This window comes from Heptranchias perlo, chromosome 2, assembly GCF_035084215.1.
Source record: "Heptranchias perlo isolate sHepPer1 chromosome 2, sHepPer1.hap1, whole genome shotgun sequence".
Classification (NCBI taxonomy): domain Eukaryota; kingdom Metazoa; phylum Chordata; class Chondrichthyes; order Hexanchiformes; family Hexanchidae; genus Heptranchias; species Heptranchias perlo.
Genome location: NC_090326.1, coordinates 31,370,048 through 31,514,226, shown reverse-complemented (window position 1 = coordinate 31,514,226; position 144,179 = coordinate 31,370,048). Strand labels below are relative to the sequence as shown.

Here is a 144,179-nt window from a genome sequence, read left to right as displayed (position 1 = left end):
TGAAAGACCTTGGGTTGCATTTGCCTCATTTGATCTGTATTTACATGGTTAGCATTGCTGTGCACTTTCCGAGAATCAGAATGGAATATTTTGACATGTTTCTTCATATTCTTGTGATGACACACAAATGTGCAATTAGGACAGCTAACCATCATTTCCATATCCATTTCATCCTCATGGGAACATCGCATGTGACTCTTGTAAGCAGAAATAAATTTTGTCGAAAAATCACACAGGCTGCAGCAATATGGTTTTGCTCGGTAGGCCTGCAAACAAAAAAAATGCATTAGAAATGAAAGACTTGCATTTATATAGCGCCTTTCACGACCTCAGAACGTCACAAAATGCTTTACAGCCAATTAAGTACTTTTGAAGTGCAGTCACTGTTGTAATGTAGGAAATGCGGCAGCCAATTTGCACGCAGCAAGGTCCCATAAACAATGAAATAGATGATCAGATCATCTGTTTTTAGGTGTTAGTTGAGGGATAATTATTTGCTAGGACACCGGAAGAACTCCCCTGTTCTTCGAATAGCGCCATGGGATCTTTTACATCCACCTGAGAGGGCAGACTTGGTCTAACATCTCATCCAAAAGACGGCACCTCTGATAATGCAGCACTCCCTCAGCACCATAAAGCGCAGGAAAACCCCAGAAGTGCACTGTTTTCGGATCTCAATTAGAGTTGGGGTGGGGTGGGGGTGGGGGGAAGCCTGGTCTCATCCCTTCACTAATGATCACTATCCAGCAAGAAGTGCTGGAAGTGGATGTTAAAAAAAAGTCACATCAGGATGGAGCTTCGGTACTGAATATCCTATGACCATCAAGGCTCACAAATGAATAACGGCGCTTGGCAGGAGCTGACTGGCACCCATGAAACTATAACCCAAAACAAGGAGTCTTTACAAGGAGGGGAGAGAAGTAAATTGCCAAGAAAAATAATTTTTGAAACCCCCCCCAAATTCAAAATTATCTAACAACTTGCAGCCAAAAAGAAAGCAGAGGAAATTGCTTAGTGATACTATTTCAATGAGATCTTCTACCATGGAATCTCTTATTTGTATTTCTCTATCCAAATGTTAGATCCAAGCTAACATTCTTGAACAGTGACTTTCTTCTGCAGCTTCCAGAAGACTCACTTTCTACCCCACAAGATCTTCAAAAGTTGCTTTCACTGAAAGGTTTAAGCTGCATATTTAAATAGAATTAAGAAACCACATATTGTACATTTATTTTTTGAGCTCACTTAATATGACGTGGTATCAATCAAGAGGATAAACTTTGATGACTGACTCAAGACTTACTAAACTTCTCCCAAGCCCCAGTAAACAACGTGCAACTTTTTCTGCGTTACAGGCACGATATAACACGAAAGTTGTATTATATTAGGAAAGTCAATCCATGGGTTTGTCAAGCGCATTAATTATACCTCAAGCAAATACTCAGATTACCTTTGACTTTTTGCTTGGTTGCCATATTGAAAAGTCTGCCCATGATGTGTTCTTCATGTAGTATGCCCCTGGATGATGACTTTTAAATTCCTGCAAGCATACCAACATTTTTACTTGTAGCGCATTGCCGTTTTCACAAAAAAAAATGGCTGCAGTTAAGTGTTCCAAAAGGTAATAAACATCATGCAAGAAGGGTCTATTTCAATCTAGAGTATATATATATCAAGGAGCAGACTAGTTAAGAAAACTCAAAATGGATCTCAGCATACAGCAAGCAAACGTTATCTGTTAACTTGTACTGTTTGTCAAAACACAGTTTTCCAATTCTACAGAAAAATAAGCAGTCAGTACACAGGCACAGCAAATGCCAGGGGACTTCAGGAGATGGACACACTCAGCAATAGAAAAAAGTGGAAATTCCACCCCACTTCACCAGCCAAGTTATTTGTTGATCAGTTTGACACTCCTCCCTGAAGCTTAAAATATTAGCACTTTACCAGCTTTGGAAGACTAAAGCATACATTTTACTGTGTGAAGTCAATATTAGCAATTGAGCACTTGTATGTACATATATAACTTACTCAAACATCAAAGACAAAAAGGATGCCTAGACAAACATTTACATCTATGTCACGGAAGCACTGAGGCACAGTCCACGAAAATAGAAAGGCCAGAGGTCAGTTCTCTGATATTCGCACCAGTTAGGACTACAGCAAGGGCTGAAAATACCTGAAAAGTGGTTTGTCTATTTCAATGCAATCTATTGAAGTACCACTCACTAGCAGTCCTGGAATTATTCATACTGGAACCATGCCAGTGTCTTAGGGCAAGACACAAAATCAAATTTCTTTTGATTTACAACATCCTCCATTTTATTTTTGCACAATTCACTTCAACATTGCAAACTTACTTCACGGCTGTTTGACGAGACAATTACTTTTTTTCTTTTATTAGTTTCTACCAGTACACCTTGCCACTTACCTCCAATAATTCTTTACAGTATTCCAGGCCAATATCAGACAGGATCCTCTTCACCTTCTTTCTGGATTTCCTGATGGTATCCAGCTTGGTAACAGGAAGCTGATACATTTTTACTGTTTCTGAACAAACAAAGGAAATCAGGTCAAGGTAAAAATATTTAAACAATTATATTAATCTATACAGGGAATCAGGGCTGCTTGGCACACTGAGTTAGAACTATATAATTCTCACTTCTGAGACGTGGGTCCCAATCCAGCCTGGTTAACAGGGTGAAAGCACACCTGCAGATAATTGCAATGGCCTAAATGAATTCGCTCTTGGTTTAATTATTAATAGGTGCAAGGGTACAGCACAAATTTGCAACAGTGGGTAATTTCATTCAGAATACTGGTGTTGGAAATTTTTTTTAAAATCACACCAGTACAGTACAGTACTCTTCAGGTTGGGTTTAAGGTACGTTGTTGTGCCAGTGACAAATACTCTAACTGTCCATGCACCAAGTTTGGGAGCACTCTATACAGAAAACGAATACCAGAAGTGTTTCATTCACCAGCACTGACATCCTTCACAGTGATGAGCACAAAGTTAAAGAACTTACTAGTGCATCCCCCTAGGCATTCTACACATTGTCCGATATTGTGTCTTTATGTGGCTGTTTCTCTCTATCTCCCTTCTTCTATGTGTGTGGGGCTCCCTCTCTTCCTAGCTGGTCTTTTCACTTCCATAACTTGTTCTTTTCCTATGGTTGTGGCATGGGGGGGGGGGGCGGCGGAAAAGACGGCAGCTGGCACGGCACCAAGGGCTACAAGCTGTATTTTGCAGTGGGGGTTGAGGGAGAAAATGTGGCCTGCCCGCCTCAGCAGCTCCCTTCCCTCCATCCTCTCACTTGCCACAAATCCCCTAAACCTTATCCTTTCCACTGCTTAACCCCTATATGCTCCCCTCCCCCTTACTCTTGTCAATCATCTGTCCATTAACTCTCCATGCACTTACACGCCACTTGTTCTGCCCAAGGCAGGTAGTGAGGGGCCAGAGACCTCCTCACCCTATTTTCCTCCTCCACTCCCTCTTCTTCCCCAACTATCCATGTGACCAGATGAGATAGGAGCAGGAGTAGGCCATTCGGCCCCTCGAGCCTGCTCCGCCATTTAATGAGATCATGGCTGATCTGATTTTTACCTCAACTCCACTTTCCCGCCTTTTCCCCATATCCTTCGACTCCCTTCTGATCAAAAATTTGTCTAACTCAGCCTTGAATGTATTCAATGACTCAGCCTGCACAGCTTTTTGGGGTAAAGAATTCCAAAGATTCACGACCCTCTGGGAGAAGAAATTCCTCTTTATTTCCGTCTTAAACGGGCGACCCCTTATTCTGAGACTATGCCCCCTAGTTTTAGATTCCCCCATGAGGGGTAACATCCTCTCAGCATCTACCCGATCGAGTCCCCTCAGAATTTTGCATGTTTCAATAAGATTTCCTCTCATTCTTCTAAACTCCAATGAGTATAGACCCAACCTGTTCAATCTTTCCTCATAAGACAACCCTTCCATACCTGGAATTAACCTAGTGAACCTTCTCTGAACTGCCTCCAATGCAAGTATGTCCTTCCTTAAATAAGGGCACCAGAACTGTACGCAGTATTCCAGGTGTGGTCTCACCAGCACCCTGTACAGTTGTAGCATGATTCCCTGCTTTTATACTCCATCCCCCTAGAAATAAAGGACAATATTCCGTTTGCCTTCTGGATTACCTGCTGCACCTGTATGTTGACTTTTTGTGTTTCATGTACGAGGGCACTCAGATCCCTCTGTACTGCTGCATTTTGTAGTATTTCTCCATTCAAATAATATTTGAATTTTAAAAATGACCCTTTTATCCCGACTCTTTGTTTTCTGTTAGTTAGCCAATCCTCTATCCATGGCAGTATATTACCCCAAACACCATGAGCTCTTATCTCGTGCAGTAATCTTTTATGTGGCACCTTATCGGATGCCTTTTGGAAATCCAAATATACTGCATCCATTGGTTCCCCTTTATCCACCCTGCCCATTATTGGTCGGAGTGACCACTGCACAGTCCTCGTGGAGACAAAGTCCCGTCTTCGCACCGAGGACACCATCCAACGTGTTGGGTGGCACTAACACCGTGCTAAATGGGATTGATTCAGAACAGATCTAGCAGCTCAAAACTGGGCATCCATGAGGCGTTGTGGGCCATCAGCAGCAGCAGAATTGTATTCCAGCACAATCTGTAACCTCATGGCCTGGCATATTCCTCACTCTACCATTACCAACAAGCCAGGGGATCAACCCTGGTTCAATGAGGAGTGCAGAAGAGCATGCCAGGAGCAGCACCAGGCGTACCTAAAAATGAGGTGCCAACCTGGTGAAGCTACAACTCAGGACTACATGCATGCTAAACGGTGGAAGCAACATGCTATAGACAGAGCTAAGTGATTCCACAACCAACGGATCAGATCAAAGCTCTGCAGTCCTGCCACATCCAGTCGTGAATGGTGGTGGACAATTAAACAACTAAAGGGAGGAGGAGGCTCTGCAAACATCCCCATCCTCAATGATGGCGGAGTCCAGCACATGAGTGCAAAAGACAAGGCTGAAGCGTTTGCAACCATCTTCAGCCAGAAGTGCCGAGTGAATGATTCATCTCTGCCTCCTCCCGATATCCCCACCATCACAGAAGCCAGTCTTCAGCCAATTCGATTCACTCCACGTGATATCAAGAAACGGGTGAGTGCACTGGATACAGCAAAGGCAATGGGTCCCGACAACATCCCAGCTGTAGTGCTGAAGACTTGTGCTCCAGAACTAGCTGAGCCTCTAGCCAAGCTGCAGTACAGCCCCCTAATGCTTTCAAAATTTAAAGGAACTCAATTAGGATAAGAAAATATAGAATACAGAAAACACAAAAAACTATGTGTAATCAGTAATGATTTTTTCTCCTCACTCATGGGCATGCATATGTAAAAAAATTAAATACTTAATATATACTTTATTTTAATAAAGCTATTGAAAGTTGACTTTTAGATTTTAATCAAATAATTTTGAAAGACAATCGAGCAGAAACTGCTAGAAGGTACAGAAAAATATTCCAGCAGTTCAGCTGATTAAATGGTATTGATGCATCCTGGGAAATTGCTCATGCTCAGACCACACAATCGACATTCAGCTTAGAGTCACAGGTTTGGGCAAAAATATCAAGTCAAAGTAATGGCAAGAAAGGCTGAGGCTTTCAAATAAAAACTTAATGAAGGCATTAAAATAATTCAATAGATAAATTCAATCATATTATTGTGAAATATGTAATTTATTGAGTTTTTGTTTGAAACCTTATTTTGGACATTAGAAATTTCAGTTACTGAGGAAAAAAGGAATTTTTTTTAAAAGTGTTATTCAATTGGTTCATCAACAAGCCATTGGCAGTGAAAGCTAACATAGGAAAATTGATTAGGAAATAAGGACATAGGAATTTATAATGGGAAAATGTGACAAGAGTTTGCAGACAGGAAATGCACACAGAAGCAAGATTTTTAAATAAAATATTGATCCCAGTGATCCCCTGCACCCTCCAAAAATTAGTATCATTGCTAGTTGAGCATATTTAAGGTCAAACACCATCAAAGGGATCTGAAACCTTTCAAGGTTTATACTCAATTAGGGTTTTTAAAAAAAAATCAATCTAACAGAAAATCAAAATCAAACTGCAAGGTGCTGAAAGTCTGCTCATCTAAAGACAGTTTCATTATACAAGTTATTTTCGCAATTTTAGAATTCAATCATCTTAATCAAAGAATTTCACTATCAGCATTTTCTCCCTTTTCACCTCTCTGCTGATGTCAATTCCTTGTTGAGTTATGGCTCCAATGATGTCAGGCACCATCCAATAACTCCCCAAATGGCTATTAGTCACGTGTCAGCCTTGACTGCGACTACTGGAAGTCTACTTAATGTTGGGGGGGAAACCACACCTGAGCCTGACCTTATCCTCACCTGACTTCTACACATTAACATTTTCAACAGGGGTTATTGGATAGCAAATAGGAGTGCGAACTCTTGCTGGGCCATCAGGGGGAAGGGAGTCAGTATTACTTTATTATTAAAAAATAAAGTTAAAAAGAGATGACTGAAATGATTGTTGTGTGGCAGCATAGTGCATTGAAGCACCAATAGGACACCATATTAGTAGAGGGCAATCCCTCACACCGATGAGTGCCTGATCTGAGCTGTTATAAGAAGGAGGTGGTCAGAATCTCAGATAGGAGCACGTTGCTCTCAATCCCAGGACAAGTATCATTGCAGTGCCTGGTGAGAAAATATAGGTATTTTATATCTTCTCAAAAATTCCCCAAAAGTATGCTTTGATGTAAACTGCCCTCCAAGTCTTTGTTGATTTTTTAAAAAAGTAATGATGATTAAGAGCAATTGCTGATGCGATCTTCACCACAAAGGATTTGGATTTAAGAGTACAAGGGACACCTCGTACTTATCCGCCAGCTTATCTAGAGGCAACAAAAAACCCTTATCTAGGGTAAAAATTCCCCAAATATTTTGCTGCATCCATGTACACTACATTGCTCGCTGAAATTTACTCAAGGCTTGCAAACATACAGATTCAAATAGAATTTTACACATCAATATGAACTTTAACCATGGGGGTCATTTTAACCTAACCCACCAGTGGGAAATTAAACGGGATCGGATCGGCTGCCCATTTTACACACCACCCGATTTTACTATCCATTGAAGCCAATGGAAAGTAAAATTAAACGGGTAGCCGATCCGATCCTGTCATTTTCCCGCCGAGCGGATAAGGTTAAAATTATCCCCAGACGCTGTCACTCACTGCAACAGGAACTTACCTAGCAACTAGAGGGAATCTGGTTACTGCAAAGCAAATATTTTGCATGTATCCAAATACGCTGCAAGTATGAAAATATAAGAACTTACTTTCTTTATAATCCTGCTTTAGAGCTGTAAAAATAATTCCCCAATTTTCCTAATTGTAATCACCTGTGACTCACGCAATATTCTATAGTCATAATGTTATAGGCTCCCAGACTTTAATGTAATTGTAGTTCCAGTATTAAATTTTGCACAGTCATGCAAAGATGAATACAGGTTATACATAATATAGATTAAATTAAAGCCATAGTCACTTATAACACCACCCTCTTCAAAAAACCCAGCCATGACCCCTCTGTCCTTGCAAACCTTTATACTAACAAAAAAGTGTTAATAATTAGAAGCATGAAGTGAGAAAAGACCGCTTAATCCACTGAGGTAACTGCTTCTACAGATAATCTACTCTTCGATCAGCCCAACGCTACCCATGTTAATCGCCCATGGGAAAGTGCTGCATAAATACTCCTTAAATCCCAAATGGTACTAAAGCAAAACTGCAGAATACATTTGTCGTTAAATGGTAGCTCCATCATCATCTTCTGAATCCCTGGTGCTCTGAATTCTATTTTAGAATGTGAATTGCTGCTGGAAACATTGTTCTTGTCTCAGTTACTCCACATGTTTCTTACACAGTGACTGATTAAAGAGGAAATCCACTGAAAGCTCAGTCTGATTCTTTCAAGATTAGTGTGAAAAATACAGGTATTGGTCAGACATTAATCCAGAAATAGATCATTCCAAAACTGCTCAACTGGTATCCATCAAAATTGAATTTCATTTTGATTCAATTAAGCTATAATGAATACAAGGGATTACTTAAGACAGAGGATGACATGTTAGGGACACCCAACATGGCTTCCAAAAAAAGGTCATTTCTTCCAAATTTAATTGTATTTTTTTTGAAGAGGTCACCAAGATGTTGGATGAGGGAAGCCCAGTAGATATTGTTTATTTAGACTTCCAAAAAGCTTTGACAAGGTACCACACAAGAGGCTTCTGTACAAGATCGAAGCCTCCGGTATTAATGGACTGAGAACTGACTGGAAGGCCGTAGAAAGAATGTAGTTATTGATGGATTTGGATCTGTTTGGAGACCAGTCACCAATGGTGTCCTGCAGGGATCAGTCTTTACTACTTTTTTTATTATTGCAGATGATACTAAGATTTGAGTGTGTGTCAGAACTGTAGACGATGCTCGACTGCTTCAGACGGATCTTGATGCGTTGAGGAATTGGGCTTGTGACTGGCAAATGATGTTTTGACTTGGAACAGTGCAGTGTTATGCATGTGGCAGGGTGAATTCTGAACATACATACACCCTTCAGGGAAAAGCATTATAGGAGGTGGAGAAGGAAAGTGATCTGGGTGTTTTAGTGCACAGATCTCTAAAGGTTCATTAGCTATCGCTTCACAGCATTGCTCGAGTGAATAGGGTGTTGGGGTGTATTTATAAGACAACTGATTATAAGACAAAACATTATTTTGTCCTTGTAGAAGACCTTGGTCAGGCCTCAGTTAGAATACGGTGTCCAGTTTTGCTCTCCTCACAGTGGGTGATGTTGAGGCTTCGGAAAGAGTGCAGAAGAGGGCCATTAGATTAATTCCCAGTTTGAAGCATTTTAGTTATCAAGATAAGCTAGAAGATTTAGGATTCTATTCTTTAGAGAAGCGTAGACTTGGGAGTGATCTGATTGAGATTCATAAGATGACGAAGGGAATAGATGGTGTTCGAGTTAAGATTGTTTTCATTTAAATAGGTTAGGGAGGACAAGAGGTCACAATTTACACAAGGCCAGATCTAGGTTAGATGTCAGGATGTGGTTCTTTTCCCCCCCAACAGAATAGCGGACCTCTGGCACAGGCTGCTGGCTCACGCCGATTCGCTGAATTCCTTCAAGCGAGAGGTGGACCTGTTTCTGGCTGAGGCAGAGATCACCTCAAAGCAATAGAGACGCAGCTTGAAGTACTTGCGCCTTGCAGTGCTGCCTATACGTACTGTGCAGCAGTGCCTACATGAGTAGTTTTGTTTGAATTTGTAAAAAAGAATCCTACCTGATTTTCCATCCCTCATTCAGACAGTAGTTGAGACTGAAATACTACTGAGGGAAAGCCAATATGCAAAAAGTGAGTCAAAAAGTAGAATTTGATTGCAGGTCTCAAGTTGGAAGTTGAATGCTAAAGTATCATAACTAAGCCGATCATTAAGATACTTTGACAGCAAAGAGTCAGAATGACCTACACACTGAATAAACAGATCTTGATTTGTATTGATGTGCTAATTTTAAAAAGTTGCAAGAGGAATTGCACCACTGTCACTGCACACATTTTGAACACTGACCAATGGGGTGGGCAGCAGGAGAAAGGCTTATTTGCACCCAACTGCACCTTGTTTTCCAGCAACGTTTGGTAGAGTAATAGATTGGTCATGTCACTGGACACTAGAGGTCATTAATTCTCTATGTGTTGGCTTAGCAACAGGTTACTCTAGACAAGTTTTTTTCCTGCTATGATGCACTGCATTCCTTTGGATAGCTGATACTATTTGAAAGTTAGGCCAGGGGTCTCTATGAACATGTCAGTAGTTGCAGAGGGCCCCCAAGAAAGGATAAATAGTTGCAGGTGGTCTCCCTAGGTCATGGGCCTAACTACAAACATTTGAAAACCACTGGACTAGGTAAATGGAGAACAAGGCTGGTGTACAATACCTAGGCTTTTAAAAAAAAGTTAGTGATCACCCATGGAGTTGCTTGAAGGTTTTTTTTAATATAATGTATATATTTATTGTATTATATGCAATGTACCATGTTATTCTATTGCATACTTTCCTGTATGACATATCTCAATTGTAAGAAATTGGTGCACCCTTCCAATCCATGACCCTGGTAATATTACCCTGTGCATAGTTCTAGTCTCCATACTACAATAAAGGCATTGGAGTAGGTGCAAAAAAGATTTACAAGGATGATACCAGAACTGAGGTGTTATAATTATCAGGAAAGACTGAACAGGCTAAGCATCTTTTCTCTAGAAAAGACTGAGGGAGTGACCTGCTGGAAGTCTTTAAGATAATGAAGGGGTTTGATAGGGTAGGCGTAGAGAAGATGTTTCCATTTGTGGGGGAATCCAAAATATAGGGGCCATAAATAAAAGATAGTCACTAACAAATCCAAAAATAAATTCAGGAGAAACTTCTTTACCCAGAGAGTGGTTGGAATCTGGAACTTGCTACCACATGGGATTGTTGTGGTGAATAGCACTGATACATTTAAGAGGCAGCTAGATAAATATATGAGGGAGAAAAGAATAGGTTATGCTGACAGGGTTGGATGAAGTAGGGTGAGGGGAGGAGCAGAGACCTGTCGGGCCGAATGGCCTGTTTCTGTGCTTATGTAATTCTATGTAACAGGTTTTACATCCAATGGCTAAAGACATCAATTGAAGCTGCCGTGACGTCATTGCCTTTGTGATGTAATTTATTGTCACGTGATTACAACGAGCCAATAAACTTCAGCGCGCCCACTGACAGATGAGATTTTCCAATCACCTTGTTTCCACAAACCAATCAGACCACTCAGAAACCAGCGAGCTACCGTTACCACGGAAACAGTCACGTGGTTGCCATGGACCCACCCCTCCCCCACGTGGTTTGCCTTCACTGGCATTTGCTAAGAGCCCCGTCACACACAATGAAAACAGTTGATCAGATGGTTCGCTGGAGCCAGTAAGACTGGAAAGGGATGAGGATAAATTAAACTGGATTTAGAAATTATACTGATCTTAAAAAAAACTTTTAGGTACATAATGCTCCTTAAGCAGTTATGGTTGCCTATACTCGTGATCTTGGCTATAAGTTAATACAGGATTCAATGAATGTTTTCCCATCCAGATTGCTACTTTATGATTAATCCATTGGGGAGTAAAAAAAAATCAGCATGGCACTTGGAACCAATCTGGTTCAATCTTGACTAGCGCTGTGTTTCATAGGATATTTAAGGCGTGTTCACACTGTTGACTATTACCTATCCGCCAATACAAATGATTCAAAAACCTCGATCAAACAAATAAGTTAGTCTTCTGTCGCGTGGAACATATAACACTACAAGTATTCTTGCTGTATACAATGTTTTATCAATAGTGTACATATAAATCCAAGTTCTCCCGTATTCCTACTACAGTGCTTTACAGTATATTGCTTATGAATGCAAGAAATGAGTACACCAAATCAACTCCAATGATTGCAATAAATCAAATACATGGCAGAAAAACACGCGAACTCCTAAAAGATACTTAAAAGTGAACGTATATTTTTTTCCACATTTTATTAAATGTGATTGCATGCAATTAATTTATATTTTGCCTGCGATTTCGCAAAAATCTACATCGCAAAAAAAGTGTCCCAAATATCATATAGAAAAAGTACATATTGAATTTACTTTTTCTTTAAAAAGTGTTCGATACAATCTTCAGATACTTATTAATGTTGGGATCCTCCTCCCACAGCTGCAGTTCATGCCGGTAGTTTGGCTTGCGAGGGAAAAAAAAAATCTTTCCCCAGCCTCTCAGGTTGTCATCCAACGGTTTACCAAGTTGAACGCGTTAAGAAAAAAAAACACACACACACAAGCGCTGCAGGGAGGAGCGGGCGCGCCCCAGGTGCCGCCGCCGCCGTCGTCCCTCCCGCCTCACGCACAGGTACCAGGGCAGCAGGCGAGGCGGGGCAGCCGCCGGGATGCACTGACTCGCTCACCTGTTGGCCGATGCTTATTTACATGCATGCAACGGGTATGCAATGCAGAGAGCAAAAAAAAAACACAGCTCAGTTCACACGCAGCTGAGCTGAAGTGTCCAGTTTAGTCAATTCGTACCAAAGTTGCAGCTGGGGGAACGGGAGGTGACCCTTGTGAGTTTGGGGAGGGAGGGAGGAGGAGGAGGAGGAGGAGGGAGTGATACCGAACGGCCCCGCAACTACAGCCCCCCTCACTACCAGGCAGGGCTGAGAGAGGGAGCTAGATACCCCGCCCCTTTCACTCAAAACGCTGCGCGCCAATTCCCTCACTCGACTAACCTTAGCCCGGTTTTCGAACTTTCAGCTGTTCGCTGTCACGCGGCCAAATGCTCAATGAGAAATTCTAATGTCTTATCTTTTATCACAAATTCACTTCAGAACCGTAACGTTCTTCACAAAATGGCGCTCGATTCCACCCGGAAGTGACGTATTACATAATTTGCATACCTATGAATTGACCAATAGGAATAGAGAGTCGTATGCATACATTAAAACAAGCATCAAACAATTTGCTGAAATTTAATTCAAGAAAATTACTGCAGAATAAACCACTCTCCACAAATATTGCAATTTGTCAATTTAAGATGGGTAATAGGGCCCAAAATTTAAATTCTCGCGAGAATTGTGGGCATACGTCATAATGACGTATATTAGAGGGGCGTTGCATGATGACAGCAGTCAATAACCACGTGAAGAAATTTAACACTTGACCTTATTTGCATATAAGGGGGTGGGTCAGTATGGTGCAGCACATGCATTGGTAAGATGTCATCCAATGGGAAAGGAAAATCCATAAATGGAGAAAGACTATTCAATGAGGGTAACAGAGGGAAATTAATAGGTCAGGTTTATTTCTAATTGTGTAAGTTAATAGTTAGTCTCAGAATGTGTGATTGATTGGAAGGTAGCTAATAGTCTATCTTAGAACAGGCTATTGTAAGTATTCCATTATATAATAGCAATATTGATTGAGAAGGGGTTAAATATTGGTGATCTCAGTGCATATATATTATATCTAAATCAAGTGGTTTCTGGTCAGATAGCATAGCAGGCCAAACGTTGGATGGTTCACTTCACCAGATATACAATTGAGCAACCAAGTTTGGGTAAAGTTGGTTGATTAACTTTAGTAGATCAAGGGGAAACTTTAGGTCAAGTCTGAAAATAAGAAAATAAAGTTGTTGAACAAATGTCATATAACAAAAGTTCAATAAAATAAGACATTAAATTGTTGCCCCTTGAGCAGATGTGTTTGAGTTGGTTAGTAAGTAATTTGAAAAAGAAAATGTGGTCTAGTTGATGGATACATCCCTTCTGTCAACTTGCAAAAGTACATTGGTCAACTGACTACCTTAAGACACATCTACTCAGTCTTTCAGTGGAATTAATTACAATAACAAAATTAATGGACGATTTTAGTGGACATCAAATTACTTTATATCTGATTACCCACCTTCAGGTGTTTGGACAGGTGGGCCTTTTACAGCACCCTCTGTTCCATCAAGTTCTGAAACCAGGCAGCTTTCTGTCTGTTGGTATCAGCAACTTGTGTGTATTGGAACAAGTTTTAACTCTTTGTATGTTACAATATTTGTAGCATACCTTCTGACCCTTAATTTCAAATGATGAGATGGGCAATTTGTTGCCAAGCAAGAGTTGTGAGGCCTTGGATTAACTTAGAGTTTGTTTGTTATATGATTTCTATTAGGCACACCATAACAAGTTCTTTTGGAGAGGGATAGGCTAAACAGTGATTCAGTGTTAAAATAAAGGTGAGTAGACAACTCCTGGAAACTCATGAATAGTGATGCAGCAATGCACTTTTTCCAGTTTTGCATCATACATGCATTGCTGCATTTCTCCAATCAGTGGTGTCTTCTACATTTGTGTTTTAGTTGCCCGTTCTTTGTCATTAAGAGCCAGATAGATTCCAATTGCTAGTTCTGGGCACTTTCTTTTAAGAAAGAAAGTTGGACGGCCAACCCATAGTATAGAACACCAACAAGGTTGACAGTGATTGTTTTTAAAAAGATGACAAGGTAAATCGGAAAGTAAAGATTACCTGACAATGACCTTAGGCTTTAAAAGCCTACTAATCAAACGATGAAGAAAAAGGTGAGGGAGATGAGGGAGATCCACAGTTTTGAGGTCCTGGGAAAGAATGAAATAGAGTAGGTGACTGTGCAATAAGTCTTGATTTCAAAACTGGATGTTGGGAGGAAAATAAGTGTGCAGGGCAGCATATTTCCAGCTTAGATGGAGGAGAGGAAATTTCAGAGGAGCGCTTACCATATTAATATCAATAACATAGACAAGAATGGTTGTGATGGGAAAGAGAAAAATTAGAGGCTGGGTGCGGAAACCCCAAGGTTTTTATTGTAACTTCTCTAGGAGTGCATCAGAGGTGTTAGACGAGCCTCCCCAAATGTGGAAGTAGCATTCAGGGCCAGGATAGAATTGGGCTTTATAGAAAGCTAAGAGTTATTGAGGGGAAAAGTGTAGGCTTGGAAAGAAGAAATTGAACTTCTAGGATGAGTTTTAGTGATGAGGGAGATAGTGAGGCCAAGAATGCCAATAACGGAAGAAGGACTGAGGATGGAGCCATCAACAGTAAGAGGTGGGAGCTGTTGGTTAGATTTGCAAGAGGCACGGAGAAACTATAGAGTAAAATTTACAATTTAGCATCCCCAATGCAGAGTTTCACACAATAGGAGTGCATATCGAGAATTTGGATATGCAGGTCAGTGTGCCCAACTTGAAGCCTGCACAATTTTCCATCCATTAAAATTAATGGATGAAAATTGAGTGGGCTCTAAATTGAGCATGCTGACCTATGTGCACAAAATCCCAATATGCATTCCTGTCACATAAAGCTTTAAACCATAAGCACTAATTATAAAATTTACCCTTTTGTCTTTGAAGTATTAAAAGAAACAAGATTTTCATTGCCCATTGAGTGCAGGAGATCATTAATGGTATATTGTTGCACTGGTGACCTTGTTGTCAATGTATACACATTATTGGAGCTCTGCCGTTGAATACTTTGGTCATTGTCTTGTATATGTATATCTCCAAAGCCTTTGTCAGGGTGTGGCACAGTACTGTTCAAACAAGCTAGCATTATATGGCATTCCAGCTAATGCCTTTCTAATTTCCATTCAAATCATTCTATCTGTAGTTCACGGTTTATCCCTTGACCCTTTATCTATTAATTTGTTGATTCCTCAGCAATATGTCTTCTCTCCACTCTGTTCCTTCTTCATATGTGACATTCTCCATTCTTAAGCTACTCCATATCCTTTGATGGGCAATTAAAATCTTGTTTCTTTCAATTCTTAAAAGGCAAAGTTTCATCATGTCTTTTGCCATTAAGCCAACAGCTCCCATTTGCTATCGTTGACAGCTCCACCTGGGACCACCTTCAACATTCTTGGCCTTATTATTTCCCCTGACCTTAAACAGAACTAAGGAGGCCAAAATTCCTCCCTCTTGGGGCACATGAGTGCTGTTAGCTGGCCGGGAGGGGTAGAATTTGGGGTGGCGCCCAGAAATGCGGTGACCCCGCCTCTTGTTTTGCCCCCTCCCAAATCCCCGTGAATTTGGAAATAGCACACGATACATCTGCCTACCCATTGGGCGGGCATATTGCAATCCCATTCAAATAATGGAACTACGTCAAATGAAGTATTTGCGACTGAGGGAAACTGTACTTTTAAAACTAGAATCACCGGGAAGGGAGGGGTGTTAAATTGTAAATAGTTGCTTTCCCTATCGCAATTGATCATGCAGCGATCGATTGCAGTTGGGAAACGGGGGAATTGAAAAATTGCCCGCTTATAAATTTCTTGACCATCTTCGGCCAGCAGGTGCACTTATACAGCAGAACAGTAACTCCCCCCACCCCACACACACACACACCTTCTCGAGGTGGACACCCCCAGTTGCACCGACACCTGTCTGAAATATGGTAATACTTCTGCCTGCACGATTTGGGCTGGGTTCACGGGTGCCTTCGGGGTCTGGGTAAATGTTACGTCCACCGGGGTATTACGCCCCACCCCAAGATCCCTTTTGAGGACTTTCAGGGTTAAGATTTCTCATTGATCGAAGATACAAATAAATTATACTGTTTTACATTTCTGAGTGTCTCGGGCAAGAAAAAATCCTTGTAAGTTTTTGATATAAACAGTCGGCATTTTAAATACTCATTTTGAAGAGAACCATAAGGAGATCTGCTAAGTGTAGAGAATCTGGTAGTCACGAATTGCCCATGTGATCACATCATATCAAGAGTTGAAAAGAGCGCAGCCTTTGAAGCAAAACATAACCTAATTAGGTTTCATTCAGATTTTTATTAATTTTGCTATTTTAGTTTTTAAAAAGTGTGAAATATGAATCTTTAATTATCCAAAATGGTTGTAACACTGCTACCTCTATTTTTGCAACAGAGACAGATTACTTCTTTAGATTTGCATAACTGTCATTTAGATTGAAAAGTACTTTTCATTGTAGCTGGTAGTAATTCAAACCCAGAAAGCCCAGCAACTGTTTTTGGGAGTCTTTAATGAGCTGAAGCTGTTCAACAAGTCCGATTGAGTCAAATCAGTTGGAACTGTCAACGACAGGTTAGGAAAATTTAGTTCCCACAGTTGGAAAGACTACAGGAAGAAGATTAAACTGTATAGATAAAGGTTAACTACAAAATAATAGCGTAGCATATAGATTTCAAGCATTTATTGTTTATGTTTTGAAGAATTAATTTGTATAACACCTATGTGTATTAATATATATGTATTATTACTGTTATAGATTTGCTTCTTTGTCCAATGAATATGCTTGATAGTTAAAGTCTGAAATGAGGTATAATGCTGTGATGCTCTACCACTTTTTGAAAATGTAAGGAAAGTCCAATGGTGGCACAAGATTGATCCAGTAGCTAAAATGATCTACAGAAAGGTTTTCTGTTTTCAGAAACATGCCTCGATAGCAGGACCAGTGGGAGCCAAGACTCACTTACGAGACTAATTAATTTAAATATGGAAGCTGAAGAATCTCAGATAGGGAGGGCAGGAAAATGTAAATCATTTCCACAAATTACAGATACATTATCTTCAACTAACAAATTAATTTATAATTATATTTTGGGAATTCCTGGTGAAGAGATTCTGATAAATGTCTGTGTCAGCTTTATACAAGAACCTGCAAACTAAACTAAAGTACGGTTTATTTTTCTCATTGTTTTTTATCTAATTGGTTATATATTTGTTCAAAATCTTTTTCAAAATTGATGATTCAGAAAAATAAAACTTTAAATGTAAGCAATAACTTGATTGTTGTTTTTAGAATGTATTACTTTAACATGGAAAATTAGTCATTTTAATAAGGAGTTATTGGTAAAAATGTAAATGTTTATTAATGTATACACTTTGGACTAAATTTTGCACAACAGTACATCAGCACATTTTGCATTGTACACTATATTTCCTCAGGGTTGGAAGAGAATCCAGTGTCTTCCACAGATTAAGAACTCCAAGTGTAATAGTTACTCCCTCAGAGAGCTAAATTTGCTCTCTGTTAATTTATAGAAAACATGAGTGGATAGAAGAGCAAGATAGGTAGAAAGTGGCAACAGATTTTCAGCCATTCATATTGCTACTTGCAGTCTTTTTCCCATCAAAAAGTTGTTAATGAAAATTAGCATAAAGAGATCCCTTTGTAGGAATTATGAAGGCCTTGTTAAAGGCCAGTGAAGAGAAAATCATGCAGAATTTTATGAACAGGGTTGTAAGTGAGGCAGCAGATAGAAATGAGAAGTGAGTCCTAAATTCCATCTAGAATGTTTCCATTTCATTAAGCTGACGAACACATATTCTAGATGTCACCACACAATTCTGTAGTCTTGTGTGAGATTGGTGGTGTTAATCATAGATTACATTACAGTAGTACAACATAGGAATTACTTTGGGGTGGTACAAAATCTGAATCTATATGGGTAGAGTTAAGGAATATGAAGGGAACTGTTACTTTGTTGGGAGTGTATTGTAGACTACTGAATGGTGGAAAGGAAATAGAGGAAGCGATCTGTCGACAAATGCGAGGAAAGTGCAGAAACAACAGGTTTCTGTTGGGTGGCTTTAATTATTCAGAGATAGACAAGATGTGTTCGCTGTGGCTCAGTGGTAGCAGTTTTGCCTCTGACTCAGAAGTTTGTGGGTTCAAGTCCCACTCCAGAATCTAGGCTGACATTCCAGTGCAGTACAGAGGGAGTGCTGCACTGTCTGGAGATGCTGTCCTTCAGATGAGACGTTAAACTGAGGCCCTGTCTGCCCTCTCAGGTGGACATAAAGGATCCCAGTGCACTATTTTGGAGAAGAGCAGGGTAGTTCTCCCCAGTGACCTGGACAATATTTATTCCTCAAACACCTAAAACAGATTATATGGTCATTATCACATTGTTATTTGTGGGAACTTACTGTGTGCAAATTGGCTGCTGCATTTCCTACATTACAACAGTGACTACACTTCAAAAAGTACTTGATTGGCTGTAAAGGGCTTTGGACCATCCTGAGGTTGTGAAAGACACTATAACAATGCAAGTCTTTCTTTCTTTCGAAACAGGGGTACGAGTAATGTAAATTGCAAAGAAGGAGAGGGGTTTATACAGTGGGGGTAAAAGTCAACTTCAACGCAGGCGCAAAACAGCGGTAGTGGATCAGCCCTGCTATACACCCTGGCGATTTTCCTTTCCATTGAAGTCAAAATCGGGCGAGATGTGTGTTGTATGGCCAATGTGCAACCACCAGTTTTACGCTGCTGCTGAAGTTGAATTTTGCCCCCTGTGTTCAGGATTGCCTCCTAGATCAATATGCTTTTAGTCCAAGAGGCAAAGAGGTGGATCTAGTTCTAGGAAATTAAGTGGAGCAAGTAGGCAATGTAAAGGGAGGGTAACATCCAGGAAAGAGTTATTATGATATAAAAACTAAAAAAGGAGAGAGAACAGTCAACGATAAGTACTTGACTGGGAAAAAGTAAATTTCAATGAGATAGAAATAGAATTGGCCCAGACAAACGGGAAAGAAAGACTGGGAAATAAGACAGCACGCAAACAATGGGAAATATTCAATCAGAGATGATTAGGCTACAGACTAGACACATTCTCACAAGAAGTAAAGGTGGTGCAGCCAAAGCTCAAGGTCCTTGGCTCAGTAGAGACATTAAAATGAGACTTTAAAAAGAGGTATGTGACAAATATAGAGCTAATAATACAAAAAAAAATCAAGCCAAATATAGACAATAGAGGGGAAGCACAAAGAAACATAAATTACAAAGGCTAAGAGGTGGTTTGAAGAAAAACTGGTAGGTAACAGTAAAATTGTAAAGGATTGTCTAAACACATGAAAAGTAAAATAACAGCTCAAAGAAAGGGTTGTGCCCATTAGAGATCAACATAGGAATCTTCTTATGGAGGATGAATGAACGTTGCAAATGCTAAATGAATACTTTGCCTTGGTTTTCACAGAGGAGTGTGGTAATGGGAATGAAAGGTACCAGAGGAGGAGGTGGAGCAATGCTAACAATAGATAAGTAGCACTGAAAAAAATGATGAAACTCAAGAAGAGACACTGGGTCCTGATGACCTGCATCCTGGAATGCTGAAGGAAGTCAGAAAGGAAATAGCAGAGGCTCTGACTACAGTCTTACAACATTCATTAGATATGGAAATTGTGCCAGAGGACTGGAAGGTTGCCAAAGTAATGCCTATTTTCAAAAAGGGAGAAGAACATCTGACTAAGGTCAGAGCATGTGGAGTCAGAGGACAAGTATCAGAATGGATAGCATGCTGGCTACAAAACCGAAAACAGAGAGTAGGGGTTAAAGGTTGTTACTCAGACTGGCAAAAGGTAGGAAGTGATGTTCCACAAGGATCAGTGCTAGGACCACTATTACATAAACGATTTGGACTCGGGAACCGGAAGTACAATTTCAAAATTCCAGGACTCTGGAAATTAAAAGGAGATTGCAGATGGGTGGTAGTTTTGCAAGGACAGAGGGGTTGAGAGTGGGCATTTTGAGGGGGGAGGTGATGACAGCAGCTTTGAAGGGAGAGGGACAGTGTCTGATGGGAGGGAACCATTTACAATATCAGCTAGCATGTGGACCAAGAGGGAAGTTAGTGGGAATGGGGTCAAGGTGGTAGGAGGTGGGTCTCATGGATGAAATTAACTGAGAAAACTGGGGGTGACGGCAGAGTAACTATAGAGACAGGGGTTCAGGCCTGGGATAGAGGGGGCTGGGGGTTGTTTTCCTTGTGACTAAGCTTTTGGTTACCTATCTTAATGCATCCTTCTTTGGCTCAGTGTCAATTTTTTGCCTGATTACACTCCTGTGACGTGCCTGGGGACATTTTACTACATTAAAGGCGTGCTATAAATGCAAGTTGTTGTTGTAGTAGGCAAGGGGGAAAGTCGCAAGGGCGGCTGAATGGATGGTCTCTCTCTTGGCGGAAAAAAAATCCATGAGATCCTCACATTAGATCACATCTCCTATGAGGGACCTTATCAAATGTTTGCTGCAGGTCAAGATACAGAATTTTCTTCATCTTAGCTTTATTCATGAGTTTGTTTACTTACTCAAAGAAGATCAATAAATTTGTTAGGTGAGAGCTTCACACTTATGTTTGCTTGGATTTAACGCTTTACACTTGACATGTTCTCAAACCGCTTCCTTTGTAAGAGACCAGATTTATTCTCCCTGAAGAAGGCAAGCTGGTAGGCTTGTAAATTTTCTACAATGGGTTTTTGTGTGTGGGGTGACGGTCAAGGTGTTTAAAAATTCGAAGTAGAGTGGGAATGTTGAAAATTTGCCTGGAAGATACTGCCTGGTATTTTCCAGCTTGGTAGCAGTGGGGGCTCAAGAGGCTCGTGCTGCTGCAGTGCACAAGCCTCATTGAAGGTCATAAAAATAAATAATGGTGACGAGGCTAGCTCCTCCTGCATTATCCAATGGTTTCACCCAAAATGCATCTTCACTGCTTTACCCTTGTTTAAAATGGGTTGCAACCTGACTTCCATGCCTTGATAACTTAGATTCTTAAAGGTGTATGTCTCCTGGTTTTGCAAGTTGTATTTTGGGGGGTCTTTATGGTTTAGTTTTGCTGCCTTATTTAATTGCTATTTTGCAGTTTACTGCTGATTTTTCCTTTTTTTTGTTGCCACCTACTATGCACACATGTCCAATCTGAGGTGAAAGTGCGCCTTGTTGGAATGCCATAGCACTGGAGTGGATACATTCAGTGGCAAACTTCTTTAACGTGTTAAAATTCTCTCCACATCTGAGCCAAGGACTTCTTCACCCAGAAACTGCATTCAGCTGCTCCGCCATCTCTTCCCACACAGCCCAGATAGCTGCCTTCTGAGGGAAGTGCCCTTCCAGACCAAACACGGTAACTCCTTTGCTTCACCTCTCGCATTACCTCCAGGGCCCTCGGTGCAAAAGAAACAGATCTCCCTGCTTGACGTTTGCGGTCTCCTCAGCCATCTCCAATACAGCGGCTAAAACCAATATCCAAATACAGCACTTGTAAAGCACAAAATGTGCAGGAGGCCTTTTGAGACACAGCAACGGCTCATTTCTGCTCCTGTGTTGGATATCAAGTCCCCACCCCAGGTCTCCACATTTCCAGAATCTGGACCAGTCCGCAGTGGGAGTGCTTCGTAATTATTAAAATTAAGGGAACTTGGAAAATATCAAGAGGTACCCCCGAGCGTCTGTGATGCGACACACTCGTATATCTCTAAGTGTGCCACAGCTACACCAAAAGTGAAAAATCTCCCCCTGTATTCCAGCTTCATGACACTTTTTGTTTTGAAGATTACGATCATATTAGCTACCAGCACATAATAATCATAAATTCTTACCATTGTCCTACTTATTAGCACTGTTCCTCCATGAACTCGGATACATTGTTGTCACAATTTTCCAGTCCTGTGCCAGCTATTCTTTTTGGTTCAGTGTCACTGGTCTCTCCTATAAGCAGACCTCATTCATGGTTCCTATGATCTGAATTGCTCTTTTCACTACCTAATATCTAGTTGAATGGTAAGAGTGGCTCAGGGATTATAACAGAGAACGCTTGCTACCTATATCAGCCACTGTAATATCGGGTGCCACCATTTGCGTTCTCTTGTCTCTACAGAAGGTGGACTGAAACGTACTCGATCGAGACAAGGCACAATTGCAAATTCACAAACTGATTTATTTTATATAAAATACATGGATGAACAGAATATAGTTTTCACAGTGAAATCCGTCCATTTCCTACACTGCTCATTTCATGAAAACAATAAAGTTGCAAACTTACCGGTGCTCTAGGCGTAAATCCATCACAGAAGCCAGTCTTCAGCCAATTCGATTCACTCCACATGATATCAAGAAACGGCTGAGTGCACTGGATACAACAAATGCTATGGGCCCTGACAACATCCCGGCTGTAGTGCCGAGGACTTGTGCTCCTGAACTAGCTGCGCCTCCAGCCAAACTGTTCCAGTACAGCTACAACACTGGCATCTACCTGACAATGTGGAAAATTGACCAGGTATGTCCTGTCTACAAAAAGCAGGACAAATCCAATCCGGTCAATTACCGCCCCATCAGTCTACTCTCAATCATCAGCAAAGTGATAGCACTGTCGACGACACCTTCCATCAAACGGCACTTACTCACCAATAACCTGCTCACCGATGCTCAGTTTGGGTTCCGCCAGGACCACTCGGCTCCAGACCTCATTACAGCCTTGGTCCAAACATGGACAAAAGAGCTGAATTCCAGAGGTGAGGTGAGAGTGACTGCCCTTGACATCAAGGCAGCATTTGACTGAGTGTGGCACCAAGGAGCCCTAGTAAAATTGAAGTCAATGGGATTCAGGGGGGAAACTCTCCAGTGGCTGGAGTCATACCAAGCATAAAGAAAGATGGTAGTGGTTGTTGGAGGCCAATCATCTCAGCCCCAGGACATTGCTGCAGGAGTTCCTCAGGGCAGCATCCTAGGCCCAACCATCTTCAGCTGCTTCATCAATGACCTTCCCTCCATCATAAGGTCAGAAATGGGGATGTTCACTGATGATTGAACAGTGTTCAGTTCCATTTGCAACCCCTCAGATAATGAAGCAGTCCATGCCCGCATGCAGCAAGACCTGGACAACATCCAGGCTTGGGCTGATAAGTGGCAAGTAACATTCGCTCCAGATAAGTGCCAGGCAATGATCATCTCCAACAAGAGAGAATCTAAGCAACTCCCCTTGACATTGAATGGCATTCCCATGGCTGAATCTCCCACCATCAACATCCTGGGGTCACCATTGACCAGAAGTTTAACTGGACCGGCCACATAAATACTGTGGCTATGAGAACAGGTCAGAGGCTGGGTATTCTGTGGCGAGTGACTCACCTCCTGACTCCCTAAAGCCTTTCCACCATCTACAAGGCACAAGTCAGGAGTGTGATGGAATACTCTCCACTTGCCTGGATGAGTGCAGCTCCAACAACACTCAAGAAGCTCGACACCATCCAGGACAAAGCAGCCCGCTTGATTGGCACCCCATCCACCACCCTAAACATTCACTCCCTCCACCACCGGCGCAGCATGGCTGCAGTGTGTACCATCCATAGGATGCAATGCAGCACCTCCCAAACGTACAACCTCTACCACCTAGAAGGACAAGGGCAGCAGGCACATGGGAACACCACCTGCACGTTCCCCTCCAAGTCACACACCATCCCGACTTGGAAATATATCGCTGTTCCTTCATCGTTGCTTGGTCAAAATCCTGGAACTCCCTACCAAACAGCACTGTGGGAGAACCTTCACCACACGGACTGCAGCGGTTCAAGGCGGCGGCTCACCGCCACCTTCTCAAGGATAATTAGGGATGGGCAATAAATGCTGGCCTTGCCAGCGACACCCACATCGTATGAACGAATAAAAGAAAAGCTGGCTATCGCAAAGCCGCTAGCCCTGTTTCCCTTACCAGCTGCTTGGGTCACTCACCCATCCAGTCTCTTAAGAGAAATTTCTCTGCCACCTTGCTTTAAGTCTCTGTGAGCGGGGGTTTGGCTCACCAAGCATCAGTCAGTCCCTACCCTGATTGGAATGCTTCCCCTTTGCTGTGGGAACACATGGCACCTAAATGCTTATTTTGGCTAAGCTCCGTGCTGAGCGAATGGAATAAGATAATGCCTTGCCACTTAGGTGTCCTAAAGGAACCACTTCATCACAATGATATGAAATGCTTGCAATTGTACACATTGATCTCCCCTTTGTTTACTAATTAATATTCCAAAGAAATTAAGAACCAGAATGACTCCCATCTGCTGCTGCTCAAACAAAATATTGAATTTTAGTATTACAAGATTATAAATTACAACAAAGTTCAGTTCGGTCAATGCAGGTAAAGACCAAAACGTTACATTACATCCCTAGAAAAAGTCCCTCACCGCGAGTCCAACAGCTTACTCACATGGAGTATTGATGTGGAGATGCCGGTGATGGACTGGGGTTGACAATTGTAAACAATTTTACAACACCAAGTTATAGTCCAACAATTTTATTTTTAATCCCACAAGCTTTCGGGGGCTTCCCCCTTCCTCAGGCGGTGTGGAAATGACATTTTCGAATCCTTCGCATTTTAAGATCACAGAACAATGCCTGGTGATTACTGCCCATTGCCAAGGCAATCACAGTGAGCAGACAGAAAGGTGTCACCTAAAAAGGCCACCGAATATACAAACCCCCAAAAAAGAGAGAGAGAGAGATAAGGAAGACAGTCAATGACCCGTTATATTAAAAACAGATAAAATTTGTTCGCTGGTGGGGTTACGTGTAGTGTGACATGAACCCAAGATCCCGGTTGAGGCCGTCCTCATGGGTGCGGAACTTGGCTATCAATTTCTGCTCGACGATTTTGCGTTGTCGTGTGTCTCGAAGGCCGCCTTGGAGTATGCTTACCCGAAGGTCGGTGGCTGAATGTCCACGACTGCTGAAGTGTTCCCCGACAGGGAGAGAACCCTCCTGTTTGGCGATTGTTGCGCGGTGTCCGTTCATCCATTGTCGCAGCGTCTGCATGGTCTCGCCAATGTACCATGCTCTGGGGCATCCTTTCCTGCAACGTATGAGGTAGACAACGTTGGCCGAGTCACAGGAGTATGAACCGTGCACCTGGTGGGAGGTGTCCTCTCGTGTGATGGTGGTATCTGTGTCGATGATCTGGCATGTCTTGCAGAGGTTACCGTGGCAGGGTTGTGTGGTGTCGTGGACGCTGTTCTCCTGAAGGCTGGGTAATTTGCTGCGAACGATGGTTTGTTTGAGGTTGGGTGGCTGTTTAAAGGCGAGTAGTGGAGGTGTGGGGATGGCCATAGCGAGGTGTTCGTCATCATTGATGACATGTTGAAGGCTGCGGAGAACATGGCGTAGTTTCTCCGCTCCGGGGAAGTACTGGACGACGAAGGGTACTCTGTTGGTTGCGTCCCGTGTTAGTCTTCTGAGGAGGTCTACGCGATTTTTCGCTGTGGCCCGTCGGAACTGTCGATCGATGAGTCGAGCATCATATCCCGTTCATTCTAGGGCGTCTTTCAGCGTCTGTAGGTGTCCATCGCGTTCCTCCTCGTCTGAGCAGACCCTGTGTATTCGCAGGGCCTGTCCATAGGGGATGGCCTCTTTGACGTGGTTAGGGTGGAAGCTGGAAAAGTGGAGCATTGTGAGATTGTCCGTGGGCTTGCGGTAGAGTGAGGTGCCCGTCTTTGATGGAGATTCGTGTGTCCAAGAAAGAAACTGATTCTGAGGAGTAGTCCATGGTGAGCTTGATGGTGGGATGGAACTTGTTGATGTTATCGTGTAGTCTCTTTAGTGATTCCTCACCATGGGTCCATAGAAAGAAAATGTCGTCGATGTATCTGGTGTATAGTGTTGGTTGGAGGTCCTGTGCAGTGAAGAAGTCCTGCTCGAACTTGTGCATGAAAATGTTGGCGTATTGGGGTGCGAATTTGGTCCCCATGGCTGTTCCGTGTGTTTGGGTAAAGAACTGGTTATTGAAGGTGAAGACATTGTGATCCAGGATGAAGCGGATGAGTTGTAGGATGGCGTCTGGAGATTGGCTGTTGTTGGTGTTGAGTATTGATGCTGTCGCAGCGATGCCGTCATCGTGGGGGATACTGGTGCAGAGTGCAGAGACGTCCATCGTGGTGAGAAGTGTTCCTGGTTCAACAGGTCCGTGGGTACTGAGTTTTTGTAGAAAGTCTGTAGTGTCGCGACAGAAGCTGGGGGTTCCCTGCACGATGGGTTTCAGGATGCCCTCGATGTATCCAGACAGGTTCTCACACAGGGTTCCATTGCCTGATACGATAGGACGTCCGGGTGTGTTGGCTTTGTGGATCTTTGGGAGGTAGTAGAAGTCTCCCACGCGGGGAGTACGTGGGATGAGAGTGCGTAGGATGTTTTGAAGGTCTGGATCGAAGGTCTTGATCAGTTTGTTGAGCTGATGGGTGTGTTCTTTGGTCGGGTCTGCGGGTAACCGTCTGTAGTGTTCCTGGTTGTCCAGTTGTCGGTATGCTTCTTTGCAATAGTCCGTTCTGTTCTGTATGACGATGGCTCCTCCTTTGTCCGCTGGTTTGATGACGATGTTGCGGTTGGTCTTGAGAGCGTCGATGGCGTTGCGTTGTGCTCGGGTGACATCCCCTGGTACCACGGTTGCAACCACAGGGAAGTCTATCGTCAATTTGTCCGACCACACCCTTCAACCAGACGAAATCGAAGTTCTCAGCCGAGGGCTCAATTTCTGCCCCACTACCAAAATGGACCCCACTAGTCTCGCGGCAGACACAGAGGAATTCATCAGGAGAATGAGGCTCCGGGAATTCTACCACAAACCACAAAATTTCAGCAGCGAACCCAATGAGACAATCAACGATCCGGAACAGCAGACAGAGGGATCCGCGATACAGCAACCGAAGAGGAAAGAGTCTCACTGGACTCCTCCAGAGGGTCGCTGCCCTCAGCTTGACATGTATGCTCAAGCTGTCAGGAAATGCGTCTATGCCAGATTCATCAGCCGCACTCGGAAGACAGTCCAGAATGTCACCCGAGCACAACGCAACGCCATCAAAGCTCTCAAGACCAACCGCAACATCGTCATCAAACCAGCGGACAAAGGAGGAACCATCGTCATACAGAACAGAACGGACTATTGCAAAGAAGCATACCGACAACTGGACAATCAGGAACACTACAGACGGTTACCCGCAGACCCGACCAAAGAACACACCCATCAGCTCAACAAACTGATCAAGACCTTCGATCCAGACCTTCAAAACATCCTACGCACTCTCATCCCACGTACTCCCCGCGTGGGAGACTTCGACTGCCTCCCAAAGATACACAAAGCCAACACACCCGGACGTCCTATCGTATCAGGCAATGGAACCCTGTGTGAGAACCTGTCTGGATACATCGAGGGCATCCTGAAACCCATCGTGCAGGGAACCCCCAGCTTCTGTCGCGACACTACAGACTTTCTACAAAAACTCAGTACCCACGGACCTGTTGAACCAGGAACACTTCTCACCACGATGGACGTCTCTGCACTCTGCACCAGTATCCCCCACGATGACGGCATCGCTGCGACAGCATCAATACTCAACACCAACAACAGCCAATCTCCAGACGCCATCCTACAACTCATCCGCTTCATCCTGGATCACAATGTCTTCACCTTCAATAACCAGTTCTTTACCCAAACACACGGAACAGCCATGGGGACCAAATTCGCACCCCAATACGCCAACATTTTCATGCACAAGTTCGAGCAGGACTTCTTCACTGCACAGGACCTCCAACCAACACTATACACCAGATACATCGACGACATTTTCTTTCTATGGACCCATAGTGAGGAATCACTAAAGAGACTACACGACAACATCAACAAGTTCCATCCCACCATCAAGCTCACCATGGACTACTCCTCAGAATCAGTTTCTTTCTTGGACACACGAATCTCCATCAAAGACGGGCACCTCAGCACCTCACTCTACCGCAAGCCCACGGACAATCTCACAATGCTCCACTTTTCCAGCTTCCACCCTAACCACGTCAAAGAGGCCATCCCCTACGGATAGGCCCTGCGAATACACAGGGTCTGCTCAGACGAGGAGGAACGCGATGGACACCTACAGGCGCTGAAAGACGCCCTAGAACGAACGGGATATGATGCTCGACTCATCGATCGACAGTTCCGACGGGCCACAGCGAAAAATCGCGTAGACCTCCTCAGAAGACAAACACGGGACGCAACCAACAGAGTACCCTTCGTCGTCCAGTACTTCCCCAGAGCGGAGAAACTACGCCATGTTCTCCGCAGCCTTCAACATGTCATCAATGATGACGAACACCTCGCTATGGCCATCCCCACACCTCCACTACTCGCCTTTAAACAGCCACCCAACCTCAAACAAACCATCGTTCGCAGCAAATTACCCAGCCTTCAGGAGAACAGCATCCACGACACCACACAACCCTGCCACGGTAACCTCTGCAAGACATGCCAGATCATCGACACAGATACCACCATCACACGAGAGGACACCACCCACCAGGTGCACGGTTCATACTCCTGTGACTCGGCCAACGTTGTCTACCTCATACGTTGCAGGAAAGGATGCCCCAGAGCATGGTACATTGGTGAGACCATGCAGACGCTGTGACAACGGATGAACGGACATCGCGCAACAATCGCCAAACAGGAGGGTTCTCTCCCTGTCGGGGAACACTTCAGCAGTCATGGACATTCAGCCACCGACCTTCGGGTAAGCATACTCCAAGGCAGCCTTCGAGACACACGACAACGCAAAATCGTCGAGCAGAAATTGATAGCCAAGTTCCGCACCCATGAGGGTGGCCTCAACCGGGATCTTGGGTTCATGTCACACTACACGTAACCCCACCAGCGAACAAATGTTATCTGTTTTTAATATAACGGGCCATTGACTGTCTTCCTTATCTCTCTCTCTCTTTTTTGGGGGTTTGTATATTCGGTGGCCTTTTTAGGTGACACCTTTCTGTCTGCTCACTGTGATTGCCTTGGCAACGGGCAGTAATCACCAGGCTTTGTTCTGTGATCTTAAAATGCGAAGGATTCGAAAATGTCATTTCCACACCGCCTGAGGAAGGGGGAAGCCCCCCGAAAGCTTGTGGGATTAAAAATAAAATTGTTGGACTATAACATGGAGTATTGGCATTGATCTAAGCACACCACCAAAGCTGCTGGTCTCTCCAGATCCCAGGATTCCACTAGCTCCGTGGAAAGTTGCCTAAGAGATGTGCTATGCCTACGATTGGTGCCTCTCAAACTTAACTCCAACCATTTTAGCAGTGAAGTCGGCCAGCATCGAATTGTCTGCACAGGCCCTAAAGCCAAACCATCACTCACTGCCAGCATTATCCTAAGACTATGGGGTTTTACCACTGGCTGCCCCTGTCAGTTCACCTGCCACCTAGATGAAGCAGCCACACCTGATGAATGGTTCACTCTGCTCCAGTTGGGGCAGCTAAAGCATCTGAGACTTTAAAATAACTTCTCCTGTAAACCCTTGACGACAGGCCCAGAATCAAATGACAGTTGATCCTTCTGGGATCCATTGCCATTCAAGTTCTTTCTGCTGAGGCCCACTTGCAGGCATATACACCACTGGGCCTTAAGGTGACATATCTGGTGGAATTTGCAGGGGAGCATAAAAACACACCTAAACTGAAGTCAGGCCAGAGAGACAGGTGGAAAAAAGCACCCCTCTTCACCCCCACCCCGCTGGAAAATGGAATACGATGTTGCCTGGCTATATATGTGTTGTAAAGGCACCATTTAATCATAAGGGTGTGAAATGTTTGTGATTCTACACAAGTTCCCTCTCGTTTACAAATTAACATTCTAAAGCACTCGGGTACTCAGACTGTCTCAATAATAACAGCAGCTGGGAGGCAAAGAACTGAATTTTTGTATTACAGGAATATTATAAATGAACAAAATTCAGTTTAGGCAGTACAGTTAAAGGCCACAACGCTACAATTGTTTATCATGTTAGGTATCTGCATCAAAATGAAGCTAATATTGATAGCAAGCCAGTACAGTAAGGGGAGGGGAGCTACTAAACAACATAAAACGGTGCAGGTTCACCAGTTTTAGCAAAAGTAGAAAACACTTTGCAGCCATCATTGCTTTGGAGAAAAAAAAGGCTTTCTGCAGCCTATGAAGTTTCAAAGCAAGTAATGGCACAGTCACAAAAAATATTTTGGAAGCTTTTTCAGGCTTTAATAAATACGTGGAGTTTTTTTCTGGACTCAGTACGAGAATGCGAAAAGGAAATACTTCCCAACGGATCTGTCCTCACTTTTTCTTAAGTTTTAAACTTTTTTTTGTTTCAGTTTTCACACGTTTGTAACTTTCTATAGAAAAGCCCAAAGGATATGGGTTCCTTTCCTGTAGGCCCACCATCCACCTGTCCTAAGCTCTCACAGTTGGAGTAGCTGCTGAAAACACCGGCCCCAGGACCCTGTTTGACTCCTACAGGTATCTTCCACTACTTCAATCCAATGTAACTCCTCTTCCAGGTCACTGCCTAGGAAAGACCTTTCACCAATATTCCACCCCAATCTATAAAACTATATACAACTTATGCAGCTCTAAATATTGTGTAATGTGCACTTTCTGGTACATTATTAAAAACAAGTTACTGTTCCTCCAATGTGCATTATGCCAACAGCTGTCTCCTTTGTGTACACACATCTTCATTAAGGAATGTGGGAAAGGCCAAAATGTAAATTGGAACCAGCACATCATAACCTTCCACCCATCTTCACGACTTCTCTCCTAGCACCCAAGTTTTACCCTTAAGTCAATAAGAAACCCCTACGTTAATTTCCCTGTTCATTAAAAAAAAAACACCCCTACAGTCTATCACCAGGTAGGGCTGTCTTTGACAGCAAGGCATCATGTTAGATGTCAATGGATGCTGCTTTTCTGGTTGTGGATATCTGTGAAAACAGTCTAGTAGAAAATATTGAAAGAAAACATAACTGTTGCAGACTACTGTCTACCAATATGTGGTACACTTAACATTTTGGTGCCTATTTGCAAGATAGCTCGAACCTCATAGGAGAAACCTTCTTAGAACTCGGGAGCCTTCTTGTGCTCTTCAGTTTCTGTTCAAGTGTCATTCAGCTGTGGATAGAACTCCATAATTAGTGCCTGTGTACCAGAGACTGTCTTTTCAAGTGCTCGCTGATAGGAACTGGAAGAGCTATGGCCCTATCTAAATTTCTGATTGTGATGGATAATATCTTGTTTCTATTTTTGCTCCTGTGAATCAATTATTTGTAACTAAATTGGAACAATATTTTAGCCTGTATAAAGTGTGAAATTTTCTATTGGCTGAATTGACAACAAATGTAGTGGGTATCAGACATATACTCCAGTAAGCAGGTTATGAGGATCAAAGTCAATTGTTAGAAGAGGGTCACGCTCACTCAGTATGGGAGACAGTAAAAGATGTAAGTTTCAATTCATAAGGGATGCAGAAACTGTCAAAGCCATTCTCATGCGGAAAAGGTATTGAGAAAAAAAGCTGGAACAGACCTCCAAGAAGTACTGTAAGCTTCAATTTTGTGCTGCTCAAGCTAAAGGACAGCAGAGTGGCCACCCATCAGTGTTATGGGGAACCCCAGCAAGTTTCGTAACCAAAAACTGGACAGTACAGTATTTAATACTGCATCAACCAAACACTGCACACATGCACGAGCAGCATCTCTTTTTGGACCAGTCTAAAGGTAGCAGCCCTACTACTGATAATGTGTTCAGCTAGCAATTTGGCCATGATGCTGCAGTAGATGGGCAAAACAACAAATAAAAACCCATCACCCCACACACACAAATCCGGTTTTGGACTCAACTAAATGTGACGATTCTGATCATAGCAGTGAACCAATGCGCTGAATGATGGAGATTACAAGTACACATTAAGCTGGTCGACAGCCGGTCTCTAAATATTTTCCTTCAGTTATTAAATTGTAGGTGTTATTCTAACTCCGCTGAAGCAATAAGTGCTAGACATCCACAAGTACACACTGAAGCAATAAGCTTAAGAGTCCCCTAAGAGTCTGACAGTCTAGCCCAATAATTAAATTGATCTTGACCAATTGCACCCAGTTTAACTAGTGTTTCTCATGAAACCCCAATTTCCAGTCTGCATAAAGTGACCTTTCCTTAAGGTTTTTGTGATGTTCTTTCAGTAAAAAGAAAGCCAGTTTTTATTGTGCTCTTTAGCAGACCTGCAGATCCCAGTTCACCCAGCTCCTTCCCACCCCCAAAATGATGCACTCCACAGTATGGGCTGCCTAACAAGAAAAACTCAAAGCTTTTTTTTTTAAAGCTCACTTTTCTCCATTGTTTCATTCTGTTCAACAATGACAAGTTTTATACCTGCCAATTTGTCCTCTGGACTCTCAACAGCTCTGCTTCTGTTGGTACCACTGTTATTGCCCTCAAGATGCATGGTCTCCAACTTACCAGTTCTATGCCATCTCTTCAACTTCTACTTTTTTTTTCTTGGAGGTTTACTCTTGTTCACTCCATACTGAAGAAAGGTGATCCTTTTGTCCTTCAAACTACACCTTTTTGTCTTTACATTGGCACTTAACTACAGTTAGGTTTCAAATCATCATCTTTGAAGTCTGGTGAGATCTGTAGTCGTCAGTATTGTTTTTAGGTATGGCTATTCCAGCGGTGCTCTTGCCTATGCTACACACTTCCTTGCCATGGATATCTTCAAAGCCTTTTATAGGATCTAAGGCTATGCACTTGTCATCATGACAGTCTCTAATATAGCTATTCGTGGCTATCTAGTTTCTCAAATCTGTAATTGTAGTCGATGGCTCATGTTGTCTTTCCATTAACTCAAGGATTCCCCAAGCTCGGTCTAATCTTCCATCATTCCCTATTCACATCAGTGAACATCTGAAAGCCCTCACCATTAGCCTGCAACCTCTCTATCCATCAGTCTCTCACTTTTCTTCATTTTAAAATCAATACTGCGACAGTCAGTGCTCTCCTGAAGTCACCAATTCCTGATTCACCTAGACGTTTCCTGTTATTTTCTACCCTTATGATGTTCTTAAGAACAGGCTTGACCTTTCATCTTTGTTCTTCAATTAATGCATAGTCAAATAAGAATTATAACCAGCAATCAAACACAGGCCCTTCCAAAGCTGCACTGGTTATAGCTTCTGAGGTGTCATCATCACTTCCAACTGAGTTGCTTGTTTAAGTATTTATAGATCCCAGTAGAAGCATTTACTAATGTTGCTTTTATTCCAAATCACATTCTGAAAACAAGTGCATATCTTCTGTGAACATTTTACAGTACCAATCAGAAAAAAAATTCAGTTCAAAGAGCCTGGCAAGTATGGATGATGAAGCTTCTGAATTGATCAGTGACCTTTTTGTAAAATGCCCTTCATGAATAAAAGGTCCCGTCCAAAGTTTTCAACTGATGCTCAAACATTTCAAGAACAAAAAACAAAGACTCACATTTAAGGAAACCATTTACAGATAACTTCAAAAGTTTGCCATTTTTAGCACTGGTCGAGTAAAATCCGTGATCTTGCATCTGACTCTTGAATGCTGAACAGATTGAAAATCTAATAGGCAAATACTGCATTCATTTTCATCAAGCAATTCAGTTCATTACGTTGGTCCTGTACCACAACAGTGCCCTTGTGAATACACTGCTTCACTACAATTTCAGACTAAAAACAAGTGGCTGATTAAAGTACAACCAGGGTAAAAAAAGCAGGCCTAGCAAAAGTTATGTAGAGCCAATCTGAACATGTCATTTGTGCAGATCCACTTGTCATTATCATTTTTCAGAAGGAATAACTGATGAAATCCCATCACTGGGTCATCGTCCACCTATGGGAGACAAAAGATTTGAATCACTTTGTCAAGGTTACATACTGGAACAAATTAAAAGGATGTTTACAAATAACATGTAACGACTTATCAGGTCTGTACAGTACTTACTATTTAAAAACTTATTCACTATTAAAAGGAGAATGAAACATAGGATTGGGTGTCAGCTGTGGTTCAATTGTAGCACTCTCGCCTCGGAGTCAGAAGGTTGTGGGTTCAAGTCCCACTCCAGAAACTTGAGCACAAAATCTAGGCCGACACTCTAGTGCAGTACTGAGGGAGTGCTGCACTTTCGGAGGTGCTGTCTTTCAGATGAGACATTAAACTGAGGCTTCGTCTTCCCTCTCAGGTGGACGCTAAAGATCTCATGGCACTACTCGAAGCAGAGGAGGGGAGTTCTCCCTGGTGACCTGGCCAATATTTATCCGGCAACTGACATCACTTAAAAAAAATTATCTGGTCATTATCACATTGCTGTTTGTGGGACCTTGCTGTGTGCAAATTGGCTGCTGCGTTTCCTACATTTACAACAGTGACTACACTTCAAAAGTACTTAATTGGCAGTGAAGCGCTTTGGGTTGTGAAAGGCACCATATAAATGCAAGTCTTTCTTTTTTTTTCTTCATGGCAGCTGCACAGAACAGACTTAGACTGCAGCAAATGATATAGCAATGCATAAAAGATGTCAATTTAAATTTCCTGAGCAGTATGGAAATACAAAATACTCTACATTCACTGTAAGCTTTCCATTTTAGGATGGCAGGTGCAGATTGTTCATCTTTCATTTAGACTCATTTTATTTGCAAAGGGTGACAAAGCAAAGGGTAAGAAAGCAAAGGGTAAGAAAGCAAAGGGTAAGAAAGCAAAGGGTAAGAAAGCAAAGGGTAAGAAAGCAAAGGGTAAGAAAGCAAAGGGTAAGAAAGCAAAGGGTAAGAAAGCAAAGGGTAAGAAAGCAAAGGGTAAGAAAGCAAAGGGTAAGAAAGCAAAGGGTAAGAAAGCAAAGGGTAAGAAAGCAAAGGGTAAGAAAGCAAAGGGTAAGAAAGCAAAGGGTAAGAAAGCAAAGGGTAAGAAAGCAAAGGGTAAGAAAGCAAAGGGTAAGAAAGCAAAGGGTAAGAAAGCAAAGGGTAAGAAAGCAAAGGGTAAGAAAGCAAAGGGTAAGAAAGCAAAGGGTAAGAAAGCAAAGGGTAAGAAAGCAAAGGGTAAGAAAGCAAAGGGTAAGAAAGCAAAGGGTAAGAAAGCAAAGGGTAAGAAAGCAAAGGGTAAGAAAGCAAAGGGTAAGAAAGCAAAGGGTAAGAAAGCAAAGGGTAAGAAAGCAAAGGGTAAGAAAGCAAAGGGTAAGAAAGCAAAGGGTAAGAAAGCAAAGGGTAAGAAAGCAAAGGGTAAGAAAGCAAAGGGTAAGAAAGCAAAGGGTAAGAAAGCAAAGGGTAAGAAAGCAAAGGGTAAGAAAGCAAAGGGTAAGAAAGCAAAGGGTAAGAAAGCAAAGGGTAAGAGCTACAAAAAGTATAAAAAGAAACTTGCAAGGGATATCAAAATCAATAATTTTTTTATCATTATATAGGAAAAAGAGGGTGGTCAAGAGCAATGTGGGCCCCTTAAAAACTGATAACGGTGATACTGTAAATGAAAATAAGGAAATGGTGGTCATATTAAATAATTACTTTGCGTCAGTATTGACAATTGAGGAAGAAAATAGCATGCCAGACACCCTAAGGAAACTAATTTTGAATCATGGACAGGGACTCACCATAATTAATGTAAGCAAATTAACAGTAATAAAGAAAATAATGGCACTAAAGAGTGACAAATCCCCAGGAACAGATGGTTTCCATCCCAGGGTTTTAAAGGAAGTAGGTGAAAACATTGCAGATGTCCTAACTATAATCTTCCAAAGTTCTCTCGATTTAGGAACCTTTCATTTAGATTAGAAAATGTCACATGTCACTCCGCTATTTAAGAAAGGTAAGAGGGGGAAACCAGGGAATTATAGACCAGATAGCCTAACATTTGTTGTTGGGAAATTACTTAGAGTCTATAATTAAAGATAGAGTGACTGAACACCTTGAAAATTTTCAGCAATTGAGAGAGCGAGCCAGCATGGATTGGTAAAGGGTAGTTCATGCCAGACAAAACTGATTGAATTTTTTGAAGAGGTGACTAAAGTAGTGGACAGGGAAATGTCTATGGATGTTGTTTATACGGATTTCCAGAAGGCATTTGATAAAGTCCCTCATAAGAGACTGTTTAGCTAAAGTTGAAGCTCATGGAATTGAGAGCAAATTATTGACCTGGTTAGGAAATTGGCTGAGCGGCAGGAGACAAGAGTAGGGATAATGGACAGGTACTCAAATTGACAGGATGTAACTAGTGGTGTCCCACAGGGATCTGTGTTGGGGCTCGACTATTCAATGTATTTATTAACAGCTTATATGATGGGATAGAGAGCCACATATCCAGGTTTGCCGATGACACAAAAATAGGCAGCATTGTAAGCAGTGTAGATGGAAGCATAAAATTAGAGAGATATTAACAGATTAAGTGAATGGGCAAAATTGTGGCAAGTGGATTTCAATGTAGGCACGTATGAGGTCATCCACTTTGGACCTAAAAAGAATAGATCAGAGTACTTTCAAAATGGTGAAAAGCTGGAAACAGTAGAAGTCCAAAGAGACTTAGGGGTCCATGTACATAGATCATTAAAATGTCATGGACAGGTACAGAAAATAATCAAAAAGGGTAATGGAATGCTGGCCTTTATATCTAGAGGACTAGAATACAAGGGGGTAGAAGTTATGCTACAGCTATACAAAACCCTGGTTAGACTACACCTGGAGTACTGTGTTCGGTTCTGGGTACCGGACCTTAGGAAGGAATTATTGGTCTTGGAGGGAGTTCAACGTAGATTTACTAGAAAGATCCCTGGACTCCAAGGGTTAAAATACATGGAGCGATTACACAATCTAAGGTTGTGTTCCCTGGAATTTAGTAGGTTAAGGGGTGATTTGATCGAAGTTTTCAAGATATTAAGGGGAACTGATACGGTAGATAGAGAGAACCTATTTCCGCTGGTTGGGGAGTCTAAGACTAGGGGATATAGCCTAAAAATTAGAGCCAGGACTTTCAGGAGTGAAGTTAGGAAACACCTCTACACACAAAGGGTGGCAGATGTTTGGAACTCTCTTCCGCAAACAGTAGTTGTTACTAGCTCAATTGTTAATTTTAAATCTGAGATTGATAGATTGTTGTTAACCAAAAGGTATTAAGGGATGTGGGGCTAAGGCCGGTATATGGAGTTAGGTCACAGATCAGCCATGATCTCCTTGAATGGTGGAACAGGCTCGAGGGGTAAGGCCAACCCAGTCGATCTGGACTGGATTGAAACCCATGACACTATCAAAAGCAGCATGTGCAAGTTACTATCACTATAAACTGACCATTACACAAAAAAATTCAGTGCAAATCAGGTATTCTAGATGCTCTCTGCAATTGCTATGGGAAACCTTTATTTCAGAAAGTGTTCTGGAAATAACCCTTAAAAAATTTTTGGACTTTTAGCAGAAGCATGAATATCAGGGGGAAATCTTTAAACCAGTTTTTTTGGGGAACTTCCAGAAGGCATTCAATAAAGTCCCTCAGAAGAGACTGTTAGCTAAAGTTGATGCTCATGGAATTGAGGGCAAATTATTGACCTGATTACAAAATTAGCTGAGGGGAAGGAAACAGAGTAGGGATAATGGGCAGGTATTCAAATTGACAGGTTGTGACTAGTGGTGTCCCATTATCAGGGGGAAATCTTTAAACCAGCTTTTTTGGGGAAAATTGCATGCTTAAGCATATGCTCTGCTCATTACAGGCAGGGGAGCATACATCTCCAAATAATTGTTTAATTGTGTCAAGTTGAGTAAAATCAAAGCAGGAGGAAGTTTGTAGAACCTACCCAGGATAATACACATTGAATTATTCAAACATATTCTTTATGACCAGATTACTGTCTCCTCCTCTTAATTCAAAGTTGCTAATTCAAATTAACTGATCTAAAAAAATTGGCACAAACAAAATGAATCAGAAACAGATATTAAAAGTGAAATAAACAGGATTGATTTGGGAAAAAATTTTATCCCAAAGCTTTTGCCCCCCCAAAATTTTTACTTTGGAGGATGTTTTCCACTTTTACAAACTGGTGCATAAATCTCATCACTGACTGCAGCCAATAGAAATACTTCACTTTTATGCTGGACGACTTTACTCTTTAGCTTGTATTTAGCCTTACTAGCAGAAAGGGGCCAGTCAGGATACACCTGCAACAATACTTATTTAATGTCGCTCAAGTGGTTTAATAGCCATTTATCGAGTCAAAAAACAGCAGAGGACATTAATCCAGCTCCAGACAGTGGAAAATGAAGGTACAGCAACAAATTTGTAGAGCCTGGTTCAATGACACAGCCATTTCTGGAGTTTGTAGATTCATGGAATTAGAACTAGGTATCTGTTTGTGTGTATAATTAACCTCAGTTTTGAGTTCAGAAATAAAGGATAAATTACAACTCAAGTTTAAAAATGTGTGTTCATCTTCTGGTTGTTAATTGAAAATACTTACATTTCTTGGTTATTTCTGGCCAGCTTTGTACTTGTAACTATTTAAACATCCAAGCTTTGACATTTTGCATTTCCCACAAAACATAATGAAATTGTACAGTTGAGCAGTTCACCAGGGCTTTTCAACATTATACCACTCTTCTGAGTGCTGCTCAGCTGATTAAAGTGCCAGCGAGAGCAGTTTAAAAGCTCAATGGTAGTTAGGAAGATGTTGCTTAGCTGTTGGAGGAGTCTGCCCTCCTGAGCAGATCTCTCCTACCAAAGGCAACACTGAACCAGTTAATTTAACAATTTCTGCCAAAAGCCACTTTGAACAGATACTCAGCCATAGAGTTCAGCTGTTCCGTCATTGAATTAACTCCAACTCAGTGGCTGAACCAATTTCTACCTGGTCATTTTAATTTCCCGCGGTGGGAAACATGTTAAAGAATGCCTTAAAAGCAACAAGGATATAGGAAACATGTTAAAGAATGCCTTAAAAGCAACAAGGATATATCGACCTTGGAGGGGATGCAGTACAGATTCACCAGAATGATACCGCGACTAAAGAGGTTAAATTACAAGGACAAGATTGCAAAGACTAGGCTTCTATTCCCTTGAGTATATAAGATTAAGGGGTGATCTAATGGGGTGTTTAAGATGATTAAAAGATGTTAGGGTACAGAAAAGCTATTTCCGCTGATGGGATTCCAGGACATGGGGCATAACCTTAAAATTAGAGCTAGACCGTTCAGGGTTGATGTCAGGAAGCACTTCTTCACACAAAGTAGTGGAAATCTGGAACTCTTTCCCCAAAAAGCTGTTGAGGCTGGGGGTCAATTAAAAATTTCAAAACCGAGATTGATAGATTTTTGTTAGGCAAGGGTATTAAGGGTTACGGGACCAAGTCGGGTAGGTGGAGTTAAGATACAGATCAGCTATGATCTAACTGAATGGCAGAACAAGATCGAGAGGCTGTTCACTCGTTTTTGACGACGGAAAATGGACTAGCGCAGTAAAGGAAAATACAAAAAGGATGGTGTTTTAGCTGATCTCTCAGTCTTCCACCAAGTTTAAACACCCATTTCTGCTGTTGAACACAAGTTTGTGCCCACACTTCTATCAAGTTACTAACCCGAGCCAAGCCACTGTAGAGAGGTAATGTCCCACAAAGAAATCCACCCTTCCCGAGCAATTGCCCCCACTCACCTTAAGCTGACCTACCACCATACTAAGAACACAGCTGTCTGGTGCTGGTTGATGGTCCTCCGCAGTTATACTATGCTGAATTTTCTGGAATGGTAGGCTCTAGAGTTAAAAAAGTGACAAATAAAGTTTAACTTTTTGCTTCAGATTCAGCCCCCATTGTAATCAATAACCAAATCCATTACCAATAGGAGAGCCAAAACAGAAATTGTGATGCGGCAAGTTTCCAAAACTTGAGAAAAAAAAAGTAGCCAGTTCAAAATTCTCAAATAGTATATACTCCCGCAGCTTAAGACATAAATATCTTGCAACTGACTTGAATTAAAGGGGCTGCTTGCCAGTGAAAAGTAGTTGATGTGTTCAAGTGACGTCGTTAGGCTTATGTAGCTTAATGGTGTCAATAAGCCATCAGAAAAAAGGGCACTTAAGCCAATATGCTTTAATGTGTACAACACTTGGGTCATCCTGCAATCTGGGCACTCCCAGGGAACCAGGGAAGAGCAGCATTGCAGGAAGTGCATTTTCAAGAAATCATGGACACGCAACCCCTGGGAGCACCAACTCATGGTATCACCCACCCACTACCATATCCCATGGTTAAGCCTTGCCCAACATGGCGAGTGGCACACGCTATAGTCCACCAACACCACAACATTTATCTTGGAAAAGAAATACCCCAATTCTTTCAGAAATGTCTCAAACAGGCATTCTGAGACTGTTCCTTATCAGTATCACCCAACATATCACTGACAAAAGACTTTCAATGGGGTGGGCGACAAGGTGACCAGCGAGATGGATAAGAATTCCTTACATAGACCCTGGAGCTGGAATACACATTCCTGATAAAAGCTAAGATTCAGTCATGTATTCCCATTGCTACTACCTCCTTCAAGTCACCACTTGGCCAAAATCTTTAAAGAAAAAAATAAGCATGCACGTTGGATTCTCCAGCTTGATAGAATTTCAAAGTCGTAGAAAGCAACAATCTGACCCACATATTCTGGAACAAACTCCAGCCCCTTCTTTATTACACCTTCAGACTCCAATGCAGCTGATATACATATTGCAAAAATCTGAACTACTATGAGTTTCTGGGCTCAATAGAAAATCATTTTATTAGTTGACTGAAGTCATAACTATACATGCGCCTGAAACAGAATCCTATTACCTGCTCTCAGAAGGGCAGCTCCAAAAACAAGTTGGTGGTTCTCCAAGGTCATTACTCCAACCCCCATCCCCAGAAGATGCCTTTAGGAATTCAGCACAGTATCCATGCCTGCCTTGGCTCAGTGCTTGCACTCTCGCCTCAGTCAAAAGGTTGTGGATTCAAGCCCCACTCCAGCGACTTGAGTACATAATCTAGGCTGGCATTCCAGTGCAGTACCGAGAGTGCGCTACACTGTCAGAGGTGCGGTCTTTCAGATGAGATGTTAAACCAATGCCCCATCTGCACTCTCAGGTGTCCTGGCCAACATTCAATCCTCAACCAAAACCACTAAAACAGATGAACTGGTCATTTATCCCATTGCTGTTTGTGGGACTGCTTTGCGCAAACTGGCTGCCTCATTTTGCTACATCACAACAAAAAGTACCCCGTGGGCTGTGAAGCACTTTGGGGTGTCGTGAAAGGAGTTATATAAATGCAAGTTCTTTCTTTATTCTATCTTGACATTTGCCAGGTGACAAAGTGGAGTCCACTCCCTCCCAGCAAACTAGTTCATTAATGTTTTCCATCTGTGTAGCATACTCTATCGTCCTGTCCAACTTCAATGCAGGCGGGTCCCTACTACGGTTGACATCAAACTAGTATAATACTTTTTTCTAGCCCCTTGTGCTTATTGAAGAACTCTGGATTAGTCAGCCATTGACACTATCTCAGAGCAACTCTTTTAATCATGACTGATGAAGGGCTTTAGCCAACGAGAAATCTACTGAGAATAATTTGTGTAATTGCACACCTTTGTGCATGAACACAACCCCCTGATCCCACATAATCTCCCTCATGATCTACTTGATTGCCCTGAAGAAGCTTCAAGTAGACCTTAATAAGCACACTGGTTTGGCCAAGCACCTTCCTTCCCTTCAGTTATTCTTATGTAATGGTTGAGTGACTAGAAGTCTCCAGCTTCAACCCATTTCGGGCTTTAACACAGAGGCAAGGAATACTTTGGCCACACCATAGTGTTCATCTCATCAGTAGTCAAAGAGACAAAGTCCGAGACTTAAGCCACAAGAAGGATATTGCTGACCACAAAACGTTTTGGTACGACCACTCAGCACAGAGCACAGCCACTCTGATTTAGCAGTCGTCACTTATTGTGGGGCCACCATCAACCCAAGAAAGCAACAGGGTGCCACTCTTGGCTGACCAGTAGTCCAAAGTTTCTCCAAGGACATAACAAGCTACTCATAAGTATTTGAATAATTGCTGTACCATTCTAAACCCCATGCCAAGGCCATGAAATTGGTGAACCTTGGAAAAACAACAGAGACCAATGTTAAAAGGGGTTTGCATCACCTTTGAAGCTCCAGGCCTGAAATATTCCAATCACTCAAAAGGAAGCAATGGACAGTTAGGAAATCTTTCCGAATGGCCACCTAGGGACCTACAGTCAAAGGTTTTCCAGAATTCAGCACCTTGCAGTTTCCGAGGAACATGGCTTGTCAGATTCATCCAAGGTATAGATCCATTAAGGAGTTTTTTTGACCTAACAAGGTTAGCCGAATACACCCACTTCCACTAGGTCCTGGTCAACAATCTGAGGCACACTACAAGCATGGTTTGTATCTGGGACCATAGTCCTTTCAACCACATTGTGACCACAAAACCATAGACAGCCATCTTTGCATTGATTTCCTGAAATGCAATGACATAAATCCATTACCGGGAAACAAAAAAAGTCACATTTAAAATTCCAGGTGGCGAAGAAGCTAGACTTTTCAGAGGAATCCGTATATTTTTATTAGATCCTTATTTTGAGATATGTGGTCTTAGTTCTCCATTTCCATAGAGACTATGCATCATAGTGAAGCAACATCTGAGCAGGCATCACCAGATTTTTTTTTTTTTTGAGTGATGTTGGTTGAGGGATAAATATTGTCCGGGACAGTGCCATGGGATCTTTTACATTCATCTGAGACAGGGCCTTGGTTTAACGTCTCCTCCAAAAGATGGCACCTTGCAACAGAGCAGCATTCTCTCAGTACTGTACTGATATGTCAACCTAGATTATGCGCTCAAGTCTTTGGAGTGGAACTTCTGTTAAGATGAACTAATATTCCTGTTGATCTGAAGCACAATAAGAATTTGCTATAATAGATCTAGATGAAAATAAGTTCATTTGGGATTTGGCTTGAAAACTGTTCCATTCACAAAGTTACAAGCAATAGCTCAAAAGTGACCAATTGCTAGCGGAAAGTATGGCTACCGGAATCAGGAAACATATTTCAAAAGACACAAGTCTTACCGACCTGATCATACTAACACCCTAAGCTAGCAGGGCATCTACAACATTACAACAAAGCAGGAAACATACAACTGCAGAATCCAGAGGTGAATTAGAACAGAAATTAAAATGGTGGAAAACATGGGCCAAGTGTTTAAACCAAGACATTTTCCAGCATGTGTCTAAATACCACACTGTGAAATAGTCAGTTCCACCATCACAGTAGCAAGCATAGAGTGTGTTAATAATAAGATACACAATATACAACTATGATATACATACAGCTATTTTCTCCATTATTGCAGCTTTTCCTTGGAAAGGTTGCCCTTCCCATGTTAAGCAGGAACAATCACTCTGGAAATGAAAAAAAGATTTAAAAATTAGTTACACTTTATAAAGAGCAGATGTTTACAACCTTTTGACAGGACATCTTCATGCACCTCAAGTTTTTGTAATGGTACTAGTTTTTTTCCCCCCTTCAGAGCCGATAATCAGCTCCACTGTAAAAAGTTATGTGCGCGAGAAACAGACATGTCTTACTCCAAATGTGCGTTCAAAGGCAAAATGGCTAAACTAGGTAATTATAGACTAGTTAGCCTCCGTCAATTGTAGAAAAACTGCCAGAGACCCTAATAGAGAGATGTTATTGAGTACTGAAAGGTTCAGGTAATCAGGGATAATCAACATAGATTTATACAGGTTAGGTCACGTTGAATTAATTTAATCAAATCGTTTGAGGAAATTATCACGTGTATGGACATAAAGAATGTAGTATATATTTGGACCTCAAAAAGTATTTGATAAGAGTGATACACAAGAAGCTTTTTATGAAGATTAAGGTTCATGGTATTACATTGAATTTTACAGCACAGAAAGAGGCCATTTAGCCTCTCCTATTAATTCTACTGCTCCTCCTCTCATGACCCATCTCTCTCTAATTTCCCTCCCATTTCCCCCATGCCCTTTCCAAGCACATCTCATCCCTAAGACCTACTCCTCTGTTCTCTCCATAGGTGCTGCATGACCTGGAGTGTTTCCGACATTTTCTGTTTTTTGTTTCAGATTTCCAGCATCTACAGTTTTTTTGCTTTTTATTAGGCCACGGAAAGCTTTGCCTCAAATGACTATTGAGGCCAAGTCAATCATGACATTCAATGGGGAAATTATATAAAACATGAAGAAAAATATTGAAGGGTACAGGGATTAAGAGTAGATACCAGCAGAGGGGAAGCTAGCATCGACAAAGTGGGCCAAATGGTCTCCTTCTGTTCCAAAAGTTCTATGATTCTAGGTCTCACAAAACCCATCAAATTGCTGGGAGCTCAACCAGCCGTTAGAATTTGAACAGAGGTGACATGGGACAAGTCAAGTCTTTCTGTAACATAATGCATCTCTTAAGCAGCAAGCAGCAGTCTCCTTTTACCATTACCAGGTTTCCTCGTCAGAAGTACTTCATCATACTGTTGATAAATACCGGTCCTGTTCACCAGATGGCAAACTGCTCAAGTACTGTGCTAGCGTGACAGCAGCATCCACAATACTTGTCTTAAACACAGCAGGAACAGAAATACAACTGCTCAACAGAAGCTCCTAATGCCAAACTGCACATACTTACATACAGAGTCCCCAGCTGTGTTCGGTCTACATCAAACTGTTGGTAATAGTGCTGGACAAAACCTCTACCAATCTGCTCCCACAATGGGTGTTCAGCCATTCTGATGCCTAATGGTGAATGATTCAGTCCTGTGAAAGAGAAGGTGGTAAAGTGAGATTATTGCTTTCATCAACCAACTTTACCAGAACACTATAGTTAAGAAGCTGTTAGCAATGCAATATTTTCTATTTGAGTGTTTGTAGTAAACGTTTTGTGCATTTAATTTATTTTATTTACTTAAATCAGATCACCTGATCTATCCACAGCCCATAAAGGAATAGGTTGTGTACTCTCAGACATTGCCAATTATGCTCTGAATGCAGCCGCCAACAATTGCAGAAGATGAGACAAGATCTTTGTCCAACCTCCACAGTGGTGATTTCCAATAGCAACACTGTTAGGTCAGGAACTCAACTGAGCACGTGATGGATCGTCTCAACTAACGGCATCCCACTGCATACATCCACTACGGTCGCCAATCCTCCCTGATTGTCCGGTAATCTCCAGGAACGGAAGATTGATCTCCCCAGGCACTGCCGCTAGCGACCCTGGATAAAAGGTACTTTGCACTCGCAGTTGCCCATGTACTTTTACTTCTCCAATGACACTTTTCCCGTGTTCCGCCCCAACTATCACACCTGCCTCCCTGGAATCGAGGCTCCACAGTTACAGCTGTCTTGTCTTCTGTCGACAGGTTCTCCTCAGCCATTACTTGCCTCCTATTTCAATCAGCGGCCTTGAATTTCCTCACAGCCGGTCCTGCCCTGCCACCATAACCATTACTGTGGTGGACGGAATGGGACCAGCCATGAGGAAATTCCAGGCATAACCTAATAAGAATTTCAACTCTATGCCCGAGTGCAGGCTGCAACTGAAATTATTCTGAATGTAAACATGTGAAAGGGCTTTTTATAATACAATCTGATCTGACTATTGGTGTACATGCTCAAAACACTATTCTAAATTTGTCTAGTAAATGTACCTGTGACGTATGTGCGAGGGCCCAGGATCCAATTTAGAGTCATTTTAAAATGCCCACCTCATACTGTTCTGTTCGCTATAAAAACTTCAAGGATAGAAACTGGTTGTGTACAAAGGTTGCCCCCATGGAATTGCCCTAACTGGGAGAGCGCATTACAAATAGTGCAGCTCCTCTCAATTAGCCTAAAGATTCATTTGCTGAACCTGGGTTAAGGTGCCACAGATTATGCAGTCATTATCACATTGCTGTTTGTGGGACCTTGCTGTGTGCAAAATCAGCTGCCGCATTTCCTACATTACAAGTGACTACACTTCAAAAGTACTTAATTGGCTGTAAAGTGCTTCTGGGAGTCCCATAGTTGTGAAAAGTGTTATCTAAATGCAAGTTCTTTTTTCTTTCTTTAAGGACAGGTTAATCAGGAATCCAGATCCCACCACTGATGCAGAATCTCAGGAATACACTGGAATATATTGCATATCTTTAAAGGAACATATAACATTCATCTTGATCAAGGCAGATCAGAAATACAGAATTGCAATTTTACTCAGCCACAGTCAGACCTTTACTCGAAACCAGCAGAGGGCAGGAGAAAGAGACCAACCAAAGCGAGAATTCACCCCAAGAAATTGCGCGATTGGCGAGACAGTCTAAATATTTTCAACATTAATTATATTCCTTACAAGGTATATTTTTTTTAAAAAGTTAATTTTCAAAGAGTTTGCTAGGAAAGAGGTGCGAAATTGCAAAGGACAAGTTATCGTAGTCCCAACAAAAGCGAACTGCATACCAAACCTAACAGCGCGCCGTTTAGTGACGTAATCAACACTCCAGTAAAGCACAATCACCGACTGTTAACCACGGGGTGCAAGTTGCCAGCAGCTTCCTAGCGGCATTTGTCCGGAAGCCAGCTTCACTGCATTTCGCACGAGTTTTAGTTCAGCAATCTTTAAGTACATCGTAATACCTTTCACATCAAACTCGGTTATGCAAATATGCAGCATTCTCACTTAAGACTAGTACACATTCATACTTTCTAAACGGGTAACAAAAAAAAACTTTAATTTTCATGCACGAAGTCTTCCAATTCAAATAGCACCGGTAAAACAAAAGAAAAACAAGGTACCCTCTTTGCAAAAGATCTGACAAAAAAGGGTAAAACGTTGAAACTGAACCTTGTGGCCGTGACAACACGTCTGAAACAAATAAGAGGTTCTTTTAAAAAGTCTCCCGAACGCATGGAACGAGCTGGAGCTAGTCACTGAAAGCTTTTCAAGTGATCGTTTGCAACTAAAATCCGCAACACACAGAAAGTGCAAGACGCAAGACTTGCACTTTACTGAAAAGTAGCCAGCCGCCAAATCTGCACATGAAGTATTGCACTGCAACTTCCAACAAGGCCTCGTATTCATCCCCGAGGGAAATTGAGGGAGGGAGGATGGATGGATGGATGGATATGGGGGGGGGGGGGGGGGGGCAAGCGCGCACACACCAACCACAAAACAAAAGTTTTACCAGCAGCCGCAGACACTCGCTTTTTGCCAAAGACCTGGGAATCCGACCTCGTGCCCACTGACTCTGGAACCCCAGCCCAGCGCGCGCTCCAGGCTCGGCTCCTCTCCGTCACGCGGCACCTTTCGTAAGGCGCGCGCTACAGCGCCGAGCGCTCCGCCCAGGGCAGCGCCGCCCAGCGCTCGCGGCAGCCGTCTTGTCCATCAGGGTGGGTGGCATTGTAAAGCCGTCTGCTTGATCAACAAGGCGGGGAGTCATTCCTGCAGATTTTAAAATTGAAACTTTTTGCAAATCGTTACATAATTACAGCCGGGAAAGGGTCATTAGGTCTATCTTAACTCAGCCATCCAAAGTGAGCCTAACCGTAGGGTTACCAACTCCGGTTGGACGTGTTCCTGTTGGTTTTATGGCATGACCTCCAGCCTCTCGCCAATATATATTTATAACCAATAAAGGACAGCGTTCAAATCAAATGGGACAATGTTTTTCATGCACACTTGTGATTTTTCTCCTTGGTTTTTTTTTATTCGTTCATGGAAATGTGGGCGTCGCTGGCGAGGCCAGCATTTATTGCCCATCCCTAACTGCCCTTGAGAAAGTGGTGGTGAGCCGCCTTCTTGAACCGCTGCAGTCCATGTGGTGAAGGTTCTCCCGCGGTGCTGTTAGATAGGGCGTTCCAGGATTTTGACCCAGCAACGATGAAGGAACGGCGATAAATTTCCAAGTCAGGATGGTGTGTGATTTGGAGAGGAACTTGCAGGTGGTGTTGTTCCCATGTGCCTGCTGCCCTTGTCCTTCTAGGTGGTATAGGTCGCAGGTTTGGGAGGTGCTGTTGAAGAAGCCATGGCAGTTGCTGCAGTGCATCTTATAGATGGTACACACTGCAGCCACGGTGTGCTGGTGGTGGAGGGAGTGAATGTTTAAGGTGGTGGATAGAGTGTCAATCATGTATGCTGCTTTGTCCTGGATGGTGTTGAGCTTCTTGAGAGGTGTTGGAGCTACACTCATCCAGGCAAGTGGATTTATGTACTCTTGCAGCAGTGTCCAGGAGATTAATTTTTAATTCTTGGAGACTCCAGGGCAATCCTAGAGGATTGGCAACCCTATTGGCATTTAGGGGGTAGGTGACAGAGATTAGGGATAATGGGCAGGATGTGACTAGTGGTGTCCCCCAAGGATCTGGATTGGGGCCTCAGCTTTTCACTATATAAATGATTCAATAAAGGAATAGAGAGCCCAATATCCAAGTTGGCCAATGACACTAAGTTAGGTGGCACATAAATAGTGTAAATGGGAGCAGAAAGTTGCAAAGGGATATTGGTAGATTAAGTGAGTGGGCGAAACTGGCAGATGGAGTTCAATATGGGGAAGTGTGAGGTCAACCACTTTGGACCTAAGGAAGACAGATCAGATTATTTTCCAAATGGTGAGAAGCTAAGGACTGTGGAGGAACAGAGAGAATTAGGGGTCCAAATACAGAAATCACTAAAAGCTAGTGGACAGGTACAAAAAATAATTTAAAAGACTAATGGAAATTTGGCCTTTATCTCAAGAGGGGTGGAAGTTATGTTACAGCTTTACAGAGCTCTGGTTAGACCCCATTTAGAGAACTGCATTTAGATTTGGGCATCGCACCTCAGGAAGGATATATTGACCTTGGAAGGGATGCAGTGCAGATTCACCAGAATGATACCGAAGCTAAAAGAGTTAAACTATGAGGACTGGTTGCATAGACTAGGCTTGTATTCCCTTGAACATAGAAGATTAAGGGGTGGTCTAATTGAAGTGTTTAAGATGATTAAAGGATTTGATACGGTAGAGAGAACCTATTTTCTCTGGTGGGGGAGTCCAGAACAAGGGGGTATAACCTTGAAATTAGAGCTAGGCCATTCAGGGATGATGTCAGGAAGCACTTCTTCAGACAAATTGTGGTGGAAATCTGGAACTCTCTTGCCCCAAAAGCTATTGAGGCTGGGGGGGGGGGGGGTCAATTGAAAATATCAAACTGAGATTGATAGATTTTTGTTGGACAAGGGTATTAAGGGTTATGGAACCAAGGTGGCTAGATGGAGTTAAGATACAGATCAGCCATGACATAATTAAATGGCGGTGCAGGGGCTGAATGGCCTACTCCTGTTCCTATGTTCCGATCCTAACGTCCTCCCGTTGTATCTTTCACTGTTTCTTGAATAATTCCAGATTTCTTCCCTCCACTGCCCTATCTGGAAGTTTATCCCACAGGATCATCACTCTTTGTGTGAAGAAGAATTTCTTCATATCAGCCCTAAAATTACCATTTACTAGTTTGAATTTGTCTCCCCTAGTTCTATTACATAGAATCTACAGCACAGAAACAGGCTATTTGGCCCAACTGGTCAATGTCAATGCTTATACACCACACAAGCCTCCTCCCACACTAATTAGCTCTTCCCATCCTGACCCCGTACCCCTCTATTCCGTTATCCCTCATATATGCATCCAGCTTCTCCTAAATGCATCAATACTATTTGTTTCAACCACTCCATGTGGCTGTGAGTTCCACATTTTCACCCGTGTAAAGATATTCCTCCTAAGTTCTTAATTTGATCTGTTAATGGGAAAGTCCTCCTAAATTCTTCTTATGATCAGTTCTACATCCGCAGTTAATTTAAAGTAATATTTTGAGTTAACTTTTTCCATACACTTAATAATCTCATACCTCAATAAGACCACCTGTCAGACGCCTCCATTCTAGGCTGAAAAGTCCAAGTCTAACCAACCTTTCCTCATAACATAAATCCCTGATGTTAGAGATCAGCGTAATAGTTCTTCTCTGCATTGCCTGCAACGCTTGAAAGTTTCTCTTGTTTCTTAGCGACCAGAAGTAGACGCAGTATTCAAGATGCGATGTATCACCACCCTGTCCAACTTATTATTCTATTGTTTTTACCATAATAATGGCTCTGTTGATAGATGCTCTGCATTGGTTGAACATGTTTAGAGAGAAAAGAAAGAAAGAACTTGCATTTATATAGTGCCTTTCACAACCTCATCTTAAAGCACTTCACAGCCAATGTAATACTCTTTGAAGTGTAATCATTGTTGTAATGTAAGGAAATGCAGCAGCAAAACTGCGCACAGCAAGGCCCCTCAAACAGCAATGAGACAAATAACCAGATAATCTGTTTTTAGTGATGTTGATTGAGGGATAAATATTGGCCAGGACATTGGGGAGAACATCCACCCTCCCCCCAGCTCTTCTTCAAAATAGTTCCATGGGATTGTTTACATCCACCCAAGAAGGCAGATGGGGCCTCGATTTAATGTCTCATCTGAAAGACTACACCTCTGACAGTGCAGCACTCCCTCAGTACTGCACTGGGATGTCAGCCTAGATTATATGCTCAAATCATTGGAGTGGCGCTTGAAGTCATGACCTCTGACTGACTCATGCAATGTTTAACGGTATACTCATATTCTCTCTCTGCACAATACTGTCCCTGATAATTGTTTTGGAATAAGTTTGGTTGTTTTGCGAGGGAATGTAGGTGGTGAGGTGCAAACACAATCCTCAGTGGGTTAATCCGATTCCATGTTTTCTTTCTCCCACCATTCCGAGAGAACAGTCACAGTTAAGTATTAATTAAAAATGAAATTTGAGCTTTGTTATGCCAGGCGGTGTTCCTTTTTTTTGGACAGAGGGAGGGAAGGGACTATCATCATGGAGCACAATCTGTTTTCTTTTAAAAGTTTCCACAGTCCCATGCAGCGATAAGTGAGACTGGAGCTCCGGGGCGATGACAGCAATCCACCATGGTGTTTTGCTCTTCATATATGCTTTAAGGACAAGGCCTGGGTGTGGGCTCAGGCCAGCAACCAGTAGAAGACCCAGAGGCCGAAGGTCACCCAGTGGCCAGCCCAGCTCAGCTCCTGCCTTTTCTGGATAGTGAATCCATGCCGTATCCTTCTTCCTCCACTTGGTTCTCCACGTCAATGTCAAAGAACCAACCCAGGGAGATCAGGTGGAAAATGCTCAACACCCCAAAGAGGATGTTGGTCAGACGGACCCAGGGATTAATTTTATTGTGTTGCGTGCCAGTTCCCCGGCATCTCCTGAAGAGGACACAGCATTGAAAGTGATGGCCATCTTATTTCTCAGCACACGTTTCACGTACACGATGAATCTGAGAAAGGAGAGGACTGTTCCACAGTGGAAACAGCCTGTGCAGCAATGCACTGGGGCGTAAGTGACGAGGATTGTAGGAAACATCCCCAAAGTTAAAGCATTTTTAAACACATACAAATTAAGCCAGTGAGACATCGGGATGTTGCAGTTGGTCACCACCAACTCCCATTTCCCATTGTCCTCTTCTTCAGTGTAGCTGTGCCCTACCATTGTGGTCATGGTCTCGGATAGGAAGCCCAAAAAGTAATTACTGAAATGGAAGGAGATTGCCTTGTCGTAGGCTCATAACTACCTTTTCAGCAATCTGTCTCTGTAGACTGTGATGAAATAGGGAAAGAGGTAAGGGGCAACACATGTTGAGATGGCAAGTCTAAGACTCCAGGCCTCTTTCAGCTTCATTATTAGCTATTTCAATACCATTCATGGAGGGAGTCAGAACCCTTGTGAACTGTGGTAAGCCCCTGATTTTGTAGCAAGTTGTTGATACAACTGGTCCAGTTAAGCTTTTGGTCAGTGGTGACTCCTAAGATATTGAAGGTCAGAGGCAGGTGGTTGGGCACTCATGTGGCATGAATGTTACCCAATCCTGAGTGTTGTTCAGGGCCTGCTGTAGGCTGATATGAGCTGCTTCATTATTGAAGGAGTTGTGAAGTTGCTGAACATTGTAGGATCATTGGTGAACAGCCCTACTCCTGACCTTATGTTGGAGGGAAAGTCATTGATGAAGCAACTGAAGATATTTGGATCAAGTCGTTGCTTTGAGGAACTCCTGCTGTGATGACTTGGGACAGTGATGATTAGCTTCCAATAACATCCTTAGATATGGGGGTGGTGCCAGAGGACTGGAGAATTGCAAATATTACACCCTTGTTCAAAAAAGGGTGTAAGGATAAACCCAGCAACTATAGGCCAGTCACTTTAACCTCAGTGGGGAAACTTTTAGAAACGGTAATCCGGGACAGAATTAACAGTCACTTGGATGAGCGTGGATTAATTAGGGAAAGCCAACATGGATTTGTTAAAGGCAAATCGTGTTTAACTAAGCTGATAGTTTTTTGATTAGGTAACAACGGGGGTAGATGAGGGCAATGCAGTTGATGTGGTGTATATGGACTTTCAAAAGGCGTTTGATAAAGTGCCACGTGGTAGGCTTATCATCAAGATTGCGGCCCATGGAATAAAGGGGGGCAGTAATAACATGGATACAGAATTGGCTAAGTGACAGGAAACAGAGTAGTGGTGAACGGTTGTTTTTCGGACTGGAGGGAGGTGTACAGTGGTGTTCCCAGGGGTTGGTGCTGGGACCACTGCTTTTCTTGATATATATTAATGACTTGGACTTAGGTGTATAGGGCACAATTTCAAAATTTGCAGATGTAGTAAGCAGTGAGGAGGATAGTGATAGACTTCAAGAGGATATGGACAGGCTGGTGGCATGGGCTGACACATGGCAGATGAAATTTAACACAGAAAAATGCGAAGTGATATATTTTGGTAGGAAGAATGAGGAGAGGCAATATAAACTAGAGGGGCACAAATCTAAAAGGGGTAGAGGAACAGAGATCTGGGGGTATACATGCACAAATCGTTGAAGGTGGCAGGGCAGGTTGAGAAAGTGGTTAAAAAAGCAAACGGGATCCTGGGCTTTATAAATAGAGGCATAGAGTAGAAAAGTATAGAAATCATGATGAACCTTTATAAAACACTGGTTCGGCCACAACTGGAGTATTGTGTCCAGTTCTGGGCACCGCACTTTAGGAAAGATGTGATGGCCTTCGACAGGGTGCAGATGAGATTTACTAGAATGATTCCAGGGATGAGGGACTTAAGTTATGTGGATAGACTGGAGAAGCTGGGGTTGTTCTCCTTGGAACAGAGAAGGTTGCGAGGAGATTTTATAGAAATATTCAAAATCATGAAGGGTCTAGACAGAGTAGAAGAAAACCTGTTCCCATTGGCAGAAGGGTCAAGAATCAATGGACATAGATTTAGGGTGATTGGCAAAAGAACCAAAGGTGACATGAGGAAAAACATTTTTACACAGCGAGTAGTTAGGATCTGGATTGCACTGCCCGAGGGGGTGGTGGAGGCAGATTCAATCATGGCCTTCAAAAGGGAACTGGATAAGTACTTGAAAGGAAACAAAATTGCAGGGCTACAGGGATAGGGTGGGGGAATTGCCCTTGCATAGATCTGGCGCGGACTCGATGGGCCGAATGGCCTCCTTCCATGCTGTAACCTTTCTATGATTCTATGTGGTTTCACAACTAGTGGATATATGTGCAATATTTCAAGCTTCGAGTGCTGATTGTGAGCATGGCTTCAGCCTTATGAATAATATAAAAACAAAATCACAAAACGGTTTGATAGAAAATCACCTTGAGATGCTTATGCAGATCAAATCTCATCTGTCAAGTGGTAGAGAAGTAAACCTGGACAAAATATATAAACACTGGAAGAGAGAGAGAGACAGAAGAGAAAAACATCTGAACAGAGACAGTCACCCTCTTCTCCATCATCTGGCCTGTCATGTACAGACTCTGGGTCTCAATCAGGATGTCCCCATTCCTCAGGTGACAGAAATGTCAGAACACTATCACCAGTTTTGTTTAATTAAAAATCCTTGACAGCTCACCTAGTTACAATTATCCATTATTTTGCACATTTGTTCGGTTTGTTCTATACCCTGAATGATGTTTTCTAAAAAGATGTTCTGTTCAAAGTTGTGATTTTTTTTTACGGTAGCGCACACAGCCTTTCTATCGGTGCACAAACCCAAATTCATTCCGCACATGGCTGAAAAAAATTAGAGGGAACATTGGTCACAATTTTCTATTTTAATCAATGGCTCTAGCTTCCCATTTTTGTTTCTTCTACTCTGTGCACTGAAATACACACACATTAGTTGGGATTTCCTTGGTTTGGCAATTTTATTCTTTTTCCCATTTCCTGATGTGTTTTTACTATCTTGTGCTCTTTAACCTCTTTCAATCCTTCAACCTCCTCATTACCTGCACGCAAAACTTGCTTGTCCTTCTAAGCTGCCTACTCTCCTTTAGATTTGCACCTCCTTACAGCTCTAGCTAACCTACTTGTGAGGAAATTTTTCCAAGCTCTGTTCACATGTAGGCTGTCCCATTGTTATGGCTCACTCCTACCCCAGAACTGGTCCCGATGTCCCAGAAATCTGAAGCATTTCCTCCCACACAATGGCTCCAGCTATGCATTTAGCTCCCTACTCTGGCTTTTGCTGTACTGGCTAGAACGTATCATTGTTAATAATCCTGGCAATACTACCTTTGAAATCCTGCTTCTTAATCTATCTTACTCCTGGAACTCTTTCTGCAAAACCTATATCCTATTCTTCCATATGTTGATCTCGACATAAACCACAATTTCCAGCTAATCCCACCCCTTCTCCAAGAGCTTACCCCGGCATCTGGGAGTCAACTTATATACTGAGAATCACATTGTTATTTACAGGAGCAACTATGTACTCTGCTATTGAATCTCCCACTATCGCTGCCTTCCTGCACTCAATGCTCTCCCCTTGGGCAACTGCTTTTCTCACTTTACTGTGATGATTCTTGTGGGCTGTCCTCTCCTGAATCATCATCCTTGGAACAAGTATTAAGTATGGAAAACTTATTTGCCAAGGCAATGCCTCCAAGGGACCCTTACTCTCCCTTCCCACCCCTCTTGCCATCTCAATGGATGGTCACCTGCTTCCAATCCTTACCCTTCATCACTGTCTGACTGTGGGGTGACCATCTCTTGGACCCTGCACTGCAGAATCCCTCTGCCTCCCCTATGTGTTGGGAGTGTCTCCCACTGTTCCTCAAACTCAGTAACTTTTGAGAATTTATGAATACAGATTACAAACCCATTTAAACACATGGAGCGGTGTTTAATTTTAAAGTGAGTTGTCCGTGGCCTACACCTGGAACGTAGCAATGTAAAGGGTAGTTTTACGAATTTGCACTCCTGGTGCAGAGCTTCGCATGGCAGGAGTGCATTTCAGGAATTTGAATGCCTGAATTCCTGAATAGTGGCAGGATTTGCCCGACCTCCGGATATGTGCTCCTGGCACATAAAGATCTGCACTATATGTGCATTTCATAAAATCTGTCCTTAAGACCCAGTCAGAATGAGAGATGATAGCCTAGGGCTTTATTTGGCTCAAGGTCTCTGTTTCAGAGTAGAATCCTCAGGATCATTGGCAGACGGTCCAACATTAGGCCAAGGGATTTAAGGGTAGATCCCAATCAGTTCCAAGATAAATCACTTGATGTATACCTCAGAGCGCCAATATCATATTACAATACTACAAAGTATTTTGTTGTGAGTTTTCAGTAATTAGATGGGTTTTAAATACTGATAATCTCATTAGCTAAAATGGCAGTAATTAATGTATAATTAAAGCCTGCATTCCCCAAATGAGTTCACTTCCCACAGCTTTTTGGCAGGGTCATTAGAGACCTACAGATAAGAGATAAAAATTCTCATATTTTGCCCCAGGATCAGCAGAAATCCTCAAACATTTTGTAGCTAAACAAATAGTCTATACCTGCATTTAGAGGATGCAAACTTGAATTAATGCAGCGAAGATTCATTATTCCCACTTCAAGTAAACCCAACTGTGCTTTAGGTGCCGTGGCAGAACAGAGCAAGCCGCAGCATACAGGGAAGGAAATAAATAAAACAGGCCAGGTACAGCACATCTAATTAGTATAGAGTTCAGTGTACTCTGCCTGAAGAGTATACCTTACCTCCTAACCTCAGAAGAGACATTCCCTGTTGTAGCACTGTAGTTTTTTTTTGTCACACCACTTATTTTTGACCCTCTTGGGGTAAAATTTCTAGTAACAAATAGAAGCTGAATTAACACATAATTTGGATCCCATTTGCCACTATAAATCATTCAATTTTGTATAATTGAACCATTTTTCAGAAACCCACTTCTGCATTTGGTGGGTCTTCAAAAGTTGAAAATGTCTGTTAAGATCCCTGACTTTGCTTTCTCACTCCAGTGGAAATTATAGTGAAGACAGCCTAACTAGCCAAAGGCCAAAGCCTTCTCATTCATTCATTCCACCCTCTACTGGCAGTGTAATTACTGGTACGGAGAGGGGCTAGGGCAAATCTCCAGGAATTTCCTCGGGGTGGGGGGGGGCAGGGGTCTCCTGATCAGCCGCGGTAACTTTGGTGGAAGATCACCATAAATCCTGGATAGATGGGTATGGGGTTTCCGCCAATCTTGCGTCAAAGTTATGGCGATCGCTCGAGAACCCCCAAAGAAATGCACAGCCATTTTTACCCTCTTGTAAGTAAGACTATCCACACAAAAACAGGATACTTTAATTAGTAGGAAGACTAAAACACTCAAAGTACAGAGCTGCTTTATCACTATAGAAAGACCTACTAACTCGCCTGCATTTAGTTAATCTCATGTGAAATCGAGATCCTCCTGTCTTCCTCCCTGTGGATCACAATCTCAGGCCAATAGTGCAGTCCAGTCCAGTCCAGTACAAAAACACCCTATTCAGTACAATATATTGTATAGTACAAACTAGAGATCAATATAGTCTGAGATGATTATGTCCAGCCTAGCAACTAAATAGGTTATCCACTTAGTGATTAAGTATTACCTTGTTTGCATCTGTTCTAGTCACTGTTCAGGCTGCATATAGGTCAGGGATGGCCAACAGGTGACTCCCAAGGCAGTTGCAACTCTTCATTTGAGAAATGTAGCTCTTTGCTCCTGTCCATGCACTCAATCCCAATGCAAGAGATGCAGAACTAAAAAAGGACATGGTCATTCACAATAAGGATATCATCTTCCATTCTGACCCAGCTAAACAACACGTTTTCAATTAGTCATGATATAAACCATTAATTTTAGGCCAAATGTGCTAACTTATCAGGCAGTGAGGCCTGTTGCACACATTCAACTCAAACAGTAAGCTTACCTAGAGCCTTCAAAAGAGCAAAAGAGCAGGGATTAGCATGTTTGGTATCACAGTACAAACCCCAGTGCAATGGAAAAGAAATCAGATGGTGTTATTTGGTGTAGCTCGGGGTTTATAAAAAAGAACCACAACTGGTAATCCTGAAAGAGGGGGAATGTGTTGAAGTAGCTAAAGGTAAAGTTGCAAGAGACAATGTTCAGCATGTCCAATAAATGTAGAGCAGTAATCAACAAGGCCAATAGAATGTTGAACTAATATTGCAAAACATCAAAAAAAGCCACGATCAAACTGCCTACTGCTCTGGTCAGATAATAGCTTGAGTACTGTGTCCAGTTCTAGTTACCAAAATACAAGGGAGACATTCAAGCATTGGAGGCAGTACAGAAAAGAGCTAGAAGGCTGATCTCTAGTGTTAGAGATGTGAGCTATGACGAAAGACTGGAGAAACCTGGGCATTTCAGCCATCAGCCTTAAAAGATAGTAAATGATATGGAAAAAATATGGAAAATTAAATTAAATTGAGAGTGGGACAAAGGTTCAAACTAGTTAAATTTTAGGGCCATCAGAAGTTCTTCACAAAAATAGCGATCAATATATGAGATGGACTACCAGATGGAGTAATGGATGTGAAAGCTTTGGAACCATTTAAAAACCAATCTGATGCTGTAATGGGATGGATGAACTAAGATAGAACAAATGGCCTGCCTCATCTATAATTATCATGATCTAGTCTAATCTCACTCTACTGTTTGCTTCATATACCCTTCAACATTCCTATCAATCAAAACAACAACTTGCATTTATACAGCGCCTTTAACGTAGTAAAATGTCGCAAGGCACTTCACGGGAGCATTATCAAACAAAATTTGACACCGAGCCATATAAGGAGATGTTAGGACAGGTGACCAAAAGCTTGGTCAAAGTAGGTTTTAAACGAGGAGAGGTAGAGAGGCAGAGGTTTAGGGAGGGAATTCCAGAGCTTAGGGCTTAAGTAGCTGAAGGCACGGCCGCCAATGGTGGAATGATTAACATCAGGGATGTGCAAGAAGCCAGAATTGGAAGAGTGCAAACTCAGAGGGTTGTAGGGCTGGAGGAGGGTACAGAGATAGGGAGGGAGGGGTGAGGCCATGGAGGGATTTGACTGCCTATTTCCTTTTTAAAAGAATTTATGGACTCAGCTTCAATAACTATTTGTGGCAGAGAATTCCACATTCTAACCAACCTCAAAGAACATAAGAAATTGGAGCAGAAGTAGGCCATATGGCCCCTCGAGCCTGCTCTGCCAGTTAATAAGATAATGGATGATCTTTGACCTCAACTCCAATTTCCCACCCTATCCCCAAACCCCTTGATTCCTTTAGTGTCCAAAAATCTATTAATTTTAGCCTTGAATATACTCAACAACTGAGCATCCATGATCTTCTGGCATAGAGAATTCCAAAGGTTCACAACCTGCTGAGTGAAGAAATCTTTCCTCATCTCAGTCCTAAATGGCTTATCTTGAGACTATGACCCCTAGTTCTAGACTCTCCTGCCAAGGGAAACAGCCTCTCAGCATTTACCCTGTCAAGCCCTCTAAGAACTTTATACATTTCAATAAGATCACCTCTCATTCTTCTAAACTCCAGAGAATATAGGCCCATTCTACTCAATCTCTCCTCGTAGGACAACCCTCTCATCCCAGGAATCAATCTAGTGAACCTTTGTTACACCTCCTCTAAAAGGCAAGTACATCCATCCTTAGGTAAGACCACCAAAACTGTTTACAGTACTCCAGGTGTGGTCTCACCAGAGCCCTATATAATTGCACCTCTGTGTAGAGGAAGTTTTAAATTTTAAACCTCCCTTATAATTCTTTTTGCGATTACCTTAAGTTTGTGTCCTCTCATTACCATTTCACAGACCAGTAGAAACAACCTATCATACCTCTTCATAATCTTGAAGGCCATCCCTTAACCTTCTCAGTTCTAGTGAAGAAAGTTTATTTTCAAGTTTCTCCTTCATAGCTGTAAATCCTTCATCCCTGGGAATACCCAACAAATCTACACTGCAACTTTTCGATTGCTTTCATATCCTATAATGATGAAGTGCCCAAAACTGTACAATACTCTGCAGCCTAACTAAGGTCATGTTCAAGCTGCTACACAGGCAAAAATCCATTAGCCAAAAGGGGTAAAAAAAAACCTATGGCAGAAGGAGCCTCAAAATTGAACCCTATGAAAAAGCATTGCAAATTTAATGCAGTACTACTGGCAGCAAAGGTGGCAATATCCATGGAACCATGTGTGACAGATGGATAGTACCAGGAGAAAATAATACACCAATGTGAGGTGACTACTATTGCAAGATTTCTATGAGGATATAAATCTGTGGATTTCCTTACTTGAATTTGAACCAAAACTTCAACTACACATATGGACAGTGCAGCATATATCTTATTTCTCGCATTTGTTTTTATGGTTACATACCTTTTCTAAAGCCTCACTTTTTATTTGAAATCTTATTGGATGGTTATGAGGGAGGCGGTTCAACTTTCAGTTTACATTAGGTTGGAAGCAGAAACAGGAAGGTGGTAGAGCACAAAAATAATAAAGCAGCACTCCAGGGATTTCTGGGGGAGTAACTGCATCTTGTCTGGTCACATTTCAGAAACTGGAGATTTCAGAAAAGTGCAACTGAATCAGTGAACTTCTAGCATCTATTCAGGACTAGAATTCACCACCCTACACAACACTGGAAATGCTGTCTTGGTTTCTGAACTAAGGATCAAAATGCCTCAAGTTGTTCTTGAAGGTAAGGTAGAATCAACATGACAGAAAGAAAGTATTAGTAACAAGTATGGTAGTTGATGGTGCATCCCATTATGTTGGGTCATTTATTAATATACATTTAGAAGTTCTGATACTCTTGGCAAAATCCGAAAGTAATTTGACATTTTTTCTCAGCATCATTTATTATTTAGTTTGACTAGTTTTCTATCCTGAAGTCTGCAGAAGAACAAACAAACTTTCACACCCTCAGATGTCCTAAAGTCCTTCACTGCCAATGGATTACTTTTGAGGTGTAGTCACTATTGTGTAGGCAAATGCATTAGCCAATTGGCACACATTAAAAAGGTCCCACAAACTACTCTTAATCTGTTCTAGTAGTTTTGGTTGAGGGACGAATGTTGGCCAGGACAATGGGAGAACTCCCTGCTCCTCTTGGTAAGAAAAATGGAAGTCATGAAATTTAAGTAGATGATTTGGTGCTATAACTAGTGTGGAAATATGAGAATTAATCCTATAATGGAATCCAAATTTGAAGGATTATTGTAATCTTTTTAAACAAGTACATCTGCAATAAAAATGGCTCTCGTCGTGCCCATATTTTCCAATAGATGGCAGTAAATGAAAGCACACCCAAGGAAAAGAATTTCAAAGTGGGGGGGGGGGAAATCAAGAGACAACCAATACTTGGTTATTGTGCTCAACAGGCCTCAAGGCCTCCCTCCTGACAGCTGCATTCAGGAACTACTTCTTTTGGTGAAAGAGGAGCATTAGCCAGCCTTAAATGTAGTATGGTACTTTTTGAACTTTGGGACCAGCCAGATGGACTGCAACTCTCTTATTTGGTCTTCTATATTCCTATATTAAGCTGCACGACTGACCTTTCATTGTACCTTCTGCAGCAAAAGAAGATGGAACATCAATGCACACCACTAATTGTCAAAACTCCTCAGGTGAAGTGATCAAAGTTTTTTTTTTTAAGGTGACTAATAAACACTAGTAGTCCAAACCGGAGAATGATTGCCATGTGAAGAGTCACAGTACTCACATCTTCATAAAAAGGGATCATGAAGAGTTATAGTCCAAATTTTTTAAAAAGTAAAGCTCGGCACTAAAGAACACAAATGTAATTACAAATTGCACCTGATTTAGAGATGTGGCACAAACACACACACATTTTAATTACTACACGTCTTTTAGAGTTCTCAGTGGATTTTTCGGATCATCTACCTCCTCCTCGAGCTCTTTCACTTCCTCGTCTAGCTCCTTCAGTTCCTCTTCTCTGTCTGATGACGTGTCAGGCGTTAGAGAGTCCATGCTGTACTTTTCTAACAAGTACATCTCGGGAGTGATATCATCAAGCCTGTACTTGGATTTTTTCTTCTTTATTCTCTTTAGTTTTTTAAGCTGAGTTAGTTGCTCCTGGTGCTGTTCAGAGAATGTAACATTATTTGTTTCCAATAACTGTTCATTACTTTTCTTTTTGTACTCCAGTATTTGTCTGTTCAGTAAGTCATGGTCAATACCAAAAAGATCCACTTCAGGAGATGATGGAGGCAGGTCAGATGAGACTGGGGTAGATTCTCGAGAAGTAGGCTTCAAAGCAGAGTCTGGAGGAATTTGTCTACAGTAAAAGGAAGACATTTTTGCATGATGGCCTGGAGAAAATACACTTTTAATATAATTAAGTGTTTCTGTACATAGAAACTGCTAGATGAAAAAAGACCAAGGTCCATCTAGTTCACCTTCTACCATCCTGGTAATTTCATGACAATAATAATGGAGTTGTTGACTAATCATATCAATTAGTCTACAACAGACATAGACATATCACAAGGAAAACCTCAGTGGTGCAGAGCTTTGGGAACCATAGGTCCAAAGGTGTTCCTCCCAAGCATGCTACACTTTCGTCATCATGTCTCAAATTACTCATGTACTGTACCCCAATATGTTATTTTCTGAAAGAAATATCCAATTTGCATTTGAATGAATCAATACTCCACCCCCCCCCCCCCCAACTTTAAGTGGGTCACTCTCCTGCAATCAGGAATGGGATGCTCCAGGCTGCAACCTTCTTCAGACGGTTATGTGACTGGACCAGCAACCCATAAATTGCAAATTCAAGCCAACCATGGCAAGTTATGGAACAGAATTCAATAAATTTGGTCATTTGCAGGCTAGCACCAGAGAAAACGACCACGAAACCTGCTGGATTGGCGTAAAAACCCATTGGTTTATTAATAACCTAACTGGTCTGGCCTACATGTGACTCTAGTTCACGTTATATGGTTGACTCTTCAATGCCCTTTGAAATAGCACCAGCAGGCCACTCAGTTGTAAAAACGACATTCAGGACAACCACAAGCTTGCACATGAGCAGTTTGTAAGTTGCTTTTTGTAACTCTTTAGTTGCTGCTGGTACCTTCATCATTTGCTAGAGAAGGTCCATTAAAGCCAGGAATCAAATAACTGCTTTGCAAGCATGTATAAGACTGGAGAGGAAGGGACAATCTTTATCCATGCCCACTGTCACCAGCCAACAAAAGTTGCATGCACAAGTTTATATTGCTATCGGGGGTCACGGAACACCCATTTTGATGGGTTCTGCTCATAGCAGTGTCATTATTGACTTTGCTGGTTTGTTGCAGACAACAGTTCTACCAATGTAAAAGTGCATGGTCTGTTTGTGGATGTAATATTTATGGCCTCTGGGGTTTGTTTATTTCATTGTTACCTGGTCAAACTGCTTAAGTGTATATGCACTGAAATTCCACAATTGGGCAATTCTCCAACATTAGTCATATTTTAATAACAGAGACATGGTGCCACGAGTAAGTTATGTTTTGCGTGGGGATCTTTCTGAAATTCTCGGTTTGTCCCTACACATATCTCCCTAAAAGGTAGTTTTGAAGTCCATAACATTAATCTATACCAGAAAGATGAGTAGTTGAAAATGAGGAAGAAGAAAACAGGTATACTTTTTAGGTAACTCAATTATATAGATAATTTGAGTGAAAAGTTCAAACCACATCCTCTGTTCACATTTGCAAGTAATATACTTTTACTGTTCAAGTCCTTAATTAAAAAGGTTGCAAGGTAGTTTGTTCCAAAGTATAATGGCTTTATTAAGAAGTTTATAATAAATAACAAAGATGTTAAAATACAAGAGTACAATTAAATATGCTAGTAAGACGAATACAACCTGAAAGTTGATCACCGTCCAAGACTTCGAAATGCACTGTCGAAGGTCTTGATTAGTTGAGCGGTTCAGCCCCGCTCCGAGAATGTTCTAATCAGTACTGAAAAGCACCCAACTTTATGTACATTAGAGACAATTAGCTCTATATTCTCTCTGCAGCTGGGATCGTTAACAGTCCTCCTCCCTTATATCCACATCTGGCTGTACCACCTTCCTCATGATTAGTTGCTGCCGAGTTGCCACTAACTCTTACCTTCAAGCGAGACATAACTCCCCTTCTCTAACTGATACACAAAGCCGTGCGGATGGCATCAAGTGCTCATTACTCAGAGGCCTTTTCTTTCACAAGGTCGTAAAAAGCTTGTTTTGGACATACAGCAAGCCCCTTTGTTCACAGCTAAACTAACACATATTTTACATTAACGAGGTTTACAATAATGTAGAAAACTTGTATAGTGCTTTTCTTACATCTGAACTTGCCCCGACTTGACCAGCTCTCCGCCATGCTGCTAGATGGAGAGCTCTGTGGCTGTGCAGCAGCATTCTTGGGGAAAGAGAAAAATTATCCAGAAAGCTCCCCTAAAACATCCATTTTCTGGGCTGATCAGAGCAGACTTGATGGTGGATTTATTTTTATTCGTGACATGGGGGCATCAATCCAAGTTTGTACATCCACGGTTGTTTAAAATGCCAATCTGATGCTGTAGAAACTATCCCAACTATGCAGGACTAGCATTAATAACAGTACAAGATAAAATCAGATGACAAAAAAGGTGACCCTGGAATTTCCAACCAGCATAAATCAACTGATGCTGATCAGAAAACGGGCAGTGATCTGTAATGCCGGATCTCTGCCCATTTTATGTCATGCGCCTACTTTTGGCACATAAAATAAGGGCAGGGCACACCCATTTGAAAAAGGCAGGAACTTCATTTAAATACTGAAATATAGACGGGGACATCCTGCACACCATTTCCCAACGTGCAGAGGGAATTTATTCATACTAAGCCCACATGATATGTTCATTCATGGTTGCTAACAACAGTAAGCATATGAAAATTTTTCTTTTATATTCATTCATGGAATGTGGGCAAGGCTGGCATTTATTGCCCCTCACTAGTTGCCCTTGAGAAGGTGGTGATGAGTCGTCTTCTTGAACTGTTGCAGTCAGTGTGGTGAAGGTACTTCCACAATGTTGTCAGCTAGAGTGTTCCAGGATTTTGACATAAGAACATGAGCAGGCCATTCAGCTCCTCAAGGGGAATTATAAGTAGAAATTTTACAAACCATTTTTGTCTTGCAATAGGAAATATTTAGTCAAAAATAATCAAATCCATTTAATTTACATTATTTTTGAACTAAAGCAACAAAAAATTTGCTTTGGTCTGGTGTTCAAAGTTTCCTTCAGAAATCAAAGGAATTAAACATTTGTTAGGGAGGCAAGATCCTCATCCTCCTCCTATCTCGAGTTTATGAGCTGAATTCTAATCCAGGTCTAGTTGAAAAGCTGCTACTCCAGCAATTTGGAGTGCTGTGTTCAGTCACTACTTTTGTTATAATACCAGTCAGTGGGCTGGAGTGTCAGCCTCTGTTGGTTCTCGCTTGCCAGCAAAGTGTGTGGGCAAGTAATTCTTAAATTATTGTGGTCCTGGAACTGCAGTGCAATTAGTTAATGTAGAATCATGTACAGTGCAACACTGGTTAAGTTGACTTGGTAAATAATTCTTGCAAAGATCGTGCCTAGACAAAATAATTTGTCACATGTGGGTATTCACTGCAATGTAACTCCTGTACCTGTCAAAAATCCAGTGAGTATGAGGAGTTTACATGACATGTATGATAGAAATACATGACATTAGCTACCAATATCCTGGCCCTTTATTTTTGTTAAAAAGATCATAGAGCAAATTTGCAGGACTGAAACACCTTTGTTGATAATGTTATAAATGGTAGTTACCCAAAATGCTTCGAGTTCCAAACTTCTGCGACATCCACAGTCTCCTCTTTGTTGCCATAATCGGCAATTTCTAACAACCGTTGTACCTGTAGTAGCAAGGAGAATTTTTTTTAAAAAAAATACGGTGTGCTTTAAAAGCCAGTATGTTAGAAAGCAATGACATGCAGGAATTAACTTTTATCTTTTTCTTTTTTTCTGATCATGTCAAATTGTCAACGACAAATTAATCATGTCCTTCTCCAGTTGTAGGCACACCATTCTCTTCAGGACAGACTATAAAGGGTATAGGCGATATTTGAAGGCTCATTTACTGGCAGTCAGGATTTTCTTTTGCACTTCACATCACAGAAGCATGACTATTACCCACCTCAGCTATCGCTGCTTGCCGTCGGTCTCGAACAAAGACCACTGGAGGAACACCGCCCATGACTTGATGGGTAATGAGAAGGTGTCTAGAAATTAAACAAAAAAATTGACAGATTTTGGTTTGATTAGAATTTGTCCATCTCTAAATCAATAAATGCTTGCATCGCATTCTCATTATCCCCTTTATGAATGTTGCATTGAAAACTAATCGATAGACTAACTGCAGTTTGGTTAACATCTAACCGTCAGAGTAATGATCGGGCTCAATTTAATAGAAAAGTGGTAATGACACTGGGGACTAGCACTTCAGCCAGAAGTGCCGAGTGGATGATCCATCTCGGCCTCCTCCCGATATCCCCACCATCACGGAAGCCAGTCTTCAGCCAATTCGATTCACTCCACGTGATATCAAGAAACGGCTGAGTGCACTGGATACAGCAAAGGCTATGAGCCCCGACAACATCCCAGCTGTAGTGCTGAAGTCTTGGGCTCCAGAACTAGCTGCACCTCTAGCCAAGCTGTTCCAGTGCAGCTACAACACTGGCATCTACCCAACAATGTGGAAAATTGTCCAGGTATGCCCTGTCCACAAAAAGCAGGACAAATCCAATCTGGCCAATTACCGCCCCATCAGTCTAATCTCAATCATCAGCAGTGATGGAAGGAGTCGTCGACAGTGCTATCAAGCGGCACTTACTCACCAATAACCTGCTCATCGATGCTCAGTTTGGATTCCACCAGGACTACTCGGCTCCAGACCTCATTACAACCTTGGTCCAAACATGGACAAAAGAGCTGAATTCCAGAGGTGAGGTGAGAGTGACTGCCCTTGACATCAAGGCAGCATTTGACAGAGTGTGGCACCAAGGAGCCCTAGTAAAATTGAAGTCAATGGGAATCGGGGAAAACTCTCCAGTGGCTGGAGTCATACCTAGCACAAAGGAAGATGGTAGTGGTTGTTGGAGGCCAATCATCTCAGCCCCAGGGCATTGCTGCAGGAGTTCCTCAGGGCAGTGTCCTAGGCCCAACCATCAATGACCTTCCCTCCATCATAAGGTCAGAAATGGGGATGTTCGCTGATGATTGCACAGTGTTCAGTTCCATTCACAACTCCTCAAATAATGAAGCAGTCCATGCCGGCATGCAGCAAGACCTGGACAACATCCAGGCTTGGGCTGATAAGTGTCAGGTAACATTCGCGCCAGACAAGGACCATCTCTAACAAGAGAGAATCTAACCACCTCCCCATGACATTCAACGGCATTACCATCGCCGAATCCCCCACCATCAACATCCTGGGGGTCACCACTGACCAGAAACTTAACTGGAACAGCCACATAAATACTGTGGCTACAAGAGCAGGTCAGAGGCTGGGTATTCTGCAGCGAGTGACTCACCTCCTGACTCCCCAAAGCCTTTCCACCATCTACAAGGCACAAGTCAGGAGTGTGATGGAATACTCTCCACTTGTCTGGATGAGTGCAGCTCTAACAATACTCAAGAAGCTCAACACCATCCTGGACAAAGCAGCCCGCTTGATTGGCACCCCATCACCACCCTAAACATTCACTCCCTTCACCACCGGCGCAGTGGCTGCAGCGTGTACCATCTACAGGATGCACTGCAGCAACTCGCCAAGGCTTCTTCGACAGCACCTCCCAAACCCGCGACCTCTACCACCTGGAAGGACAAGAGCAGCAGGTACGTGGGAACCTGCAAGTCACACACAATCCCGACTTGGAAATATATCACCGTTCCTTCATCGTCGCTGGGTCGAAATCCTGGAACTCCCTTCCTAACAGCACTGTGGGAGAACCTTCACCACATGGACTGCAGCGGTTCAAGAAGGCGGCTCGTCACCACCTTCTCAAGGGCAATTAGGGATGGGCAATAAATGCTGACCTTGCCAGCGACACCCACCTCCCATGAACGAATAAAAAAAAAAACTTACCTTACACGAGGGGAATATTTTTGTAAGACTTGCTGAATGTGATCATCTTTTTCCAATAAACCACTTGCCATCCAGTAAGCTCGACATGCCGAAAAATCCACAGTCAGCAGAACCTAAAGATAACAGCACATCCCAATATCAATGCATTACCGAACTCTGTACAGCAATGGATTTAATCTTGATTAGTAGATTGCCAGGAGTCAGCAGGTTTTTAAACACCCTGAACTATCACTGCAACTGGGTTATCATCCAGTATTATTTATACCATTACACATAATTTTCAAGACTCCAAATGAAAGAACATCTAATTCTCTCAAAGAAACCAAGGGAGGAAATATTTCATCTAGAGAGTAGAAGTATATTTGAGTACAAAGATACTTCTATTCTCTAGATTAAATATTTAATCCCTTGATTTATTTTTTTTTTTTAAATGTTCAAGATTTTCCATAGCATTTTCAGAATAAAATTTACCTTAGAGATTTTGTTCCTTCTCTTACACTTTTATTGTAAGATAATAGTGAAAGATTTGCTGTGTGCTATTTGTAGCAAAATCAATCATATTCCTTATAAAAAGGGGTTTACAATCTCACTGCAATAGTGCACAGGAGAAATGTTCTTGTGATTTCCAAATTGTAACTGCTAGCTGTCTTACTAGGCTATTTTTTTTGCTCCTACTGTAGAATTTTTCCATTTGGATTAATTACCTTACATTCTAATCACCTGTTAAATCAACTTATTTCTAGTTATGATGTGGAGATGCCGGTGATGGACTGGGGTTGACAATTGTAAACAATTTTACAACACCAAGTTATAGTCCAACGATTTTATTTGAAATCTACAAGCTTTCGGAGGCTTCCTCCTTCCTCAGGTAAGAGCAAAAAAAAATAGCCTCGTAAGACAGCTAGCAGTTACAATTTGGAAATCACAAGAACATTTCTCCTGTGCACTATTGCAGTGAGATTGTGAACCCCTTTTTATAAGGAATATGACTGATTTTGCTACAAATAGCACACAGCAAATCTTTCCCTATTATCTTACAATAAAAGTGTAAGAGAAGGAACAAAATCTCTAAGGTAAATTTACCTGAGGAAGGAGGAAGCCTCCGAAAGCTTGTAGATTTCAAATAAAATCGTTGGACTATAACTTGGTGTTGTAAAATTGTTTACAATTATTTCTAGTTAGTCAATAGTGTGAATGAATATAATACAATTGCACAACAGGAAGGACCAGTGACACAAAGACACCTGTTTACACATAAATAATATGAGAAGAAGTCACATTTAGGAGCTTTAAGACAATTATACAATTAGAATAATGATAGAAACCATGATGACAAAAGCTCAAGCTTTGGGAATTCTAACACCAAATCTACAAACAAACCTGCAACATATATACAAATAATCATTGGTCATAAAAGTATGCATCCATAATGGGATGTTACACAGGAATGTTAAAACTCACTGGGGATCTCTAAAAGGTGATTGGAGCCTGACACTACTGAAATTCACTTACAGGCTGAGGAAGCACTGAGGCAGATATCTGAATCATTCTGTAGAATTTGCACACAGCACTAAAAAGAGACCCACTTCATCATGTACAATCCACAATGCATCAAGTTTTCTTTGTGTAGAAGGTAGTATCTGAAGACAGGGGAGTGGCAGAATTACCAAGTCATTATTTTGTTTGTAAGCCACGGAGGGGAGAGATACCAAAAGTACAGGGAGGAGACACCAGACTAGAACTCCTTAGGCTTCAGGCTCTGGAAGTTTCCGCCCAAGGGTGCTAGTGGAGTTGGCAGAGGATTACAAATCCCCTCACCTATATACTTCAAAGCTCATTGCAACCAGGTAACATCCTAATGGATTGAAAAGTAGCAAATGTGACACCCCCAGCTTTTAAAAAAAAGGGGCAATGGGCAAACACTCAAATTAAAGACTTGAGCTTTACCTTGATTGTGGAGAAAATGTTCCAGACTTTGATCAAAGATAGCATAAGGGATCATCTGGAGGGACAGAGTGTGATTAAAGAGAGCAGCATGGAGTCAGAATGGCAGGTTGTGTCTGATCAATTTATCAGATTTATTTTAAGAGGTTACACATCAGAGTAGTTAACAGTGAGATAGTGCAGGTTATCTACCTGGATTTCAGGAAAGCATTTAGCTGTTCCACAAATGCACGTCCACGGGACGTGTGATAATCCAAAGGGATCTGTGCTAGGTTAGTGCAATGGACAGAGGGTGGTAGATGGAATCCAACATAAGTAACCAACACGAAATTAGGTGGAAGAAGTGAATAGAGTACATACTTCTGCTGGATAGAACATTCAAAACCTTGGTTCAGTGTTCAATAGTCAAGAAAACAAGTAAAATGTTGGGATGTATAGCAAGTCAAAGGAGGTGATGGCTAAGTTGTATTTGGCCTTGGTGAGTCTCCAGATGGATTACCATGTTCAGTTTTGGTCTCTGTAGTACAGGAAAGATGTAGAATTATCGGAGGGAGTCCAGACGAGAATTGCAAGGCTTATTCCAAAGGGCTGAGTTGAGGAAAAATTGTCGACCATGGACTTCACTCTCTGGAGAGGATGAGGTGGTATGTGATACAGGTCTAAGATTTTCACAGGTATGCAAAATATGGAGTGAGGAAAGTTCTATTGTAGGCATTTAAAATGAAGGGTGTGAAAGGACAAACAAATGTAGTTTTTTCTTAATATAGGAAGAGGGTGTTGGTACTGTGGAAGGGATTGCCACAGGGTGAGGGGGTTAAGAGCAATGGAACAGAAAACCAAGGTAGGAACATAGGAACAGGAGTGGGTCATTTAGCTCCTCGAGCCTGTTCTGCCATTCAATGAAATCATGGCTGATCTGTGACCTAACTCCAAATACCCACCGTAACCAAAGGTATTAAGGGATATGGGGCTAACAAAAATCTATCAATCTCAGATTTAAAATTAATAATTGAGCTAGCATCAACTGCCATTTGCAGAAGAGTTCCAAACTTCTACCACCTTTTGCGTGTAGGAGTGTTTCCTAACTTCACTCCTGAAAATCCTGGCTCTAATTTTTAGGCTATGACCTATTTCTAGCCTTTCCAACCAGCGGAAATAGTTTATCTCTATCTACCCTATCAGTTCTCTTTAATATCTTGAAAGCTTCGATCAAATCACCCCTTAATCTTCTAAATTCCAGGGAATACAACCCTAGTTTGTCTCTCCTTGTAATTTAACCCATGGAGTCCAGCGATCATTCTAGTAAATCTATGCTGCACTTTCTCCAAGGCCAATATATCCTTCCTAGGGCGCGGTGCCCAGAACTGAACACAGTACTCCAGGTGTGATCTAACCAGGGCTTTGTATAGCTGTAGCATAACTTCTGCCCCCTTGTATTCTAGTCCTCTAGATATGAAGGCCAGCATTCCATTAGCCTTTTTGATTATTTTCTATACCTGTCCATGATATTTTAATGATCTATGTACATGGACCCCTAAGTCTCTTTGGACCTCCACTGTTTCCAGCTTTTCACCATTTATAAAGTACTCTGATCTATCCTTTTTAGGTCCAAAATGGATGACCTCACACTTGCCTACATTGAAATCCATTTGCCACAGTTTTGTCCAGTCACTTAATCTATTAATATATCTCTGTAATTTTATGCTTTCATCTACACTGCTCACAATGCTGCCTATCTTTGTGACAGCAGCAAACTTGGATATGTGGCTCTCTAACCCTTCATCTAAGTGGTTACTAAATACAGTGAATAGTTGAGGCCCCAACACAGATTCCTGTGGGACGCCACTAGTCACATCCTGTCAATTTGAGTACTTGCCCATTATCCCTGCTCTCTGTCTCCTGCCACTCAGCCAATTTCCTAACCAGGTCAATAATTTGCCCTCAATTCCATGAGCTTCAACTTTAGCGAACAGTCTCTTATGAGGGACTTTATCGAATGCCTTCTGGAAGTCCTTATAAACAACATCCATAGACATTTCCCTGTCCACTACTTTAGTCACCTCTTCAAAAAAAATTCAATCAGGTTCGTCAGGCATGACCTACCCTTTACAAATCCATGCTAGCTCTCTCAATTGCTGAAAATTTTCAAGTTGGACAGTCACTCTATCCTTAGTTATAGACTCTAGTAGTTTCCCAACAGATGTTAGGCTAACTGGTCTATAATTCCCTGGTTTCCCACTCCCATCTTTCTTAAATAGCAGAGTGACGTGCCATTTTCTAAACTAAAGGAACAGTTCCTGAATTGGGAGAACGTTGGAAGATTATAGTTAGGGCTGCTGCAATGTTCTCACTTACTTCCTTTAAAACCCTGGGATGGAAACCATCAGGTCTTGGGGATTTGTCACTGTTTAGTGCCATTATTTTCTTTATTATTGTTAATTTGCTTACGTTAATGGTGAGTCTCCGTCCCGGATTCAAAATTAGTTTCCTTGGGGTCCGGTACTTCCTCTACTGTAAATACTGACAAAGTAATTATTTTACATGTCTGCCATTTCCTTATTTTCATTTACAATATCACATCAGTTTTAAAGAGGCCCACATTGCTCGACCACCCTCTTTCTCCTAATATAAATTGTAAAAATGTGTTGATTTTGATATCCCTTGCAAGTTTCTTTTCATTCTCCCTTTTTGTAGCTCTTACTATCTGTTTTGTCACCCTTTGCTGTTCTTTGTACTTCTCCCAGTCGCCAGGATCTGTGCTATTTTTGCATTTTTGTAAGCTTTTTCTTTTAGTTTTATGTTGCCCCCTAGCTCTTTTGTTGTCCATGGCTGTTTTTTTTGGCAAGTAGAGCCCTTGCCCCTTAGGGGTATAAACCGGTTCTAGATCACGTTAAATTCTTTTTTGAACACCTCCCACTGATCTTCTGTCGTTTTACATTAACAGATTTGCCCAGTTTACTGTGGACAGTCTCTTTCTCATCCCGTTGAAGTCGGCCTTACCTAAATTTAGGATCTTAGTAGCTGTTACGGGTTTCTCCCTTTCAAATACAACGTTGAACTTGATCATATTATCATCGCTATTAGATAAATGTTCACGCACCATTAGGCTGTTAACTAAATCTGAATCATTACTCCTTATTGAATCTAATATGGCCCGCCCCCTTCTTGGTTCTAGGACATATTGTTGCAGAAAGCTGTCCTGAGTACAAGAAATTCGCTACATTTCTGACATGTGCTCGTCTGCTTAACTCAATCTATATGAAAGTTAAAATCCCCCATTAAAACCATTCTGCCGTTGCTACGTGCTTGTCTAATCTCTGCATTTATACATTCTGCCACTTTACAGATGCAACCAGGGGGCCTACAGTCTGAAATCCTTTTCTATATCTTATTTCTACCCATAAAGTCTCCACTGTCTGCTTACCTCTCGTTATATCCTTTCTTATCATTGAAGTAATTTCATCCTTAATCAATAAGGTCAGTCCTCCTCCTCTACCAGTTTCCTTATCCTTCCTATAGACCTTATAACCGGATATATTCCATTCCCAGTCCTGACCATCTCGCAGCCATGTCTCAGTAATGGCTATCATGTCATACCCTCTAAGTTGAATTTACGCCTGCAATTCATTCAATTTGCTCCTTATACAGTGTGCATTTGTAGGTAGGTTTAAAAAAGCAAACTGGATGAATTTCTATTATGAAACAGAGCTATTATTTCTACGATCAGATAAGAAACCAGATAGGAGGTTCAGAGGATAACTGTATGGACCAACGGTCTTCCTGTCCTAAAACATTACTACGTACTATGTTATGTAAAATGTTGCTTCTAAAAAAACAGTTCAATACGATCATGTATGAGGATATTGCACACTAATGAGTTTTCACTGAGTTCTCAGTAAATTACAAATTTTTGATATTAAAATAACTTGAATTTTTTCCTCCCCTGCACTATACCTTTGGATAGAATAATAAATTCTGAAGAAAATAAAGTTGTACCTACTTTGGATAACTCCACTTTGAGGTCATACACTTCTGGGCTGACTTCATTACTGTTTAAAAGCTCAGTGATTGCTTTATAAAGAACATTATTGAGTGCCCTCATTCGGATAGTGTCCTCCTTCTGCACCTTGTGTTGAGGTTTCAATACATTCTCCAAACTGGAGGGCTTGTAAAGCTATACAAAAACAGTAAACTGAATTAAGCAATTATAGATCTCCATGGTAAATAGGATCCTACTTTTTAAAACAGATAATATTCAAGCAGATCCAAATTGGGCCAAATCTAGTGAGTTTGATTTCATCTAAACTCTAATGTTTCAGCTTGCACCAGTCAGTAGTTCTCTCACCTCTGAATCAGAAGGTTGTGGACTCAAGCCCCACTACAGGACTTCAGCACATGATCAAGGCTGACACTCCAGTGGTACATTGTTGCTCTTCAGATGAAGAGTCCCATCTGTATGTTAAGGAAAATCCCACAGTACTATTCTCCCCATATCCAGGCCAACATTGCTCACTCAACAAATGCCACCCACCAAAATACAGATTAACTGCTCATTCATCTCACTGCTGTTCTATTAATGCACAAGTGTTATACTGTGTAACGCACAATGATTCTGCTGCTTAGGTAGTGGTGTGTTCCTTTTAAAAAAAAGGTACAAAATTCAAATTGTTAAGTAAACACAGGCCTAGGTCAGCGTTTAAGAGGTTGCAAGTTAGAAGCATCAAGTGACTGGCCTCTTTTTTTCTCTAACAAAATATGACGGACATGTACTAGTTGTAACTTTTTTGATCTGGTATACACTATTTCAATTACTGCACAGTATTTAATGTATTTTTTTTGAAGTGCAAGATACAGAGCAATATGGTGGCAGGGGAGGCCCAAAATTTCCTTGTGGGACCCAGAAGTGCCACCTCCTAGCCCACGAGGAAGCCCGACTTAAAAAAAAAACTAACCTTACTGGACCTCTTCTTGCCCTGGCTGCTGTCCCCATTTTAAGCGTCCTGCATTTTCCTTTAAAAGATGTAATGTTCTCTGCCTCAGCTACTTCCTGTAGCAAAGTATTCCAATGCTTTTACAACTTATTTATCCTACTTTCTCATTGAAGAGTTTAAAATGACAACCCCTCTGCACTCGACTCCCAAATCAGAAGAAATGGTCTGACCCTACTGACAATATCAAAATCCATCATAATTTAAAACAACTTGCATTCAGATAGTGCCTTTAACATAGTAAAACGTCCCACAACGTTTCACAGGAGTGTAATCAGACAAAATTTGACACTGAGCCACGTAAGGAGATATTAAGACAGGTGACCAAAAGCTTGGTCAAAGAAGTACGTTTTAAGGAGAGTCATAAAAGGAGGAGGGGTTCAGGGAAGGAATTCCAGAGCTGAAGGCCTAAGCTGAAGGCCCAGCCGCCAATGGTGGAGTGATTAAAATCGAGGATGCACAAGAGGCCAGAATTGGAGGATTGTAGGGCTGGAGGAGGTTACAGAGATAGGGAGGGGTGAGGCCATGAAGGGATTTGAAAACATGGATGAGATTTTTTAAATCGAGGCATTACTGGACCAGGAACCATCGTAGGTCAGTGAGCATGAGGACAAGGGGTGAACGGGATTTGGTGCGAGTTAGGATACGGGCAGCAGAATTTTGAATGAGCTCAAGCTTATCGACGGTGGAAGATGGCAGGACGGCCAGGAGAGCATTGGAATGGTCGAGTCTCGAGGTAACAAAGGCATGGATGAGGGTATCAGCAGCAGATGAACTGAGGCAGGGCTGCAGACCGGCGATGATAAGGAGGTGCAAGTAGGTGGTCTTGGTGATGGAGTGGATATGGGGTCAGAAGCTCATCTCAAGGTCAAATAGGACGCCAAGGTTGCGAACAGTCTGGTTCAGCCTCAGACAGTGGCCAGGGAGAGGAATGGAGTTGGTGGCTAGGTAACAGAGTTTGTGGTGGGGGCCTAAGACAATGGTTTCGGTCATCCCAATATTTAGTTGGAGGAACTTTTTGCTCATCCAGTATTGGATATTGGACATGCAGTGTGATGAATTAGACAGTGGAGCGGTCGAGAGAGGTGGTGGTGAGGTAGAGCTGGGTGTCGTCAGTGTACATGTGTAACTTGGCATTGTATTTTCGGATGATGTCGCCGAGGGGCAGCATGTAGATGAGAAATAGGAGGGGGCCCAGGACAGATCCACGGGGGACTCCAGAGGTAACTGTGCGGGAACGGGAAGAGAAGCCATTGCAGGTGATTCTCTGGCTTCGACTGAATAGATAAGAATGGAACCAGGCGAGCACAGTCCCACCCAGCAGGACGACGGAGGAGAGGCGTTGGAGGAGGATGGTGTGGTCAACCGTGTCAAAGGTTGCAGACAGGTCGAGAAGGATAGTTTACCTCTCACAGTCACATAAGGTGCCATGACTTTGATAAGGGACATTTCAGTACAATGGCGGAATCTTAAATCGGAGGGATTCAAACATGGAGTTGCAGGAAAGATGGGCATGGATTTGGGAGGAGACAACAGGTTAAAAGACTTGAGAGGAAACACTTACATTAAATCTCCCCTTGGTCTTGTCTGGTCCATTGAAAATAGTCCCAGTACCTCAAGTCTCATCTCATAACTTTAGTTTCTCATCCATCTTTCATAAAAGATGTCCACATCCCTTTTGAAGGTCTGTACGAAACCCACACTCAGCGCATGCTTTGTAATCTGTTCCAGAGGGAGACAACTTTCTCTGAAGAGAAATAATTTCTAAAATCTAAGCTGATTCTTTGCCTAGAGATTTTGATTTGCATGCCTCGTAGTCCATCCCAATCCACTTCAATAAACCTATCCAACTGGATCAAACTTATTCACATTGATGAACATCTGTCACATATAGGTTGGGGATTAGACCAATCTTCAAGAAAAAAATTGAATTGCTAATGATTTGGTTTAAATCCCCAACCTGTGCACATTTTCATTTAGGGTGATCAGACCAGCAACACTGGTAGTAGGGAGAAAAGAATAAGCCTTTTGGAGAGAAAAAAAGCAGACCTTCTGAGGAATTGCTGCACTGGAAACAGAGACAGTGGTCTCAGAACCAAACCTGATCCCCAAGCCTCAATAGAGGTTAGGTCTCAGGTTGCAAAACATAGTTTTCCAACAATATGTGAGCAATTTCATGAGTAGGTTAAACTATCTTTTGTAAAGATATAATTTCCAGGTCATAAATTATAAATTTTCTATAAGTGTAGTTGACTGAAAAAAAATTGAGTGATTTGATAGCCATGATTAAAAGGCAAACCTGTTAGTGATTGCTCATTTTTGAATTGTAATTTGTTGAACTTCATGATTGATGGTTTTCATTCCTGGCCATGATCAGAGACAAAATAGGTAATTTATGGCTCAATCAGTACTAGTGAGGCTCTTCACTACTAGAGAAACCACACGAACTCCCTCTAATACAACTAACAGGTTTCTTGCATGACTCGCAAAGACCAGGACTGCTTTATTTTGGTCAGAAAAAGAATAGGTCAGTACTTACAGTTGTAAATCACATTTACAGAACCTATTCTTACCAGCTGTGATCCTAGCGTAGGGCTTTCATACCAAAACTTCTTCCTGTATTGGAGCACAGAAAACAACAGGCTGAGCATATAACATTAGGTATAGTTTCGGCTGTGGTTACACCTTTGAGACTGGTAGCTACCCAAGACAGTTAGCAGCCAGCAAACCCCCCCCCCCCACCACCACCATTGCCGCTGTGAATCGCAATACTGCCACCATGCAAGCTCTGCACATGCACAGCTCCCCCCCATGCAATATTTTGAAAGTGCGGACAGGAGTGTACATGGTGGTGGCGAGCTCAAACCAAGTTCTATAATGTCAATGAAGGTTGGGTTGTAAAGGTTTAGGATTCATTTTAAAAATCACTAATAATTTCTAGTAACAGTGCAGTTATCCAAAATATCAGGTTTGTTTTTATTCCATTAATATTAACATGACACCAAATTAAATTAGCATTAAAAGCACTCTTATAACTGCTGTATTTATAAATACTGCAGAACCCTTCCTGTAATATATCTAAATAAGCAATTAAATGGCTAGCTTTGTACAGTTGCATTTGGATTATTTCCTGAAGAACCGCAAGATATATTCCATCATTATTTCCTAATAAACCACAATATGTTGTACAATATCAGACCACTGTAATAATGCTAACTGAAATTAAAACCTTATTGCTAACTTGACAGCTTAATTCACACTTCTAACATTTTTCAAAAAATCATTCAATGGGGTGGGGGGGAAAGAGAAATCAAATTAAGGTAGTGGTAGCCCTGTGTACGTTCAGTAGACCATGCAAAAGAAAAAAGTATTTCAAAACACAAAAAACTCAAAATAATTTGCTTCAACAAATAGCATTACAGTTTGTGATGCACAGTGACTGAAACAAAACAATGTTACCCGCTGCATTGCATCAAATATTGACTGAAAAGATATACTTTTGATTAAAACCTAATTTGTTTTTATAAAAGTTGATAAATGAATCCCTGACCAACCTTTCTTCTATCTCATTCATCAGAAGTGTTTCATGGCGGGGTGGAGCTGGGGAGGAGATTGACTAACAAGGTGGGAGATGCAATAGAGATTCAAGTAAAACAAAAAGGTGAGGTGGGAACTTTTTATAATGAAAAAGAGAAATTCAAAACGTTATTGCAACAGTCCCAATACTCACTCCTCATCCAGGCTCACCACCTACCCAGTCCCAAGACCCACTTTCCATTGTTAAGCTGCTCATCGCACTTTTAGCTTTGCAAAGTGGATCAGGTGTTGTATTCTATTCCTTTCATTGGTTCCCTTTATGCCAGCTACAGACCAAAACTCTCTAGTCTAAAGCAGCCTCGGGACTGCTCAGCCTCCAATTGCAGGTGGTCCAATCACAAAAGTATTACAGTATTCGAGATTCTACAACTAATAACACAAAATAAGGTGACCCTAATTGTAAGTTTCCAAATTCAAGCCTTTTTAGATTTAAAAAAAAATGGACTTGATGAAAGTTTTTGGAAATACAACTTTCAGATAAGTTATTTATTATGCCTAATGTTTGTATTTCTTCCCATCACATTGTTACAGCAGAGTGCCAAACACATAAAAAAAAATCGATACCTGGGAGTGAACACAAAGCAATGAACTAATGGAGGGATTCAGATGTGAAAAAAAACACAATGGCAAAGCTGAAGAGATTTATTGCCATCATCAGCTAAAGCCAAAATCAGAACAAACATCCATAAAGCAGAGAAAACGGAGCAGAGAGCATCAGCCAGCAAATAAGCAAGTGGGGAGCTGTCAGCCAGCCAATTTTTGTATCGCTGAATTTGAGCGTGTTGATGATGGGGGGGGAAATTACATAATACAATATGTTGCTCACATTTGCAACTGCTGAGTTTGAGAAGTTTGAAGGCTTATGTTTCCCATGGAAAATTTAAAAAGGTAGCTTTACACTTGATTTATGCAAGATGTGAAAAATTTAAGCAAGTGTCTTGGGGCTCACGTGTGAACTGTAAGTGCTGACAATGCTGTGTTAAGAATTGTTCCATGCAATGATTGTTTTCCCAAAGTGGAAAGTGGAATTTCCAAGTCACTAGAATTCACTCAACAATGTTAAATGTCTCAGCATTGCTGAAGAGAAGTGTGCTTCTATGTTACAAATGCTACAGAGCATCCTACTCTTCTTAGTCGTCTTGTCTGATGGGAATAGCAAGCTTGAGTTCCAAGAAACAGAAAATAGATTTAAACGGTTATCTTTTTCAAGTATGTACCTTTTCGTGGAACGTGTAAACAAGGCCTTAGTATTGTGTCAGGAACTATGTGCAGCATTGAGTACAAAAGGCACCAAGAGATCAAACTGGAGGGAAAATTTATTGGAAGCTGAGGACTACTTGGAGAGTGAGGTCACTAAGTTGGAGAATAAACTCTCACTGCAGCACCATGTTTTCCAACATACAAACAGCGGTGCTGAGGACAATGACCCAGCTCGTGTTGGTGTGGCAGACATGATTGCAAAGGCCTCAAAGCCCTTCTATAAAAAAGGTGCATTTCTGAAGCAATGTATGAAGGCCATGGCAGAAATTGGCCTGGCCAGAGAAGCAGAGAGCCTTCACCATCAGTTTATCATACAACACAAACAGTGATGGGTGAACAACTGTCCAAGAACAAGTAGTTGAAAAGGCCCAAGGATTTGGAAGATATAGCCTTGCTATGAATAAAAGCACGAACATGAACACTGGCCAGTTGCTTATCTTTGTGAGGAGTCTAAGACTGTCAATGCAACCAAATAACCAGCTGTTTTGACGAACTACTTTTTTTTTTATTCGTTCACGGGATGTGGACGTCGCTGGCAAGGCCGGCATTTATTGCCCATCCCTAATTGCCATTGAGAAGGTGGTGATGAGCCGCCCTCTTGAACCGCTGCAGTCCGTGTGGTGACGGTTCTCCCACAGTGCTGTTAGGAAGGGAGTTCCAGGATTTTGACCCAGCGACAATGAAGGAACGGCGATATATTTCCAAGTCGGGATGGTGTGTGACTTGGAGGGGAACGTGCAGGTGGTGTTGTTCCCATGCGCCTGCTGCCCTTGTCCTTCTAGGTGGTAGAGGTCGTGGGTTTGGGAGGTGCTGTCGAAGAAGCCTTGGCGAGTTGCTGCAGTGCATCCTGTGGATGGTGCACACTGCAGCCACAGTGCGCCGGTGGTGAAGGGAGTGAATGTTTAGGGTGGTGGATGGGGTGCCAATCAAGCGGGCTGCTTTATCTTGGATGGTGTCGAGCTTCTTGAGTGTTGTTGGAGCTGCACTCATCCAGGCAAGTGGAGAGTATTCCATCACACTCCTGACTTGTGCCTTGTAGATGGTGGAAAGACTTTGGGGAGTCAGGAGGTGAGTCACTCGCCGCAGAACACCCAGCCTCTGACCTGCTCTCGTAGCCACAGTATTTATATGGCTGGTCCAGTTAAGTTTCTGGTCAATGGTGACCCCCAGGATGTTGATGGTGGGGGATTCGGCGATGGTAATGCCGTTGAATGTCAAGGGGAGGTGGTTAGACGTTCTCTTGTTGGAGATGGTTATTGCCTGGCACTTATCTGGCGCGAATGTTACTTGCCACTTATGAGCCCAAGCCTGGATGTTGTCCAGGTCTTGCTGCATGCGGGCTCGGACTGCTTCATTATCTGAGGGGTTGCGAATGGAACTGAACACTGTGCAGTCATCAGCGAACATCCCCATTTCTGACCTTATGATGGAGGGAAGGTCATTGATGAAGCAGCTGAAGATGGTTGGGCCTAGTACACTGCCCTGAGGAACTCCTGCAGCAATGCCCTGGGGCTGAGATGATTGGCCTCCAACAACCACTACCATCTTCCTTTGTGCTAGGTATGACTCCAGCCACTGGAGAGTTTTCCCCCTGATTCCCATGGACTTCAATTTTACTAGGGCTCCTTGGTGCCACACTCGGTCAAATGCTGCCTTGATGTCAAGGGCAGTCACTCTCACCTCACCTCTGGAATTCAGCTCTTTTGTCCATGTTTGGACCAAGGCTGTAATGAGGTCTGGAGCCGAGTGGTCCTGGCGGAACCCAAACTGAGCATCGGTGAGCAGGTTATTGGTGAGTAAGTGCCGCTTGATAGCACTGTTGATGACACCTTCCATCACTTTGCTGATGATTGAGAGTAGACTGATGGGGCGGTAATTGGCCGGATTGGATTTGTCCTGCTTTTTGTGGACAGGACATACCTGGGCAATTTTCCACATTGTCGGGTAGATGCCAGTGTTGTAGCTGTACTGGAACAGCTTGGCTAGAGGCGCAGCTAGTTCTGGAGCACAAGTCTTCAGCACTACAGCTGGGATGTTGTCGGGGCCCATAGCCTTTGCTGTATCCAGTGCACTCAGCCGTTTCTTGATATCACGTGGAGTGAATCGAATTGGCCGAAGACTGGCTTCCGTGATGGTGGGGATATCGGGAGGAGGCTGAGATGGATCATCCACTCGGCACTTCTGGCTGAAGATGGTTGCAAACGCTTCAGCCTTGTCTTTTGCACTCACGTGCTGGACTCCGCCATCATTGAGAATGGGGATGTTTGCAGAGCCTCCTCCTCCCGTTAGTTGTTTAATTGTCCACCACCATTCACGACTGGATGTGGCAGGACTGCAGAGCTTTGATCTGATCCGTTGGTTGTGGAATCGCTTAGCTCTGTCTATAGCATGTTGCTTCCGCTGTTTAGCACGCATGTTGTCCTGAGTTGTAGCTTCACCAGGTTGGTACCTCATTTTTAGGTACGCCTGGTGCTGCTCCTGGCATGCTCTTCTACACTCCTCATTGAACCAGGGTTGATCCCCTGGCTTGTTGGTGATGGTAGAGTGAGGAATATGCCGGGCCATGAGGTTACAGATTGTGCTGGAATACAATTCTGCTGCTGCTGATGGCCCACAGTGCCTCATGGATGCCCAATTTTGAGCTGCTAGATCCGTTCTGAATCTATCCCATTTAGCACGGTGGTAGTGCCACACAACACGTTGGATGGTGTCCTCAGTGCGAAGACGGGACTTCATCTCCACGAGGACTGTGCGGTGGTCACTCCTACCAATACTGTCATGGACAGATGCATTTGCGACAGGGAGATTGGGGAGGACAAGGTCAAGTAAGTTTTTCCCTCGTGTTGGTTCGCTCACCACCTGCCGCAGGCCCAGTCTAGCAGCTATGTCCTTCAGGACTCGGCCAGCTCGGTCAGTAGTGGTGCTACCGAGCCACTCTTGGTGATGGACATTGAAGTCCCCCACCCAGAGTACATTCTGTGCCCTTGCTACCCTCAGTGCTTCCTCCAAGTGGTGCTCAACATGGAGGAGGACTGATTCATCAGCTGAGGGAGGACGGTAGGTGGTAATCAGCAGGAGGTTTCCTTGCCCATGTTTGACCTGATGCCATGAGATTTCATGGGGTCCAGAGTCAATGTTGAGGACTCCCAGGGCCACTCCCTCCTGACTGTATATCACTGTACCGCCACCTCTGGTGGGTCTGTCCTGCCGGTGGGACAGGACATACCCAGGGATGGTGATGGAAGACTTATTATCCAAGTAGTATGTGGCCATAAGACCATAAGAGATAGGAGCAGGAGTAGGCCATTCAGCCCCTCGAGCCTGCTCCGCCATTCAATGAGATCATGGCTGATCTGACTTTTACCTCAACTCCACTTTCCCGCCATTTCCCCATATCCTTTGACTCCCTTGCTGATCAAAAATTTGTCTCACTCAGCCTTGAATGTATTCAATGACTCAGCCTCCACAGCTTTTTGGGGTAAAGAATTCCAAAGATTCACAACCCTCTGGGAGAAGAAATTCCTCCTTATTTCCATCTTAAACGGGCAACCCCTTATTCTGAGACTATGCCCCCTAGTTTTAGATTCCCCCATGAGGGGTAATATCCTCTCAGCATCTACCCTATCAAGTCCCCTCAGAATCTTGTATGTTTCAATAAGATCTCCTCTCATTCTTCTAAACTCCAATGAGTATAGACCCAACCTGTTCAATCTTTCCTCATAAGACAACCCTTCAATACCTGGAATCTACCTAGTGAACCTTCTTTGAACTGCCTCCAATGTAAGTATGTCCTTCCTTAAATAAGGGCACCAGAACTGTACGCAGTACTCCAGGTGTGGTCTCACCAGCACCCTGCACAGTTGTAGCATGACTTCCCTGCTTTTATACTCCATCCCCCTAGAAATAAAGGACAATGTTCCGTTTGCCTTCCTGCTGCACCTGTATGTTAACTTTTTGTGTTTCATGTACAAGGACACCCAGATCCCTCTGTACCGCAGCATTTTGTAGTATTTCTCCATTCAAATAATATTTTGCTTTTTTATTTTTCCTCCCAAAAAGTGGGAAAATGTGAAGTCATCCACATTATATTCCATCTGCCAATTTTTTGCCCAGTCGCTTAACCTGTCAATATCCCTTTGCAGACACTTTGTGTCCTCATCGCAACTTGCTTTTCCACCTATCTTTGTATCATCAGCAAACTTGGCTCCTTGATACTCTGTTCCTTCATCCAAGTCATTGATATATATTGTAAATAGTTGAGGCCCCAGCACTGAGCCCTGAGGCACCCCACTAGTTACAGATTGCCATTTTGAAAATGACCCTTTTATCCTGACTCTTTGTTTTCTGTTAGTTAGCCAATCCTCTATCCATGCCAGTATATTACCCCCAACACCATGAGCTTTATCTTGTGCAGTAATCTTTTATGTGGCACCTTATCGAATGCCTTTTGGAAATCCAAATATACTGCATCTACTGGTTCCCCTTTATCCACCCTACCCATTACTTCCTCAAAGAACTCTAATAAATTTGTCAGACACTATTTCCCCTTCATAAAATCATGTTGACTTTCCTTGATTGTATTATGAGTCCCCAAATGTCCTACTACTACTTCCTTAATAATGGATTCTAGCATTTTCCCAAATGACAGATGTTAGGCTAACTGGTCTATAATCACCTGCTTTCTGTCTCACTCCCTTCTTGAATAGGGGTGTTACGTTTGCGGTTTTCCAATCCGCTGGGACCGTTCCAGAATCTAGTGAATTCTGGAAGATTACAACCAATGCATCCACTATCTCTGTAGCCACTTCCTTTAAGACCCTGGGGACTCGTCAGCCTTTAGACCCATTAGTTTACTTAGTTTTTAGTTCCTCCCTCCCCTTTGCCCCTTGATTTTCAACTATTATTGGTATGTAATTAGTATCTTCTACAGTGAAGACAGATACAAAATATCTGTTCAATTTCTCTGCCATTTCTTTGTTTTCCATTATTTCCTCAGTCTCATCCTCTAAGGGACCAATGTTTACTTTAGCTACCCTCTTCCTTTTTATATACTTGTAGAAAGCTTTTACTGTCAGTTTTTATATTTCTTGCTAGTTTGCTCAATTTATTTTCTCCCTCTTTTTTATTCTTTTAATCATCCTTTGCTGGTTTTTAAAGTTTTCTCAATCTTCTGGTGTCCATATTTATGGCCCCCTTATTCTTCCTACCAAAATGTAATACCTCACATTTATCCATATTGAAATTCATTTGCCAATTACATGCCATTCGGCAAGTTTATTAATGTCTTCCTATATTTTGTCACAGTTCTCCTCTGTTAACTATACTCCCCAATGTGGTGTCGTCCGCAAATTCTGAAATTGTTCTTCTGATTCCAGAGTCCAAATTCTTTATGTAAATGATGAACAACGGTGGTCCCAGCAGTGATCCTTGTAGAACACCACTTCCCACCTTTTGCCAGTCTGAGTAACTATCTTTAGCCCCTACGCTCTGTTTTGTAGCCAGCTTACTATCCATTCTGCTACTTGTCTCCTGACTCCATATGCTCTGTCCTTAGTCGTGAGTCTACTATGCGGTACCTTATCAAAGGTCTTTTGAAATTCCAAATGTATTACATCTACTGCATTACCCTTGTCTACCCTTTCTGTTACTTCAAAGAATTCAATAAAGGTTGGTCAAGCATGATAGTCTCTTCTGAAATCCGTGCTGACTATTCTTTATGTTTTTCTATTACATCTTTGAGTAAGGATTCCATTATCTTTCCTACCACCGACGTTAAGCTAATTGTTCTATAGTTCCCTCGACTGATTCCATCTCACTTTTTAAATATAGGAATCACATTAGCTGTCCACCAGTTCTCTGCCACTATTCCCTTTTCTAAAGAATTTTTATATACATGTAATAGTGCCTCTGCTATCTCTTCCCTAACCTCTTTTAATATGCAGTCCATCCAGACCGGGGCTTTATCCTCTCTAAGTTTGACTAGTTTATCAATTATCTCCCCCTTTCTATCTTAAATCTTTCTATCAGGTCTTGTTTAGTAAGATTTATTCAACACAACCTAATGCCTGCTTTGCAGAGGTAAACCATCTGTGTTTTTCCAATTGTCTTTCGACTGACATTTTATTTGGTAGGCATGGTTAGTGCTTTCTTCTTCCAGTAAAAATGATAGGACTGCGAGTATGCATGTGAATATTACCCTGCCTGAAGGAAGATATCACCGACAAACCAGAAGAGGTTTTAAACAGGTCACAGAATGTGTGGCTTCTGCCCCCATTCTGCCATGGAAGGTTTGCAGTGGTGATCTAATGGAAGTTATCAGGTCTATATTATACTGGCTTTTCTTTTAAAGCCGTATAATACAGCATGGGATAAATTCTATGTATATTTTGAACAGAAAGATCATTGATTCACCATCATTACTTCACCTGATATAGTCATGGTACTAGTTTACAGTGGTTAGACTTTTTGATGGTCTAGGTTGCATTATAGAATAATCATGCTGAACACATCATTTCACAGCTTTTTTTAAAAATCAACAAGACTGCCTAAAATTGGTGGCTATTACACCATCAGCACTGTACATCTGCTTTATGTAATTACAACAAAGCTAACTATTCAACTTTTTGACTCAATTCCCAGATCTGTTCTCATCATAACTCCAGTTACAATTTAAATTCAACCATATCAGTTAATGGGTGCTACAATCTATAAAAGGGCTATTTTAACAGAGTGCGATGCAGTCACATCTTGTGAGGTTATGCCTATCAGGAAAAATTCAGCAGGCTGGGGCTCTTTTCTCTCGAAAAAACTCAGGGGTGACCTGATAGAGGTCTTTAAGATTTTGAAAGTGTTTGAAGGGGTAGATGTAGAGAAAATGTTTCCACTTGCAGGGGAGACCAGAACTAGGGGCCATAAATATAAGACAATCACTAATAAATCCAATAGGGAATTCAGGAGAAACTTCTTTACCCGGAGAGTGGTTAGAGTGGAACTCGCTACCACAAGGAGTACAGAGATTTAAACTCTTTATTGATGGTCAACTGTAAGGATTACAGATATAAAAGACAATAAATGCCCTGTAACACTGACGCCAAATTGGGGGGTATAGTTAATACCGAGGAGCACTACAACAAAATACAGGAAGACGTTAATACATTTTCAGGATGGGCGTGTAATTGGCAAATGAATTTCAATACAGATAAATGTGAGGTATAACATTTTGGTAGGAACAATAAGGGGGCCACATACTGCTTGGATAATAAGTCTAAACGCAGTACAGGAGCAGAGGGATCTGGGGTTACAGATACACAAATCGCTAAAAGTAGTGACGCAGGGTTAATAAGGCCATTAAAAAATGCAAACCAAGCACTGGGGTTCATTTCTAGAGGGATAGAATTGAAAAGGAGAGAAGTTATGTTAAACTTGTATAGAACTTTGGTTAGGCCACACTTGGAGTATTGTGCATAGTTCTAGTCTCCATATTATAAAAAGGATATAGAGGCACTGGAGAAGGTGCAAAAAAAAGATTTACTAGGATGAAACCAGAACTGAGAGGTTATATCTATCAGGAAAGATTGGAGCAGGCTGGGGCTCTTTTCTGTAGAAAAAAAAAAGAATGAGTGGTGATCTGATCGAGGTCTTTCAGTTTATGAAAGGGTTTGATAGAGTAGACGTGGAGAAGATATTTCCACTTGTGGGGGAGACCAGAACTAGGGGCCATAAATATAAGATCGTCACTAATAAATCCAATAGGGAATTCAGGAGAAACATCTTTACCCAGAGAGTGGTTAGAATGTGGAACTCGCTACCACAAGGAATAGTTGAGGCAACTAAGATAGATAAACACACGAGGGAGAAAGGAATAGAAGGATATGCTGATAGGGTTAGATGAAGTAGGGAGGGAGGAGGCTCGTGTGAAGCATAAACGCCAACATGGACCTGTTGGGCCAAGTGGCCTGTTTCTGTGCTGTGCATTCTATGTAATTACAACCGTAACTTATTGGCTTTGTGCTATGCAACCATACAGCACTAAATAATACTGCCCACTCACATTGCTCTCAAATTGGAGAAAGCAAAGCTCTATTCATTCATATCTGCAGGTTTTGTTCACCAGCCTCCAACAGATTATAAAATTCTAAAGTATTAGCTCGTTTCTATGATTAAACTTACCCCGAATTCTTTTTAAACTGCAAAGGCTGGTTACTCAGCTTTGCACTGGTTGTTATACGATGCGTCAATACAGTACTAATAAATAAAAAATCTGCACTGAAGGAAGGCAGTACAACTGCAGCATTACCTTAAAAATACACAAGTGTAGCATTTAGAATAGATAAGGGGGAACCAGTGGATGTATTTGGATTTTCAGAAGGCTTTCAATAAGGTCTCACACAGGAGGTTGGTGAACAAAGTTACAGCACATGGAATTGGGGGTAATATACTGGCATGGATTGAGAATTGGTTAACAGACAGAAAACAGAGAGTAGGAATAAAGGGGTCTTTTTCAGGTTGGCAGACTGTGGCTAGTTGGGTACCTCAGGGATCGGTGCTTGGGCCCCAGCTATTCACAATCTATATCAATAATTTGGATAAGGGGACCAAATGTAATATTTCCAAGTTTGCTGATGACACAAAACTAGGTGGGAACGTGAGTCGTAAGGAGGATGCAAAGAGGCTTCAAGGGGATATAGACAGCCTAAGTGAGTGGGCAAGAACATGGCAGATGGAATATAATGTGGAAAAATATGATGTTATCCACTTTGGTAGGAAAAGCAGAAATGCAGAGCATTTTTTAAATGGTGAGAGATTGGGAAATGATGTTCAAAGGGACCTGGGTGTCCTTGTACATGAGTCACTGAAAGCTAACATGCAGGTGCAGCAAGCAATGAGGAAGGCAAATGGTATGTTGGCGTTTATTACAAGAGGATTTGAGTACAGGAGTAAAAATGTCTTACTGCAATTATATAGGGCCTTGGTGAGACCGAACCTGGAGTATTGTGTACAATTTTGGTCTCCTTACCTAAGAAAGGACATACTTGCCACAGAGGGAGTGCAACCAGACTGAATTCTGGGATGGCAGGATTGTCGTATGAGGAGAGATTAAGAAGACTCGGCCTGTATTCTCTAGAGTTAAAAGAATGTGAGGTGATCTCATTGAAACATTCAAAATTCTTACAGGGCTCCACAGGGTAGATGCAGGGAGGATGTTTCCACTGACTGGGGAGTCTAGAACCAGGGGTCACAGTCTCAGAATCAAGGGTAGGCCATTTAGGACTGAGATGAGGAGAAATTTCTTCACTCAAAGGGTGGTGAATCTTTGGAATTCTCTATCCCAGAGGGCCGTGGAGGCTCAGTCATTGAGTACATTCAAAACAGAGATCGATAGATTTCTAGATATTAAAGGAATCAAGGGATATGGGGATAGTGCAGGAAAATGGCGTTGAGGTAGAAGATCAGCCTTGATCTTGTTGATTGACAGAGCAGGCTCGAGGGGCCGGATGGCCTACTCCTGCTCCTATTTCTTACGTACTTATTTACAAGATCTGTTAAACTTACCACAGTAGCAGCAGCAGGGATATTTAAGCAGATCAGCTACACCCCCCCACCCCCACTACATACAAAAAAAATTATACAAATTACATGCGAACGCATGCTCCAGTTTTAAATACAAATCACAAATCTGGTTAATTGACACACTCGATAACTAAGGATCATCACACTGAATACCGCAGGACTCACTTTGTTTTGGAGAGGAACTTCTTGAGTAAGTTTTTCTTCGCACGCACGCAGCCAGTGGTCTGCACGTACCTGCACCGACCCTCACTCACGAGCAGGCCCTTCAATGCGCACCTGGCGCCGCGCAGCGCGCTCGCGAGCCCAACCGTCGCCATCGGGCCGAACGGCGGGACCGCGGGGAAAAGGGAGACGTGAGCAGCCCGCAACCACGGTCCTCCTCTCCGTCGCTGACTCCAAATGACACGGTGAGGGAAATTTAAGAGAGCTCACTGATAACCGGAACTTCCCGTTTACGGACGCTTCTGCTTTCAACGCCCACGGCAGGCTTCCCGCTCCATGGCGCCGGTCAATGCTGCGCATGCGCGCTCCCACCGGCTGTGGGTCCGGTGCAGTCCGTTTAACGCGAGTTTTACGTTGGGGGATCCAAAAGTTACTAAATTTGTGACCGTCTGTCATTTTTTTCTACTGTATTTGCGTTGATTTACTGGCCTTTTGTTATAGACCAGTAAAACATGTTTTCTACAAACGTAACACTGTTTGCTTTTGGGTAGTTGACACTGCGGTTTACTCCGCATTTGCGCCCAGACACACGCGTAATCTGGGCGCAAACCAATTACGTGCCTCAAAAGATCTCGGAATTTTGTGCGTTAAGTGAGCTACCCAGCAACTACGAAACGCCCAACTTTCCACGATCATTTACAGCCATCCATCAAACCCGCCGCTGGAACTAATCTCCGAAGCAACCTCCAAACGAACCTCTGCCCACAAAACTGGCCAGGTCCCCAACTCTCGAATGTGAGTATACTCCAGTTGCACTTGTGCGGAGAGTTGCTTCACGTTATGATCAGATTTTCAGACGTAGCAGGAAAGAAAGTTATTCTTCTGGTGTTTAATTGCAATTTTTTGAGCCTTTTATTTTCATTTATCCTCACAGACCTGTTCTATACCTTCTTCTGTTAATGCATTTTTATGGCCTAAGTATAAGTCACATTAACAATTGAAAAGTTTCCCTGATTGCAGGTTCTTAAACATCCTGTGCCTGATGTGCATGAATGATGGTTAAATGAATTGAAACCTAAACATTCATGCTTAAAGAATATATGGTGTGCGTTCTGCGCTTTCCTTGGGCCCCCAATTGTTTATGCTGATTTCTGCTGATTTAGGCTCATTTTAATTTTGCCATATTCTAATGAGATTATGAGGATACTTGGGTGTAACTTGACCGCGGCAAAATGGGTGCAATTTTGGGTCTAACTTCTGGGTTGCGCTTGCGGAGGAGACTCCAGGTAATTTCTTTGGAAAGTTAGGCCAGGGGTTCCCAGGGCAGGTCAATATTTTCAAGGAATCCCTGTAAGTGCATCAGTACTTGTAGGGGTAAGGTGCTACGGCAGAACAATATTTGGAAGTGTTCTGCCACACAAATGTTTGAGAACCATTATTTTAAGGGAGAGATAATTAAGACCAGTTGCCCTGAAAAAAAACTTTTTGTAGACCAGCAGAGGGCACTATGAGGTATATGTTGCAGTTAATTGCAATCATAAAGGTAGAAAGATGGATGAGAAAGCAAACATGTGCCACAGACCTTCAATTCAACTGAAGCCAAAGGTAGCATTTTTTTTTTGCCTAAAGTAGAAATGAAAGCAATTATCTACCTGAAATATCCATGTGATGGATGGCAGCAAGTAAAATATTCATTTTAATTGAACAATTTGGCATTTTATAACAAAACATATTTTCAATCTCTGGCCATTTTTACATTGGATTACATAGGATGTACAGCACAGAAACAGGCCATTTGGCCCAACTGGTCTATGCCGGTGTTTATGCTCCACAGGAGCCTCCTCCCACCCTTCTTCATCTAACCCTATTAGCACATCCTTCTATTCCTTTCTCCCTCGTGTGTTTATCTAGCTTCCCCTTAAATGCATTTATGCTATTCACTTCAACTATTCCTTGTGATAGCGAGTTCAACATTCTCACCACTCTGGGTAAAGAAGTTTCTCCTGAATTCCCTATTGGATTTATCAGTGACGATCTTATATGTACGCACACCCTGAAAGCATTGGTTTTTATTGAGAGCACTGGATCACAAAATCACTCCTCCTGTGATTATTTTTCTCATCTTCTCTCCTACTCTTTTCAGCTGCAGTGGGGTTCTGTCCTTCATTTAGGTTTCTCCATAAAAACATTGTTTTTGGTTTATTAGGCATGTACAGTCAGTTTACAAACATCAGGGGATACTAGGAGCTGCTATAATCTCTATGCAATGTATGTCAAGATTGTGATTTATTTTCCTTTCCTCCTTCCTAAATTTCCTGCTCTGTTTGCAGCTCGCAGTTTATCTTTGCTGATAATTTTCCTGTTTAAACTATCTAATGAGACCAAAACTGTACAGAGTACGCTAGATGTGGTCTCACCAAAGCCCTGTACAATTGTAGCAAGACAGCTCTTGTACTCCACCCCCCTTGTAATAAAGGCAAACATGCAATTTGCCTTCATAATTGCTTATTGTACCCGCATGCTGACTTTCTGTGTTTCTTGTATGATGGCACCCAAATCTCTCTGAACATCAATATTTAATAGTTGCTCACAATTTAAAAAAATATTCTGTTTTTCTATTCTTCCTACCAAAGTGAATAACCTCACATTTCCCCACATTATACTCACTTAACCCATCTATATCCCTTTGCAAACTCTTTGTGTCCTCCTCACAGTTTACTTTCCCACCAAGCTTTTTATCGTCAGCAAACTTGGATACATTACATTCGGTCCCTTCATCTAAGTCATTAATATAGATTGTAAATAGCTGAGGCCCTCTACTGATCCTTGCAGCACCCCACTAGTTACAGCCTGCCAAGCTGAAAATGACCTGTTTATCCCTCCTCTCTGTTCTGTCTGTTAACCAATGCTCTATCCATGCTAATATATTACCCCCAGCCCCATGAGCCCTTATCTTGCAACCTTTCGTGTGGCATCTTATCGAATGCCTTTTGAAAATCCAAATATGCTACATCCAATGGTTCCCTTTTATCTACCCTGCTAGTTACACCCTCAAAAAAACTCTAATAAATTTGTCAAACACTATTTCCCTTTCATAAAACCATGTTGACTGCGTAATCATGCTATGATTTTCTAAGTGCCCTATTACCACTTCCTTAATAATTGATTCCAGCATTTTCCCGATGACTGATGTCAGGCTAACTGGCTTGTAGTTTCCTGTTTTCGCTCTCCCTCCTTTCCTGAATAGCGGGTTTACATTTGCTACTTTCCAGTTCCCTGGGACTGTTCTAGAATCGAGGGAATTTTGGAAGATCACAACCAATGCATCCACTATCTCTGCAGCCACCTCTTTTAGTACCCTGGGATATAGGCCATCAGGTCCAGCGGATTTCATAGAATCGTAGAAAAGTTGCAGCCCGGAAGGAGGCCATTCGGCCCATCGGGTCCGCACCGGCTCTATGCAAGAGCAATCCAGCTAGTCCCACTCCCCCGCCCTAGCCCCATAGCCCTGCAAATCTTTTCCTTTCAATTACTTATCCAGTTCCCTTTTGAAGGCCATGATTGAATCTGCTTCCTCCACCATCTCAGGCAGTGCATTCCAGATCCTAACCACTCACTGTTTTAAAAAAAAGTTTTTCCTCATGTTACCTTTGGTTCTTTTGCCAATCACCTTAAGTCTATGTCCTCTGGTTCTTGACTCTTCTGCCAATGGGAACAATTTCTCTCCATCTACTCTGTCTAGTCCTTTCATGATTTTGAATACCTCGATCAAATCTCCTCGCAACCTTCTCTGTTCCAAGGAGAACAACCTCAACTTCTCCAGTCTATCCACGTAACTAAGGCCCCTCATCCCTGGAATCATTCTAGTAAATCTCTTTTGCACCCTCTCTAAGGCCTTCACATCTTTCCTAAAGTGCGGTGCCCAGAACTGGACACAATACTCCAGTTGTGACTGAACCAGTGTTTTATAAAGGTTCATCTTGACTTACATACTTTTTGTACTCTTTGCCTCCATTTATAAAGCCCAGGATCCCGTATACTTTTTTAACCACTTTCTCAACCTGCCCTGTGACCTTCAATGATTTGTGCACATATACCCCCAGATCTGTCTGTTCCTGTACCCCTTTTAGAGTTGTGCCCTCTAGTTTATATTGCCTCTCCTTGTTCTTCCTACTGAAATGTATCACTTCGCATTTTTCTGCGTTAAATTTGATCTGCCACATGTCCGCCCATGCCACCAGCCTGTCTGTATCCTCTTGAAGTCTATCACTATCCACCTCACTGTTTACTACCCTTCCAAGTTTTGTGTCATCTGCAAATTTTGAAATTGTGCCCTGTAGACCCAAATCCAAGTCATTAATGTATATATCAAGAAAATTGTAAACAATTTTACAACACCAAGTTATAGTCCAACAATTTTATTTTAAAATTCACAAGCTTTCGGAGGCTTCCTCCTTCCTCAGGTGAATGTCAAGAAATCCTCGAACCTCTTGCATTTATAAATCACAGAACAATACCTGGTGATTACAGATAGTCTTTTCAACTGCCCGTTGCCAAGGCAACCAAAGTGTTCAGACAGATAGGTGTTACCTACAGGGCCACCGAATATACAAACGGCCAGAACAAAAAAAAACAGAGAGAGAGAGGCAGAAACATCCGGAAGGAAAAGACAGCAATTGACCCGTTATATTAAAAACAGATAACTTTTGTTCGCTGGTGGGGTTACGCGTAGCGTGACATGAACCCAAGATCCCAGTTGAGGCCGTCCTCATGGGTGCGGAACTTGGCTATCAATTTCTGCTCACCAGGTATTCTGTGATTTATAAATGCGAGAGGTTCGAGGAATTCTTGACATTCACCTGAGGAAGGAGGAAGCCTCCGAAAGCTTGTGAATTTTAAAATAAAATTGTTGGACTATAACTTGGTGTTGTAAAATTGTTTACAATTGTCAACCCCAGTCCATCACCGGCATCTCCACATTATATCAAGAAAAGCACCACCCCTTGGGAACACCACTGTACACCTCCCTCCAGTCTCAAAAACAACTTATGTTGTTATCCTAGAAGCAAAGGGAATTAGGGGTTACGGGGAGCGGGCAGGAAATTGGACATGAATTTAGATTTGAGGTTAGGATCAGATCAGCCATGATCTTATTGAATGGCGGAGCAGGCTCGAGGGACCGATTGGCCTACTCCTGCTCCTATTTCTTATGTTCTTAACTGTTCACCACTACTCTGTTTCCTGTCACTTAGCCAATTCTGTATCCATGTTGTTACTGCCCCCTTTATTCCATGGGCCACAATCTTGATGATAAGCCTACCAAGTGGCACTTTATCAAACGCCTTTTGAAAGTCCACATACACCACGCCAGCTGCATTGCCCTCACCTACCCTCTCTGTTACCTCATCAAAAAACTCTATCAGGTTAGTTAAACACGATTTGCCTTTAACAAATCTGTGTTTGCTTTCCCTAATCAATTCACACTCGTCCAAGCGACTGTTAATTCTGTCCCGGATTATCGTTTCTAAAAGTTTCCCCACCACTGAGGTTAAAGTGACCGGCTTATAGTTGCTGGGTTTATCCTTACACCCTTTTTTGAACAAGAGTGTAACATTTGCAGTTTTCCTGTCCTCTGGCACCACCCCCCGTATCTAAGGATGTTTGGAAGAATATGGCCAGTACCTCCGCAATTTCCACCCTTCGTTCCCTCAGTAACCTAGGATGCATCCCATCCGGACCTGGTGACTTATCTACTTTAAGTACAGCTAGCCTTTCGAGTACCTCTTCTGTATCAATTTTTAGCCCATCCAGTATTTCAACTATATCTTCCTTTATCGAGACTCTGGCAGCATCTTCTTTGGTAAAGACAGATGCAAAGTACTCATTTAGTACCTCGGCCATCCCCTCTGCCTCCATGAGTAGATCTCCTTTATGGTTCGTAATCGGCCCCACCCCTCCTCTTACTACCTGTTTACTGTTTACATGTCTGTAGAAGACTTTTGGATTCCCTTTAATGTTGACTGCCAGTCTATTCTCATACTCTCTCTTTGCCCCTCTAATTTCCTTTTTCACTTCCTCTCTGAACTTTCTATATTCTGCCTGGTTCTCACTTGTGTTATCAACCTGACATCTGTCATATGCCCCTTTTTTCCATTTCATCTTACTCACTATTTCTTTTGTCATCCAGGGAGCTCTGGCTTTAGTTGCCCTACCTCTGTGCCCCGTGGGAATGTGCCAAGATTACCCGAAACATCTCCTCCTTAAAGGCCGCCCAATATTCAATTATAGTTTTGGCTGCCAATCTTTGATTCCAATTTACCCGGGCCAGATCTGTTCTCATCCCATTTAAATTGGCCCGCCTCCAATTGAGTATTTTTACTTTAAAGTGGTCCGTGTCCTTTTCCATAGCTATTCTAAACCGTATGATACTATGATTGCTGCTCCCTAAATGGTCCCCCACTGGCACTTGCTCCACTTGGCCGGCCTCATTCCCTAAAACCAAGTCCAGCAATGCCTCCTTCCTCGTTGGGCTGGAAACATACTGGTTAAGAAAGTTATCCTGAACACATTTCAAAAATTCCTCCCCCTCTGTGCCCCTTATTATTGTTATCCCAGTCTATATTAGGATAGTTGAAGTCCCCAGTTATCACTACTCTATAGCTTTTGCACCTCTCTGTAATTACCCTGCAAATTTGCTCCTCTATATCCTTCCCACTAGTTGGTGGCCTATAGAATATTCCCAGTAGTGTAATGGCACCTCTTTTATTTCTTAACTCTAACCAAATAGATTCTGTCCTTGACCCCTCCAGGACATCCTCTCTCTTCAGTACTGCAATATTCTCCTGAATCAATACTGCCACCGCCCCATCCCCCTTCCTTTCCTTCCCTATCTTTCCTGAACACCTTGTATCCAGGAATATTTAGTACCCAATCCTGCCCTTTTTTGAGCCAGGTCTCCGTTATCGCCACAACATTGTATTCCCACATGGCTATTTGCGCCTTCAGCTCACCAACCTTGTTTACCATGCTTTGTGCGTTCACACACATGCACTGCAAACCAGTCTTAAATTTTCTTGTACTCTCTTAGTCTGATCCCACCTAATACTGTACTATTAATTGCTCTAGTGCTAGCTTTCTCCCCCGATCCTTTATGCCCCTTGTTTCTCTTTTCCAATGCTACATCCTGGTGCCCATCCCCCAGCCAAATTAGTTTAAACCTCCTCCCCCCCCGGCCAACCACAACCCTAGTGAACCTCCCCACGAGGACATTGGTCCCAGCTCCATTGAGGTGCAACCCGTCTGGCCTGTACAGGTTGCACCTTCACCAGAACTGGTCCCAATGCCCCAGGATTCTAAAGCCCTTCCTCCCGCACCATCTCTCCAGCCACGCATTCATCTGCTCTATCCTATTTCTATACTCACTAGCGCATGGCACCGGGAATAATCTGGAGATTACTACCTTTTGAGGTCCTACTTCTTAATCTTTTTCCTAACACCTTAAAATCTGCCTGCAGGACCTCATCCCTCTTTCTACCTATGTCGTTGGTACTGACGTGGACCATGACCTCTGGCTGTACACCCTCTTTTCTCCCCCCGCCCCCCCCCCCCGCCAGAATGCTCTGCAGCCGCTCAGTGACATCCTTGACCCTGGCATCAGGGAGGCAACATACCATCCTGGAATCACTTCTGCAGCCGCAGAAATGCCTGTCATTTCCCCTAACTATTGAATCCCCTATCACTATCTCTCTCCTGACCTTTCTCCTCCCCCACCCTGTACAGCTCAGCCATCCATGGTGCTGTGGACTTGGCTCTGGCTGCACTCCGCAGAGGAACCCTCTCCCTCACCAGTATTCAGAACTGAATACTGGTTAGAGAGCGAGATGCACTCCGGGGACTCCTGCACTACCTGCCTGGTCCTTCTTGTCTGTTGGCGGTCACCCAGTCCCTCTCTGCCTGCACTCTTAATCTGCGGGGTGACCACCTCCTAAAACATGCTATCTACGTGGATACACTGCAGTGACGCCAGCTGCTGCTCAAGCTCCGAAATGTGGAGCTTGAGCTCCTCCAGCTGGCGACACTTCCTGCACCTGTGGTTGTCCAGGACACAGGAAGCGCCCTGGAGTTCCCACATGGCACAGGCTGTGCATTTGATGGGTATGAACTGCCCTGCCATGCCTCGATTTATCGGATTGTTTACTAAACTTAACAAAAAATAAATTAAGCCTTAAAAAAACACTCACCAGAAAAAGAAACTCTCACCAGCTACCAGCCAATCAGCTCCTTCCCCTGTTTATTTATAGTTTTATTAGTCTAGTTTTTGTCGGCTTTTAGTCTCATTAGTTTCTCTAGTACTTTCTCTTTACTGATACTAATTACTTTAAATTCCTCACTCTCATTAGCCCCTTGGTTCCCCACTATTTCTGGTATGCTTTTTGTGTCTTGTACTGTGAAGACCGATACCAAATATTTGTTTAACGTCCCTGCTATTTCTTTATTCCCCACTATAATTTCTCCTGTCTCAGCCTCTAAGGGACCCACGTTTACTTTTGCTACTCTCTTCCTTTTTACATACTTGTTGAAGCTCTTACAATCTGTTTTTATATTTCTTGCTAGTTTACTCTCCTGTTCTATTTTCTCCCTTTTTATCAATTCTTTGGTCATCCTTCGCTGGTTTCTAAAAACCCTCCCAATCCTCAGGCTTACTACTGTTCTTCGCAACATTATAAGCCTCTTCTATTAATCTAATATTATTGTTAATTTCTTTAGTTAGCCACGAATGGATCACTTTTCTTGTGGAATTTTTATTTCTCAATGGAATGTATATTCGTTGAGAATTTTGAAATATTTCTTTAAATGTTTGCCATTGGTTATCTACTGTCATACCTTTTAATCTAATTTCCCAATCTACCTTACCCAACTCACCCCTCATACCTCTGTAATTGGCTTTATTTAAGTTTAAGATTCTAATTTTGGACTTAAGTATGTCACTCTCAAACTCAATGTGAAATTCTATCATTTTATGATCACTCTTCCCCAGAGGATCCTTTACTATGAGATTACTAATTAACCCTGTCTCATTACACAAGACAAGATCTAAAATAGCCTGTTCCCTGGTTGGTTCCATGACGTATTGTTTTAGGAAACTGTCTCGAATGTATTCCATGAACTCGTCCTCCAGACTACCTTTGCTAATTTGATTTGTCCAATCTGTATGAAGATTGAAGTCCCCCACGATTATTGCATTACCTTCGTTATAAGCTCCTATTAATACTCTGTCCAATGGTATAGCTACTGTTAGGGGGTCTATAAACTACTCCTACCAGTGTTTTCTGCCCCTTGTTATTTCTTATCTCCACCCATACTGATTCTACTTCTTGATCTGAGCCAAGATCCTTTCTCAGCACTGTCCTTATATCATCCTTTATTATCAGGGCTACCCCCCTCCTTTTCCATTTTGTCTGTCTTTTCGAAACGTCAAGTCCCCTGGAATATTTAGTTCCCAACCTTGGGTCACCTTGCAAACCACGTCTCTGTAATGGCTATTAGAGCATTTATCTCTATTTGTGCCACTAACTCGTCTATCTAGTTATGAATGCTTTGTGCATTCAGATGAAGTGCCTTTAATTTTGACTTTTTACCATTTTTCCCTGCTTTGACCTTATTTGCTGATGCACTATTACCGTTAAACTCTCTGTTCCTTCCTGTCACACTCTGCTTATCTTTACCCAAGTCACTACACTGCTCTATTGCCTTGACTTTTCTCTTTAGATTTCTAAATTTCCCCTCACCTGACCATTCCCCCTCCGTCTTTAGTTTAAAGCCCTATCTCCAGCCCTAGTTATTCGATTCACCAGGACACTGGTCCTGGTTTAAGTGGAACCCGTCCCAATGGAACAGCTCCCTCTTTCCCCAGTACTTCTGCCAGTGCACCATGAATCAAAACCCCTGTCTCCCACACCCCTCTTTGAGCCACGCATTTAACACTCTGATCTGTTTGACCCGATGCCAATTTGCGCGTGGCTCGGGTAGTAATCCGGAGATTATTAGCTTTGAGGTTCTGCTTTTTAATTTGGTCCCTAACTTCTCAAACTCCTTCAACAGAACCTCGTTCCTAGTTCTACCTATGTCATTGGTTCTTACGTGGACCACAGCCACTGGATCCTCCCTCTCATGCTCCAAGTTCTTTTCCAACCGTGAGAAGATATCCTTAACTCTGGCACCGGGCAGGCAATATAGCCTTTGGGACTCCTGATCATGGCTGCAGAGAACAGTGTCTATTCCCCTGACTATACTGTCCCCTACCACTACCACATTCCTTATTACTCCCCCCACTTGAGTGGTCCCCTGTACCGCGGTGCCTTGGTCAGTTTGCTCATCCTCCCTGCAGTCCTTGTTCTCATGCACACAGGTAGCAAGTACCTCGTACCTATTGGACGAGGTCAAGGGCTCAGGCTCCTCCATCACTACATCCTGGATTCCTGTGCCTGCCTGACTCGCAGTCACACCCTCCTGTCCCTGACCACTGATCAACTTTAAACTATTACTTAACCTAAGGGGTGTGACTGCCTCCGGGATCAAAGTGTCCAGATAACTCTTCCCCCTCCCTGATGCATTGCAACATCTGCAGCTCAACAACTCTGAGCCAAAGTTCCTCGAGTTGCAGACACTGCAGATGTGGTTGCTCAGGATCTAGCCGGTCTCCACCAGCTCCCAAATGCTGCAGTTGCGACACACCACCTGCCCTGCCATCCCTATCTAACCTTGTTTTATATATTTAATTAGTTAAAGTCTTTATTCAATCATTTATTTTTAGTTTTATTAACTAATTAGTTTATCTAGTTTAAGTTATTAATTTAATAAAGTAATAGCAAGTTATAGTTTCCCAGCTCTTAGATTAAACTACTGCCCTAGTTTAGAGAGTTAAAAAAAAAAGTCATGCTCACTAAACAATCACCTACCCACTGTCCTGTGACGTCACTCCTTGATTTTTGTTATTGTTTTTGATTTCACCAAATAATCCCGCCGATCAGGTCCAGGCTGTGACTGGGGCCTCCTCTCCCGCTCTATTTATGGCTCCTGCCGCCGCCGCTGCTCAGGTCCTCAGTCTGGAACTGAGCTCAAGAAAACTGTCCCAGGAATAGTGAGGAAAGCAAAGGAGAATGGTCTGAGTATTCAGTGAGAAGAAAGAAAAATCAGAGTCTAACCAAGGAGAAACACTAACAACAAGTCTACTCCAGAGATTGGGGAAAGCGAAGTAAGCTCCACTGCATTACATATTGAACACTCAAAATGTTGGGATGAGGTACAAAGTAGGAGGTCAGGTTGAAAACAGGATAGGGAGGAACAAGTGGTGGGGAGAAGGGTGTGAAGTAAAGAAGAGCTTGCCTGTGGGGCTGGAAACCCAAAACAGATCCAACCAATTGTGCTGGACATTACCAACTGTTTAAAAAGCTATAAACTTCTGGCTCTGTTTTTAAATTCTGGATAGCATCTTGAGATTATGCACTGGAAAATATATACATATTAATTGATTTCCATAGTATGGCTCACAGACAAAAGTTTTAAAAAAGTCTCTCAATCTTGCAATTGTCTGTTGTGCTGCGCTGACTAAATTTTTCTGTTGTTTTGTCTGTGTTCCTTCCACTGTTTCTGCCTGCCTCTTTCTGTATCTCTTGCACCTTTCTCCCTTTTGTAGCTTATGCATCTTTCCATTTGTCTCCAACTATTGTTCCCACTCTTTATCCCTTTTTCTGTTAGTCTCTGTTAGCTCTCTCTTCTGTTTACCTCCTACTTTCTTTGTATACGGCCGACCCATTTTGATTTAAACATTTATTCAATTGGTATTGTTTATCTTTTAAAGCCCAGGGCATATAGCAAAATGGCAGCAGTATTGGGTTGGAAATGGATACTAGAGTCAGGTGGGGAGAACCAGCTTATAGCTGCTGTAACATCATACGTGGGAGAGAAATCAGGGGATGAGAGAGAGTAAGGGGCTCAGGGTGGGAAGGGTCTGGGGCTTGACTCTGGGATGAAGCAGTGGCTGGGGACTGGAGTTGGAAGGGGATGGGGCATATAAATTTAGTTTGTGTAGTTAACACATTTGTAAACATTGTTTAATGTGCTTGTGTCAAAAATGTATTTTTGTCTATCAGATTATTTTTTGAATTTGCTATTGATGGCTGCAGTACAGTACATAGAGTTAACAAGGGTTTCTGTGGGCTGTTTCTACAAGGTAGGAATGTACATTTCTTTCAGGCAGGCTACTTTCCACTAATGTGCATCTGAATTTTGATTTCTGTCATATAATAAAGAGGTTAATATATTTATTGTTTAAGTGGTCAAGCTTTTCATTTCAAAAATTCTGAATTAAATAGGGTTCCCGGGTAGTTTCAGAAACAATATTTATGGCTGCCATTTCACAATATTCAATCGATGTGATTAAAAGAAGCTAGATAATATTTTTTTATTCCAGAGCTCTGTACAGCTATAACATAACTTGCACCCCTTTGTATTCCAGTCCCATTGAGATAAAAGCTAACATTTCATTAGCCTTTTAAATTATTTTTTGTACCTGTCCACTAGCTTTTAATGATTTCTGTACATGGACCCCTAAATCTCTCTGCTCCTCCACAGTTCCTAGCTTTTTACCATTTAGAAAATACTCTAACCTATCTTTCTTAGGTCCAAAGTGGATGACTTCACACTTCCCCATACTAAACTCCATCTGCCACAGTTTTGCCACTCACTTAATATAACAATGTCCTTTTGCACCTTTTTGCTCCCATCTATACTACTTATTGTGCCACCTAATTTAGCGTTGTCAGCAAACTTTGATATATGGCTCTCTATCCCTTCATCTACGTCATTGATAAGTATAGTGACAAGCTGAGGGCCCAATACAGATCCCTGGGGGACACCACTAGTCACATCCTGCCAACTGGAGTACATACCCATTATCCCTACTCTCTCTCCTATCTCCTAACCAATTCCCTACCCATGTCAATAGGTTGCCTCCAATTCCATGTGCTTTCATTTTTGCTAACAGTCACTTGTATGGAACCTTATCGAATGCCTTCTGGAAGTCCATAGACACACCCTTATCTACCATGTTAGTAACCTCCTCAAAAAATTCAACTAGGTTAGTTGGACATGACTTACCCATTCCAAATCCATGCTGGTTCTCTCTGATCAGCTCATATTTGTCCAAGTGCTCAGCCACCCTGTCCCTAATAACAGGTTCTAGTAACTTCCCCACAACAGACGTTAGACAAATACGTCTATAATTTCCTGGTTTCTCTCTCCCACTCTTCTTAAATAATGGAGTGACAGTGGCAATTTTCCAAACCAAGGGGAAATTGTGCTGGCCCCACTGGAAGAACAAGTCATGGACATCATAGGCAGGGGTGTGTGTCAGAAGTGTGGCATCCGGTGAGGCCAGAGGACAAGTCCCACAGGGTTTTCCATCATCTATCCCTTCTAGCATAAATCTCACTATTCATGATAAATTGCTGCTGCTTTCAGAAGGCACTCACCTGTCTCTGTTTACCCATGCCACTAAATGCTAACCTGTGTACCTGTCTTACATTTCAGGTCCAGAAGCTCCATATAGCCCTGAGGGAGCAGAGGAAGACTAGACCAGCACTGCAGAAGAGGAAACGTAACTTAACCTTACACTTGCAGGCTGGCACTGCATGTAGCTCAGAGAGTAGGCTAGAGGGGTCTGCATGTAGAGATGCACCCAGCACTAATGTGCTGGTGCAAGGGCACAAGGAAAGGATGCCCCAGGAAGCAGCTTGCCAGGGAAAGCTCGCACAATGCCTTGCTACAGAGGGCACAGATGAAAACATTGAGGGCCCACTATACATGAGATTGATGGTACTGGCCTGCCTGCCAGCAAGCTTGCATTCAATGCCATATAGCATGGAGGAGTCGAGCTCCAACCTGTGTGCTGTCTTCGTGAATGACATTGAGACCGTGGAGTGAGTGGTCAGCTCTAAGACCACTGCAGGGGGCCCCACAGTGACGGAGCCTCTGGTGACAGCCCTGACAGCTTTTCTAGGAGCTCAGACTGCTGCTAACTTGGCTCTGGGGTCCTGCATCTCCTCTGGCTTACAAAGCCTCATGGAGAGCGTGGATCGGGGCTTCAAGAGCTTCCCAGCACGCCAGCACTCTGTTCTTGTGCAAAACAGTGGGATGACTGAGGCTCAGCCCCCTGAGAGTGGTATTGGCTTCATGGGAGAGGCACATGCTGTCCTCTCAGAATGACAGCATGCCTGCGCCCTCGCCAACCTCTTAACCCTAGGTGCCAGATAGCCAGCTAGGCCAAACTTCAGCCACGGCCGAAGCTGAGTTCCAGCAGTCTGTAGCCGGGTCCTCAACAGCCAGAGTTCATCGAGGTCACCCATCACGTCCATTTCAAGTGCCCTCCCAAGTTGTAGCCTCTGGGAAACCACCTCGTAGGACCACTAGAATAAGTAAACAAGCACACAAGACAGGCACTAGGGTTTGTACAAGGGTGATTTGTAGATATGCATGATTCATATAACCATTTGTCGAATCAAGACTGGAGTATTTTGGAGTAGTGAAGTAAAATGTTTTGTTTTGATATTGCTGATGGTCTTCATAATCTTAGTGATGTAACAGGAACACTCATGAAGTTATACTGTTGAGGGCATTGATATGTTGGGTGTTAGGACTGGGTCATATGGAAGGAGGGACTGTTGGTGCTTTGGGGAGGGGAGGGATGGTTCAGGAGAATCTGTTTTCCATTTATTGCCTTACAGCTCTGGCAGCTTGCAGCACTGTTGGGCTGTGCTCATCCTCTGCTTCCTCCAGTTCTTTGTCCCATTTCTTCTTCATCCTCCTCCTCGGGAAGCTCCAAGGCAACTCCCCTTTGTATTGCAAGATTGTGGAGCATGCTCCACATCTGTGCCCGGGTTCCTGACATAAGTCAGTTGGTGAGAAGATAGCCCTTGTCCCCAGCAGCCAGCTAGCCTGCCATCCAATGGTCTGGATGGAACGGAGTGGGTACTGAGGCATGGCGCAGTATTGAAAACATCATGACGACTGCCAGGAAACCGGGCACAGACCTGCATGACTCACTATCATAAATTGGATAGCCAGTTGGTGAAGGATAGAAAAATAGAGTGTAGTCTTCTGTTGATTCCAAGCCTTTATTCATGGAGCTCCACATTACACCCACAGCATACCCTAGATCAGCTCTCTTTTATAAAAGGATACAAGAGAGTTCCCAATTGATACCCACCACCTGGACACAATTAACACTAATTGTTATTAATCACATAGATACAATTAACATCGCTGCCTGTGGTCACATACAAGTTGCAAATTGAGCAAATGATAGCCCTTCCTGTTGGGGAGCACACATAGCTACATGTGCGCAGACAATGTTGCACTGTACCAGTAATTCTTTCTGCTTGTCAGCCTCCATGGGGAAGCTAATGAACTGTTGACGCCTCACAAACAATGCATCATTGACCTTCCGGACCGCTGTGTGCATAGCAAACTGGCTGATGTTGCTGATGTCACCAGAAGCAATATGGCATCGGACGCACTTCTGGAGCTTTTCTGACACAGGATATTGGGCTGCAAAATTTGACATCATGGGGCCCGTTTGCACCCCAAAAAAAGGGCAAAATGCATACCAATTTCTATCCCTGAGTCAAATGTAATGTGGTCAAAGCCACTATGGAACCAGTGAACAGTGACAGAACAAAACATAAAAGGAACCTGCAGCACAAGTATCATTCGTGAGCCATGGCGATTGCACAAACTGAATTTTTATATATATGTCAACTTTACTGAGGGAAATATATTTTAAAATCCTGCACAAAGCAAATTGTGTTTCACTGCTAAAGGAGTAAACCTGTTATTTCTAAAGTCTGCACAAAAGGGTTTTTGAGTCAGCTTTAAATGTGACAGCAGATGAACTCAATGTTTCCCATCAATTAAACTTTTTAACAAAAGAAAACAACATTCTGGGAGAGCCAAGATTCTTCAGAGTGAATCTCCTTTACACTACGTGCCCTCTGACTGATGTTAGCAGGTTTATATTTATTTTGGCAGCACTTCATCAGGCATTGGTAGCCCATTAACAGCAGCAATTGCATTTTCAAGCATTTTTTCCATAATTTTACATCTGGTTTTAGCTGTAGAACCTCCAGTATGTGGAGTAATTATAACATTTGGTAATTGAAGCAAAGAATGATCTCTGTGAGGGGAAAAAAGACATAGGAAATTTATAAAATGGCATTTATTTTTAGTACAGTGCACTCTTGCTAAGTATCCTACTGATATGCCAAAGTGTATTACTGATCTATCAGACCTCATTTTAAGTTTAAATTATTAGGCAAATTTATCAAACAAGTATATAATGAACAAATGAATAATATAACAGTACACAATTACATATTTACAAGCCGGACTGGTTGCACCTCAACAAGGCCGGGACCAATATCCTCGTGGGGAGGTTTGCTAGTGCTGTTGGGGAGGGTTTAAACTAGCTTGGCAGAGGGATGGGAACCTGAGCGTAGATTCAGAAGGGAGAGAAGCAGAGCTGGAAAGGGAAGGCAGAAAATTAGTAAGCGAGTTTGGAAGGCAGAGGAAACAAAGGTTAGAAAATAGACAACAAAGGAGTTTGGCAGTACTTAATGTTATATACTTCAGTGCAAGGAGTCTAGTGAATAAGGCAGATGTGCTGAGGGCACAGATAGACACGTGGAAGTATGATATCATAGCTATTACTGAAACATGGCTTAAAGAGCGGCAGGAATGGCAGCTCAACATTTCTGGTTACAGTGTTTTCAGACGACATAGAGAGAGGGATAAAAAAGGAGGGGGGCGGTCGCAATATTGCTTAAATAAACAATTACAGCTGTGAGGAGGGATGGTATGTTAGAAGGATCATCAAATAAGGTCATATGGGTTGAGCTAAAAAAAAATGGGGCAATCACACTACTGAGAGTGTACTATAGACCCCCAAGCAGTCAGGCAGAGATAGAACAGCAAATATGTAGGCAAATTTCTGAGAAGTGCAAAAACAATAGGGCAGTAATAGTAGGTGATTTTAACTACCCTAATATTAACTGGGATAGAATCAGTCTAAAAGGTATGGAGAGCACAGAATTCTTAAAATGCATTCAGGAAAACTATTTTAGCCATTACGTAGCAAGCCCAACAAGAGAGGGGGCAGTTCTGGACTTAGTTTTAGGGAGTGAAGCTGGGCAGGTGGAAAGGTTATCAGTGGGAGAGCATTTTAGTGGTAGTGATCGTAATTCAGTTAGATTTAGCATAGAAAAGGACAAAGATAGAACAGGAGTAAAAGTTCTAAATTGGGGAAAGGCAAATTTTACCAAGCTGAGAAGTGATTTAGCAAAAGTGGACTGGAAGCAGCTACTTTAAGGTAAATTAGTGTCAGAACAGGTATTCAAGGGGGAGATACTGACCATCATTTTCCAATCTTCTCTGGCTACAGGCATGGTATTGGAGGACTGCTAATGTTGTATCGTGGTTTAAAAAGAGAGTAAAGGATAGACCGCATAATTACAGGCCAGTCAGCCTAACCTCGGTGGTGGGCAAATTATTGGAAACAATTCTGAGGGTCAGTATTAATCGTCATTTAGAAAGGCACTGATTAATCAAGGACAGTCAGCATGGATTTGTTAAGGGAAATTTGTGTCTGACTAACTTGATTGACCCTCCTCGTTATCTCCTCAAAAAATTCAATGAGGGTAGCGCATTTGTTGTAGTCTACATGGATTTTAGCAAGGCTTTTGACAAGGTCCCACATGGCAGACTGATCAGACAAGTAAAAGTCCATGGGATCCAAGGGAAAGTGGCAAGTTGGATCCAAAATTGGCTCAATGGCAGGAAGCAAAGGGTAATGGTCGACAAGTGTTTTTGTAACTGGAAGGCTGTTTCAGTGATGTTCTGCAGGGCAGTACTAGGACCCTTGCTCTTTGTGGTATAAATTTTTCGTTCACCTGAGGAAGGAGGAAGCCTCCGAAAGCTTGTGAATTTAAAATAAAATTGCTGGACTATAACTTGGTGTTGTAAAATTGTTTACAATTGTCAACCCCAGTCCATCACCGGCATCTCCACATCATGGTATAAATTAATGATTTAGATCTAAATGTAGGGGGTATGAGGAAGAAGTTTGCAGATGATACAAAAATTGGCCGTGTGGTTGATAGTGAGAAGGAAAGCTGTAGAGGAAGATATCAATGGACTGGTCAAAGTGGGCAGAAAAGTGGCAAATGGAATTCAATCCGGAGAAGTGTGAGGTAATGCATTTGGGAAGGGCAACCAAGGCAAGGGAATACACAATAAATGGGAGGATATGGAGAGGTGTACAGGAACAGAGGGACCTTGGAGTGCGTGTCCACAGATCCCTGTAACAGGGCAGGCAGATAAGGTGTTAAAAAAGGCATACAGGATACTTTCCTTTATTAGCCGAGGCACAGAATATAAGAGGAGGGAGGCTATGCTAGAACTATATATAAAAAAAAAACTAGTTAGGCCACAGTTTGAGTACTGCGTATAGTTCTGGTCACCACGTTACAGGAAAGATGTGATTGCATTAGAGAGGGTACAGAGGAGATTTACGAGGGTGTTGCCAGGACTGGAGAATTTTAGCTATGTGGAAAGATTAGATAGGCTGGGGTTGTTTTCATTGGAAGAGGAGGCTGAGGGGTGACTTAATTGAGGTGTATAAAATTATGAGGGGCCTGGATAGAGTGGATAAGGAGGACCTATTTCCCTTAGCGGAAGGGTCAGTGAGCAGGGGGCATAGATTTAAAGTAATTGGTAGAAGGATTAGACGGGAGCTGAGGAGAAATTTTTTCACCCAGGGGGTGGCGGGTGTCTGGAACTCACTGCCTGAAAGGTTGGTAGAGGCAGAAACCCTCAACTCATTTAAAATGTCCTTGGATGTGCACTTGAAGTGCCGTGACCTACAAGGCTACGGACCAAGAGCTGGAAAGTGGGATTAGGCTGGATATCTCTTTTTTAGCTGGCACAGACGTGATGAGCCGGATGGTCTCCTGTGCTGTAACTTTCTGTGATTCTGTGAAAGTGTTAACACACCTTGGAAGTGGCTCTGGGTCAGTCACATCCAGAGCTGCTGCACGAATCAGCCTCTTCTGAAGCACTTTCACCAAAGCATCCTGATCAACCACTGCACCTTGAAACATCAATAAGACAAACTCTATTAATCTGGACCGCATGTCCTACTGGCTAGGGAACACAACCATTTGAACATGGAGAGCATCACAAACAAGGACTGTCCTGGAGGGGATACAAACATTTTCTCACAGGTGTCACTGGACAACGATCACCAAATGTGGTAACTTCAGCACAGTCATCAAACTTGGATTCTCTGGTCTGTATGGCTTAGCACCACACCACATAGTGCATTGACCTACAAAGCTCTTGGATGCAATGTTTCATGTTTCAATATGCAACTTCTGTAGGAACAATTAATTCTCCTTGTGAATGTATGAAATTAAAAACTGCTCCAACGGCTTTCTGAATATTTTAGCTAAATTAAATACTGAGAGCTTCAAAGTACAATGATAAATAAAAATATAATCTCTTGGGCAGTCAACAATCTAAGGGTAGAGACAAAAGGGGTAATTTTAACATTTATCACCAGGTGAAAAATGGGTGATAGCAAATCAGCTTGTGCCAGGAGTGCACCCGAGCCATGAAAATGGCCCAGCACAGGAAAACTGCGTGGATGTCTTTTCGCACAAGCATAGTGCACCTCAAAAAGTAATCCACTGGTTGGAGAGCACGTTGAGAAATCCTGAAGACTTGATAAGGTACTATGCAAATGTAAGTGCATTTCTTTGTTTGTTCATTTGCCTTCGGTAGTACCAACTCTTGAAGTTGTGCCTCCTATGGCTCTTAACCTTTTCAGAGATTTTCTCCTGCTGTTTCTCCTGCAAAATGTCTAGCAAAGTGATACTTAACATAACACCCTTACTGTTGTGTTCACTAATACAGTGCTTTTAAACTAGCTCTGTAATCTATCTCTTGCTCCACTCATCCCTCAAACTGTGGTGCATTTTCTGGCAGTTTTAATTCTGGAAAATGTATGAATCAAGTAAATTTGCTTGTTTTCAATAATTGCTGTCCAATTTCTCTCTCTCTGCCTCTCTGATACGGCATTACACATGGTGGGCCAAGACCAAATAGCAATATATACAGAAGTTGAGTTGGTTGGAATATGGGGTGCCTCTGCAGTAAAGGCTGAGGAGCTGGAAGATTGCATACTGAGGTACCACAGTGCCACCATTGATGGGAGGGTACAATTAAAGCGTGACACGTTTACATAGGCAGTTTCCATTATAAAGTGCACATAGGAATTACACAGAATTTACAGCACATATCATTCGGCCCAATTGGTTTATGTCGGTGTTTATGCTGTACACAAGCCTCCTCCCACTTTGCCTCCTCCCACCTTACTTCATCTCACCCTATCAGCACATCCTTCTATTCCTTTCTTCCTCATGTACTTATCAAGCTTCCCCTTAAATGCATCTATGCTATTTGCCTCAGCTACTCCATGTGGTAGCGAGTTCCACTTTCTAACCACTCTCTGGGTAAAGATGTTTCTCCTGAATTCCTTATTGGATTTATTAGTGACTATCTTATATTTATGACTCCTAAAACTTGTAGTGAAAAAGTTGACACAAAAGTGTGATGAAAAGAGTGACGACAGAAGTTGTGTAATGGTGTTATGTTCCTGCAAAAAAAATTGCCAAGTCAATGCATTATTGTGCATTTGACCTATTTCCTCCCAGAAGGCATTTTAGGAATGTGGGCAAAAGTTAGCAACCTCTCCATTAACAGTAACCACATAATAATGGAAACAGATAAAATGATTACACTTAAGTACACAATTAGCATATGCAGTAGCTCTAATGCACAAATTCCCCATTGTTTTTTTTACTATAAATGCACTGTTGTACTCCGGGCTATTCTGAGCAGTCACAAAGGTGAAATATAGGCCTATGTTCATACAGTTGTTTGCCTCGGAGAAAGTACTTTATGTGTTGCAGGATATTTTATTCATGTTTAAGCACATCTCTGTGTCTCACATCAAATTTAGGGAAATGAACCATAGCTTTGTAGGATTACAGCACCCAAATTTTAAAAAAAGGAAACTTGGTCAAAATGGAGAGAATCTGACAAGTGATTTGTAGATAATTTTCCAAAATAAACATTGTCGTGGGGTTCACCTACCTCGAGAGATATTGATGAGGGTGGCGGTGGGTTTCATTAGACAAAGCTCTCTTTCTCCAATCAGTTTGCAGGTTTGAGGATTCAGATTTACTACCAACATCACAAAGTCCGATTCCTGAAGGAGATCATCAATCTTTGCACAGTAACAAGCCCCGACCAGTCCCTCCTCCTCCTTGGTCCTAATGATAGATTAGACAAGTCCTGATTTACAGCTGAGCCAGAGTATGAAATTATTTGCCTGGAATTTCTGCAAGGTTCTCCCGATCATCCACCTTAAGCTCGGGTGAAGATTGGCGGAAACACCGGATAAATGGCCATTTACGTGGTTTCTTTGGGATTTCCGTCATTTTTCTGCCAAAGATATGTCGGAAGATTGGAAGAGCACCAGCAGAAATTCTATCCTATTTTATCTAACAGTAGATCAACTTGTTCTCACTTAAATTCTAAGCATAAAATCCAATCTTCACCATTTTCTATTAAAATAAACTTTCTGTTAAAAGTTCGCCTGTCCTCTTTTAAATTCTAGTCCCACACTCCAGGAAGTACTTTTTACCCTTGGGTATTTATCCATAATAATTCATAGCTAGCAATTAGGGCTTTCTGTTTAACTTCTTTTTCCATTCCTGCATTCTGACCTCTATAAAATGCTAACACGAGACTGTTAGAAAATTGCACTGATCACTGATAATCGTGGCCAATGCTTAAAATAATGGAATTTTGGCCTTTATTTCAAGAGGGCTGGAATGCAAAGGGGTGGAAATTATGTTACAGCTCTGGTTAGGCCTCATCTGGAATATTGCATTTAGTTCTGGGCACCGCACCTCAGGAAGAATATATTGGCCTTGGAGGGGGTGCAGCGCAGAAACACCAGAATGATATTGGGGCTAAAACGGTTAAATTATGAGGACTAGGCTTGTATTACATAAATAGAATTACATAGAGTCTAGAGTGCAGAAACAGGCCATTCGGCCCAACTGGTCAATGCCAGTATCTATGCTCCACACGAGCTTCCTTCCACCCTCTTCATCTAACCCTATCAACATATCCTTCAGTTCCTTTCTCCCTCATGTGTTTATCTAGCTGCCCTTTAAATGCATCTATGCTATTCGCCTCAACCGCTCCATGTGGTAGCAAGTTCCACATTCTGACCAATTTCTGGGTAAAGAAGTTTCTCCTGAATTCCCTATTGGTTTTATTGGTGACTCTTGAGTATAGAAGATTAAGGGGTGATCTAATTGAAGAGTTTAATATGATTAAAGGATTTGATAGGTAGATAGAGAGAAACTATTTCCTCTGATGGGAGAGTCCAGAACAAGAGGGCATAACCTTAAATTAGAGCTTGGCCATTCAGGGGTGATGTCAGAAAGTGCTTCTTCACACAAAGGGTAGTGGAAATTTGAAAATCTCTCCCAAAAAGGCTGTTGAGGCTAGGTGAATGGTGGTGGACAATGAAACAACTAATGGGAGGGGGAGGCTCTGTGAACAACCCCATCCTTAATGATGGCAGAGTCCACCATGTGAGTGCAAAAGACAAGGCTGAAGCGTTTGCAATCATCTTCATCCAGAAGTGCCAAGTGGACGATCCATCTCGGCCTCCTCCCGATATCCCCACCATCACAGAAGCCAGTCTTCAGCCAATTCGATTCACTCCACGTGATATCCAGAAACGGCAGAGTGCACTGGATACAACAAAGGCTATGGGCCCCGACAACATCCTGGCTGTATTGCTGAAGATTTGTGCTCCAGAACTAGCCGCGCCTCTAGCCAAACTGTTCCAGTACAGCTACAACACTGGCATCTATCCGACAATGTGGATAATTGCCCAGGTATGTCCTGTCCACAAAAAGCAGGACAAATCCAATCCGGCCAAATACCGCCCCATCAGTCCACTCTCAATCATCAGCAAAGTGATGGAAGGTGTCGTCAACAGTGCTATCAAGCGGCACTTACTCACCAATAACCTGCTCACCGATGCTCGGTTTGGGTTCCGCCAGGACCACTCGACACCAGACCTCATTACAACCTTGGTCCAAACATGGACAAAAGAGCTGAATTCCAGAGGTGAGGTGAGAGTGACTGCCCTTGACATCAAGGCAGCATTTGACCGAGTGTGGTATCAAGGAGCCCTAGTAAAATTGAAGTCAATGGGAATCGGGAAAACTCTCCAGTGGCTGGAGTTGTACCTATCACAAAGGAAGATGGTAGTGGTTGTTGGAGGCCAATCATCTCAGCCCCAGGACATTGTTGCAGGAGTTCCTCAGGGTAGTGTCCTAGGCTCAACCATCTTCAGCTGCTTCATCAATAAGTTCAGAAATGGGGATGTTCGCTGATGATTGCACAGTGTTCAGTCCCATTCACATCCCCTCAGATAATGAAGCAGTCCGTGCCTGCATGCAGCAAGACCTGGACAACATCCAGGCTTGGGCTGATAAGTGGCAAGTAACATTTGCGCCACACAAGTGCCAGGCAATGACCACCTCCCCTTGACATTCAATGGCATTACCATCGCCGAATCCCCCACCATCAACATCCTGGGGGTCACCATTGACCAGAAACTTAACTGGACTAGCCACATAAATACTGTGGCTACAAGAGCAGGTCAGAGGCTGGGTATTCTGCGGCGAGTGATTCACCTCCTGACTCCCCAAAGCCTTTCCACCATCTACAAGGCACAAGTCAGGAGTGTGATGGAATACTCTCCACTTGCCTGGATGAGTGCAGCTCCAACAACACTCAAGAAGCTCAACACCATCCAGGACAAAGCAGCCCGCTTGATTGGCACCCCATCCACCACCCTAAACATTCACTCCCTTCACCACCGGCGCACCGTGGCTGCAGTGTGTACCATCCACAGGATGCACTGCAGCATCTTGCAAACCCGCGACCTCTACCACCTAGAAGGACAAGGGCAGCAGCAGCAGGCACATGGGAACAACACCACCTGAACGTTCCCCTCCAAGTCACACACCATCCCGAATTGGAAATATATCGCCGTTCCTTCATCGCTGGGTCAAAATCCTGGATCTCCCTTCCTAACAGCACTGTGGGAGAACCTTCACCACACGGACTGCAGTGGTTCAAGAAGGTGGATCACCACCACCTTCTCAAGGGCAATTAGGGATGGGCAATAAATGCTGGCCTTGCCTGCGATGCCCACATCCCATGAACGAATAAAAACAATTGAAAATTTCAAAACTGAAATTGATAGATTTTTGTTAGGCAAGGGTATTTGCCATTTCCTTATTTTCAATCACAATATCACCTCTGTCTGTCTTTTAAGGGGCCCACATTTCCCTTAGCCACCATCTTCCTCTTAATACACTTGTAAAAACCTTTAGTGTTGTCCTTGATATCCCTCGCAAGTTTTTTCTTGTATTACCTTTTCGTAGCTCTTACTACTTTCTTTGTATCCCTTTGCTGTTCTTTATATGTCTCCCAGTCTGCGGGATCTCCACTATTCTTTGCATTTGTGTAAGCCCTTTCCTTTAGTTTTATACTATCTCTCACCTCTTTTGTTGACCAAGGTTTTTTAATTACACAATCAAACTCTTGCCCTTTAAGGGTATGTATAGGTCTTGCATTGTACCAAATACTTCTTTGAACACCTCCCACTGTTCATTTGCAGTTTTATCTGTTAACAGTTCCACCCAGTTTACAGAGGTCAATTTCTGTCTCATCCCTTCAAAGATAGCCTTAACTAAATTTAAAACCTTGGTTTGTGACTCACCCTTCTCCCTCTCAAACCTAATATTGAATTCAATCATGTTATGGTCAATGTTAGCTAATTCTGTCTCATTACTCAACACTAGATCTAGTATGGCCTGTCCCCTTGTTGAACATATTGTTCCAGCAAACTGTCTCGAATACACTCAAGAAATTCACTGCCTTTGGGACTCAAGCTGTCTTGCTTCTACCAGTCTGTGTGAAAATTAAAGTCTCCCATTATAACCACTCTGCTGAGCTTCCAACCCCTTATCCTCTCCATCACCAAGATCGCCTACTTCTACTTCTGTGACATCGCTCGTCTCTGCCCCTGCCTCAGTCCATCTGCTGCTGAAACTATCCTCCATGCTTTTGTTACCTTCATACTCGATTATTCCAATGGTCTCCTGGCCGGCCTCCCATCTGCCACTCTCCATAAACTTGAGTTCATCCAAAACTCTGCCGCCCGTATCCTAACTCACACCAAGTCCCGTTCTCCCATCACCCCTGTGTTCGCTGACCTACATTGGCTCCCGGTCTGAGAATACCTCGATTTTAAAATTCTCATCCTTGTGTTCGAATCCCTCCATGGCCTTGCCCCTCCCTATCTCTTTAACCTCCTCCAGCCCTACAACCCTGTGAGATCTCTGTGCACCTCCAATTCTGGCCTCATGCACATGCCCAATTTTCATTGCTGCACCATTGGCAGCCGTGACTTCAGCTGCCCTAACCTCTGGAATTTCCTCCCTAAACCTCTGCCTCTACCTCCCTTGCCTCCTTTTAGTCGCTCCTTAAAACCTACCTCTTTGACCAAACTTTGGTCACCTGTCCTAATATCTCTTTATGTGGCTTGTGTCAAATTTTGTCTGATAAGGCTTCTGTGAAGCACCTTGGGACGTTTTACTACATTAAAAGCGCTATATAAATGCAAGTGGTTGTTGTTGATCTCAACATTTATGCATCACGCTATTTCATCCCTGCTATCGAGAGGTCTGTAGTCAACTCCCACCAAAGTCTTGCATCCTATTCTATTTCTCAATTCTACCCAGAGAGTTTCTACTGTCTGCTCACCCGTACTGATATCCCTTCTTTCTAATGCTGTAATAGTGTATTTTATCAATATTACTACTCCTTCTTCTTTTCCAATTGCACTGTCCTTTCTAAAGACCTTATAACCTGGAATATTTATTTCCCAGTTATGCCCAGTTTGTAGCCAGGTCTCAGTGATGGCCACTACATCATACCATTTAATCTGAATTTGTGCTTCTAATTTGCTTGGTTTTTTTCATACGCTACGTGCATTTGTGCATATAACTCTTAATTGGGTAACAATTGCCCTTTTGCCCTGATGCTGTTTTTCTCACACCTTTTAACTTATCACACTTATTGGGCTATAAATTCGGCCGTGTGACGCCCGTTTTGTAGGGGGCCATCTTGGTAAAGATGTTTGCGAATGCGCAGATAATGAATGCCGGTACTATGTAAAGTAAGGAGAATATGCATTAGATCAGTGTGCAATGCTGATTTAAAGGGATAGATACCATCTTAGCACTCAATGCTCCAGCCAACGTACTGACTTAACCACGAACAACTGAAAATGTCATAGACAGCCTGGAGGACCCCCCACCAGTGCTATTTAAAGGGACCATGCAGGATTTACAGGTTAATTGCTGGATTATTGCTTTTGGCTGCTGATGCATTTGTACCTGTTTTTGGAGGTCTCCTATACTTGAATACTGGGACTAGGGGACATACCCTAAAATTTAGAGCCAGGACTTGTAGGAGTGAAGTTAGGAAATGCTTCTACACGCAAAGGGTGGTAGAAGTTCAGAACACTCTTCTGCAAACAGCAGTTGATGCTAGCTCAATTGTTAATTTTAAATCTGAGATTGATAGATTTTTGATAACCAAGGGTATTAAGTGATATGGGGCTAAGGCGGGTATATGGAGTTAGGTCACAGATCAACCATGATCTCATTGAATGGCGGAACAGGCTCGAGGGGCTAAATGCCACTGCCATGCTGCTTCCTGTTATGCGCCACCCTCTCCTGCAAGAAAGCGGGACATGTCGATTTAATTTTTCTGCAGGATGTTTGGGTGATGTGCTTGTCATGGTTGAATAGCTGCCAGTGTGTGCGACCTTTGAGTTGTGGGTGTGTGGCTTGCAACAGTGGTAATGTGTGAGGGCGAGAGGAAGCATCTGATTGGAAGAGTCGAGTGCTGATTGAAAGAGTTTGTTGGTATGGGGGGGGCGGTGTAGTGTGTGCAGCAGTAGATATGGCTAGTGGTGCAGTTAGAATCATAGAATAGAATCATAGAAAGGTTACAGCACGGAAGGAGGCCATTCGGCCCGTCGAGTCCACGCCGCCTCTATGCAAGGCAATCCAGCTAGTCCCACTTCCCCGCCCTTTCCCCGTGGTCCTGCAAATTTTTTTATTTCAAATACTTATTCAGTTCCCTTTTGTAGGCCATGATTGAATCTGCCTCCACCACCCCCCCTCGGGCAATGCATTCCAGATCCTAACCACTCGCTGTGTAAAAAAGTTTTTGCTTATGTCATCTTTGGTTCCTTTGCCAATCACCTTAAATCTATGTACTCTGGTCCTTGACCCTTCTGCCAATAGAACAGTTTCTCTCTATCTGTCTAGACCCTTCATGATTTTGAATACCTCTATCAAATCTTCTCGCAACCATCTCTGTTCCAAGGAGAACAACCCCAGCTTCTCCAGTCTATCCACGTAACGAAAGTTCCCCATCCCTGGAATCATTCTAATAAATCTCTTCTGCACCCTTTCTAAGGACTTCACATCTTTCCTTAAGTGCGGTGCCCAGAACTGGACACAATACTCCAGTTGTGGCCGAACCAGTGTTTTATAAAGGTTCATCATGACTTCCATACTTTTGTACTCTGTGCCTCTATTTATAAAGCCCAGGATCCCGTATTCTTTTTTAACCACTTTCTCAACCTGCCCTGCCACCTTCAATGATTCGAGCACATATACCCTCAGATCTCTCTGTTCCTGTATCCCTTTTAAATCTGTGCCCTCTAGTTTATATTGTCTCTCCTCGTTCTTCCTACCGAAATGTATCGCTTTGCATTATTCTGTGTTAAATTTCATCTGCCATGTGTCCGCCCATGCCACCAGCCTGACTATATCCTCTTGAAGTCTATCACTATCCTCCTCATTGTTTACTACCCTTCCAAGTTTTGTGTCATTTGCTAATTTTGAAATTGTACCCTGTACACCCAAGTCCAAGTCATTAATATATATCAAGAAAAGCAGTGGTCCCAGCACTGACCCCTGGGGAACACCACTGTACACCTCCCTCCAGTCCGATAAACAACCGTTCACAACTACTCTCTGTTTCCTGTCCCCTAGCCAATTCTGTATCCATGTTGCTACTGCCCCCTTTATTCCATGGGCTGCAATCTTCATAATAAGCCTATCTTGCGGCACTTTATCAAACGCCTTTTGAAAATCCATGTACACCACATCAGCTGCATTGCCCTCTTCTACCCTCTCTGTTACCTCATCAAAAAACCTCATTAAAAAACCCTATCAGCTAAGTTAAACACGATTTGCCTTTAACAAATCCATGCTGGCTTTCCCTAATCAATCCACCCTCGTCCGAGTGACTGTTAATTCTGTCCTGGATTATTGTTTCTAAAAGTTTCCCCATCACTGAGGTTAAACCGACTGGCCTATAGTTGCTGGGTTTGTCCACTTCACAGACGACCTCACTCACCGTGTCCACTCGTGTCAAAGCATTGAACTTTTTCCTGCACTGAATCCAAGTTTGTGGTGCCATGCGCCTGGCACTGACTTCTTCCCCTGCTGCCTCTTAAGCATATGCCTGGAGGGCCTCTTGCTCCCCTGTGGATACAGGATGCACCTCCTTCTGTCCACCTCTTGCACCAAGGCCTCTAGTGCATCAGCAGAGACACTTGGTGCACGCTCTCTCGCAGGCCTGGTACAAACTCAGACTGGTAAATTAGTGAGGTCAGGCATGTAGATTGGAGGATGTGGGATTTAGTAGTGCACAACTTTTATTCAATGTTTTAACATAACTCATCGGTTTGTAAACATAGGGACGGGTCCTGCGTGTTTTACATGTGCGATTCCTGATCTCCGTTCAGACTCTGTGCAGACCCGTATCTTATATTTTGCACATAAGAGATGCACGCTGCCTTTAAGATATGCAGGCAGCCTTTAAGAGGTGTGAGGCACTCACGCGATATCGGGGCTCCCCTGCTGCTGAGAAGTCATTCAACAGTGCAGTTGCTCCCGACGCAATCAGGTGAATGACCAGGCAGCACAAATCTCACATGCTGCCTGCATCGGAACAACCGGGCGTGAGTTAATCGCGCACGTGACCCCCGTGGTCGGATTCGTGGGTTATTGAATTTAACCCCCAATGTTTTTAATCACTCCTGTTGTATTTTTATCAGTTATTTTGTTATTTTTTCCTATTTTATTTCTGAACCTAAAGTATTAATATTAGGCTGGTAATTGCTCCAAGCGGCGAACGAACGGTGCTCCCCGCTTCGTAGATTTACTGCGGGAACTTCCTCTAATGCGAACCTGAAAAGAGTCCAGGATTAAGTCCCGTGAACCCAGGACCTATGTGGCCGACGAGAGGGTTGCTCTCTTCCCTCGACCAATCAGATTGCAGTGTCATTGACAAGCCGCGAAGAGTCAAAACCTTGAAGTGCAAGCTACAACAGCAAAAACATCTTAAAAACAGTTAGAGACAGTGAAATAAAGAGAGGGTAAGAAATGTTGAATTAAAAGACAGACGTTAAAGAGACAGAAAGAAAAAGTAAAAAATTAAAAAATGTTCATTCTTTTAAAAATGTCCAACAACTATTAAAATCGTCACATTTTTAAATTTAATTTTCAGTGCCAGAGAGATTGTTGGCATTCATTAAGACTTACCACGCTGTTAAAACTTAATTTAGACCTGATATAACTAAGCGTATCTGTCTTGTGACGAGATTAGTTCGTTTCCAGATGGGCAGGAGAACAAGTTGGCGCTGGTCCATTGATTGCAGCTGGCGAGGTCCCTTTAACGCGAAGCTGTCAGATTGCTGGCAAACCAGGAAGAGCAAGTTCTGGATTTCCGTTTGACTGCCCTTGTGCGGTCGTATTTGCTCTTCAATTTTGCCACTAATAACAGTGAGCGCTGTTAGGCTCACTGTTATTTTAAAAGCAATTTCCAGCCCATTATGTTTAAAATAATTTATGATTTGGACTTTGCTCTCATCCCCTTTTCTTATTTTTCATTTATTTTCACTTTTATTATTTCTACCTGAGCCCTCCCCATGTATCCCCTCCCTTTTTATTGGTTTAAAGTCTTTTCTACAACCCTATTCATCCTTTCAGCTAGGACCTTGGTCCCAGCCCGGTTCAGGTGCAGTCCGCCCCAGCGGTACGGTGCCTTCTTGTCCCATTTCTAGTGCCAGAATCCCACAAAATGGAGCCCCTCTTTCCCATACCAGTCTTTCAGCCACATATTCACTTTCTTGATCTGTTTGTCCCTATGCCAATCAGCACATAGCTCGGGTAATAATCCTGAGATTACTACCCTCAAGGTCTTGCTTTTTAATTTAGCTCCTAGCTCCTGATACTTTCTTAGCAGGACTTCCTCCCTGTTCTTTCCTATGTTGTTTCTTTTTCACCCTTCCTTTCCAGGTTCCTTTCCAGCTGCATCAAGATATCCCATACCCTGGCTCCAGGTAGGCAACACACCCTTTGGGACTCTTCGATTGCGACTGCAGAGGATGCTATCTATCCCCCTAATTATCGAATCTCCTGTTCCCACAACCTTTCTATTCTGCTCCTTCCCCCCTTGAACTGCCTCCTGTTCCATCATGCCTTGATCAGCATTGTGATTGTCCTTCCCGCAGCCTTTCTCCTTATCCTCAAGAGTAGCAAGTACATTGTACCTGTTGGACAGAATCACGTTCTGCAGTTCCTCCCTCATTGCCTCAACTAGATTCCCCTTACCCTACTGACTGTCAGTTACACACTCCTCTTCCTGAACCTGCATATCTCTACTTGATGTGACTGTGTTCTGGAGTAAACGATCCAGGTTTTCCTCCCCATCCCTTATGTGTCAGGGTGTGTCCAACTCACAGTCCAGCTCAATGACTCTGAGCCGGAGTGACTCAAGGCAGATACATTTCCCACAGATGTGGTCAAACGGGACAGTCTTGCTGTCTTCAAATTCCTATATTCTGCAGTCCCGACACACTGCCTGTGAAGCCATTTTCTATTCTATGTTTATCTACTTATTTTAAGTTTATGTAGCAGTTAATTATTTATCTCTAGTGCTAACTGAATCCCCATAAATGTTAATTTAGTTTCTTATACCGCTCAGTTTAGTAAAGGTATCCTATTAGGTATATTTACTACTTACTTGAAAGGATATTGGAGAGGGAGAGGGGAAATCCAGTCGTTGTGGTCCATGTTGGGACCAACAACATAGGAAAGAGATGGCAAGAGATCCTGTTCCGAGAGTACCGGGAGCTAGGAGCTAAATTAAAAAACAGGACCTCAAGGGTTATAATCTCTGGATTATTACCCGAGCCACATGCAAATTGGCTTAGGGATAAGCAGATTAGGGAGGTGAACACGTGGTTGAAGGAGTGGTGTGGGAAAGAGGGGTTCCATTTCATGGGATACTGGCACCAGTACAGAAGGGAACTGTACCGTTGGGACGGGCTCCACCTGAACCGGGCTGGGACCAGGGTCCTAGCGGAAAGGATAAATAGGGCGGTCACAAGGACTTTAAACTAGTAAATGGGGGGGGAGGGGGGAGGGGGAAGGGATCAGGTGGAAAAGGTAGTATAAATAATAATTCCAAAACAAATGAGAAGGAAGAGAGTAGAGTAATAGTCAGAAATTATGCTTTAGGTACTACAGGTAAAAAGAAAACTAAAAAATGTAAAGTAATTAAATCAGAAGAGAGAAATAAGAAATGTGTGAGTAAAGCAACATTAGAGCAGAAGGACAGGGTCTGTGGCCCAAATAAACGTTCATTATACAAACGCATGGAGCGTAAGGAACTAACTGAATGAATTGTAGGTGTAAATTCGACTTAGAGGGTACGACATGGTAGCCATTACTGAGACATGGCTGCAAGATGGTCAGGACTGGGAACTGAATATAGCAGGTTATAAGGTCTATAGGAAGGATAGGAAAACTGATAGAGGGGGAAGAGTAGCCTTAGTGATTAACGATGAAATTACTTCAATGATAAGAGAGGATATAACGAGAGGCAAGCAGGCAGTGAAGTCTTAATGGGTAGAATTAAGAACTAGAAAAGGATTTAAGACAGTAGTGGGAGCTGTGAAGAGGCAAAATGTATAAATGCAGAGATTAGACAAGCATTAACCATTGACCAGAAACTTAACTGGACCAGCTATATAAATATTGTGGGTACAAGAGCAGGTCAGAGGCTGGGTATTCTGCGGCGAGTGACTCACCTCCTGACTCCCCAAAGCCTTTCCACCATCTACAAGGCACAAGTCAGGAGTGTGATGGAATACTCTCCACTTGCCTGGATGAGTGCAGCTCCAACAACACTCAAGAAGCTCGACACCATCCAGGACAAAGCAGCTCGCTTGATTGGCACCCCATCCACCACCCTAAACATTCACTCCCTTCACCACCGGCGCACAGTGGCTGCAGTGTGTACCATCCACAGGATGCACTGCAGCAACTCGCCAAGGCTTCTTCGACAGCACTCTGAAACCCGCGACCTCTACCACCTAGAAAGACAAGAGCAACAGGTACATGGGAACAACATCACCTGCACGTTTCCCTCCAAGTCACACACCATCCCGACTTGGAAATATATCGCCGTTCCTTCATCGTCGCTGGGTCGAAATCCTGGAACTCCCTTCCTAACAGCATTGTGGGAGAACCTTCACCACACGGACTGCACGGCTCACCACCTTCTCAAGGGCAATTAGGGATGGGCAATAAATGCTGGCCTCACCAGCGACGCCCACATCCCATGAACGAATAAAAAAAAAAGCATGCAGCAAAGGCAGAATAGTTTTAATGGGGGATTTTAACTTTCATATAGATTGGGATAAGCAGACAAGCTCATGTCATAAAGGTAGCGAATTTCTTGAGTGTGTTCAGGACAGCTTTCGGCAACAATATGTCGTGGAACCAACAAGGGGGCTGGCCATATTAGATTTAATAAGGAGTAATGAGCCAGATTTAGATAACAGCCTAATCGTGCGTGAATATTTATCTAATAGTGATCATAATATGATCAAGTTCAACATTGTGTTTGAAAGGGAGAAACCGTAACAGTTACTAAGATTCTAAATTTAGGTAAGGCCAACTTCAACGAGATGAGACAGAGACTGTCCACAATAAACTGGGCAAATCCGTTAATGGGTAAAACGACAGAAGATCAGTGGGAGGTGTTCAAAAAAGAATTTAAGATGATACAGAACCAGTTTATACCCCTAAGGGGCAAGAGCTCTACTTGCCAAAAAAAAAGCCATGGACGACAAAAGAGGTAAAGGACAATATAAAGCTAAAAGAAAAAGCTTACAAAAATGCAAAAAATAGCACAGATCCTGGCGACGGGAGAGATACAAAGAACAGCAAAGGGTGACAAAACAGATAGTAAGAGCTACAAAAAGGGAGTATGAAAAGAAACTCGCAAGAGCTATCAAAATCAACACAAAAAGTTGTTACAATTATATTAGGAAAAAAAGGGTGGTTAAGAGCAATGTGGGCCCCTTAAAAACTGATAATGGTGATTTTGTAAATGAAAATGAGGAAATGGCAGACATGTTAAATAATTACTTTGCGTCAGTATTTATGGTAGAGTAAGAGAATAGCATGCCAGACACCCGAAGGAAACTAATTTTGAATCAGGGACGGAGACGCACCATAATTAACGTAAGCAAATTAACAGTAATGAAGAAAATAATGGCACTAAAGAGTGACACCCCCCCAGGTCCAGATGGTTTCCATCCCAGGGTTTTAAAGGAAGTAGGTGAGAACATTGCAGATGCCCTAACTATAATCTTCCAAAGTTCTCTCAATTTAGGAATCGTTCCTTTAGATTGGAAAATTGCACATGTCATTCCGCTATTTAAGGAAGGTGAGAGAGGGAAACCAGGGAATTATAGATCAGTTAGCCTAACATCTGTTGTCGAGAAATTACTAGAGTCTATAATTAAGGATAGAATGGCTGAACACCTTGAAAATGTTCAGCTGATGAGAGAGACCCAGCATGGATTTGTAAAGGGTAGGTCATGCCTGACGAACCTGATTGAATTTTTTGAAGAGGTAACTAAAATAGTGGACAGGGAATGTCTGTGGATGTTGTTTATATGGACTTCCAGAAGGCAAAAAGTCCCTCATAAAAGACTGTTAGCTAAAGTTGAAGCTCACTGAATTGAGGGCAAATTATTGACCTGGTTAGGAAACTGGCTGAGCGGCAGGAGACAGAGTGTAGGGATAATGGGCAGGTACTCAAATTGGCAGGATGTGACTAGTGGTGTCCCACAGGAATCTGTGTTGGGGTGTCAAGGCAAATGTGAGGTCATCATCTTTGGTCCTAAAAAGGACAGATCAGAGTAATATCTAAATGGTAAAAAGCTCGAAACAGTGGAGGTCCAAAGAGATTTAGGGGTCCATGTACATAGATCATTAAAATGTCATGGACAGGTATAGAAAATAATTAAAAAGGCTCATGGAATGTTGACCTTTATATCTAGAGGACTAGAATACAAGGCGGTAGAAGTTATGCTACAGCTATACAAAGCCTTGGTTAGATCACACTTGGAGTACTGTGTTCAGTTCTGGGCACCACATCTTAGGAAGGATATATTGGCCTTCGAGGTAGTCCAGCATAGATTTACTAGAATGATCCCTGTACTCCATGGATTAAATTACGAGGAGAGATTACACAGACTAGGATTGTATTCCCTGGAATTTAGAAGATTAAGGGACGATTTGATCAAAGTTTTCAAGATATTAAGGGGAACATAGATAGGGTAGATAGGGAAAAATTATTCCTGCTTGTTGGGGAGTCCAGGACTAGGGGACATAGCCTAAAAATTAGAACCAGGACTTTCAAGACTGAAGTTAGGAAATACATCTACACACAAAGGATGGTAGAAGTTTCAAACTCTCTTCTACAAATGGCAGTGATGCTAGCTCAATTGTTAATATTAAATCTGAGATTGATAGATTTTTGTTAACCAAAGGTATTATGGGATATGGGGCTAACACAGGTATATGGAGTTAGGTCACAGATCAGTCATGATCTCACTGAATGGCGGAACAGGCTCGAGGGGCTAAATGGCCTACTCCTGTTCCTATGTTCCTATGTACAGTTGATTGACAGATTACTGCCATCTGACTAAAAAACTTGAGTTTTTTAAGATAGAAAAACATAGAAAATAGGAGCAGGAGAAGGCCATTCGGCCCTTCGAGCTTGCTCCACCATTCAATATGATCATGGTTGATCCTCTATCTCAATACCATATTCCTGCTCTCTCCCCATACCCCTTGATGCCTTTTCTGTCCAGAAATCTATCTATCTCCTTCTTAAATATATTCAGTGACTTGGCCTCCACAGCCTTCTGTGATAGAGAATTCCACAGGTTCACCACCCTCTGAGTGGCTACCTCTTTTAGTACTCTGGGATGCAGATTATCAGGCCCTGGGGATTTATCGGCTTTCAGTCCCATTAATTTCTCCTCATCTCAGTCCTAAATGTCCTACCCCGTATCCTGAAACTGTGACCCCTCGTTCTAGACCCCCAGCCAGAGGAAACATCCTCCCTGCATCCAGTCTGTCTAGCTCTGTCAGAATTTTATACCTTTCAATGAGATCCCCTCTCATTCTTCTAAACTCGAGTGAATACAGGCCTAGTCAACCCAAGCTCTCCTCATACGACAGTCCTGCCATCCCAGGAATCAGTCTGGTGAACCTTCGCTGCACTCCCTTTATGGCAAGTATATCCTTTATTAGGTAAGGAGACCAAAACTGCATACAATACTCCAGGTGTGGTCTCATCAAGGCCCTGTATAGCTGAAGTAAGACATCCTTGCACCTGTACTCAAATCCTCTTACAACAAAGGCCAACATACCATTTGCCATACTAACTGCTTGCTGCACCTGCATTTTTGCTTTCAGTGAGTGGTGTACAAGGACACCCAGGTCACTTTGTACATCAACATTTCCCAATCTATTACCATTTAAATAATACTCTGCCTTTCTGTTTTCCTTTCTGAAGTGGATAACTTCACATTTATCCACTTATACTGCATCTGCCATGTATTTGCCCACTCACTCAACTTGTCTAAATCGCCTTGAAGCCTCTTTGCATCCTCCTCACAACTCACAATCCCACCTAGTTTTGTGTCGTCAGCAAACTTGGAAATATTACATTTGGTTCCCTCATCCAAATCATTGATATATATTGTGAATAGCTGGGGCCCAAGCACCGATCCCTGCAGTACCCCACGAGTCACTGCCTGCCACCCTGAAAAATACCCATTTATTCCTACTCTCTGTTTCTTGTCTGTTAACCAATTTTCAATCCATGCCAGTATATTACTCCCAATCCCACGTGCTTTAATTTTGCACACTAACCTCTTATGTGGGACTTTATCAAAGGCCTTCTGAAAATCCAAATACACCACATCCACTGGTTCTCCCTTATCTATTCTACCAGTTACATCCTCAAAAAATTCCAGTAGGTTTGTCAAACACGATTTCCTTTGTTTACTTTGTTTAATTCCGTTGATATTTTCTAAGTGTCCTGTTATTACGTCCTTTATAATAGACTCTAGCATTTTCCCTACTACTGATGTTAGGCTAACTGGTCTGTAATTCCCTGTTTTTTCTCTCCCTTTTTTAAATAGTGCAGTTACATTTGCCACCCTCCAATCTGCAGGAACTGTTCCATAATCTATAGAATTTTGGAAGATGACAACCAATGCATCCACTATTTCCATGGCTACCTCTTTTAGTACTCTGGGATGCAGATTATCAGGCCCTGGGGATTTATCGGCTTTCAGTCCCATTAATTTCTCCAGCACTTTTTTTTACTAATACTAATTTCCTTTAATTCCTCCTTCTCACTAGACCCTTGGTTCCCTAGCATTTCTGGGAAATTATTCGTGTCCTCTTCCGTGAAGACAGAACCAAAGTATTTCTTTAATTGCTCTGCCACTTCTTTTTTCTCCATTATAAATTCTCCCGTTCTACATTTGTCTTCACTAATCTTTTTCTTTTTACATACTTGTAGAAACTTTTACTGTCCGCTTTTATGTTCCTTGCAAGTTACTCTCATACTCTATTTTTCCCCGCTTAATCAATCTCATGGTCCTTTTTTGCTGAATTCTAAACTGCTTCCAATCCTCAGGCTTGCTACTTTTTCTGGCAACTTTATGTGACTCCTCTTTGGATCTAATACTATCCTTAATTTCTTTTGTTAGCCATGGTTGGGCCGCTTTTCCTTTTGTGTTTTTGCGCCTGAAAAGAATGTATAACTGTTGCAATTCATGCATTCATTCCTTAAATGTTAGTCATTGCCTATTCACCACCAAGCCTTTTAATGAAGCTTCCCAATCTATCATAGCCAACTCACTCCTCATACCTTCTTAGTTTCCTTTGTTAAGATTTAGGACTCTAGTTTCGGATTGGACTACTTCAATTTCCATCTTAATGAAGAATTCTATCATATTATGGTTACTCTTTCCTAAAGGAGCCTGCATAACAAGATTATTAACTAACCCCTTCTCATTGCACAATACCCAATCTAGGATAGCCTGTTCCCTGGTTGGCTCCTCAACGTACTGGTCTAAAAAAACCATCTCGTACACACTCCAGGAATTCATCCTCCACAGTATTATTGATAATTTGGTTTGGCCAATCTATATGTAGATTAAAGTCACCCATGATTACTGTAGTACCCTTGTTACATGCATCTCTAATTTCCTGTTTGATGCCGTCCCTTACATTACCACTACTGTTTGGAGGCCTATAGACAACTCCCACCAGTGTTTTCTGCCCCTTGGTGCTTCTTAACTCCACCCAGACTGATTCTGCATCTTGATTTTCTGAGCCAATATCCTTTCTCACTATTACTCTGATTTCATCCTTTACTAACAACGCCACACCACTTCCTTTTTGCCTGTCCTTCCTAAATATCGAATTCCTTTGAATATTCAGCTCCCAGCCTTGGTCATCCTGCAGCCATGTCTCCATAATCGCAATTATATCGTATCCGTTTACATCTATTTGCGCTGTTAATTCATCTATCTTATTACGAATGCTTCGTGCATTCAGATACAGTGCCTTTAGATTTGTCTTTTTCACATTTTTAGACATCTTAACATTTTTTTGTACTATGGCCCTATTTGTCTTATTACCATTTTTTCTTACCCGGACCCTATTTGTTAGTGCACTCTTTTGTTTGTACGCTCTTTCCCTTCTTGACACAGTCTGGTTATCCTTACCCCAATCACTTTCCTGCACTGCTGCCTTGTCTTTTCTCTTTAGCATTCTAGATTTCTCTCCACCGGGACCCTCCCCCCTTATTTAGTTTAAAGCCCTATCTACCTCCCTAATTATTCGATTTGCTAGAACTCTGGTCCCAGCATGAATCAGGTGTAGTCCGTCTAGGTTACTAAGTTAAATCTCAGTTTGATAAAAAAAAACACACTTTCAGTACTACCACTGAATTCCCACTCTCATCAAATTCCCATTTTAAAGTCTGCACTCTATTAGCGGTTCACTCAGTTAGAAGTTAGTTAGAAGTTCACTCTCTCTGTGCAGCCTCTTTTATCAGGACTGATCATTTCCGGGATGGAATGGGAGCCATCACTGCTGCATTAAACAATCCACTGAAGCATCTCTACTGATGAGTGGATGTAATTATAGCATAACATATTTCCATTATAAATGTGGACATAAGAATTTATAATGGTAAGTTGGCAAGAATAGTGTGCACACATAAGATTTTTCATTTATTATGGATGAGATTGAGATGGATCTAAGCCCTGGACAGGTTTGCTGCAGAATCAACAACAACAACAACATGCATTTATATAGCGCCTTTAATGTAGTAAAATGCCCCAACGTGCTTCACAAGATCATTGTCAAACAAAATGTGAGACCGAAGCACATAAGCAGATATTAGGACAGATGACCAAAAGCTTGGTCAAAGAAATAAGGAGTGTCATAAAGGAGGAGGGGTAGAGAGGCGGTGAGGTTTAGGGAGGGAATTCCAGAGCTTAGGGCCTAGGCAGCTAAAGATATGGCCCCAATGGTGGAGCGATGAAAATCGGGGATGTGCAAGAGGCCAGAATTGGAGGAGTGCAGAGATCTTGGAGGGTTGTAGAGCTGGAGGAGGTTACAGAGATAGGGAGTGGTGAAGCCATGGAGGGATTTGAGAACAAGGATGAGAATTTTAAAATCACGTTCCAGGACTGGGAGCCAATGTAGGTCAGCGAGCATGGGGGTGATGGGTGAACATGACTTGTTGCAAGTTAGGATACAGGCAGCAGAGTTTTGGATGAGCTCAAGTTTACAAAGGGTGCAAGGTGGGAGGCATTGGAATAGTCAAGCCTAGAGTCAACAACAGCATGGATGAGGGTTTCAGCAGCAGATGTGCTGAGGCAGTGGTGGAGACATTCTCATGCTGCTAAACTTCCACTGCACATTAAGCTAAATTTGACAAGGCCAGCCAAAATCTTCTGTAGGGGAATGTGGATTCTGTAGCAAGTCCATCCAGCACTTGAAGACACCTCAATTACAGTGTATAATAAATAAATCTTTTAATTGAATATTTTTAAGAAGGAGCTGGATAGATTTCTAGACACAAAAGGCATTAAGGGGTATGGGGAGAGAGCAGGAATATAGTATTGAGATAGAGGATCAGCCATGATCATATTGAATAGCGGAGCAGGCTCGAAGGGCCGAATGGCCTACTCTTGCTCCTAGTTTCTATGTTAATACCCCTTCGATACAAGCAATTTGCATTTAAAGTATTCAAATGTGCAAAAAAACCTGCAAAATGCGCATCCTAGCATTCATCACATTCAATCTGATCTCCAAGTAGATACAAGGGTCTGTAAGAGGGCTAAAGGTATAAGAGTGTGACAGCCTATTAATTGAGGAAACCAAGTTGGAACTGTGCGAGACAGAATTAGACAACTTGACATTTACTGACGGTGCAAAATACATCTCTGCAAGATTGGCCACATCTGGTGAAGATTTACTAAATGAGCCTTCTATGGAGTAATCATTAATGAGTGTGAACCTCATGGCAACTCAAATTTGGTCAGTGTATTATCCATCACTTGAGTCCAGACAAGGGTCCACATTATAGTTTTGATCTTAAAATTCAATTATCTGCAGCTTTCTTTCTGAGTTAATATGTTGCTAACAAATCCTCTGTTCTAAATAGTGTGGTTGTTTAGTCATTGAGAAATAGCAAACTTGCATTATATAGCACCATCCTCAGAACCATTCCATAATGCTTTACAACCAAGGAATTACTTGAGAAATGGAGTCAATGTTGTTATAATGTTGTGCTTTTATAGGACAGTTCACTATAAGACAAAACATACTATTTTGTCCTTGTACAAGACCTTGGTTAGGCCTCAGTTAGAATACTGTGTCCAGTTTTGGTCTCCTCACATGGTAGGTAATATTGAGGATTTGGAAAGGGTGCAGGGGAGCACCATAAAATTAATTCCCAGTTTAAAGCATCTTAGTTATCTAGATAGGCTCAAAGAGCTGGATCTCTGTACTTTAGAAGCGTAGGCTGAGGGGTATTTTGACCAAGGTTTGTAAGATGATGAAGGAACTAGGTTGTGTTTGTATAGAACAACTTTTTCAACTAAATAGGTTAGGGAGGACCAGGGGTCACTCTTACAAGTTATGAAATAGCACAACTAAGTTGGATGTTAGGAGGTTCTTCTTTTCCCAGAGAATAGTGGACCCATGGAACAGGCTGCTGGCTCATGCGGTGAATGCTGATTAGCTGAATTCCTTTAAGCGGGAGCTGGACCTGTTACTGTCTGGGGCAGAGATCACCTTGTACAAGAGGTAGGTAATTTGTAATGTCAATCAGGGTCTCCTGGACTAGTTTCGATTACCTAAAGGGGTTGGAGAGGAATTTTCCAAATTTCCCCCTCTATTTAGCCTGGGTTTTTATCTGGGTTTTCGCCTCTCCCAGGAGATTACATGGCTTTGGGTGAGATGGGGAGTGTATGTATTGTGATGCATAAGGTTTACAACTGTATGGGACAGGCTGGATGGACCACTAGGTCTTTTCCTGTCTGTCATTTTTCATATGTTTGTATAAAGGCCATTGGGATTTTTACATCCAACTAAACAGGCAAATGGGGCCTCACTTTAAAGTTTCATCCAAAAAAATGGCAGCACTCCCTCAGTACTTGATTGGCACCTCATCCACTAGCCTAAACACCCACCACCAGCGTAACGTGGCTGCAGTGTGTACTATCTACATTATACACTGCAGCAAGTCGCCAAGGCTTCTTTGACAGCACCTCCCAAACCTGCGACCATAACCACTTAGAAGGACAAGGGCAGTTGTTGCATGAGAACAGTATCACTTTTAAGATTTCCTCCAAGTCACACACCAACCTGACGGATATATATCGTTGTTCCTTCATTGTCGCTGCATCAACATCCTGGAAAACCCTACCATTGTGGGAGCACCTTCACGTGGACTGCAGCAATTGTGGCCACCTCCGCAGGGCAACTAGGGATGGGTAATAAATGCTGTCTGTGCCACATCCCGAGAATGAATTTTTAAGAAAGTACTGTACTGAAGTGTCAGCCTAGATTATATGCTCAAGTCCTGCAGTGAGGCTTAAACCCACAACCTTCTAACTTAGAGGCAAGAGTGCTACCACTGAGCCAAGTTGATACTTAAAGGGCAGCAAGTGTTTCTGGATTGTCAGGAAACCTCCTCCTCCAAAAATCAACTTAAAACTATGGACCAGAATCCCCAGAGAAACATCTGTGACTAATGTTACTTACGGTATCTGGTGTTGAAGGGAAGTACAAGAGAATAGTGGAGGGACTGGTCCACTACAATAGATGATGGCACAACTTGTGGGATTCATGGATTTTTTTGTTTAGCTTTGACTAATTGACTCTACTTGTCCAGACTATAATATTCTCCTCTATATCTTCGTCCCTTCATTCCCCACATTCTATTACTCTTTCTCCATCTCTGAAACTATAGCATCTATTTCCCTCCCTCTCTCACGTCTTCCATGGTTGGACTACAAAGCACATAGACAGGCATTGGTGTATTCATGGGTGGATAACAAGATCAACCGGCAGCCAGTGAGAGAAATGGGAGTGGGACACATGAGGAATGGGATGCAGAGATTAGCAGAATCTCCATGATCAAGAGAGCTGTGATTTAAGATTTCACTAACATTATATTAGGGATTTAACTAAAACCCTTGGGATATAATATTATGTTGACAGAATTTACATATGAATATTAAACATTTATTTAAAATATAGATCCTAGGGATATACTAGATATAAGGAAACAATTTCAACGTTTGTACATCTTGCAAATCTTACCTCCTGTTCCTGTTGTGATACAGAATTTTCATATCAAATCCTTTGGCTCTTTGAGCAACTTTGTATCCAATCCGCCCCATTCCAATGACTCCAAGGGTGGCACCAGTCACTTCTACTCCAAGCCAGTTATAAGGAAGACATTTCATGCCTGGTGAAGTCAAAAACTGATGAGCTGGAAATTAAAAAGGAAGCAAAAAATAAAGAGTAAATCTCTGTGACAGTGATACTGATCATATTTTTATTTATTTTTCTCTACTTATTCAATACTGTGCATCCATCGTCTCCTTTAGAGTCAATAGGGTGGATTGATTCAACCCACAGACAATATCAATGTAAGTTCTTGGTTGGAAGGTGAGGCCATCCATAGACTGATTAACATCAATGGCAGCCATTTGTTGACCCATCGGGAGATGAGCTTACACAGTGCATTAACAATTCCCTTCCAATTTTCTGCTCTCCTCACATATGTTTAACATTATAGTGACCCTATGAGTGAACTAAGGCAGGGTGGGAGAATTAGCTCAGGAGCTAAAAAGGATTTGCTGAAAGAAGACCTGGGTATGAGCATGCAAAAACAAAGCTATCAAACGGCACTTACTCACCAATAACCTGCTCACCGATGCTCAGTTTGGGTTCCGCCAGGACCACTCGGCTCCAGACCTCATTACAGCCTTGGTCCAAACATGGACAAAAGAACTGAATTCCAGAGGTAAGGTGAGAGTGACTACCCTTGACATCAAGGCAGCATTTGACCGAGTATGGCACCAAGGAGCCTAGTAAAATTGAAGTCAATGGGAATCAGGGGGAAAACTCTCCAGTGGCTGGAGTCATACCTAGCACAAAGGAAGATGGTAGTGGTTGTTGCAGGCCAATCATTTCAGCCCCAGGACATTGCTGCAGGAGTTCCTCAGGACAGTGTCCTAGGCCCAACCATCTTCAGCTGCTTCTTCAATGACCGTCTCTCCATCATAAGGTCAGAAATGGGGCTGTTTGCTGGTGGTTGCACAGTGTTCAGTTCCATTCGCAACCCCTCAGATAATGAAGCAGTCCGTGCCCGCATGCAGCAAGACCTGGACAACATCCAGGCTTGGGCTCATAAGTGGCAAGTAACATTCATGCCAGACCAGTGTCAGGCAATGACCATCTCCAACAAGAGAGAGTTTAACCACCTCCCCTTAACATTCAACGGCATGACCATCGCCGAGTCCCCCACCATCAACATCCTGGGGGTCACCACTGACCAGAAACTTAACTGGATCTGCCACATAAATACTGTGGCTACAAGAGCAGGTCAGAGGCTGGGTATTCTGCGGTGAGTGACTCACCTCCTGACTCCCCAAAGCCTTTCCACCATCTACAAGGCACAAGTCAGGAGTGTGATGGAATACTCTCCACTTGCCTAGATGAGTGCAGCTCCAACAACACTCAAGAAGCTCGACACCATCCAGGACAAAGCAGCCCGCTTGATTGGCAGCCCATCCACCACCCTAAACATTCACTCCCTTCACCACCGGCGCACTGTGGCTGCAGTGTGTACCATCCACAGGATGCACTGCAGCAACTTGCCAAGGCTTCTTCGACAACACCTCCCTACCACCTAGAAGGACAAGGACAGCAGGCACATGGGAACAATACCACCTGCACATTCCCCTCCAAGTCACACACCATCCCGACTTGGAAATATATCGCTGTTCCTTCATCGTTGCTGGGTCAAAATCCTGGAACTCCCTACCAAACAGCACTGTGGGAGAACCTTCACCACATGGACTACAGCAGTTCAAGAAGGTGGCTCACCACCATCTTCTCAAGGGCAATTAGGGATGGGCAATAAATGCTGGCCTTGCCAACGACGCCCATATCCCATGAACAAATTTTTTAAAATTTACCTGCTTGATCCAGCTGCTCCCACCTCCCTTGAGCCCTGGGAAACTCAGCCAGCCAGCATTCAACTGCCAAAATCTAAGGAATGAAGCCTTATTATCATATTATAATCATGGACCTGCCTCTCCAGAGCAGGTTAAATAGACGCCCCCAAATCTGCTGCAGTTAAAATGGAAGTAGGCGCGTTTGCGGTGGGCTGGGTTCGGGTTTCGCATATTTGCCAATTTAACCACGCCCACACCCTCTCCCGCCTGTCGTGCGGGGAGGGGGCGGGTTAAAGTTCCCCACAGTGAAGGTACATCTCTAACCTTACCTACTAGATCAAAGTGAAAACCAATTATGGCCATTGTTTCCTCCCTACGTAGTATCCAATGCCAGTTGTTGGTACACCTTCTCCAGTAGCTTGATATTCCCTGGCATTGTGTACTGTCTCCTCCTGCAGGACAAATAATTGACTGCTGCATTCTCCAGAATCTGCAGTCACAAGCAGTTAGGATTTGTGAAATGGTTGGTAATAACGTTAAGTGTAAAGGATCAAGGACCTAAGTTGAGACTTCAGTGTGCTAGCATGTATTACAAGATGTGAGACACTTAACATGAGCGATACCAAGTGACCTTGCTTCTGGGACAAAGGATACGGTGCCACATGATGCTTGATTTTTGTCTTTGGCATAAACCCATGTGCTTCTCTGTGATTCAGTTATCTGCCCTGTTATTCATCTGAAAACATTCATACCTTTGCTGACCTAATGAGGTTATTAGACTTTTTCTGACACTGAAAATGGGTCCTTGTGGTTATGGAGGTCCCACTCACAGCCATAGCCACCTCCTTTTGCATGGCCTATGCTGATGCATGTGATGGCCTCCACAATGGTTTTCCAACAATGGCATCCCTCCATTCTCAAACTTGTGCTGGCAGCACTTCCACATTAGCCTATGAAAAGTTAGAATATTGCCTTTTTTCTTCTTTAGTTCCAAACATTTCAGTCCCTCTTCCAAGAACCCGCTCAGAATTTAACTCCATGGACCCCTTTAAACAGGGAAGTTGTGCTCTTGCTCCAACACCTTCCTGAATTTTATGATTCCCCAGGCACATCTGGTCCCCTGCTGTTAGGGCTGTGCAACCTGTGAAATTCCACAGGGCTCCGAGCCAGTCAGGGGCTCCGAGAGGATCCAGTGAATGGACACCTACACTCCAAAGGGCAAGCTGATGTGCAATATAGCACCGAGCAGGAGGGTTATTTAATTTTTCTGCTGGTTCGTTGTCATATAAATACTGTGGCTACAAGAGCAGGTCAGAAGCTGGGTATTCTGCGGTGAGTGACTCACCTCCTGACTCCCCAAAGCCTTTCCACCATCTACAAGGCACAAGTCAGGAGTGTGATGGAATACTCTCCACTTGCCTAGATGAGTGCAGCTCCAACAACACTCAAGAAGCTCGACACCATCCAGGACAAAGCAGCCCGCTTGATTGGCAGCCCATCCACCACCCTAAACATTCACTCCCTTCACCACCGGCGCACTGTGGCTGCAGTGTGTACCATCCACAGGATGCACTGCAGCAACTTGCCAAGGCTTCTTCGACAACACCTCCCTACCACCTAGAAGGACAAGGACAGCAGGCACATGGGAACAATACCACCTGCACATTCCCCTCCAAGTCACACACCATCCCGACTTGGAAATATATCGCTGTTCCTTCATCGTTGCTGGGTCAAAATCCTGGAACTCCCTACCAAACAGCACTGTGGGAGAACCTTCACCACATGGACTACAGCAGTTCAAGAAGGTGGCTCACCACCATCTTCTCAAGGGCAATTAGGGATGGGCAATAAATGCTGGCCTTGCCAACGACGCCCATATCCCATGAACAAATTTTTTAAAATTTACCTGCTTGATCCAGCTGCTCCCACCTCCCTTGAGCCCTGGGAAACTCAGCCAGCCAGCATTCAACTGCCAAAATCTAAGGAATGAAGCCTTATTATCATATTATAATCATGGACCTGCCTCTCCAGAGCAGGTTAAATAGACGCCCCCAAATCTGCTGCAGTTAAAATGGAAGTAGGCGCGTTTGCGGTGGGCTGGGTTCGGGTTTCGCATATTTGCCAATTTAACCACGCCCACACCCTCTCCCGCCTGTCGTGCGGGGAGGGGGCGGGTTAAAGTTCCCCACAGTGAAGGTACATCTCTAACCTTACCTACTAGATCAAAGTGAAAACCAATTATGGCCATTGTTTCCTCCCTACGTAGTATCCAATGCCAGTTGTTGGTACACCTTCTCCAGTAGCTTGATATTCCCTGGCATTGTGTACTGTCTCCTCCTGCAGGACAAATAATTGACTGCTGCATTCTCCAGAATCTGCAGTCACAAGCAGTTAGGATTTGTGAAATGGTTGGTAATAACGTTAAGTGTAAAGGATCAAGGACCTAAGTTGAGACTTCAGTGTGCTAGCATGTATTACAAGATGTGAGACACTTAACATGAGCGATACCAAGTGACCTTGCTTCTGGGACAAAGGATACGGTGCCACATGATGCTTGATTTTTGTCTTTGGCATAAACCCATGTGCTTCTCTGTGATTCAGTTATCTGCCCTGTTATTCATCTGAAAACATTCATACCTTTGCTGACCTAATGAGATTATTAGACTTTTTCTGACACTGAAAATGGGTCCTTGTGGTTATGGAGGTCCCACTCACAGCCATAGCCACCTCCTTTTGCATGGCCTATGCTGATGCATGTGATGGCCTCCGCAATGGTTTTCCAACAATGGCATCCCTCCATTCTCAAACTTGTGCTGGCAGCACTTCCACATTAGCCTATGAAAAGTTAGAATATTGCCTTTTTTCTTCTTTAGTTCCAAACATTTCAGTCCCTCTTCCAAGAACCCGCTCAGAATTTAACTCCATGGACCCCTTTAAACAGGGAAGTTGTGCTCTTGCTCCAACACCTTCCTGAATTTTATGATTCCCCAGGCACATCTGGTCCCCTGCTGTTAGGGCTGTGCAACCTGTGAAATTCCACAGGGCTCCGAGCCAGTCAGGGGCTCCGAGAGGATCCAGTGAATGGACACCTACACTCCAAAGGGCAAGCTGATGTGCAATATAGCACCGAGCAGGAGGGTTATTTAATTTTTCTGCTGGTTCGTTGTCATATAAATACTGTGGCTACAAGAGCAGGTCAGAAGCTGGGTATTCTGCGGTGAGTGACTCACCTCCTGACTCCCCAAAGCCTTTCCACCATCTACAAGGCACAAGTCAGGAGTGTGATGGAATACTCTCCACTTGCTTGGATGAGTGCAGCTCCAACAACACTCAAGAAGCTCGACACCATCCAGGACAATGCAGTCCGCTTGATTGGCACCCCATCCACCACCCTAAACATTCACTCCCTTCACCACCGGCGCACAGTGGCTGCAGTGTGTACCATCCACAGGATGCACTGCAGCAACTCGCCAAGGTTTCTTCGACAGCACCTCCCAAACCCGCGACCTCTACCACCTAGAAGGACAAGAGCAGCAGGTACATGGGAACAACACCACCTGCACGTTTTCCTCCAAGTCACACACCATCCGACTTGGAAATATATCGCCATTCCTTCATCGTCGCTGGGTCAAAATCCTGGAACTCCCTTCCTAACAGCACTGTGAGAGAACCTTCACCACACGGACTGAAGCGGTTCAAGAAGGCGGCTTACCACCACCTTCTCAAAGGCAATTAGGGATGGGCAATAAATGCCGGCCTCGCCAGCAACACCCACATCCCATGAACGAATAAAAAAAAATTAAATGGGCAGCCTGCTTTTATATTGTTAAAATGAATCTTATTGCCTCTGGTAAAGGAAAGAGAAACACAGGCACTCGGTCCCAACAGCAGAGATTAGTGGGAGCTTGTCCCAAGCAAGTCCTGGATGAACTTTAGGCACTCCTTCCATGGCCAAAACCATCTTTATACCATCCGGGAGTGTGGTTAGTGCTATATGGCAGGAGGATTTTATAGGATGGGGGGCGGGGGCTACCCACATCCACCAGGCACAAGCATCCCACTGGATGTCAACCCAGAATTCAGAGCTGGAGCTCTGGTTTCCACTGACCAGGTCTGTATGCAGTGAGGTTTGAACGCTGAATCTTCTCACTTAGGGGTAGGAATGCTACCACTAAGCCAAAGACTCACTCCAGAAAAAGTGAGTGAGAGTGAGGGAAAGTATGATTGAGTGAGGGAGTGAGACTGAGTGAGAGTAAGTGCAAATGCGTCATTCACTCGTGTTATCTATCACTTAACATTTTGTCAACTATTTTTATATTATCTATTACAAAACATGCCTTTTCATGATCGTACATGTGTGGATTTAACACCAGATTAAGTAGGTAGTATTTAGTGTCATTATCTGGTAAAATGTAGGGGTCCCAAACTGAACCTTTGCACAGTGCCCCCGGAAGGCAAATACCCCTGGCTGGCAGGACATCCATCCTTGTGTTATTAGGATCAGCTAACCCTGGAATTTCTGATGGGGCCAGCCTCCTCCGATTTCACTGGGCATACGTTCCACTTGGCTGCACTTATGCCGGCAGAATGGGAACCCAGGAATTTCCAGGCCATACATTCTGGTTTTATTTTTATATTTCCATTATAAATTCCTATGTCCACATTTATAATGGAAACCAGCAGGACAGTGTGACAATTTTACATAAACGGTGTCCAATATAAATATGAACATAGAAATTTATAATGGAAAAAAGTTGATAGGAAGTGCACGTGGACATATTATTTTTAATATATTATAGATGTATTTAATTAAATATGGATTTTTTTTTAAAACAACCTGAAAGTAGAATTATGATCAGTTGCCCTAATTGTCTCTGCAACCTAACCATATATGTACTGGTATCTAACAATTTCCAGTGTATATTTACGTAAAGTGAATTTATTTAACCGCATCTTCAACAGATATCATCTTACAATAACCCTGGATAGTTAGGTAGCAACTAACTTGTTAGGGGAAGTCTGGCTAGATTGTTGGAGAGCATGAGTTTAACCATTAGATGACCAAATACAGCAGCTAAAAAAAACTAAAACAAGCCACTGCTTGGCATGTCAATGTTGCCCTGACTGTTACATTCACAATAGGTTTATGTTTTCAATTCTCAAGGAATTGTATTCCCCTCCCATTATAAAAACAGTATCTATGCAATGCATCGTTTTTAGGAAAAGTTTACTTAGGCACAACTAATCTGAAAATTTGAAAGCTAGGACCCTGAGAGAAAGCTGCAGTCTTTGTACTTGTAGTGCCATGTCCTGCCCGATGTATTAAACTGAAAACCTAGAATCACATCTTATCTGCTTTACAGAAACTATTTGCATCTGCATGTCTCCATCTTACCTTCCAATACATTCCTGGCTGATGCTAACATTAAAGCCATGCCCATATCAGCAGTAGCTTCGTCCACCACATGAGGAGTGTTGGCCACCTTCACCCCAAAACTGGAGATCAAGGGTAGGTCGAGATGGTCCACTCCAACTCCAGCGTTCACAATCGCCTTCAGCTGATGTAGAGATTGTAGAATCTTCTCATCTATAATTGGTCGAAAAGACCACATAAAAACCAACTGGATCTTACTGGCCAGCTCCTCTTTGTTTTTCAGGTAATCATCAAACCAGATAATGTTGAAATGCTTCTCAATGGATCTTACGTAATTTTCTGGGATACCATTTATTCCACTCATATGAGAAGATAATAGATAAGGCCTTTCAGTCATTGTCTGTTGAAGAAAATGAGTCATGATAAATGTTGTTGTGTCGTTTTGTTTTATTTAATATTGTGCCCCCACCCAATTTCCCAACGTTTCACCCCTTGCGGATCCCTCCATGTGTCATTCAGATAGAAAGAAAATAGCTTGGGCCAGAAATGTCTCCATGACAACCAGTAATGCCTTTTTGTGACCAACCAACTGCAGATATGATTCAGGAGAATGAGCCAGTTGATGGTAGAAAGTGAGATGGAACACTTCACTTCCATGATATGGTCCATTTAGCAGCCCAGCTAGGAACTGGCATATAGCTAACTAAACTCTGGAAAGTGAATCTGAGGATAGACTGTCCAGGGACTTCAACACTTTTGACTGAGAGGTCAAATGCTCAATTGCTAGTTTTAAACACATAAATCCTTGTTAAGGGAAGAATAAAAATATTCCCAAATTGTCTGTAGAAATGGATTCAGACCGTTTAGATTTTAATTAATATTGGTAGCATAGTGGTTATGTTACTGGACTAGTAATCCAGTAGGCCTGGACGAACAATCCAGAGTTCTGAGTTCAAATCCTGCCACGGCAGCTGGGGAATTTAAATTCAATTAATTTAATAAAATCTGGAATTAAAATACTAGTATCAGTAATGGTGGCCATGAAACTATCGGATTTTGTAAAAACCCATCTGGTTCACTAATGCCTTCTAGGTCTGGCCCATATGTGACTCCAGACCCACAGCAATGTGGTTGATTCTTACATGTCTGACAAATTTGCTTGAGTTCTTTGAGGATATAACGTACAGGGTGGATAAAGGGGAACCAGTGGATGTAGTGTATTTGGACTTCCAGAAGGCATTCGACAAGGTGCCACATAAAAGATTATTGCTCAAGATAAAGAATCACTGGATTGGGGGTAATATTCTGGCATGGGTGGAGGATTGGTTATCTAACAGGAAGCAGAGAGTTGGGATAAATGGTACATTCTCGGACTGGCAACCTGTAGCCAGTGGTGTTCCGCAGGGGTCGGTGCTGGGTCCCCAACTCTTTACAATCTATATTAACGATTTGGAGGAGGGGACCGAGTGTAACATATCAAAGTTTGCAGATGATACAAAGATGGGAGGGAAAGTAGAGAGTGAGGAGGACATAAAAAACCTACAAGGGGATATAGACAGGCTGGGTGAGTGGGCGGAGATTTGGCAGATGCAATACAATATTGGAAAATGTGAGGTTATGCACTTTGGCAGGAAAAATCGGAGAGCAAGTTATTATCTTAATGGCGAGAAACTGGAAAGTACTGCAGTACAAAGGGATCTGGGGGTCCTAGTGCAAGAAAATCAAAAAGTTAGTTTGCAGGTGCAACAAGTGATCAAGAAGGCCAACGGAATGTTGGCTTTTATTGCTAGGGGGATAGAATATAAAAACAGGGAGGTATTGCTGCAGTTATATAAGGTATTGGTGAGACCGCACCTGGAATACTGCATACAGTTTTGGTCTCCATACTTAAGAAAAGACATACTTGCTCTCGAGGCAGTACAAAGAAGGTTCACTCGGTTAATCCCGGGGATGAGAGGGTGGACATATGAGGAGAGGTTGAGTAGATTGGGACTCTACTCATTGGAGTTCAGAAGAATGAGAGGCGATCTTATTGAAACATATAAGATTGTGAAGGGGCTTGATCGGGTGGATGCGGTAAGGATGTTCCCAAGGATGGGTGAAACTAGAACTAGGGGGCATAATCTTAGAATAAGGGGCTGCTCTTTCAAAACTGAGATGAGGAGAAACTTCTTCACTCAGAGGGTTGTAGGTCTGTGGAATTTGCTGCCCCAGGAAGCTGTGGAAGCTACATCATTAAATAAATTTAAAACAGAAATAGACAGTTTCCTAGAAGTAAAGGGAATTAGGGGTTACGGGGAGCGGGCAGGAAATTGGACATGAATTTAGATTTGAGGTTAGGATCAGATCAGCCATGATCTTATTGAATGGCGGAGCAGGCTCGAGGGGCCGATTGGCCTACTCCTGCTCCTATTTCTTATGTTCTTATGTTAATTGCCCTCTGAAATGGCCTAGCAAGCCACTGAGTTGTAAAATCTCGCTAAAAAAAGTCACAATAAGGATAAAACCGGACGGACCACCTGGCATCGGACACGACAAAGGCAAACCAAGCCCAGTCGACTCTGCAAAGTCCTCCTCACTAACATCTGGGGACTTGTGCCAAAATTAGGAGAGCTGTCCCACAGACTAGTCAAGCAACAGCCTGACATAGCCATACTCACAGAATCATACCTTTCAGCCAAAGTCCCAGACTCTTCCATCACCATCCCTGGGTATGTCCTGTCCCACCGGCAGGACAGACTGACCAGAGGTGGCGGTACAGTGATATACAGTCAGGAGGGAGTGGCCCTGGGAGTCCTCAACATTGACCCTGGATCCCATGAAATCTCATGGCATCAGGTCAAACATGGGCAAGGAAACCTCCTGCTGATTACCAACTACCGCCCGCCCTCAGCTGATGAATCAATCCTCCTCCATGTTGAACACCACTTGGAGGAAGCACTGAGGGTAGCTAGGGCACAGAATGTACTCTGGGTGGGGGAACTTCAATGTCCATCACCAAGAGTGGCTCGGTAGCACCACTACTGACCGAGTTGGCTGAGTCCTGAAGGACACAGCTGCCAGACTGGGCCTGCGGCAGGTGGTGAGCGAACCAACACGAGGGAAAAACTTACTTGACCTCGTCCTCACCAATCTACCTGTCGCAAAAGCATCTGTCCATGACAGTATTGGTAGGAGTGACCACCGCACAGTCCCCGTGGAGACAAATTCCCGTTTTCGTACTGAGGACACCATCCAACTTGTTGTGTGGCACTACCACCGAGCTAAATGGGATAGATTCAGAACAGATCTAGCAGCTCAAAACTGGGCATCCATGAGGCGCTGTGGGCCATCAGCAGCAGCAGAATTGTATTCCAGCACAATCTGTAACCTCATGGCCTGGCATATTCCTCACTCTACCATTAACCAACAAGCCAGGGGATCAATCCTGGTTCAATGAGGAGTGTAGAAGAGTATGCCAGGAGCAGCACCAGGTGTACCTAAAAATGAGGTGCCAACCTGTTGAAGCTACATCTCAGGAATACATGCATGCTAAACAGCGGAAGCAACATGCTATAGACAGAGCTAAGCGATTCCACAACCAACGGATCAGATCAAAGCTCTGCAGTCCTGCCACATCCAGTCATGAATGGTGGTGGACAATTAAACAACTAATGGGAGGAGGAGGCTCTGCAAACAGCCCCATCCTCAATGATGGCGGAGTCCAGCACGTGAGTGCAAATGACAAGGCTGAAGCGTTTGCAACCATCTTCAGCCAGAAGTGCCGAGTAGATGATCCATCTCGGCCTCCTCCCGATATCCCCACCATCACAGAAGCCAGTCTTCAGCCAATTCGATTCACTCCACGTGATATCAAGAAACGGCTGAGTGCACTGGATACAGCAAAGGCAATGGGCCCCGACAACATCCCGGCTGCAGTGCTGAAGACTTGTGCTCCAGAACCAGCTGCGCCTCTAACCAAGCTGTTCCAGTACAGCTACAACACTGGCATCTACCTGACAATGTGGATAATTGCCCAGGTATGTCCTGTCCACAAAAAGCAGGACAAATCCAATCCGGCCAAATACCGCCCCATCAGTCCACTCTCAATCATCAGCAAAGTGATGGAAGGTGTCGTCGACAGTGCTATCAAGCGGCACTTACTCACCAATAACCTGCTCACCGATGCTCGGTTTGGGTTCCGCCAGGACCACTCGACGCCAGACCTCATTACAACCTTGGTCCAAACATGGACAAAAGAGCTGAATTCCAGAGGTGAGGTGAGAGTGACTGCCCTTGACATCAAGGCAGCATTTGACTGAGTGTGGCACCAAGGAGCCCTAGTAAAATTGAAGTCAATGGGGATCAGGGGGAAAACTCTCCAGTGGCTGGAGTCATACCTAGCACAAAGGAAGATGGTAGTGGTTGTTGGAGGCCAATCATCTCAGCCCCAGGACATTTTTGCAGGAGTTCCTCATGGCAGTGTCCTTGGCCCAACCATCTTCAGCTGCTTCATCAATGACCTTCCCTCCATCATATGGTCAGAAATGGGGATGTTCGCTGATGATTGCACAGTGTTCAATTCCATTCGCAACCCCTCAGATAATGAAGCAGTCCGAGCCCGCATGCAGCAAGACCTGGACAACATCCAGGCTTGGGTTCATAACTGGCAAGTAACATTCGCGCCAGACAAGGACCATCTCCAACAACAGAGGGTCTAACCACCTCCCCTTAACATTCAACGGCACTACCATTGCCGAATCCCCCACCATCAACATCCCGGGGGTCACCAATGATCAGAAACTTAACTGGACCAGCCATATAAATACTGTGGCTACAACAGCAGGTCAGAGGCTGGCTATTCTGCGGCGAGTGACTCACCTCCTGACTCCCCAAAGCCTTTCTATCATCTGCAAGGCACAAGTCAGGAGTGTGATGGAATACTCTCCACTTGCC

The 144,179-nt window shown here is 42.8% G+C and overlaps 4 protein-coding genes and 1 pseudogene across 4 annotated transcripts in view; all 5 read right to left on the bottom strand.

The window, feature by feature from the left end:
• LOC137336642 (activity-dependent neuroprotector homeobox protein 2-like) overlaps positions 1 to 12,543 on the bottom strand; it is a 19,088-nt gene extending 6,545 nt beyond the window's left edge. The window contains exons 1-4 of the mRNA XM_068001675.1: positions 12,417 to 12,543; positions 2,432 to 2,550; positions 1,451 to 1,540; positions 1 to 266 (exon numbers count right to left, since the gene is read on the bottom strand). The exon at positions 1 to 266 is cut by the window's left edge and continues 6,545 nt beyond it. Of these exons, the coding sequence (XP_067857776.1) occupies positions 1 to 266; positions 1,451 to 1,540; positions 2,432 to 2,539 (464 nt within the window). The 5' untranslated portion in view covers positions 2,540 to 2,550; positions 12,417 to 12,543. The remainder of the gene's footprint in view (positions 267 to 1,450; positions 1,541 to 2,431; positions 2,551 to 12,416) is intronic.
• A 20,981-nt stretch (positions 12,544 to 33,524) lies between these two features.
• Positions 33,525 to 47,634, bottom strand: LOC137333196 (nuclear transport factor 2-like). Its single transcript, XM_067997381.1, has 5 exons — positions 47,516 to 47,634; positions 44,983 to 45,110; positions 43,650 to 43,721; positions 39,925 to 40,023; positions 33,525 to 34,143 (listed from the first exon to the last, which is right to left on the bottom strand). Exons 2-5 carry the CDS (start codon positions 45,079 to 45,081, stop codon positions 34,030 to 34,032), a joined length of 384 nt encoding a protein of 127 aa, XP_067853482.1. The 5' UTR covers positions 45,082 to 45,110; positions 47,516 to 47,634; the 3' UTR covers positions 33,525 to 34,029.
• A 3,721-nt stretch (positions 47,635 to 51,355) lies between these two features.
• LOC137331976 (protein-serine O-palmitoleoyltransferase porcupine pseudogene) lies at positions 51,356 to 52,076 on the bottom strand (annotated as a pseudogene).
• An 8,411-nt stretch (positions 52,077 to 60,487) lies between these two features.
• On the bottom strand, positions 60,488 to 89,755 carry rbfa (ribosome binding factor A). Its single transcript, XM_068001674.1, has 7 exons — positions 89,413 to 89,755; positions 77,394 to 77,436; positions 73,833 to 74,006; positions 67,889 to 68,001; positions 65,939 to 66,023; positions 65,572 to 65,657; positions 60,488 to 62,038 (listed from the first exon to the last, which is right to left on the bottom strand). The coding sequence occupies exons 1-7, from the start codon at positions 89,562 to 89,564 to the stop codon at positions 61,600 to 61,602; spliced, it is 1,092 nt and encodes a 363-aa protein (XP_067857775.1). The 5' UTR covers positions 89,565 to 89,755; the 3' UTR covers positions 60,488 to 61,599.
• A 14,822-nt stretch (positions 89,756 to 104,577) lies between these two features.
• On the bottom strand, positions 104,578 to 140,034 carry LOC137333185 (probable 2-ketogluconate reductase). The gene is made up of 5 exons (XM_067997374.1): positions 139,266 to 140,034; positions 132,006 to 132,177; positions 110,677 to 110,855; positions 108,514 to 108,610; positions 104,578 to 105,640 (listed from the first exon to the last, which is right to left on the bottom strand). Exons 1-5 carry the CDS (start codon positions 139,663 to 139,665, stop codon positions 105,484 to 105,486), a joined length of 1,005 nt encoding a protein of 334 aa, XP_067853475.1. The 5' UTR covers positions 139,666 to 140,034; the 3' UTR covers positions 104,578 to 105,483.
• Between the last annotated feature and the right edge of the window lie 4,145 nt (positions 140,035 to 144,179).

What these genes read in the sequence shown, in the direction of transcription:
- rbfa (XM_068001674.1), bottom strand. Translation starts at nt 89,564, where the DNA reads ATGGCGACGGTTGGGCTCGCGAGCGCGCTGCGCGGCGCCAGGTGCGCA. An exon ending in AAATATTCCCCTCGTGTAAG is followed by an intron (nt 66,024 to 67,888) that starts GTAAGTTTTTTT and finishes TTTAATTTCTAG; the next exon opens with ACACCTTCTCATTACCCATC. An exon ending in GGCAAGCAGCGATAGCTGAG is followed by an intron (nt 65,658 to 65,938) that starts GTGGGTAATAGT and finishes TTGCTACTACAG; the next exon opens with GTACAACGGTTGTTAGAAAT.
- LOC137333185 (XM_067997374.1), bottom strand. Translation starts at nt 139,665, where the DNA reads ATGACTCATTTTCTTCAACAGACAATGACTGAAAGGCCTTATCTATTA. An exon ending in AGCCAGGAATGTATTGGAAG is followed by an intron (nt 132,178 to 139,265) that starts GTAAGATGGAGA and finishes TTTAATTTCCAG; the next exon opens with CTCATCAGTTTTTGACTTCA. An exon ending in CCTCATCAATATCTCTCGAG is followed by an intron (nt 108,611 to 110,676) that starts GTAGGTGAACCC and finishes TGATGTTTCAAG; the next exon opens with GTGCAGTGGTTGATCAGGAT.
- LOC137333196 (XM_067997381.1), bottom strand. Translation starts at nt 45,081, where the DNA reads ATGGCTGAACACCCATTGTGGGAGCAGATTGGTAGAGGTTTTGTCCAG. An exon ending in CACAGCTGGGGACTCTGTAT is followed by an intron (nt 43,722 to 44,982) that starts GTAAGTATGTGC and finishes TTTCATTTCCAG; the next exon opens with AGTGATTGTTCCTGCTTAAC. An exon ending in CAATAATGGAGAAAATAGCT is followed by an intron (nt 40,024 to 43,649) that starts GTATGTATATCA and finishes TTTTAACTCTAG; the next exon opens with AGCCTACCATTCCAGAAAAT.